The following is a 144,179-nucleotide window of genomic DNA, read 5'->3' on the forward strand; positions in this document are numbered from 1 at the left end:
AATAACCCTTGCCTTCAAATTCCATCATCTGTGTCATTTCTGAGTCTGTTCTTACTGTTTGATTTTCCTCTTGGTTATGGGTTGTATTTTCCTGCTTCTTTGCACTCCTGAAAATTTTTTATTGGATGCCAGACTTTGTGAATTTTATGCTGTTGGGTGCCAGTTTTATTTTAGTTGTTTTTTGTTGGTACTTATTAGCTTTTATATTCCTTTAAGCATTTGGGGATTTTGTTCTGGAATGCAGGTAGGTTACTTGGAATCATTTCATCATTTTGAAGCTTGCTTTTAAGCTTTTTAGGGTGAGCACAGAACAGCCTTTAGTCTATGCATAATTTGACCTCACTAGTGAGACAATACCCTTCTAAAGACTCAATCTGATGCCCCTGTAGTAGGAGGTCTTTCCCCTATGGCTAGTGGGAACACAAACTACTCCTAGCCCTGTGTGAGCTCTGTGGACTGATCTGCCTACTTCTTTCCAGTGGTTCTTCCTGTCCTCAGTAGCTTCTTCATACATGTATACAGATCAGTTCTGAGCCAAAGACTTGAAGAGACCTCTCTGCAGATCTCCAGCATGCTCTCTCTCTCTCTCTCTTTCTCTCTGCAGCAACCTCCTTTCCAGGAATTTCCCCCCATAGATGTCCTCCACTCGGTAAGACCGCCAGGCTCTGTGAAAGCAGTGAGCTGGGACTGGAAGTACTCCTTTCATTTGTTTCCCTCTCAAGAATCACAGTCTAGTGATGCCTGCTGTCAACTGGCTGGAAACTGTTGTTTCATATATTTTGTCCAGTTTTCTAGTTATTTGATGGTAGAAGGTAAATCCAGTTCCTGTTATTCTATCAGGACCCAAAAGATGTAAAAATTTAATAGTCATTCATTTAACAAATCTTTATTAAATGCCAACTGTATGGGAGGGACTGTGCAGAGATACACAGTGGGATTGAACTGGAAGAGATACAGTCCATGACCTCAAATTACCACAGCCCAGCAGTGAAAAAGAATAATAAAGTGATTGTTCAAGTAAATATGCAACATAAACCATGATAGATGATAGGAGAGAAAGCAGAGTGCTACAAAAGCATATAACAGGGAGACTTGATTTAGTCTGTGCAATCAGGAAAAGTTTACCAAAACAAAGGACACTCTAAGATTTAAGGGATAAGTAAGATGTGGTATCTGTGTTGTGGAGAGTGGGAAGACTGCTAAGAGAAAACAGCATGTGCAAAAGGCCTGTGGCAAGATGGAACCATTAGACATCATCAAGTCCAACCCTTAGATTTCCCAGTGAAGACACAAAGGCAAGACACAAGAGTGTATGACTTGCCTAGTTGTACTGTGTTAGTGTCAGAGCAGGAGATGGAATCCAGAACTCCTACCTCCAGGTCTAGTGTTCTTTCCATCCCATTAGACCTTGTATTCCCTGAGCAAATGTGGGGAATTACTAGACCATTTTCTATAACGACGTTTGTCATTTTATGGTCCATGAACCATTATGGACAATACATAGTGTTGTACTTACACTTAAAAATCATTATGGCCAAAACTTTATTCAAGATATGCTTTTAATTTCCTATATTTTTATGTATTTACAAGGAATATGATGTAAAGTGTAAATAAATGTACAAGAGAGCACAAAACAGAAAAGAATGAATATTCACATATTTAGCACGCTGAAGCCATAACAGCATCATAATGGTCTGGGAATGTTAATGCAGCCCCCTAAGTGACTAAATTACACCCAGGAGATTCTCGCTCAGCAGTGTAAGCTGTTAGTGCTTTCAGACATTTTGGGAAATGCATCCATTGTGCCATTCCAAGCTTGGCATAAAAAATGTCAATTAAAACTCCTTTAAGATTTTAAACTGCAAAACTCAAGTGAAACTATTTATGTATAGACTCACACAAGACTTCTCTACAAACATGTCTCCTATAAAAGATACATTTCTTATACATTCACCCTAGGCTACAACATGGATACACACAGCAAACTTGCATTCTCATAGGAAAGAAAGTTATTTTCCCCATCTTTCCTAAACATATCACTCTTAAGTTGTTTATAAACTGTTATATGTTTTATATGTTCATAGAATTCAGTTTTCTTTCAACAAATATATAGAGAGTACTAACTATGTGCCAGGACTGGAAATAATATAATAGTGAACAAGGTAGAATGCCCCCTCCCATCAGTATGGAGAGATCCTCCAAAATGCTACCAGGAAGTCCCATTCCATCCCGGATCCTAAATCTACACATGACTCCTTTTTTAACTTTTACCTATGAGGCTTAAAAGACAATTATTCATCCAGTATAAATATAAAACAGAATCTTTGTTAACCTCTATATTTGGTAAAAACATTTTTTGTGTCTTATGTACCGCTCATTAATTTCGGTGTCCAAAAATTCTGTTTTAAGTAGCCCAAGCTGCCAATTGTTTGATATCATCATCCTCTTCTTCTGCCCTCCTGGAAGATGCTGAAACAAACAAACAAAAATGGATAAAAATTAGTAATTGGTGACATTTATATTTTCAGCACAGAAAACAGGTATGAATTATGTACTAAAAGGTATATTTTATGCAATGAAAAATAAGTGCTAAAAGGGATAGGCCTGGCTATTATTTCAGGTAATTATTTGACCACAGGTGGTTGAGGTGGAGAAGAGACCTGCTCGGGATCGATGTGCAGAGGAGGACGTGCTTGACATGCGACCTGCTACTCTGTCTGTCTGTGCTGGGAGGGAGGAGGAAGGCACATTTGGAAGTCGGATATTTGTCATCTTCTTATTTAATTCTTCCTGCTCCAGTTCCTCAAGTTCTGCCATCAGCTCATCCTGAACAGAGGAAAAAGAAAGAATTAGGGAGTTAATGTTTCAAGAAGTGGATTTCCTCAAACATAATAACAAGAACATCTGCTACCCAATTGATATGTGAGAACCCAGTGAAATGGAATATTTATTTTAAGACTAAGTCTTTTTTGCAACACTGAGCAATAATTAAAATATGAATATTTGGGGTTGTGCAAATTTGTTGTAGTTAATTTTATAATACTTCCGTCAACAGTTTTTCAAGTAATTTGTGCTAGCTGAATATATAACCTCCACAGTTTCTGGGAAATTTACACCTTGCCTGTCATTTTTCCAATGTATCTTTTATTTTCTAGTGTTAAGAATTAAGAATCTGTGAGAATTTAACTAAAGGAAATAAATATTTTCATTTGGGTTAATGCTACTGAAATAAAACAGCAGGTATAGTAAAACCATAACATACCAAAAGTAAAAAGAATCAAAAATATTATTGTTCCTTTGTCAAATTACCAAAACTAGTAAATATCATGCTGTGTGTCTTAGTTAAGAAAGTTTCAACGCAAGGTAGGTACACTGTATTTCTTTCTTTTAGCAATAGCCCCAGAGTCTGGTTTAATCCTAAACTATTCTCTGCCCCAACAACCTTAGAGAGGCAAGTCTAGTTTGAGGCTTTAAGAGTAAAAGTCACCTTATGACAGATATGAGATGACTTGAGATGAATAGTTCATGTCTAACTGACTCCAAGTGTCCTCAGGTTGAGTCCAACCCCCCGAGAGAAGTTGGGAGTCAAAACTAAATTTGTCATCATTAGAATTCTGAGGTTGTCATTATTAGAAATGACCTAAGACACTCTTATATTCGACCAAGGAGATTTCTTCATTTATTCATCATAGAGCAAATTTACTGAGAGCTCACTCCTGGCTGAACTCAGGGTTGGGGAGACAAAGTCCAAACAACAGTCCCTACATTTAAGGAGCATATTGAATGTAGGAGAAAGGCACAGAAACAAATAATTATTCTATATTAAAATGAGAGTAACAATACTATGGGCCAAGAGTGGAGATCCTTAAGCCAACCACAGCATTCGATCAAGTTACCACGTATCAGACATACAGTAAGCTGAATGACTGTCTGACCATCATTATATCTACCTCATGAAAAGGAAATAAACATGAAAATGTATAGCATGAGGCCATGTGAAATAGTGTGGTCAGTGTAGTTGTGGGCTTTATGGTGCTCCACAGGCTGAATGAATAATGTACCTTCAACATGAATACTCTGATATCCTATTTCTGCTCACAAAACAATTAAGAACAAATATAACAAATGTAGTAGTAGCAGAACACACTATCCTACACTGAATGTATGCCCAGAATTGCCAATAGTGCTTGATGGTTACCAACAGCACTGAAAAGATATTGATATTTTCTTTAGCAAATATGTGGTGACAGAATAATCATCTCCATCATTTTCAGACTTCAGGTATCATACACTTATTTATTCATTGATAAAAGAATTTTAGAATTTAAGAAACTTTAGAGATAGTCTAGGAATCCGGTCATTTTCATTCTATAAATGAGAAAACTAAGGGTCAGAAAAGTAAAGGGACTTACACAAAGTTTAGTAATAAATGGCAGAACCCAGATGTCCTATTGAGCCCAGAGCTCTTTCCACCATGTCACAGTGCACTCATTAGGTGCTCGTTAGTCTAACCAGGGATAGGCAAAGTTTCTCTGGAAAGGGCCAGACAGCAGTATTTTGGGCTTTGCAGACCACATATGGTCTCTGTCTCGTAGGCTTCTTTGTTGCTATTGTCACTGCTGCTGTTGTTTTCTGCAATCCTTTAAACATATAAAAACCATCTTGTTCAACAAGCCATATAAAAACAGAACTTTGGGAGGATTTGGCCTGAAAGCCACATTTTTCCAACCCCTGGTCTATACTATTTTAAAAAGCTATTGAAGAAACAGATGAACAGACAACAAATAGAAAACAAATTTATGGTTACCAAAGGGGAAAGTAGTGGAGGGTGAGGGATAAATTAGGAGTTTGGGATTAACGTATACACGCTACTGTATACGAAAGAGACAACCAAAAAGGACCTACTGTATAGCACAGGGGACAGCACTCAGTATTTTGTAATAACCTATAAGGGAAAAGAATCTGAAAAAAAATAGATATATGTGTATGTATAACTGAATCACGTTTCTGTACACCTGAAACTAACACAACATTGTAAATCAACTATACTTCAATTAAAAAAAAGTAGAATGGAGAAAGATAAAATAAAATAAAACAAAACTAGAAAAAAAAAGCTGTTGACACACAATTCTCACTTTCAAGGATTCTGTGGAACTACATCTTACTTATTAGATGTACCATTTTTAACACTACATGAACGTAGGAAGTCAGATTCTTTGCCATGGTAATCTGAGAATTGGAAATGTTTCAAAATTTGTGTATACTTTGTGTGTACTTTGAAGAGAACAATTGAAATTCACAGTGCAGACACCACCATTATAATTATAGCCTGTATTATTTGACTGATTAATCTCAATGGAATGTGTGTGTTAATAATGTCACTCCACATTTATTTTGTTTCATAGCCTAAGTAACGAACAGAGGCAACCTAACCTCTAATTTAACACGAGCATGATCTGTTTCTTGCAGAGTGACACAGTCTGCTTTGTTTTGCCCAGATGTGCAAGCACTCAATTTTTCGTAATGGGGTTTTAGGCTTCAACCATTAAAAGTCACTAACTTTACATAATCACACGCTGCTTTTCCTTAATAGCTGAAAACTTAATTAGGGGGCTATTTGCCAAACTGTATTAATCTTTCCTTTAAATCAGAGCTACCAACACTTCATTTCCCTCTTAAGACAGGTACTTTTCTAAGAAATTTATTCTTTAATGATATTTAAGGAAATGTGTAAGGAAACCTGCTTGCTCCATATGATGGGAAGCTGTCCTTTTTAGCGGCCACCATACTCCATTCTCTATATAGTGTCACCCACCTCATCAAAGTTATCGCCAAATCCAACTCGTTGAGAAAATGCTTCTGAGATTTCTTGGGCAATATCCTGTTGCTCTGCGATATCTTGCATCAAATCATCTATTTTGTTCAGATCCCTGGGAAATAATATTTTATTGAAATAGCTTAGAATTTTACTTTAAAATTATGAATTTAGATATAAAGTAGAAAAATGAGTCAATTTAATATAAACTCTTATTTTTATTTCAGTAGTATAGTAAACTATTCAGTAGGATAGTTATTTCAGTAGGATACTGAACATTCCAGGTGATAAGACTTATCAACTTTAAGAATTTGCATTTCAAAAAAATTAATAATTCTGTATATGTACATATATTTTAAATTATGTAAATTAAATTAAGTTGATAGCCATTACATTTGGGGGTCACTAGAGGGCAAATTATTTGATAACTAACAATATTTGTAGACCCATTTTGAAATTTTTTCTGGTAGGGCATATGTAAAATTTAAATATATGCTGCTATGTATTAACTCTGCAGGAAGTGGTACCAAGGACCAAGTGGGCGACCAAGGACCACTGTGACTAAGATATGCTCGGGCAGCTCTCAGCAGCTGCTATCAAGGCAGCTTTTTGTAGAAGGTGAACTCTGGAACTAGAGATCTATTTTCTAGACTGCCTAGTATGTCTGAGGTCCTGGCTCCCTGAGAACTTTCCCATAGCTGCTGATGGTCTGAGAGATTACCGATGAGAGCAGGATTAGGCCTATGAAGCCCTCAGAAGAATCAGCAACTTCAGCAAAGGAATCACAGGCCCAGGATGGACAGCTGCTTTCAAGACAGTTTCTAGCACCCAAGTCCCACTGGCCTCCAACCACCCACTGAAGCTGCCAGTGTCCGAATGCCAGCATCTGAGCTGCCTCTCCAGTACCTTGTCTCTGAATCATTCCTCCAACTCTGAAGCTAGTCCAAACTGATTGGATACCAGAGAAGTGACAATTTTCCTCATTATTAAGCAATTAACACTGAAATTTTGATTCCCAATGGAATAAATCTTTTACAAGTTTTCCAGACTCTATACATGGGAAAAGCTGAGTATTTTGACATAATTTCATGTAGTAATCAAAAAGAATACTTTGCCATCCTCCTATCACCCCTTATTTCCAATTCTTATATTTATAACAAACATACAAGGATTATTTATTTAAAAATCATATGAGAAAGGTACAGCTAAAGTTTGGGCCTGGGAGTGAATTTTTCTCAAAAGGAACACCCAGGGATGATGCTGCTAAACTACCCGGAGAGAAAAACTATGATTTTGTAATACATTTTAGCACCCAGCTTACAGCAACAATATAGGACTGTGACTCTGATAATGAACTGAATGATCTCTCAGAAGCTGTCAAAATGATGGCTGATTGTCAATTGATTATCAAGCCAAGAAAATGTTAGCAAAGATGTCTTCACTGACCCCAGCCTCTGTCTCTCCACCTTTTCCCATCCATGGAAGCTTCTCCTCATCCCTCAGTCACTCTTTGCCCTTGCATACCTTTGGTCCAAACTTCACTATGATATTTAACTTTGGAAAAGGATTAGGTCCCAGACATTGATTCTCAGTGTGAATATAAAGCAAATTGTTAGCCCCACTGCCACTATGAATATAGATTACTGAGTGCTTACTTTGTGCCAGGAAAGTGCAGTATATCTCGAATCTCATTGAATTTCACAATAACAACATGAGGTAGGTACTATTATTATTTCCAATTTACAGATAAGGAAACTGACTCAGGGAGAGGCAAAGTAATTTGCCCAAGGACAGTCAGCAGGATCTGGGATTATAGTCCAGAAAATCTGACCCCACATCCATGCTTTTATCTACTATTTTATGTCAATGGTTCTCAAACATTGGTTAGTATCAGAATCACTTGGGGAGCTTGGTTAAAAACAAAAAGACCCAATCCTTACTTTTCTTGAAGGAGCTTGGGCATCTGTGTTCTCATTAGTAGTGATTTTTGAGTTCCCCCAAAATTGGACAACCACTGTTGTATAGTTCTAACACCTTCACAGATATTAACATTTAAGCTTTTTAAAAATTATAGAATGAAAATATTTGCAGGTGGAGTGTCAAACAATAGTGAGGCCACTGAGAAACATTAAGGGCAAAACAAATGTCCTTTATTTTTTCATGGTCTTTTTCTTCTTTTGCCAATATTACTTCTGCTCTTTCTCTGTGGGAACATTCTATTCCAACATGTCAAAGAGTCTCAAATGAGTAAGCCCATTCCTGTGCAGATCATCATATACTTCCAAAGCACTGAGGGAATTTATGGCTCAGAGGGAGACTAAAGTCACTCACATGTTTTCATGAACTGCTTTCATGGCTTTTGCTGCAATGCCCATGTTCCTTAACACTTCCGTGTTGGTGTGTGAGTTTTCCAAGGCTTCTCTCTGGAACTCAATGGTAGAAAGCGTGCCATCAATCTGAGTGAGCTGCTTCTCAAACCTCTTCTTTCTCTTTAGTGCCTGTAATGCAGCTAAATAAGGGAGAAGCCACATTTATAAGGAGAGAGCCAATCACTCACTCAAGACACTTGCTGAGATGTTTACTCAGCCCCAACCATGTAATCAGTATTGTTGAAACCAAAGAGGATACCAAATAAAAAACTAAAGGGTAGCATCTATCCTTTCAGTTGCTTGTATCAGCTACTGCTTCCTTAAACATTTTGTTATTCTTCCAAAGATCTGCCAAGTGTCAGTAGATGAAAAGTCAAAATTTCATAGTCTATAAAATATACCACAGAGGTGTTTCTGTTAATATTGGATTTTAGAAAAAGAATAGATAAAATAGAAATAAATATCATGTAATAAGAAAAATAAAACTTTAGAGAAAGAAAGAATTTTAAGGACTATCTATTCTAGCCCTATTTTCTTATTTCAAAGACAAGTTAATTGAGACCCAGAGAAGTTATATGACTTGCTTGAAGGTAGTCAGTGAGTAACAGTCCAAAGCCTAGGATGCCGAGCTTGTCTTGGTCTGAAGTGACTATGAGATGATCAGTAAGGTTACATCTAATCATAAGTGTCCATAAAATCAACACTGTAGAGTCATTCTCAAGAATTAGATGGCATACTGGTGAGGGAAAAGACTGGTGCCTTCAGAGAAATGGTATCCAAATACCCTCCCATTAACACTTAGCAAAATCTTATGTGCTTCTTTCAAAAATCACAACACTAAGAGAGTTCTTTTGACTATGGCACCTTGGAAGGCACCCTGAAAAATAGGCCCTAAAATGTGAGTTTTGATAAGGCATTTAGTGAGAATGCAGGAAAACAGCAGCAGCAGAATGCTAATATGAAATAATTAAATGGAATTGACAAAAGAACACAAATATTTTTATGGTTTCAGAGTGAAATAATTGCAACAGAGGGTTCTGAGGGAAGGCTCTTTTCTAATGGTTTTGGTCAATTACTTTCAACAGATTCTGTATATTTATTCCAATGCTTTTTGTTTGGTGCATGAAGACTTCTAGCCATTATACTTTCCTGCTGGATTTTATTAATGATCTATGAATCAATATTACTTGATCTCCATTTAACCTTTGCCTCAAATTGCATTTTGTTTTCTATTAAATTAATATTTAATATAAAGTTAATATTTTTATATTAAAATTTATATTTTGTATATTAATATTAATGTTTAATATAGAATTAATCTTTCAGCTTTCTTTTTATTACAATTTGCCTGTAATAATTTTACATGGACCTCAATTTCAAAATTATTTTTATTTGCTCTCTTTTGATATTGCCTATTACAGATAGCATATATTTGAGTGTTTAATGTGTGTGATTATTTTTAACCATTCAGATAGTCTCCCACTTTTAATGTAAGTTTTTAAGTTATTCTCACTTATTGTAATAACTGATATGTCATCTAGTATGGTCTTTTTGCTATCATATTTATTGTGTTTTCTGTTTGTTATGATTTTTATTTTCTTTTTGCTTTCTTGTCTTTATATAGATTGATCAATTTTTATGTGTCCATTTTATTCCCCTTTAATTGTGGGATAGTTATATATACTAAATTATTCTAATGGATACACTTGTATTTAAAATATACACATATAATTAAACTTAATTTTTCTATCCATGTTGAATATAAATCAGAATCTATAATTAATCAGTATCTATAAAATGTATTGTCCCCAAACAAGATTGTCTTATCACCCCAAACCCCACAATAATTGATTGAAATAATCTCGCTTTTATTAGTTCCAGATAACTACCAGTTTTTTAAATTATTCTTTCAATATTTAAGGAAACATTTCTTAAGTGCAGTAAGTTTCATAGATACAATTTCAACAGTTATTTACACTAAACTAACAGAGCTTGCTGGCTTATTTTCTTACTATTGCTTCTTATATCCTACATTGTCATGAACCCAAGAGAAGAGAGATAATGTAGGAAATAGAATATGTTAAAAACAAAACTTGTATTAGTATCTTCAGGGAGATCAAGAGGCTATTGTGTTATAAGACAAGAATGGGCTTCCATAAAAATGAGCAACTAGAAAACAAGAAAAAATTCTTAGAAATTAAAAACATAACTAAAAAAATAAATTAAAATGTTGAAAAGTAGAATAAATATAACTGATGACTAAATTAGTGACCAGGAATATAAAGTTAAGGAATTCTTCCAGAACATAGAACGAAAAGAGAGATAAGTTAATATATTGGAGGACAGAGCCAAGGAATCCAACATCCGTCTTACAAGGATTTCAAAAGAGAAAGAATGTTTCAGGGGGAGTGTGGATAATAATACAAGAATAAATAATGATTTCAGAAGAAAATAGAAACAACGGTGGGGAAAGAAGTAATAAAGAAATTAAAGAATACGGTTTCCCTAAGCTGAAGGAAGACGACTCTTCAGAATAAAAATACTCACTGAACACTTAGATGGGAAAAGCAAAAAATAAAAGGCACATGCCTAGACCTATCCTAGTAATTTTGTAACTCCAAGGTAAAAAAATAGAAAATCTTAAATGCTTCCAGAGGAGAAACAAGCGAAGAGATTATCTACAAAGGAATGAGACTGATATTTTTATAAAATGTTTGAAATACTGGCTATCCAACAGCAATGGAATAGTGTCTTAAAATTTTTGAAACGTTTTGCAGCTAGAATTCTGTAAAAATCCAAACTATTATTTAAGTTTGAAACAAAATGAAGTCATTTTTAGACCTACAGGCATTTAGAGAATTTATAACTATGCACTGTTTCCAAAAAAAAAAAAAATACTTTTACTCCAGTAAATTTTTTTTAAAAAATCCAAGAAAGAACAATATAGGATACAAAAAGTAATAGTAAGAAAATAAGCCAGGGAACATTGTAGTTTAACAGTGTAAATAACTGTTGAAATCGTAGTTACATAAGAGTGTTTCTCCATGAGGTCTCTCTCTTGAAAGAGAAGGCTGCCCAGAGCTCTATAGAAGCAGGTGGGGCATGCCAACAGGCAGGCTTCCTTCCAAGGGTAGGGAGGAAGCAGACAGGCTGGGGATTCTTACAGTTGCCAAAGAAAGGCTTTTTAGGTGTGGATCATTTTTCTATATTTCTCTCATGAGTGGTAACTTTCTTTCCCCGCCCCTTTCTGCCCACTGTGAAGGTCCAGGGTCACCTCGGTTCTGCTCTACTTCCCTCCCCAGGTGCAACACCACAATTTCTGTCCTTGCTGAATAGCACTAACACTTAATTTAAAGAACAGCTTTTATTTATTTATTTAATCTGTCCTTTAGGAGAGAACTAAAAAAATAATTTAAAAAACATCTGGCACAAAGGCCTTTCTACAATATCATACAATATCACTGTGGAGAGACTCTTCACGTGAATGACCAGAGCTGTGTGAGGGTTTTCTCCTGAATGCAGGAATATGACCAGCTGACCTTCTGTGCTATCACTCTGCCTGGAGATCCACACCCACTATGATATTTATTACATTGGATTATAATTTTTGTAAAATGTATTCTACTCCATTTCCCCTACACTAATTATAAGCCCTGTGTGGAAAGATACAGAATCCTATCCATCTGTTTCCCCAGCACCTGGCCCAGTTCCTGGCACATGGCCAACAAAATACTGTACATAACAAAAAACGATGTTTACTGAGCATTTGCTAGATGCCAAACTGGTGTTAAGTGTTTTATGTGCATTATGTGATTTATATCATTAACTCTCACAAAAAAAATTACAAGAGTAAATACTATTATTGGTCTATTTTAGAGAAGATAAGATGAATGAATAAATTTGATAATTTTGTGCACCATGACAGCATGGTATAATGGAAAGAGTATGGCCTTCAAAGTCAGAGTGTGAAATTTTCTTCCATGACTTAATAGACATATATTCTTGGATAAGTCACTTTTCTTCTTGGATAAGTCATTTTCCTTCTCTGAGCTTCAGTTTGCTGTTCTGGAAGAGAGGACATAATCCCCAAGAGGCAGGGTGATTGTTCTAAGAACTAGTGATAATTTATGGAAACCACCTTATAAAGTACCTGTACACAGTAGAGACTGAGCAACTAGATATTATTTCTATTAATAATAGTGATTTATATAACAGTCATTCATTAATGAGATTGCATATCTTATTTCTGAGACCTCTGAGCAACGTTACCTGTTTTTTCACCCTAACTCACCATAACAGGAACATAATATTACAAAACAGCTCTGCATTTCAATGGTACAGTACATAATACTATACAGCAGAGTATCCTAAGAAGCTAAACTCCAAATACATATCCCCACCCAACATACTCAGAGGTGGAAGGTTCAAAGTCTGTCTCTTTCCTATCTCGTCAGGCTGGTTCAGTGTCCGCACTTATTTGGAACCTAATTATACCCATTGACCCAAAAGTATTTTCTTTTTTTTTTTTTTTTGAGAATTTTTTAAACTTTTCATTAAAAAAAAATGCCACGTTTCCTAGTAACAATTAATTTTAGATTACTTTCTGTAAATTGAAAAATACAATTTGGTATAAAAGATGGGACTTTGGAGTCACTAGCATTGCATTTTAATCTTACATCTACCAATTAAAAACTTTGTGTAATAACCTTGGAATGTGACCTTAACTCTCCTTAAATGATGCTCCCTCAGTTGAACAATAATAATAACAATAAAAATAACACCTAGAAGATGACAATAGAACATTGTACCCTGGAGTCAGGTTTCCTTTCAAATCTAGGCTCCATCTACCCACTGCTACGTGGCCTTACATAGCTGCTTATTGGAAAATGTGAATATAACTCATGCAGTTGTTAAAGATTAAATGAAATAACATATGTAAAGAAATTAGCCTGGCATATAGTGAGTGATTACTAAATATTACAAATCTTCATCATTACCATCATGTTCTTCACAAGATTTCAGAACTATGTTTTGGGAGCCACATGATATAATGCCCAACCTTGTCAATATTTTTTATTAATAACAATAAGTTCTGGAAATTTCCTGGCAGTCTAATGGTTAGGACTCTGTGCTCTCACTGCCAAAGGCCCAGGTTCAATCCCTGGTCGAGGAACTAAGATCCCACAAGCTGCACGGCACAGCTGACACAATAATAACAAGTTCTGGTTTGGACACAATTTTGAATGCCTATATTAACATATGGTTTCTGCCCCTCAAAATAGTTGGGAGAAATTTAAAAATTCACCAAGATGTAAGATCTCAACTTACACTATAATGTCCATACCGCAAACTACCCATTGGCCTGAATCAGAGACCTAAACTCTGAAGGAGGAAGCAGGTAATGAAAGTAAGTGAAGGAGCTGCTTGTAAATTTTGGAGATTAATCCTTTGTCAGTTGCTTCATTTGCAACTATTTTCTCCCATTCTGAGGGTTGTCTTTGGGTCTTGTTTATGGTTTCCTTTGTTGTGCAAAAGCTTTTAAGTTTCATTAGGTCCCATTTCTTTATTTTTGCTTTTATTGCCATTTCTCTAGGAGATGGGTCAAAAAGGATCTTGCTGTGATTTATGTCATAGAGTGTTCTGCCTAAGTTTTCCTCGAAGAGTGTGATAGTATCTGGCCTTACATTTAGGTCTTTAATCCATTTTGAGTTTATTTTTGTGTATGGTGTTAGGGAGTATTCTAATTTCATACTTTTACATGTACCTGTCCAGTTTTCCCAGCACCACTTATTGAAGAGGCTGTCTTTTCTCCACTGTATATTCTTGCCTCCTTTATCAAAGGTAAGGTGACCATAGGTGCGGGGTATACCTCTGGGCTTTCTATCCTGTTCCATTGATCTATATTTCTGTTTTTGTGCCAGTACCATACTGTCTTGATTACTGTAGCTTTGTAGTATAGTCTGACATCAGGGAGCCTGATTCCTCCAGCTCCATTTTTCGTTCTCAAGATTGCTTTGGCTACTCAGGGTCTTTTGTGTTTCCATACAAATTGTGAAATTTTTTGTTCTCGTTCTGTGAAAAATGCCAGTGGAAGTTTGATAGGGATTGCATTAAATCTGTAGATTGCTTTGGGTAGTAGAGTCATTTTCACAATGTTGATTCTTCCAATCCAAGAACATGGTATATCTCTCCATCTATTTGTATCATCTTTAATATCTTTCCTCAGTGTCTTATAATTTTCTGCATACAGGTCTTTTGTCTCCTTAGGTAGGTTTATTCCTAGGTATTTTATTCTTTTTGTTGCAATGGTAAATGGGAGTGTTTTCTTAATTTCACTTTCAGATTTTTCATCATTAGTGTATAGGAATGCCAGAGATTTCTGTGCATTAATTTTGTATCCTGCTACTTTACCAAATTCATTGATTAGCTCTAGTAGTTTTGTGGTAGCATCTTTACAAGCAGCTCATGCAGCTCAATATCAAAAAAACAAACAACCCAGTCCAAAAATGGGCAGAAGACCTAAAGAGACATTTCTCCAAAGAAGATATACAGATTGCCAACAAACACATGAAAGAATGCTCAATATCATTATTCATTAGAGAAATGCAAATCAAAATTACAATGAGATATCATCTCACACTGGTCAGAATGGTCATCATCAAAAAATCTAAACACAATAAATGCTGGAGAGGGTGTGGAGGAAAGGGAACACTCTTGCACTGCTGGTGGGAATGTGAATTGGTACAGCCACTATGGAGAACAGTATGGAGGTTCCTTAAGAAACTCAAAATAGAACTACCATACGACCCAGCAATCCCACTACTGGGCATATACCTTGAGAAAACCATAATTCAAAAAGAGCCATGCACCAAAATGTTCATTGCAGCTCTATTTACAATAGCCAGGACATGGAAGCAACCTAAGTGTCCATCAACAGATGAATGGATAAAGAAGATGTGGCACATATATACAATGGAATGTTACTCAGCCATAAAAGGAAACGAGATTGAGTTATTTGTAGTGAGGTGGATGGACCTAGAGTCTGTCATACAGAGTGAAGTAAGTCAGAAAGAGAAAAACAAATACCGTATGCTAACACATATATATGGTATCTAAGAAAGAAAAAAAAAGGTCATGAAGAACCTAGGGGTAAGACGGGAATAAAAACACAGACCTACTAGAGAATGGACTTGAGAATATGGGGAGGGGGAAGGGTAAGCTGTGACAAAGTGAGAGAGTGGCATGGACATATATACACTACCAAACGTAAAATAGATAGCTAGAGGGAAGCAGCCACATAGCACAGGGAGATCAGCTCGGTTCTTTGTGGCCAACTAGAGGGGTGGGATAGGGAGGGTGGAAGGGAGGGAGACTCAAGAGGGAAGATATATGGGAACATATGTATATGTATAACTGATTCACTTTGTTATAAAGCAGAAACTAACACACCATTGTAAAACAATTATACTCCAATAAAGATGTTAAAAAAAAAAAAGAAAGAAAGTGAAGGAGAGAGAGAGAGGTTAAGGGAAAAGGCCTTCTTTGTTTTCTCACCTGTGAGAAAGAGATAGAGGAATATTCCTCTATTATAACAATAAAAAATAGTGCAAGAGTGACAATAAATGGCCATGGACACTGGCTCCAGTATCAAAGAGCCAACAGGAAGAAGTGGGAACTCCAGAGACCAGGAGAGATTAAGCCTGATCTATGGAAGCAACACCACTGGGCTCCAGTCCTTGGCTGCCATGCAGATTGCATGCCCAGCCTTCCACACGATCAAAAGAAGCAAGAGATCTGGATTTGCATCCCAAATCTTTCAAATTTAAAAGCTGGGCTATATTTTTCAAAAAAAAACCTTGTGTGAGCAAAACAGATTATTTCTGTATGGCTGAATCTGGCCCCGGGACACCTGACACTTCTTGTGGCTTCTATCTGGCACAGTATGTTTCTCCCAAACAGTAAGACCAGAGGCTTCTGTTCCAAAGAGTCAAGAGGTGTATGTGAGGAGTATCCCTGTGAGCTGTTTCTCATGTGAAATGATGATGCCATGTGCCCACCATGAGATGGACAAGCTTTAACTTTGTTTTCTATAACCAATTTAGGAAAGAAACAGTTGTATTTTTTTCAAAGACATTCGACAAATGTTGCAAATATAACATCACTCCTGATTTATCAAAGAAAGACACTTTTCGAGGCGTGTAATTTAACCTATGTAGAGTGTGCAATTCAATCTGCCAAGCTCCTACATGTGCCTTTAGGCAGCTGATGAAACCTGGAAAACATTCTTTCTAAAACAAAGGAATCTACTGTATTCTTTTGTGGGGGAGAAACTTCCAGGGGTTTTGTCTCTTTGTATAACAGTGATGTTCCTTCAGCGACGGAGCTGCAGAACAATGTCCGGTATGTACTGCTGCCAAGGGATACACGAAGAGCCCTTACTATACAGCCCATTGATAAATGGGACTGAAATGTAAGAATTACCCACTTGAACCAAAATTCAACTAGCCCTCTGCAACTTTACCACATTGCCAGAGGAGGAAGGCTTTCAGTCATCTATGAAAAATAACTTCAAAAAGCAGAAAAGAGTTGCAGTTTCATTGCTTAGATAATGTATAGGGCATCTTGATTGGAAAGGTCAACCTGTTATTCTTTGCTTGTTCAAGGTGTATAAATCCATGCATTGTTCATCTATTAGTTGTCAAAAAAAGGAAGAACATTTTAGGGACTATCATATCTAGTGGCTACAAACAAACCTATCTGTGAAATATGAAACTGAATTACGACAGTTCTACTTTCTCCCAGGAAAGGGTGATTTCTAGAGAAGGCCTAAAAAGATGAAGCTTGGAAGACTTAATCCCAGAGAGTGCTTAAGTGACATGCCACTCATAATTGGTTATGTCCTCTTTTGCTTTTAACTGGGAAGTCTCATAATCGTGTTGTTTTATTTGAGAAACTTCAACGTAAGCCCTGTTCTTACTCACATACAACTCACTTCATTAATCAAACAATAGTTCTATTTATGACAACTCATTATAGTTCTCGAAAAACACAATCTGAGTAAGCATCACCATGAGCATTCCATAAGTGGAATAAAAACAAAATGTTTCTGTTCAAAGTCACAGGTTAGATTGGAGACAGCTTGGGAAATATTAGAAAAATCTAACATTCATTTATTTGTCCAGGGCCAACCCATTATGAATTTTCCCCAGGCTTTGTCATTTTTTAAAAAATATCCTTCATCCATTCATATCAGTCACTCCACAGGTATGCACTGGAGATCCACCACATGCTTGGCACTGCAGGGGCAAAGAAATAAGGCTACAATCTCAGAGGAGGCAAAATATAAAATGGGCATTCAATCACTTATTCATCATTCAACAAGCATTTATTAAGCACCTACCATCTTACAGGATGGATACCATGGATATCTCCATGGATACCAACTTGTATAAGGTACATCCTTCACTTCAAGTAGCATAGGAGACATTGAGGAAAATAATAAGAGACATGTACAAGGCACAATGGATACACAGAGGAATGTACACACTACACTCTCTCTGGAGGGTAAGGGAAGACCTCACAGGGAAGGTAATGAAACAAGGGTGACTGTCTACACAGATGTTCAAACACACTGCCCAGTAAGAAGCATGAATGATGAAACATATTACTTCTAGCCCCTGACCCTCTCCCCTGCTGCCAATCTCTTTACTAAATGATGTAAAGTTTCTGGCTGAGAAACCAGAGCAAATCACACTAGTTTGCCACACTAGCTGGAACTTATAAGTAAGATCACACTTTCAGAGGTCTGGCCAATATTAAATGTCATTAAAAAGGGTAAATAGCAAGCTAAAAGAAGATTAGACCACAGAAATGATGTAGTGAATTATACAATGGCAAAGCAGATGCTTGAGAAAACAGTAAAAAAGGAAAGAGATTGGAGAAAGTAAACAAGAGATATTCTGAGGAAAGGGCATTTGGAAGAGGAATATTGCTGTAAGCAATCCAGTAATGTTGTACTGAATTTTGTGTTAAAAAAAAGAGTGATTGATTAATATTATAAAGTGTAAAGGACTACAAAGAGGTGGCCTTAGCCATCTGCAGAAAGATAGAAAGAGACAAGGGAAATGGAAGTTATTGTCCAACAGAAATGATGTTCCTCTCTGCATCCTAAAAAGCTCACACTTACTTTTGAAGATAAGGCAGTTCTTACTGCCAGGATGTCACCCAAGAGATTAATAGAGGAGATAAATCTGAGAGGGGAAGGTCATGACCTAAAAGGGCTATTAGACTTCAGTTGCCAAAAAAGGAAGAAATGTTTGCATAAAAGACTCATTTTATATTTTTTCCTTTTTTTAAAATTAAAAAAAATATATTGGAGTATAGCTGCTTTAGACTGCTGTGTCAATTTCTGCTGTACAGCAAAGTGAATCATCCATACATGTACATATATCCCCCCCTTTTTGGATTTTCTTCCCATTTAAGTCACCACAGAACACTGAGTATAGTTCTCTGTGCTATACAGTAGGTTCTCAATAGTTATCTGTTTTACACATAGTAGTGTGTATATGTCAATCCCAATCTCCCATTTCATCCCACCCACCCCCATTTCCCCCTCAGTATCCACACATTTGTTCTCTATGTCTGTGTCTCTATTTCTGTTTTGTAAATAAGATCACCTATACCATTTTTCTAGATTCCACATATATGCGTTAATATACGATATTTGTTTTTCTCTTTCTGACTTACTTCACTCTATAAAAAAGACTCATTTTAAATATCCACTGAAATTCCTATTTTTCATAATGAATTGCTTCCAAGATCAATTTCCAGGCAAGTAAAATTAACTTGTAATTGGAACACTATACCAATGTATTAATTAAAATCTACTTGACATTCTTTGTAAAGACCCAGTTAAGTGACAAGGCAGAATATATAACCAATTGAATGAATAAGTTTTCTACTTGCTACTAGTATTATTAGTACCCTCACAAATTGGTAACTTTTATGGGCCTGCTATTGCCTAGAATATAGAGGAAAAAGTATGAACATGAAACCAGCAAATATTAAATCAAAAAACTCAGTAAACAGCTGATTATGCTTCATTCTACAGGGTAGACATAGGTACCTATGGATATAATTTTGTATGCTGCGTGTGTACCTTTGTGTATATCTGTATATACGAATATGTGTATATGCATGTGTTTATATGTGCATGTGTGTATATGTATATATGTATCTATATATGTATATATGTGTTATGTGTATGTGTGTGTGTGTGTAATGTGGCTCTATTTCCTACTTGTAAATAAGTATTCCTTGTTCATATGATGCACCAATAGTTCCAACTACTGTGCCCACGGCTTGTAGGTGCTCCTGAGAACCAACACACTTTACCCCTAGAGCCCCCATTAGCTCCCACTGCTTATGATTCTATGATTATTCCCCAGAGATCCTATGACCAACAAAGCTGGAGGAATAAAAAAAAAATCTGGAGGAATACATAATTCTTATCCTCAAAGCAAGGTGACTATTACTAACTTAAATTCTTGAAGAAAGGTTTACTTTGACATTGGTGATGAACTCTATGTACTATTCTTTAGTTTTTCAAATGTAAGTGAGAGAAAAACACTCAACAAATATAATAGTTTACGTAAATATAGTTTACATGAATAAAAGTTGTCAAACTGCTCAAAAAATGATAAAACATAGGTCCTTGTGTATATGACCTTTGAAATATGTGTAAATTGGCTTAACATGATCATAACTTTTTTTTCTTGCTTCGGTCAACACAGTAGAAGTTCTGAGTTAGGATAATATCTTTGTTCAAACTCCAAGGTTACACTGACTTTCATTTTACATGAATGAAATATACAAAAAGAATGGTAATATAAATGGCACTGCTCACTGAGAAAGGCCTGTTGAACAATGTTCCTGCTACAGCAAAGAAGACACACCCATTATGACTGTGCAGCATATAGCGCTCTGTGAAAGAACCAAAAAGATTCACCAGAAATTCATGTTCAAATAGAGAATGAAATGTCCAAAATGCTTGTCAAATATTTGGTCGCACAATTTTATTTCTCTAACATCATATGTAAGCCAAATATAAAAATGTAAACTTTATTAATTTAAGCTCACTGGTTGACATTCAATTTTAAGTTTTTAAATAACTTCTAATACAAGGATTCCCAAATTTTAACAGAGAATAATCAACTTTTCCTTTCCTATACTTTTAAAATCACCACTCCTCCTTGCTTGCCTTTTTGGGTTTGTTTTGTTTGAGGGTAGCAATTACACTGTTGGCATTTAAGTCACTAGACTGCTAGATTGAGAAGAGGTGCTGGAGGCTGCACAGAGCAGATGATGGGCAGGGCTTTAGCTCTTCCCCATTCTCTCACTGGAAATTCCCGCAAGATAGAAATATTTGAGAAAAGGGCTTAAGAGTGAGTGGGCTGAGAGAGCCACTGGTCCAGGTTTAAGAGCTCTTACTGCTTTAAAGTATGACCATATAAATTTCGTACTAAGTCCTAAACATTTCCAATAAGTAATTCTCTATTAATACCACTTGTTTGAGGTAAGTAATTAAAATCTCTGGTACAAGAAAGTCAGTTACTCAGGAAATGGCTTACTATTTGCTTTATATTTATTCCAGACTCTTGTGGGGTTTTTTTCCTTCACCTTCTGCAAATTTTTGAGCAATTGTGCATTTGTTAGAACTTCTATAAAATTATAGTCAGAAAAAGTAGGAGAAACTAAAATTACTGGTATATGCTATAAGTTCTGGCTATAGTTTGCTAAAGCAGAGGATTGAGAGTGTAGTTTAAAAAAATAAAACCTCGATATTATCTATATACTTTAAGTGATTGTGATAATTTTGTCCCTTAAGAGCACAAATAGATTCATGTGTACTTAAGCATATTACAAAAATTGAATAACAAAATAAATTATTCATGCCCTTTCCAAAACTGACCCCCAAAGCAAAGCATCATAAACATTAAAACTCAGAATCAGATGTCTTGCCTTATAGGCATAGGTTAGAGTATTATGTGTTTCGAGTTGTTTTTTATTCTGTTATCTTGAAAATAAAATCTGATCTGAAATAAATAGCCCTAAATACTGAGAAACATACTAGTAATACTAAGTACATCTGAGGACAGTTCACAGTAATCTCCTGTTGTAGTTTCTTGAAACTGCATAAATCATATGATTTTGGCATAATCATGGTGTTAGTAGTAACTCTTCTACCTTATTCTATTTGATTGTGGCTGATTCAATAAACTACAAAATAGCATAAATCAAGGAAAATTATATTTTTGCTGAATGTAAATATTTCCCAAAATATGGTGCTCTATTCCAGTTTTGTGGAATTTAAGTGAAGAATAATAACAAATGAATGTTCCAATATCTATACTATTGCTTCAAATTCATGAAGGAAAAGAATAAACTAGACGTAAAGTTATATAACACAAGAAACAGTCCCAATTACCATCATAGAAGAAGCTATGGGTTAGCCAAAAAGTTTGCTCATGTTTTTCCATGCCCAAATGAACTTTTTGGCCAACCCAACATGATAGGTCAGCAAACTGTCAAAATTTGTACCACAGATACTTGAAAGAATGATTCTAGAACAGATATACTCTATACTCTAGTTTCTGAGGAAGTAAAAAAGAAGCCAGTGGTAACTAGAAGCCAATACGAGTTCACAAGGTGAAAATTTAGTTCAAAAACTAATCTCATGGGCTTCTTTTCTTTGGGTTACTGGATGATGACCAAAGAAAAAATATGGACCACCCACTGGCCTTCTAACCTTATACATACCAAAATCACCCAGAAAGCTATGAGTACCAGAATTCTAAACCTTATCCCAGATCTCTTGAAACAGAATCTCCTGCTGTGGCATCTTAAAAAGCTTTCCAGGTGAATCTGATAAAGTTAACACACTACCAGTTCATTAAACCAGCATTGTGAACCAGAGGTGTGTGAATATAGTTTGGTTTTAGGAATGTAATTCGCAAGGTATACTGAGGCATTGTTAGGGAAAAGAGAAAAAAAAACTTAGAGAAATAAGATGGTGTGGGCTAGAGATAGAGGTCGGGTGTATTCATAGCTAGATGAATAATTGAACTCACTGAGTGCTGAGGTGTCAAACCGGTAACCATGCCTTAGCTGAATCTTACATGAAACATCATTGCTATCATGCAGAGGTGATCCTGGAATGAAGTCTCTAGTGGTGTGTCATGAGCTTCTTTCCTTGGTTCTGTCTTATTCAATACATTTTAATACTTGGACAACAACAAAAAAGGCAGCTGAATAAATTTGTGACTCATTCAGCCAAAAGAAATGGCTCATATATAAGCCAATGAAATTGGAATTTTAAAATCTTAATTTTAAGGCAACTGAAAATAAGATGATATTGAATAGAAATACATGTAAAACATGGAATGCAAATTTAAAATAGTGATTTTAAAAAGGCGGGGAAGGGTAAATCTGGCTGGGATTTTTAATTCTTTCCAAGTCCAGTTGTAGATCCTTGCCAGGGCTCAGAGGGGAGTGGGAGGTATTAAGAAAGCGAGAAGTTTTAAAATTACAGTTTAAGGGAATGAGTTTAAGGGAGCTCCCAGGACTGGTCCAGATATTTTAGGTGCCCCCCACCAGGGGTAAAGCCTGACGGGAGCTCCCGAGGTGAGGGAGGAAATTGAGGGTGGAGGTTGAGGGTGGGTCGCATTTCTATTGATCTGTCTTTTCCAGAAGAGAAATGGGCAGTTGACCTGAGAATAAGATCCAGGTATTGGATGCCCCCGGAATAAAATTCTTTTCCCTGGCCCCAGAATACACAGAGTGTGGTACAACAATTGGATAATCAGAGGCAAACAGAACACCATTGTGATGCCTGGTTGTAATTTGAATACTGGGGGACTCTAGGACCCTGCACAACGATTGTGGAATCATAGTACCCTATACACTTCCCTAAAGAAAACTAATTCCGGTGCATAAGATGACTTGTCAGAAGCTCTGGGAGTGTTTCTTCGCAATTAACACAGAGGGAGGTTTATTTCTCATCCGGGTATCTGAGTGATGCCAGAGGAGAGGAGAAACAAGAGAACAGAATGGGTGAGGAAGAAAGGAGAGCAGAGATAGTGCCTCCCAGTTCAACAGCCCATTAAATAATACATACAGGTTCTCAAATTGCATCAGAACCATTGAGTTACTTGTCCAAAGTTCAGGTTTCTGAACTCTACACTCAACCCTAAATTAGAATTTTTAGGGGTGTCCTTCTGAGTATACATTTTAACCAGCATCCTCCAGGGCTTCTGATGCAGCTGATCTGAGGCCCACATTTTGAGAAATTCTATTAGGAAAAGAGGTCGCTAGGTAAGGGATATCTCCCAGGGGAACTTCCATCTGGGTCCTGCAGTCTGTGCCTGTCTCCTATTACCTGAGCCATGCTTTTGCCCTCCCTAGTTTGGCACTCAACCAGCTGATACCGATGTGGCTCTCTTTACTCAGTTCTTCTGGTCCCCGGTGTCTGAGATTGCAGACTTCAGCTCTGTGACAACTATCATAAAAAGCCCAAGAGATTCCAGCATTGAGCTAAAACTAGTGGGACTGTGCCCATATCCTGACTCCAAGGAAGCCCCAAACTGCATCATGACTCTGAAAACAAATTCATCCTTGCCCCCAAACACCTCAGGGCTCAAAGTGAGCCAGCCATGCACACAAGACTCTCTGCCTTGAGGTCTCATTTCACCAAACAGACACCTGGCAAAGACGTTGAATGACCTCAGCTCCGCATTGTCACTGGAATCCTGTGAAATGAAACTGAGGAGGGATTTTGGTCAAATTCACTTCCTCACTGTCTCAACCTCTCACCTCTGTAAGTCCACTTCCCAACAGCCTGAGGCCTAGTGATAACTCCAGCCTGGATCCACCCCTTTTCACATAGTTACATACTTGGATTTCTTGTTCTGCCTGGGAAAAGGTAAGCAACAGGGCCACCGCAGGGTGAGGGGAGAGAGCAGAGCGGTACCAAGGGGGAGGATGTCAAGGGGCACTCACTCCCAGGGCCTCACTCACCTCACCCTGACTGACCTGCCCTGGTGAGCAAACCTCAGCACGGGAAGGGGTAACTGAGGAAGTGACAGAGGTGGGGGTTGCAGAACAGGAGACTCAGGCAAGTGACTGCTGTCCTCAACTATGTGAAAGGTCTTCACATGACAGATGGAGTAGATTTATTCCGTGTTATTCCAGAAGACAAATTTGAGCCAGTACGTGGATCTTACTAGGAAACGGATGTCAGCTTTAAAAAAAAAAAAGCTATGTTATCGAAAAGGGTGATATATATAAAGTGCTGAATGGAGGGCTTTACACAGTAATGTCGTTAATCGTCACACCTTTGAGGATCAGCTTTATCACCACCATTATGCAGATGAAGAGACTGAGACTCAGGCCAAGTAAATGGTCTAAAGTCACACCATTTCTAAGTGGCAGGACAGGGCCAGGAATCAAACCCAGGGCTATCTGCTTTGAAGCCCAGGCTCTTGACTACAACACCAAGTTACTTTCTACCAGATAGTTACACATTGACGAAAACTGAACAGGGACATTACACTTAAGCAAATCCCTGGGACCATCTCTTAATGATTTTATTAAAAAAAAAAAAAAAACTCATAAGGGAGGTTAGAACAGTGACCTCTAAGGTGTTCCACCAACTAGTGTGGCAGAACGGAGTTGCAATGTACTAAAATGTTGATACCTTCAGCTCCTGAGGCCTCCAGCCTGGGGTGTCCAGAGTCCTCGAGCTGCTGGTCCTTGGTTATCCCAGTGACACATACAAATATTATTGGTGCCCATCGGTGCCATGATATGGAAAGAGTAGGAAGCACTGCAAGACTAAGAGACCTTGTATTTCTACTCCACTAACATTACCATGGATTTAGTTTTCTCATCCTTGACCCTGGCTACAGGGCAGAATCACCTGGGGGCACCTTTAAAAAATATTGATGCCCAAACCCCACCCCAGCCAATTATATTAGAATCTATGAGGGCAGGATCCTGTAGGCATCAAGGTGACTTTCATATAGTCAGGACTGAAAACTGCTCTAGATGACAGTGCTTAGCAAAAATAGGAAAAATAATTAAGTGTCATATAAAAAAATCTGCTTTTCCACAAAGCAGATTAGTAGCTTATATAAAGCAGGAGTTCTAGGGCTTCCCTGGTGCTCAGTGGTTGAGAGTCCACCTGCCGATGCAGGGGATGTGGGTTCGTACCCCGGTCCGGGAGGATCCCACATGCCGCGGAGTGGCTGGGCCCTTGAGCCATGGATGCTGAGTCTGAGCGTCCGGAGCCTGTGCTCTGCAACGGGAGAGGCCACAACAGTGAGAGGCCAGCGTACCTCTCCCGGCCAAAAAAAAGCAGGAGTTCTATCATAGTAATCTGAATAAACTGCACTAAAGAATGTCTGCTCTTCTCAAGTTTTTAACCAAATTATAGATCTTGCTTCAATTGTTCCTCTTTTAGATCAACAGAGCCTTGATATCATGGCTGTTGCAAAACCAGTTTGGTGGTGCCCACTCAGGCTCTTTTTGGTAGATTATAGTAACTGCCAAAGAGGTTTGAAGTAAGAATTAGCTACCACTGCATAGCCTTGCTACAAGTTGCAATGAAAGCAAGTTTCAGACTCAGATCTGCAGATACACTTATTAAACAAACATACATTGGGCAAGCAGGCAAAAAAATAGTTTCTCAACCTGTTTATGAGCTCAGTGAAGTCCCAGCTCTATGTCCTCTGAGTCTAATACCCCTTATACGAAAGGCTCACTGAACACAGACAACGACCTTTCCTGGCAGGGTGCTGTGCTCTGTGGGAGTTCAGACATCCACCTGAACCAAGGACTGGAGACTACACTGATCTGATCAAGCCCCGGGTACCATCCTAACGCTATTAGTTATACACCTACTACATTCTTAATGCCTGTTCTTACGTGGGGAGCAAGGAATTATCTCTAAACTATCTCAGCCAAACCACATGTTTAGAATACCCACAATTTCACCAGTGAGATCCCATTTCTAACATTCATTATGCTAATTTAAGAGTTACTCATTTTACCAATAAAATCCATTTTTGACATTGAGAATGCTAACTGTCAAAACTTCTATTGTAGAGAACTAGATCATGGAAGAATTTGTACTGGCTGGGAGTATGGTCCTTTCTGATATGGTACTAGCTGGCCACTCAACTAGTATTCTTGACAGCATGTTAGCTGACTAACCACCTCTAGAAGTAAAACTTTAACTGCACATACATATGTCACTCTGATTAACAGGTAAATTATGGCCATTCTGACACTGACGTTGTGTAGCACAAGACTCATTTAGTACTAAGTATATTTGGCCCTATTATGTGTGTGAAAATATTTCTTGGGGGCTAATGGAAAACAGTAACCATATGTATATGAAGTTATTTGGTTTATTTGGAAGATGCTGATACTGACAGTGTTTCGAACGCATGGTCTGCGATTGGATTCTTTCCATAGTTTAGATTACAGATGGCCTCATGCTAACCAGACTCTTCCTACTTCCAGGGACACTGTAGAATCAGGCTTGGGCTAACTCCAATGAAGTTCCCATGGATAAATGATGAAAAATAAATAGCTTTTCTGAAACCAATGGATTATTTGCACTTGATACATCTCTAGCTACTCTGATTTAAGGAAGTTAGATTGATGTTCCTGATTACTGTTGCCTTTATTTTATTTTTGTTTTTGGTGTCTTTATAAAGTCTACTTGTAGACACTTTATTTAGTGCATTGCCAACTCAAGAACGTTATATTATTTTACATTCTTTTCTTCTGAAAGCAAATCTATATTTCTACCACTTCATAGAAGCAGACGTTTCATTTTTCAGATTTTTTTAAGCCAGTATTTACTGAGCAACCACTGTAGAGAAAGCTACATACAGATCCAAGTGGATAACAAATCGAAAAAAAACAAAAAAAAACTTTGACAGAGTACCTTGATGGCTACTCTAAGCAAATGTCAGAGTACCCATCAAGCTGAAGAGGAAGGGCCCAGGAACAGAACAACAAATGGCTTTTTAGCAAGTCATATTGGCATAGTCTCTCTGTAGAAATTGCCATTTAATAACACCCCAAAATATTTCAGACACGAAGTAAAAATAGAAACCAGCACTTAACTCTAAAACAGCCTATAATGTGGACAAGAGATGCAAAAGCAGAAGAAAATGAAACTTGGCCTTTCCGTTGTTGGTAGTAAATGGGCACAAATGTCATTTTTATGGAAAGAGCAGGATTTTCAAGGTCAAGTCCAGGAGACATGATTCCTTTCCTGTGTTAAACAATGGCAGGGTCATTTAGGGCAAACTAAATCTTCCCAAGGCTTCATTACGACTCAAGACGCCCAACTTGAGGATGCAAGTTCAGGGTTTGGTGGTGAGCAGAGTCCTAAATTGCCACTTCTATTTCTGGGTCTGTCACTGAACTTGTGTTACAAGAGCAAATCACTTCAACTTCTTGCTGGGTTTTTATATGTGCCACGGGTAGTGTTTAGATCTATTGTCTATAGAGAGAGCCATACACTGAAGAAACCAATCAACTCTGGCAAAGAACAAAGGGTTCAAGGTGCAAGAGGATCACCAAGAATCATTACTGACTTAAAGTCCTTTCCGCATGGCAAAAGCTAGTGATAGAATTAATATTTCATTCTCTGACATTACTTTTTTGGTATAATAGCTCAACTGCACAACAGCCAACTAAAGTCTTCAACAGCTGAGGAAAAGGGAAACCAGAACATACTGGAATATACTTCAATGGAGATTTACAAGCAAGTTGAAATGTGTGATTTCAAAATACAAACACACGGTAGAAAAGTTGATATTTAGCATTGGAGTCAGCAGGACTGGACCAGGATGAGACAAGCCAGGAGCAAAATTTAAGGGGGCACCCAAAAAAGCAATAATCAAGATAAATAATATTTCAATGCAATATTTTTGAAATTCAAAATTAACGCAAAAAAAATCCACGATGAACAAAACATCACATTTCAGAACGAATTTGAAACAAAGAAGGGCTGTGCAGAACACATAAGGGCCAGCTGCAACAGAAAATAATCAATAATACAATTCTGTTTTTATTTTAAATATTGATATTTTGTTCATTATGGATGTTTTTGTATCAACTTTGAGTTTTTAAAATATTGCATAAAAATATTGCTCATCTTGATTACGGACATTTGTGATGCCTCCTTACATTTTGCCCTCTAGGATTGTGCTTTGCTCAGCTCTCTCTAACTCTGGGCCCCTGGGGGGTCATTACCAGTTTCTAGAAAGGCCATGGGAGCACACCTGGTGGCCTGGGGGACAGGTGCTGTGGGCCAGACCGGACTGTCCCCAAGGAAACGGCTGGAGGTAGGAGGGGAAGAGTTCACGCCTGGGGCCAGACCCCGAGCCTACCTCGTTTATTCTGCGTGCCGTGCTTCTTGGCCAGGCTGAGCTCTCTCTGGATTCGATTTTCCAGGTACTCTTGTTTCTTGCTCAGCATCTCTTCTGTCTCCCGAAGTCGAACCAGGGCTTCCTGGGAGCTGGGAGCAGCTCGGCTCTTGGAAGAGCCTCCCCCTTTAAAGAACTTGCCCAACTTGCTCATGGTTGTGGAGTTGAAGGGTGAGAGCAGTTCCGGGAGCGTCCCAGGGCTCCCCGGGGCCGCTCCTGGGGAACAGGTGAGCGCGATCGGGCTCGGGTCTCGGAGGCCCAGACCCGGGAAGGCGGCGATCCTGGGAATCAACACGTCGTCGGGCTTGCCCAGGTGACACCCGCTCCTGGGCATTTCCTGGCCGCCGGCTGGGCCCCGCCCCGTGGCGCGGCAGGGGCGGGGAGGGCACCGGAGTCGGACGTGGCCGCCCGGCGCCACCCGGCCCCCCGGGAGTTCAGGCGGAGAAAAGAGTTGAAAAGAGAAACCGGATTGCAGCCGAGTTGCTGTTTTATCTACGCTGGGCACGCACCCGGGGGTGAAGGACTAGTTTGTGCATGTCTCAGAGAAAAGCAAACCACTCTTCCAAGGGTCTTGGGCGGGGCATGAAAGCCTGTGTATAATAAGTGCGCTTTGCTGCCCTGGATGAACAAGATGCATGATTCCACATGTGTTTTTGTTTGTGATCGTGTGTGAGCACAGTGTCAGGTCTCTGTCCTTGTGAATAAGAATATCCAGGCGCGTTCATCTAGGTGTGCATGGTGTGGGTAGGAGTGTGGCAGGCAGCGGCTTGCAGGACATTTGTCTGCCACTGTGATGCAGGTGTGTGGGCAAGTAGCTCATTCTCAGAACGGCTGGTCCGACTGGGCTTGTTGCCGCAGGTGTAGAATCTGGGCAGGTTGATGTGTGCCTGGCTGCCAGTTGGCATGGGTGGATTCCAGATCATCCTTACATGGCTTGAGGTGATGAAAGACGGTGGTCATCTCTTTCCCCAATGTGAGGACTTCTGAGTGTGTTGATGGCTGCATTCAGTTCTGTAACTAGGCATCTGAAGCTTTCAGTATGATTGCTAGTGTACCAAAGCCTTTAATGGGGTGCCTGTGTTTGGATCTATGTCAAATACCTTTATAGAGACACCTAAGTAACAAAAAGGAGACAATGTCTTAGAGAAAAACAGCATTATTTTGTTCATTCTCACTATCTCAGTCCCATCTATTAGAGCTGCAAGCAAAGAGTTTGGTTAAGATAAAAGGACCATAATAAGTAATGACTATGGATGATGCAGTTCAACTGAAAACCTGTACAGAGCATGCTGCAAAGAAGTGGAATATGGGATTGAGTCTATGTTCTAGTTTTCCAGGGCTAGGATGTACTCCACATAATACAGCCCAATTTGAGCCACATTACCCACCGTCATCAGAACCTATTTGTGATCATTAGCTAACTAACCACCGATTGTTAAAGGGGGAAAAAGCATCCATTACTATGACAGATACAGCTTGCTACTCAGGATCAATAACCCAATTTTGTCTGCCATGATATTAACCCAGAAGCATCAGGTTGATGCTTTCTACCATTTTATCCAACATTGGTAGAGCTAGTGACAAAGAAATTGAATATTTTTATAGGAGGCTTACTGGTCTATATCTTACACACAGACATGGGAACTTATCATTTCCCAATGACTACAGCCAGCCACCCCTTACCATTTCCTGCCTGGCCATCCAAAGCACTTATGGCCTGTAACACATGTTTTGCTCTAATCTTGTATATAGTACACTATAATAAGGATTATATTTTGTTATTATGTAAATGTTTCATGAATCTGTTTTGGAACTTATTTTCATGCTTAGATTTAAAACCCGTTGAGAGTAGAGAAGTGGCACATATTGTGCTGGTCAGTTTAACCAACCTTTACTGAGATTTTCTGTACATAAGGTCCTGGGAATGCAAGTGTAGTCTGCCCTCTAGGAGCTTACCTTCTAGTGACAGTAGTAACAGGTGCCATATTTTGAGCACCTGTTATATGGCAAACAAACACACTACAGGCATTATTAATAATCCCTACATCAACCACACAAGATAGGTATTGCTGTTTCTCTTTGACAGATGAAGAACCCACGGCTCAACTGGTAATTTAGCCAAGCTCACACAGGCAGTCAAAGTGTAAGAGATCTTTCTGTTTTAAAGCTTCTGGTCTTTCTACTGTTTACATGACCTTTCCCTCCTGTGTAGTTTGGTCCAGAGGAGAAACTCATAAAGTATTTATTTCATTAAATAACATGTGGGGGTAAAGAGGTTGGTATGAGGCATCAGCTTTAAGGGATCCTACAAGCATTACTGAATTAATGGAGGAGTATGTTTAAATAAGAACCTGTCCAGTATAGAACAACATTCCCTCTGGTTCACTAACCACTGTTTTTTTGTTGAGAGAACATTGAACAAGTGGCACAAAGGGACTGAAATTTATAATGAGGAGTTGCTTGACCATCCATCTATCCATGTTTTCATCCAACAGCTATTTATGGAGCATCTCTCTGTTCCAGGCATTTTGCTAGATGTTGGGGAGGTGATTAAAAACAAGATAAGGACATTTTACAGTTTAGGAGAGAAGACAGGAGCTAAGCAAATTATCTCACAAATAATGGACTTTATAAGTTAAAGTTCTAATAAGTGCTATGGAGAACTTAGACATACAGAGACATGTAAGAACAAGTCGTAGAGAAAGCTGATCTTGCCCTAGGGGTCAAAAATGGTGGCTTGAAAAAGGGACATTTAAGCTGGAATTTGAATGATGAATAGAGGGTACCTAGGTATAGAGAAGGGAAATTGGTATTCCAGAATAAGTAATCATTCATTCATTCATTTATTCATTCATTATGATTTTTTTCTGAATGCATACTATATACCCAGCACAGTTCTAGATGCTAGAGATTCAGCAGTGAGGAAAGAGAAACTAAAATCCATGCATTTTTTGGAGGCTACTTTCTAGTTAGGGAATGACAGACAAATAATTAAGAAAGTAATGTACTATATGGAAAAAATAAAGCAGGTAGTGTTAGAGAATGAACATTTTAGACAGTGGGTGCAAAAATCTCAAGTCTGAAGTATTAGGGTTTGAAAGAAGACCAGGGTGTCTGGAGACAGAACATCAGAGTGCTGGGAGGTTGTCTTTAAAAGTAGGCTGAGTCCAGATCACATAGGGACCACACAATGTGCTAAGGATCTTGTAGAGCAAATGAAAATCAATAAAATATTAGAACAAAGGAGTTAATCATTAATTTATAATTCAATGGAAAATCTGTTCTACTCAATTTGATGTGTAGCACTTTCAAAAACACCTGTGGTGTGCGAAGCAAGCTACCTTTGAATTAAAAATCATTCCCTTCCATTAATATATAATCTCAGTAGGGAAAAGATAATACTTGCAAACAAGCACACCATCCAAATATATATTAGTGTTTAAGCCAGCAGTGGGATATAGGGGATAAATGTTTAAATCAATGATATAGAAGCTGGAAATAACACATTAATCTTCATTCAATACTCATCTTACAAATGTGGTTTCACAAAGAGTTCTCAGCACCTAGTGTATTTTTCATTTTCTAATCTCAATTGATCTCAGTTAATAAGGAAGCTGTTGTTCAAAAGAATGATCTTGTTCAGGATGATTTACCATGGTTAAGATGGCAAAGGAAATTGGAAATTTAAAGATCTGTTAAAAGGACCTAGATGTCAGGCTAATTGATACATTTTGGTTACCCCTTGAAATTACATCCATTTTTAGAATGCCAGATGAACTCTCCAAAGAAGAAGAATTACCCTTTAAACATACTGCAGAATCATCATCAAATAGGTATTTATTAAACAGCTCAACAAGCATGTACACATTCTTTCCATCAGCAGTTTTTGTGTTTGTTTCTTAGAACCAAATGTTCATTGTATATAACACTCAATCACAATAATGAATACAAAATTAGCCATTATGGAAAACAATAATTTTGCAAAAATAAAAGTTTTATTGCCCTAATTCATAATGGAGGTCTCTGGTACCCGTGACTGAGCTTTACCTGCATAGCTCTTTATCCATGTTTTCTCATATCTCTGTCCATCCCTGATTAGAAAGAAATTAAAGAATTTAAGGGTTATCAGATTTAGCTGTAAAGTGTTTTCTACACCAGTCATTTAATGTATATAAAAGGAGATGTAACCCGTTTACCTCAACACCATCCTTATTGCATAGCCTTCCCAAAGTTGATTCTTAACGTCTTCATTTACCTCCAGAACTTCATTATGCCCAAGTGCACTCAGGTGAGATTTTGTACCTAATGGAGGAACATATAAATTGTCTCCAGTCCAGCTCCTTCCCCTCTCAGGTGATAACTGTATCCTTCCTTTCACCCAAGCCCAAAACCTTGGAGTCATCCCTGACACCTCTCTTCCCTCACCCCACATCCAATCCATCAGCAAGCCCCATGTACAAAAACCTGGACACTCGCCACCACCAACCCTGCTAACGTGCTGCTCTGAGCCACTCTTAATCTCTCAGTTAAATACTGCAGTAGACTTCTGACTGACCTCCCTATGATCACCTTGACCTTGCTGCTGTCTCCCTACACAGCTGCCAGAGTGAGCGTGGCTCAGAACCTTCCATTGACTTCCCACCTCACTCCAATAAAAAGCCAAGGTCTTCACAAACATCTTCAAGCTCTGACATGAAGTGCTGCCAACCACACCCTCACTTCACCAGTACCTCCCTGTCCACACATCCTACTGTAACTGAAAATGGGGTCTGGCTACTCTCCCGTCAAAAGCCAATAAAGAGGCAAGGTTGGTTTGCTCTATTTTGGATGCTGGCAACCGGGCGGAGGGTGGACTCCTGTCCAAAGGCCAACTTCCCCCCACTGACAATCAGTGGGTAAGAGCTTTTATAGGTGAAGGGAGGGGGCTACATGCAGAACAGCACAGTCAGCTCTGACAGTCATTTTGAAATTGGTCATCAGGGGTCTGACCAGCGTCATCTTGTTTCAAGTACAGTTAATCTTCAGTTGCAGGGTTGGTTTGTTTCCATTTCTTGAAGGCAGTTCTCGGAATTGTGGCAACTGATCTCATGGACACAGTCTGGTCACCATGTAGTTAACATTTCCACCTGATGAGGGTTTCAATATCTGTAAGATAGCTCAAAGGATAGGGCTCAGAATATTATGTATAGCCCTGAGGAGGAACTAAAAGTCCTTGAATTTGCTTAATGACTAAACTATTATTATTTGGTCTCCTTTGACTGTTTTCCTTTGTTTCTGTATTTTCTCACTTCTCTGATTAAACTTATTCTTTGGCTAAAGTTTTTTCCACAGACAAAAGGCAGGCAGAGGACATGGGGAGCAAGGACCATAGGGTCCTGCTCTGTTTCACTACCATTCCCCCCAGTCCACCCTGCTCCAGCCACACTGGTCTTCCCACTCCAGCTGGAATGCAGCAGGCACACTCTCACTGAAGAGACTTTGCGCTGGCTACTCTGCCCAGAAACCAGACATCCATTTTGTTCACTCCTTCACCTTTTTTAGGACTTTATTTAAGTATCACTTTCTCACCCGACTCTGTTTAAAATTGCAACCTTCTCCCCTCACCCCCCTACTCCTACAGAACCCTTATTCCCTTTCCCAACTTTATTCTTCTTCATAGCATTTACCATCATCTATCATGTGCTATCTTGGTCTTGTTATTCTGTCTATGTTTCTTGCCCCTCCCCACTAAAATGCTCCCCATGAGAAATGAGATTTTTATTTATTTTACTCACCATTATATTCCCAGTTCCTAGGACAGACCCTGGCACATCATAGGCACTCTATCAATATTTGTTGAATAAATGAATGAATAAATGAAGAAATACAACATAAGTGATAAAATATTCAAATGACGGTATAAAATACGAAAATATTTGGAAATGCATTTCCTAGATCTAGTCATCTTTGTCATGATTCTGATACAGAAGAGACACCTATACTTCTAAGTTTTAAGTCTGAAACCAGTATGCAAGTGTTTTCACAAAATCTCTGGCTGTCTTACCGGGGCAAAGGAAAAAACTTTGGACAGATGTTGCACCCAGCACTTTAGAAGGAAGTAATCACTTTCTCATATTAAAAATGTACTCCCTATGGGCTTCCCTGGTGGCGCAGTGGTTGAGAGTCCGCCTGCCGATGCAGGGGACACGGGTTTGTGCCCTGGTCCGGGAAGATCCCACATGCCGCGGAGCGGCTAGGCCCGTGAGCCATGGCCGCTTAGCCTGAGTGTGCGGAGCCTGTGCTCCACAACGGGAGAGGCCACAACAGTGAGAAGCCCACGTACGGCGAAAAAAAAAAAAATGTACTCTATAGAAATGAATTCATATTTTAAAATATTTGATTCCTTTTCATTGGTGAGAATTTCAAGGAGCCGTGCTAATAGTAGCTATTATTGCACATCCAAAAAACTTTTATAGTTAATTAATTATATGTGAATACCCAATTTGTCCCAAAACACAGTTGAAGACATCATTTCAAAATAATTTTATGTATGTTTATCAGGACAACTAAAATTACTTTTCTAAAGAATAATTACCTATGAAAACTCCTTCTGAGACAAACCGTTGCTAAAAAAAGATGATGCTTTCCAAAACGCAGACATGTAATGCACAAACATACACACACAGATGCACACATCGGCTGTTATAATAATAGTGGTGATGGTAGTTTTGATGATGGGTTTTTCTTTGTTCACACCCTTCCTCAACTCTACCGATTAAGCCCTAAGCATTATAAAGGCTCTGAGTTTCACATAACACTGTTTTTTGTTCTTCACACTTCTGTTGCCTTCCTTTAAATGTGCCCTAGATTGCCTCTTTCACACTTGAAATGTGGTACTCAGAACCAAGCACAGTATCCCAGGTGTTTTTGACCAGTCAAGCAGAGTGAAACCAGCTACCACATTCATGTTCCTTGTTCTGAAGATTCTATTTTTATTAATACTGATTAAGATTATAAAACTTTTGGTGCAGCTGAATGTCAATGTAGACTTGTTCATTCATTGATTCAGTGAACAGATATTTTTTGAGGACTTACCATGTGTCAAGCACTGAACAATTCTAGGAAATATAAGAATGTATATTGGGGTAGGTAGAATAATTCCCCCCTCAAAGTTGTCCACATCCTAAACCCTGAAACCTGTAACTATGTCACCTTATATGGCCAAAGGGACTTTGCAAGTGTTAGTAGTTAAGGATCTTGAGATGGGGAGAGTATCCTGAAATATCCAGGAGGGTCCAATGTAATCACAGTGTCCTTAACAGAGGAAGGGCATAAGGGTCAGAGTAAGAGAAGGGAGAAGTGGAGAAGGAAAGGAAAAGAGAGATATTTGAGGAGGACACATTGCTGGCCTTGAAGAAGGAGGAAGGGATCATAAGCTAAGGAATGCAAGCAGCCTTTAGAAGCTGGAAAAAATAATTGGAGAATTAGATTCTTCCCAAGATCCTGCAGAAGGAACACAGCCATGTCAACACATTGGTTTAAGACTTCTGACCTCCAGTACTATAAGATAATAAATTTGTGTTGTTTTAAGCCACTAAATTTGTGGTAATTTGTTAGAGCAACAATAGGAAACCAGCACATTTAACAAAGGAGCTGATCTGATCTGGGGCAGGTCCTAGAATCTCCTGAGAGCCAAAGATGAGGAGGATAAAACCAAGTAAGTTTGGGAAAAAGAGACAGCGTCCCAGACTAAGAGACTAGTCCATGAGGTTGAGGAGGAGGATAGCTGTAATTACAATCATTTAAGAGGTTTAAGTGGGGAGAAGGAGCTTAGTTTTAGATGCTGGAGACAGGGAGGCAGGAGGTGAGTAATCTTTTTATAAGCCATTCAATGAAATGGGGATAATAATGGTATATATCTTAAAGTGTTGTGAAGATTAAATGTTTAAGTGCCTGGTACCTAATAAAATAATCAAGAAATTTTAGCTGTTATTGTTAAGTTTGAATTTAGAATATTCAAGATTTGATTTCGAATATGGTATGCAAGATAAATTGATATTCAGGGTTATAACAAATCTACAGAAAAGTACATAAACATATAGAGACAGGTTAACAAAGAGTTATACAGTGAATATCTATATAACCACAACCCAGGCCCCTGTACTCATAGAGCTTACAGTTTAGAGGGAGAGACAAACATTAATCAAATAATCATACAAACGAGTAGAAAATCGAGCCTGGGACAAATGCCTTGAAGGAGATACAAAGTGAATGTCATAATAGCAGGATTTGTCCTAGTCAGGAAGAACAAAGAAGAATTTCCTGAGGAAAAGATACATGAGGCGACAGCTAAAAAAATAAAGCAGAAATTAACCAGATCGAATGGGAAAGGGAAGACCATGTCAAGTAGAAAGAACAGCAATTGTGAAGCGATGGAGGCTCCAAGGAGCACCCATTATGAAGAGGCCTTTGAAAGATAAAGAGTGAGAGAAAGTTGGGTTGAGCCAAGATTTGAAAGACTTTAAATGCCAAGCAGAGTCATTCCTTCCTAGACCATGTGAGCTCCTTGAGGTTGGGTCTTAGTCAATTCTGTAACAAACCTAGAATAATATCTGATATATAATAGATGCTCAAAAGACTTGTTAAACTGACTTGAGTGCAGAATTTATTTTGTAGCTAATAGAAGCCACTGAAGATTTTTTTGGTCAGGTAAATTATAATCTTGCCTGGTTAGTGCTAGTAAGAAAAGAATGTAGCAGGGCTACTTTAGCAGGTGGCTGATGTCCTGGAGGATTGTGTGCATTCTGAAGGCTTTCCCAGGTGAAAGGTTAACAGAATTACACTCTGAAGGTGGAATAAGAGTGAAACCTGTTTGCTAAACTGATCCAATGATAAGAATGAATGTGAGGGCACTTGTTAAAAACATAGCTTCCCAGGATCCATCCCAGATCCTCTAAATCAGACCCAGGGAAGACGTAAGTTAGCTGTATTTATTAACAAGCACTTTACCTGATTGTTATTCTCAAGAAGTTTTGGAAAACTCTGGTATAGAAAACATTCAAAGGAAAAGGAAAGGCATGTGCCAAAGTATGAACATCTGAAAAAGCCAGAGGTATTTTATGGAAACGATTGGGAAGTAGGGAGCTGAGGGGAAGCAGTTATTGCTGAGGCTGGAAACTGTGAAGAGCTTTACCAGTTAAGTCTGTCCCAACTAAGCTAAAAAATCTTGTGAATAATGGAGACTCAATGGAAGATCTTAGGGCAAGGAAGTTAGTTTTTTGGGAGGAAGTTACTCAAGAAATTGAAGAGTACAGGTTTGAGAGACATTTTTGAGACATAACTGAGAGCGTTTAATGGCTACTTCCATGAGAGAAGTAAGAAAGGAGAGGTGGAAAATGAATCCAAGGTTTCTAATCTGGCAGACTTCTCTTGTTAGAGAGGGGATGATATGGTAAGAAAGCATTCCAGTTTAGAATTAGAAATATGGAACTAGAAACCTCCAGTTTGGGAGCAAGTTCTCAGGGCAGAGAATATGGTTATGGGATCATTGGAACCATGGGAATTTCACTTGAATGAGGATGCAAATTGATAAATGGACCAAGCACAAAATTACAGGGAAACAGCCATGTTTAAGTAGCACCTAGAGGAGAAATCAGCAAAGGAGACTAAACAGAGATGGAAGAGTTAGCACCTGTGATCTTGGCTATCTGAATCATTTAATGCTTCCTATACTCCCAAGCTAGTGAACTGAAAAAACATTTCCATTAAGATTGGACTGATAAATAAATATTTGCCACCTATCTAGAACATTTTAACAGTAAAATTCTAGAGAACCTGCCATTGGTTGATCCAATCAGCTAAAAGAAACATACAAAATCTAGATAAGCCACTGATTCTTAAATTCAAGAACACCAGAAGTCTTTGATACTTGGATTTTAGTCCTGGCTTTTCCACTAATTTGGGCAAATTATTTAACTTCTATGAACCTGTCTTCTCATCTTCAAAAAAAAAGAAGAAGAAGAAGAAGAAGGCTGGGATAGCTAGATTTCTTCTGTTACTTCCAGTTCTAAAATCTAAAGTTTCTCCAGAGACCCAAGCAGAGTCTGAGATGAAAATTTTAAATAGATTTATTCAAGAGCAAATCTTGAAGTAAGTATACCTATTTCCCAACCCCACCCTTCCCTCTTCCTCAATGAATATTGATTGGGAAATATTTAAATTTATATAGGAGGCACTGGATATTTTTACAATTCCTCTCAGTACAGCTTTCATTGTCACTCATCCACTCTGAGTCGTGTCTAGTGTCATGTCAGTGGAATGGCATCCATTTACTCTCCACCTAGAAGAGCCTCTCATTTCTCAGTATCTTTGGAGTGGCTCATCAAGCACATGAAGCTCCCTACCTCCCTACATCCCAATGGAATCACCACAAGCTTTCTTCAGGAAGTGTGTTAAATGAGTCTGTGCTCTCAACTGAGGGACCCTATGCGGCTCAGTGCACACTCAGGACTTCAAGAGCTAGAGACTTTTTTTTTTTTTCCTACTAGAATGTAAAAAGTAAGGGCAGGGCAGAAAAAGAAACGTCTACTTTTTAAAAACCCTGACTTCTTTGCAAGGAGCATTTATATAATCAAGTAACACTGGTGTAGGACGAGTGAGGAATTGAACCAGGGTCGGTCTACTTCACTTGATTCCTGCAAATACTTGTGCCAAACTGTGCTTCCTAGAGCTACGGAGTTATGTTAATTCAAAAAAAAAAAAAATCCTTGTGAGGTCGTCCGGGACTCCGATTGCAGCACGGAGGAGGGAACGCACGCACGCAATCTTCCACAAAAGCAGTTGGATATTTTCCTGAGGACTGGGCGACAGGACTTCCGCCCGAGGGAAAACCGAACAGAGAAACCACCTTTTCCTCTTGCCGCCTCACTAGGCGACCCAGATAGCAAACATTCAGAACTCAGGGCACTTAGATCAACCCGATCGCTTTCAGTACGCGCCCCGCCCCCACCTGCGGGCTCCGCCCCTGGGCCCACCCCATTCCCAGCAGGCACCGCGCGAGCGACCTCGTCCCGCCTTGCCGCGGCTGTGCCCGCCTCTCGGGGCGCTGGGAGATGGCGGAGTTGGACATTGGGGCGCACTGCAGGGTGGAGCAGTGCCGGCAGCGAGGTGATTCAGGAGCCCCTACCTCTGGTCGCGGGAGGGAAGGCCGTGGGGCGAGGCGGAGTCTGAGGAGGCAGGGCGGGCGTGTCCCTTGGGGGCGGGGGTCTGCCGTGACATGTGTTGATGCCCTTGATGCCCATGTTTTTTGTTGCCCTTGAGCCTTTGGAAGAGGCTTATGGTCTCCTTGGAAGGGAGCGGTGCGATTCCCAAAAACATACCTTGCAGTGTGAACTTTGATTTTCGAGTGCGCCTTGCCAAGAAGTCGCTTCGCGCGCACTCCTTTCTGATGAGCACGGGTAGGGAGGACGCTTCGGTCTGGGAATCGGGAGAGTTCTCTTCTGAACCTGTCACTGCGACCTCGGGCAGGCCACTTCTCTCCCAGACTTTTTGTTTGCTTATCTGTTACTTATCTGTCAGAGCAAGGAGTTGGGTGACATCAGTTTTTAACCTCATTTTCGTGGGCTGCTCAGGAGACGAGCTTATAGGGAGAAGGCCCTTAGCTTTTCCTCCGGATGATCATTACGCTCTCTCAGCTCTGTCACTCTTTGATTCTGATTATCACTGATTCAGTAAACATTTACTGAGCACCTCTTTTGGTGCTGGGACCACATAAAGGTATAAAATACAGCCCTTTCCACAGAAAAGCTTTCAGGATAGTTAGCTGCTTTTTTAGAGCATTAGTAAGGTGATGTTCTCTCTCCCCTGAACTGAGAGACCTTGTGATACACATAGCCCAATCTAATAGCCAGTGGTAGTGTGGTACGGGCCTTAGAAACATCTGCAGCAGTATGTCCTGAAGCACTAGAGCCACACAGAATGCTCAGTCTTTGGTACCTGGCTTTCACTCCAAATGGATGCCACCACATCTGGCTCATACTACACTGGGTGACAAAATAGCTTTTATCTCCCATTGCAGCTACAGTCATTGGCAGCAGGTAGCCACCTGATCACTGTTGAGAAGGACTCTGGGGTTTAGTCCAGAATTAGTGGGAGTGCTACAGTTAATAAATGATACCTGTTGTGTGTGGTGGGCAAAAGGACACAATCCCTGCTACGTTATTGTTACTTTCAGCACTCTGATTTGTATCTTTCACCACTGGCTGTCATCTTCAGCCATTCAGCAGGCAAGAACCAATGTTTCCTTGCAGATCTTTCATAGGGAAGCTTAGCCAGTTGGGTTTTGACTGTAAGTTATATAATTCTGGTATACCTGATTATCTCTAGCAAGTCCATAATATCTACCATTTGTGACAGTTCATCTTCCTTTCCAACTTCAGGTGTCTCTTAAAGTGTAAATACCTGAAATGAGGCCAGAGTCTAGCTCTTTTGGACTAGTGGAGAGCATTTAAGGTTTAGAATATGTTAAGTGAGTATCCTAAATTTCATTTAGCTTCTGGATGAATAGAAGGATGGTGTCAAGTGTTAGGAAATTATCTTGATCTTAACTCTTACCCCTGGATTCTCTTGGTTTGCATCTAATATTTAGTTGGTCACCAAAGTCTCAAAATAGTGAGCATATACATTCTTCCGATTTGAAAGAGACATAAAAGTTTTATAAAGTATTATATACTTCAGTTTCCTTCTCTTTTTGACAAATGTATACCTACTTTCTTGGTATGAAACAGATACTTACAGTATCACGCTTTCAGGACAACAGTGACAATGCATTAAGTTCGCTTTTCAGGTGAAGGAAGAACTATATTTGGGCCCTCTTGTCCCACAGACAGAAACATCCTGCGGTCCCTTTGGGTTATAATAGGACCTCTTCTTTTTCTTTTGGGTTAAGATACTCTGTAGGATGAGATATTTTGGGAGCAATAGTAACTTTCTCTAAAGTGCAGTGTTTTTTGTTTTCATTTTGTAAAAGTGGTGTGATTAGATATAGCCAGCCTCACTTGGCTGTATACTGTAATTTAATATGAGGTACACTGAAAACAGTTTAGAGAAGAAATGATTGTATTCAGTGATTTATGGTCAATTGTCACATATAAGAATGGATACTTTCATGTGCTTTCCAAAAATTCATTTCCTAACTTAGTTGTTACTTAGTCCTAACTTAGTTGTTCCTCAACAGCAAGGAAAGAAACAATTCAGGACAAAAGTTTGCAGTGTCAATCAATCCATCCATTGAATTTCTGGAATTTCTTTGGACACATCTCTACCTAGTCACCACAGGATTTTTCTGAGTTGAGTGTATTCAAAACAAGTTAATTGCTATAATTATTCTTGTTAATTACAGGTATTATCTTACTATTCTTATCTTTTACATGTATCTCATTTGGTTTTTACAATTACCCTGTGTAGTAGGTGTATAGCATAGATACATACACACACACATATATACGTATGCATACAAACACAATATACTTATATCTATGTCTATTTTATGCATATTACCTAATAATAGAGCTTTGGTTTTGTATACATACACATACATGCACTGTATACTATATATCAAATATATGTATATGCAATATGTATGTATATAATCCAAAGTTCTACTGCTAAGTAACTTGCCTAGCATTGCTAGATTAGTAAGCAGTGGAATCAAAATTGAAACCTAGGATTGTCACTTCAAATGCAGGATTTTTGCATTATACAGTCCTCAGAAACAACACCTAGTAAATCTGGGACACAAACAGAAAACTCACAGGACTTCTTTTTTTTTTTTTTTTTCTGGTTTAGCATGCTACAGCAAGTAACATTTATCTTCTGATAATCCATTTACTTTCAAAGTGCTTGAGGTTGTGATGGTTTTTGTTTAACCACTGCTTGCTGCACTAGGATATTGTTCAAAAAGGAAAGTTCTCCTATAGCCATAGTTCACTACTTTAAAGTTCTTTTTACTTAAGAAAACTAAATCAAAATCAGTTACTGACCAGAACATATAACATTTCCCCTCAATTTTAGATTTTCTTCCATTTGTATGTGATGGATGTTCAGGAATATTTTGGTAAGTTAAGTTTTTATGCTTTATTTGGGAGTAATTTTAGTGTTTATAATATGAGATTTATTTCTAAAAAGTAGAGTGATTTAAAATAGTTTTTACTTTAGCCACTGATATTTGATATTCATTATAGTAATCACTTGGGGAAAAAAAAACAAATAGACTAGTCATAGACTCTGATTACTTGTACATATATGTGGCTAGTCTTTAAACTTTCCAGAAATGGGGTGATGTGTGTGATTTTTATGTAAAAGTCATATATATGTCTTTTAATCACAAGGAGAGAACATATCCACAATATAAAGAATATGGTAAAAAAAATCCAGTTATGATTATTAGTCTTTATTTTAATTAATAAAATGAAAAGAGCCCAACCTTTATATTTCTTAAATTGAGTACTTTACGTCCATTGCACACACATCACATGCAAAGTAAAACCTGGGAACAAACAAGAATTTTGGAAAATGCTTTTCTTTTCAATTAAACTTTCAAGTATCAGGTATTTAATTTATTAAATAGAGCACTGAAAGAATAAATTCCTTTCAGAAGATGATTCAGAAAGATTTATTAGAAGTAAATAAAAATAATGCATATTTTTAAGTCATTCAGAACTAGAACACTCCTTTGACATTTTATTACTGATTATTTTTGAGAAATAAAAGAATCAAAAGGGTCTGCATTTTCACACACCTTAAAGCACTCAAAGTAAAGGTAATTAAGAGTGGTGAATTTTTGTACTCATATTGAAGTTGAATAGTAGTTGGGTTTTAAAACTTCTGAGACTATAGATGCTCTGTCTTTTATTTATCTGTCATTTCAGTTTATTCTTATAGGCAGAGTTGTTAATGTAGTGTGAGTGTAGTTAATCTTAAGGATACTAACCATTAAAATATCTCAAATTACTGCAGTTATCTTTAAGTACATTATTTGATTACATTTAAATAAACACTTTTTGTTGTTGTTATTTAAGCCTTGAACACAGGAGCAGGGAGTCACATAGCTGTCCTGAGGTATGTTAATATCTCCTGGTAAAACATGTTTGTATTTATGTACTTTCATTCAGAATTTGATTCAATTTAATCCCAGTGTACCACAGATTAAAATTTGGCAGACTAAACTGATTATGTAAGAGGGTCTTACTTTATTTATATTATTTTTCTCAGTATGTTTTAACATAAACTAGTCTACTTGGTAGTTATAAATTTTTGTTCTTATAATTCTTATTCCTTTGTACTTCAGTTCTGTTTACGTAGCCTGCTTATAGATTTAGGCTCTATATTTATAAATACGTAATGGAATTAACATCCTCATCATATACTCCCTCCAGTTTGCTTCACTGTTTCATTCATTTTCACTGGTGCCTGGTGTTAGGACTCTGTGGTAATACATAGTTCTGGCTCCATCAGCCTTAGGTCACCAGGAGCAGACCTGTAGTCCAGCAAAATCTCCCTACCCTAATTCGGACCAAATCAGGAGGTTAAAAGGGGCTGTTAAATGGAAGCCAAAATATCATCTTTATTGCTGATCAAGAATAAGTTGAATGATATAGCTTAGTGTTGAGCCAAAAGGGTCTGCAAAGGAAATCCAGAATTAGGTGGATTTGCCCACCAGTCTCAGCAATGCTGCACCAGGTTAGGCTTCCAAGGAAAAAAAGAGAAAGCTGAGCCTAATGTAATTTTCTCAAATTTGTAATCAGAGAAGTTGTTCCACCTCTCTTGGATCAGAGATCAGCTGAAAGTTAAACTGAATTTACTCCATTTGGAAAGAAGCATTTATCTCACATTTTGCAGTTGATATTTATTCCTGCCCACCATTTACCAAACATTTTACCGAGTCTCTTGATTATAGAAAATTAAGGTTAAATGAGCTTCAGTCAAAATCTGGCCCTTTGAAGTTTTGGTGATTTATTTGAGGAAATAAAAATTAAGTAACATATTGATATTATTAAGGATTACTTGGAAAGAAATACTCATAGAGTCATATAGTAAACATACTGGTATTTGTTATACAGCTTGTAAATCTTCCCTGTGTTTTCCTTTTTCTTATATGATTTGATTTCTATGAATGTCTCATAGAATGTCTCTCAATTAGATCTTATTAATTTAAAGGTGAAATAAAAATCTTCTACCTTTAGACCATTGGAATAAATTTGAAAAAATAGTTAAGAAGTTAATTCCAACAAGATGTAACTATCATTTATATAGAGGAATGCCCTTTGGTTTTAGATTTCAAGCAATTACTGTTGACCCTTGAACAACATAGGTTTGAACTGTGTGGGTCCCCTTATACGTGGATTTTTTTCACTAGGTATGTGCTATACAATGCGTTGGATCTGCAGGTGCAGAACTGCAGATAAGGAGAGCTGACTGTAAAGTTATACTTGGATTTTCAACTGCATGGAGGGTTTGTACCTCAGTCCCTGAGTTGTGCAAGGGTCAACTGAGTTCATTCAATTCTAGAAACCTAGTTACTTAATACTCAAAATAGCCTGAGTGATCTGGACTTTTTTTTTATCTCATAAAAGCTCTTTTCCTCTGATGTAATATTTGCTAGTAATACAGTATTAAATACAAAATAAAGTATATCATTGTGTGGGACTTTCCTGGTGGCACAGTGGTTAAGAATCCACCTGCCAATGCAGGGGACATGGGTTTGAACCCTGGTCTAGGAAAATTCCCACATGCTGTGGAGCAACTAAAGCTGTGCACCTCAACTACTGGACCTGTGCTCTAGAGCCCACGAGCCACAACTATTGAGCCTGCGTGCCACAACTACTGAAGCTCACGCGTCTAGACCCCATGCTCTGCAACGAGAGAAGCCACTGCAATGAGAAACCTGTGCACCGCAACAAAGAGTAGCCCCCGCTTGCCGCAGCTAGAGGAAGCCTGTGCGCAGCAATGAAGACCCAACGCAGACATAAATAAATAAAATTACTTTTAAAAAAAAGAATAGTATATTGTTGTGAAAACTGTCTTTAACCCTCTGTATCATGGAAAAACATATAATTTTAAGTGTTCTTTTACATGTATTTAAGCCTCTAAAACCAGTATAGAAAGTAGATGACTTGCAATTTGAGGAGTGATGAGCTGATTACCTAAGCATGTTATTATGGAGGCATCTTTGTGTAGTATGTTACAAAGTGGAAGACTAAGATTATGGAGAGTAACTGAGTAGTCATTTTAACTTGATTTAGAAGATAAATACACCACAGTAGGAAAACTTTGAAAATGTAGAGCAGTCAGCACAGTAATCATTTCTCACACGAACAATTTTTATAATCTATATGAGAATGTGTGAGTTCCTCTTATAAGTTTAAGCAAAAATGATATGGATATCCAGAATAGATTTATTGATTTGCTTTAAATGTGAAATATAATGCCATGTCCCCCATTTTACATTTTCAGGTGACTGTAATTGAGAGACTGAAGTCAGATTCACATACATCTTACCCATGCTCATTCAAGGACTGTGCTGAAAGAGAGCTTGTGCCAGTTGTGTGTCCTTATTGTGAGAAGAATTTTTGCCTGAGGTGATCACTGAGACCATTTAAACTCTGTATATCTGTTTAAGTCATATGCAAATACATGACCTAGTGTCACTCTTCTGTTGCTCATAGACATCGTCATCAGTCAGATCATGAATGTGAAGAACTGGAAATCCCTAAGTCTCGTATGGCTGCCACTCAGAAACTTGTTAAAGACATTATTGGCAAGTATCTAGAAAGCTTGTTTTGTTGTTTCCCTACTGCTCTATACTTTATATGAGTTTCAGAGCCCTGCTTCTCATGTCAGCTTGCCAGTTATGCAAGGTGTTGTTAGCAACCCTGATGGTTATAACTTGCTATAGATTTTGATGACATTCTTGTGACAATATTTCTCACAAGACTTTCCAATGAAAATTTGGAAATTCTATGGAAATACCCTACCAGATATTCTCTTTTGCTGGACCATTTATATCAGCTGGTTAACCATGTTGCCTAAAAATTGTATTCATGAGGCTAAAGTAGTGGTTTACATTCTTTAAAGACTAAAGTTTAAGCCCAGTCAGCTGTCCTATGAATGCTGCTGATATTCTGACATATGAGGAAAGAATGTATCTGTGATTTAGACCAGTCTGTCTGCTACCATGTTAGTTCAGCTGAATTTTCATTTTATAGTAAGGGTGTTACTTTAAATTAAATTAATCAAGTTAAAATCATCTATAACCAAATCTTAAAATTCTCTGTAGAAGTGTTAGTGATTGCTCTGGATTAAATAGATTTAAGCTGGAAAGAGGCACATTACTTGAGTTTTTGATGTGGAAATCACTTAGGTCAACTCAGTGGTATTTTTCCATTGATCATACCTATAAAATGAATGTGGGCTCTGTATATCTCTATTATATGTAATTTGTGTACATTTCAGGGCCATAGTTAATAAATAATAATAAAAATAAAACTCTGGAAAATGTAAAAGTTCTTAATTGCTTATATGCTTACACTTATTTCTTAGATTCCAAGACAGGAGAGACAGCAAGTAAACGACGGAAAGGTGCAAAAAATAGTGAAACAGCTGCAAAGGTAGCATTGATGAAATTAAAGATGCATGCTAATGGAGATAAATCATTGCCACAGGTTGGTCTTAGAGATTTTAGAAAACAAAATGTTCTAAATATAGTTGGAGCTCCCTTTTTACTCTTCCCTCTCATTAAGTATGAGAACCTTATATGTATCATTTCTCCTACGACATGGTATAAGTCTGCATAAATAATACATAGTTTTTATGAGTTTTTTTCACTTTATAGAAACAGCAGTAAACCATATGTATCCTACTTCAACTTTTTTCTGTTACCCTTGGTATCTTTTTTTTTTTTTTTTTTTTTTTTGCGGTATGCGGGCCTCTCACTGTTGTGGCCTCTCCCGTTGTGGAGCACAGGCTCTGGACGCGCAGGCTCAGCGGCCATGGCTCACGGGCCCAGCCGCTCCGTGGCATGTGGGATCTTCACAGACCGGGGCACGAACCCGCGTCCCCTGCATCGGCAGGTGGACTCTCAACCACTGCACCACCAGGGAAGCTCCCTTTCGTATCATTTTTAAAAACTTTATCCATGCTGATATGTTGAGTCTTGTTCATTCATTTTGATAGCTCACATTTTTCTGTAGTATGAATATCCATTTATCCATTCTTTTAGTGAACACAATTCAGATTTCTTTTCCAAGTTGTTTGCTATTATAAACTGTTCAAAAGTGAACATCCATGTGTACTTGTAGGAACATTTCTCTCGGACAGCTTCTTTAAAACTCCATATTGCCAATTACATTTTCTATAACAATTCAGTACATATGTACATACATAAATACCTTAACACAGTTTCAGTAAGTAACTGATATGTATGTGTATACTTTATGTGTATGTGTATTTTCTGATATTTTTTATTTTACTTTAAAGATTGTTGATTTTGTAGCCCCTGAAGGATTGAGACCATCAAATTGAAAAATGCTACTCTAGGGAACATACCTAGAAATAGAAAAGCTGGATCATTGGGTTTGCTCATCTTCAGCTTTACTAGATGTTTTCAACTTTTTTTTTTATAGGTATTTATTGGAGTATAAGTGCTTCACAATACCGAGTTAGTTTCTGTTACACAACAAAGTGAATCAGCCACATGCATACACATGTCCCTATATCCCCTCGCTCTTAAGCCTCCTTCCGATCCTCCCTATCCCAACCCTCTAGGTCATCACAAAGCACCAAGCCAATCTCCCTGTGCTATGCTGCTCCTTCCCACCAGCCAACTATTTTACATTTGGTAGTGTATATATGTTGATGCTACTCTCACTTCACCCCAGCTTCGCCCTCCCACCCCATGTCATCAAGTCCTTACTCTATGTCTGCCTCTTTATTCCTGCCCTGCAACTAGGTTCATCAGTACCATTTTTTTTTAGAGCCCATATATATGTGTTAGCATATGGTATTTGTTTATCTCTTTCTGACTTACTTCGCTCTGTATGACAGACTCTGGGTCCATCCACCTCACTACACATAACTCAATTTTGTTTCTTTTTATGGCTGTGTAATATTCCATTGTATATATGTGCCACATCTTCTTTATCCATTCATCTGTCGATGGACATTTAGGTTGGTTCCATGTCCTGGCTATTGTAAATAGTGCTGCAATGAACATTGTGGTGCATGTCTCTTTTTGAATTATCGTTTTCACAGGGTATATGCCCAGTAGTGGGATTGCTGGGTCATATGGTAGTTCTATTTTTAGTTTTTTAAGGAACCTCCATACTGTTTTCCATACTGGTTGTATCAATTTACATTCTCACCAGCAGTGTAGGAGGGTTCCCTTTTCACCACTCTTTCCATCATTTATTGTTTCTAGCTTTTTTGATAATGGCCATTCTGACCAGTGTGAGGTGATATCTCATTGTAGTTTTGATTTGCATTTCTCTAATAATTAGTGATGTTGAGCATCTTTTTATGTGCCTCTTGGCCATCTGTATGTCTTCCTTGGTGAAATGTCTGTTTAGGTCTTCCACCCATTTTTTAATTGGATTGTTTGTTTATTTGATATTGAGCTCCATGAGCTGTTTGTATGTTTTGGAGATTAATCCTTTGTCTGTTGATTCATTTGCAAATATGTTCTCCCATTCTGAGGGTTGTCTTTTTGTCTTCTTGTTGGTTTCCTTTGCTGTGCAAAAGCTTTTAGCTTTTAAGTTTAATTAAGTCCCATTTGTTTATTTTTGTTTTTATTTCTTTTACTCTAGGAGGTGAGTCAAAAAAGATCTTGCTGTGGTTTATGTCAGTGTTTTTCCTATGTTTTCCTCTAAAAGTTTTATAGTGTCTAACCTTACATTTAAGTCTTTAATCCATTTGGAGTTTATTTTTGTGTATGGTGTTAGGGAGTGTTCTAATTTCATTCTTTTACATGTAGCTGTCCAGTTTTCCCAGCACCACTTACTGAGAGGCTGTCTTTTCTCCATTGTATGTTCTTGCCTACTTTGTCGTAAATTAGGTGCCCATATGTGCGTGGGTTTATCTCTGGGCATTCTATCCTGTACTATTCATGTAAATTTCTGTTTTTGTGCCAGTACCATACTGTGTTGATTACTGTAACTTTGTGGTATAGTTTGAAGTCTGGAAGCCTGATTCCTCCAACTCCGTTTTTCTTTTTCAGGATTGCTTTGGCTCTTCAGGGTCTTTTGTGTTTCCATACAAATTGTAAGATTTTTTTGTTCTAATTCTGTGAAGAATACCATTGGTAGTTTATAGGGGTTGCGTTGAATCTGTAGATTGCTTTGGATACTATAGTCATTTTCACAATAGTGATTCTTCAATCCAAGAACATGGTATATTTCTCCATCTGTTTATGTCATCTTTGATTTCTTTCATCAGTGTTTTATAATTTTCTGAGTACAGGTCTTTCGCCTCCTTAGGCAGGTTTATTCCTAAGTATTTTATTCTTTTTGTGCAATGGTAAATAGCAGTGTTTCCTTACTTTCTCTTTCTGATTTTTTATTGATGATGTATAGGAATGCCAGAGATTTCTGTGCATTAATTTTGTATCCTGCAACCTTACCAAATTCACTGATTAGTTCTAGTAGTTTTCTGGTGACATCTTTAGGATTTTCTACGTATAGTATCATGTCATCGGCAAATAGTGACAGTTTTACTTCTTTTCCAATTTGTATTCCTTTTATTTCTTTTTCTTCTCTGATTGCTGTGGCTAGGACTTCCAAAACTATGTTTAATAAGAGTGGAGAGAATGGACATCCTTGTCTTGTTCCTGATCCTAGTGGGAATGCTTTCAGTTTTTCACCATTGAGTATGATGCTTGCTGTGGGTTTGTCATATGGCCTTTATTATGTTGAGGTAGTTTCCCTCTATGCCCATTTTCTGGAGAGTTTTTATCATAAGTGGGTGTTGAATTTTGTCTAAAGCTTTTTCTGCATCTATTGAGATGATCATACGGTTTTTATTCCTTAATTTGTTAATGTGGTGTATCACATTGCATGATTTGCATATATTGAAGAATCCTTGCATCCTTGGGATAAATCCCACTTGATCATGGTGTATGATCCTTTTAATGTGCTGTTGGATTCTGTTTGCTAGTATTTTGTTCAGGATTTTTCCATCTATATTCATCAGTGATATTGGTCTATAATTTTCTTTTTTTGTGATATCTTTTTCTGGTTTTGGTATTAAGGTGATGGTGGCTTCGTAGAATGAATTTGGAAGTGTTTCTCCCTCTGCAGTTTTTTGGAAAAGTTTGAGAAGGATGGGTGTTATTAGCTCTTCTCTAAATGTTTGATAGAATTCGCCTATGAAGCCATCTGGTCCTGGACTTTTCTTTTTTGGAAGATTTTTTTTTAAATTTATTTATTTTATTGATTTATTTATTTTTTGACTGCATTGGGTCTTTGTTACTGTGCGCGGGCTTTCTCTAGTTGAGGTGAGTGGGGGCTACTTTTCGTTGCGGTGCACAGGCTTCTCATTTCGGTGGCTTCTCTTGTTGCAGAGTACAGGCTCTAGGCATGCGGGCTTCAGTAGTTGCAGCACGCAGCCTCAGTAGTTGTGGCTCACAGGCTCTAGAGCACAGGTTCAGTAGTTGTGGCGCACGAGCTTAGTTGCTCTGCGGCAGTGGGATCTTCCTGGACCAGGGTTCGAACCCGTGTCCCCTGCATTGGCAGGTGGATTCTTAACCACTTAACCAGGGAAGCCCTGTTGGAAGATTTTTAATTATGGTTTCAATTTCATTACTCGTGATAGGTCTGTTTATATTTTCTAATTCTTCCTGGTTCAGTCTTCGAAAATTGTACCTTTCCAAGAATTTTTCCATTTCTTCGTGGTTGTTCATTTTATTGGCATATAGTTGTTTGTTGTAGTCTCTTATAATCCTTTGTATTTCTGCATTGTCAGTTGTGATTTCTCCTTTTTCATTTCTAATTCTATTGATTTGAGACTTCCCCCTTTTTTTCTTGATGAGTCTGGCTAAGGGTTTATCAATTTTGTTTATCTTCTCAAAGAACCAGCTTTTAGTTTTATTGATCTTTGCTATTGTTTTCTTCATTTCTATTTCATTTATTTCTGCTCTGATCTTTATGATTTCTTTCCTTCTACTGACTTTAGGTTTTCTTTGTTCTTCTTTCTCTAGTTGTTTTAACTGTAGGGTTAGATTGTTTTTTGAGATTTTTCTTGTTTCTTGAGGTGAGATTGGATTGCTATAAACTTCCCTCTTAGAACTGCTTTTGCTGCGTCCCGTAGGTTTTGGGTCATTGTGTTTTCATTGTCATTTGTTTCTATGTATTTTTTTATTTCTTCTTCAGTGATCTCTTGCTTATTTAGTAGCACAATGTCTAGCCTCCATGTATTTGTGTTTTTTACAGGTTTTTTTGCTATAATTGATTTCCAGTGTCATAACATTGTAGTCAGAAAAGATGCTTGATACGATTTCAATTTTCTTAAATTTTCCGAGGCTTGATTTGTGACCCAAGATGTGATCTATCCTGGAGAATATTCCATGTACACTTGAGAAGAAAGTGTATTCTGCCACTTTTGAGTGGAATGTTCTGTAAATATCAATTAGATCCATCTGGTCTATTGTGTCATTTAAAGCTTGTGTTTCCTTATTTATTTTCTGTTTGGGTGCTCTGTCCATTTGTGTAATTGGGGTGTTGAAGTCCTGTACTATCGTTGTGTTACTGTCAATTTCTCCTTTCATGGTTGTTAGCATTTGCCTTTGTATTGAGATGCTTCTATGTTGGGTGCATAAACATTTATAATTGTTATATCTTCATCTTGGATTGATCCTTTGATCATTAGGTAGTGTGCCTCCTTATCTCTTGTAACAGTCTTTATCTTAAGGTCTATTTTATCTGATATGAGTATTGCTACTCCAGCTTTCTTTTGAATTCCATTTGCATGGAATATCTTTCCATCCCTTCACTTTCAGTCTGTATGTGTCCCTAGGTCTGAAGTGAGTCTCTTGTAGACAGCATATATATGGGTCTTGTTTTTGCATCCATTCAGCCAGCCTGTGTCTTTTTGTTGGGGTATTTAATCCATTTACCTTTAAGGTTCTTATCGATATGTATGTACCTATTACCATTTTCTTAATTGTTTTGGGTTTGTTTTTGTGGGTCCTTTTCTTCTCTTGTGTTTCCCACTTAGAGAAGTTTCTTAAGCATTTGTTGTAAAGCTTGTTTGGTGGTGCTGAATTCTCTTAACTTTTGTTTGTCTGAAAAGCTTTTGACTTCTCCATCGAATCTGAATGAGATCCTTGCTGGGTAGAGTAATCTTTGTTGTAGGTTTTTCTCTTTCATCATTTTAATTATATCCTGCCACTCCCTTCTGGCCTGCAGAGTTTCCACTGAAAACTCAGCTGATAACCTTATGGGGATTCCTTTGTATGTTATTTTTGTTTTTCCCTTGCTACTTTTAATATTTTTTCTTTGAATTTAATTTTTGTTAGTTTGATTAATATGTGTCTTGGTGTGTTTTTCCTAGGGTTTATCCTATATGGGACTCTCTGTGCTTCCTGGACTTGGGTGACTATTTCATTTCCCATGTTAGGAAGGTTTTCCACTATAGTCGCCTCAAATACTTTCTCAGACCCTTTCTTTTTCTCTTTGTCTTCTGGGGCCCCTATAATTTGAATGTTGGTGCATTTAGAATTGTCCCAGAAGTCTCTGAGATTGTCTTCAATTCTTTTCATTCTTTTTTCTTTATTCTGCTCTTCGGCAGTTATTTTCACCATTTTGTCTTCCAGCTCACTTATTTGTTTTTCTGCCTCCGTTATTCTGTTATTGATTCCTTCTAGTGTATTTTTAATTTCAGTTATTGTGTTATTCATCTCTGTTTGTTTGTTCTTTAATTTTTCTAGATCTTTGTTAAACAGTTCTTGTATTTTCTCAATCCGTGCTTTCATTCTACTTCCGAGATTCTGGATCATCTTTACTATCATTACTCTGAATTCTTTTTCAGGTAGATTGCCTGTTTTTTCTTCATTTATTTGATCTTGTAGGTTTTTACCTTGCTCCTCATCTGTGACATATTTTTTTGCCATTTCATGTTTTTTTTTTTAATGAGTGGGATTGTGTTATAGTTTTACTAGTTGTTTGGCCTGAGGCTTCCAAGACTGGAGTTTGTAGGCTATCGGGTAGATCTGGGTCTTGGTGCTGAGATGAGGAACTCTGTGAGCCCTCACTCTGATGAATATTCCCTGAGGTCTGAGGTTCTCTGTTAGTCCAGTGGTCCAGACTCGGATCTTCCACTGCAGGAACTTCTGCCCAACCAACCCCGTGCTCGCAAATCCAGATCCCACAAGCCATGTGTGGTGGCCAAAAAAAAAGAGAACAATAACAAAGTAAAAAATAAAATTAGATTAGGAAACTAACAGATATGTTAGAAAGAATGTAAAAATAAAAATATAGATGAATAAACAACTGGAAGGTACATCAGTACCACAGTAGTAAAAAAGAGGAGGGAAAAAAAAAAAAGGAGGGGCGAAGACCTTGGCTGTGGAGAGTGGGGCCTAAGCAAGGATGAGATTTGGGTGGTGGGCGGGGCCAATGCTCAGATCCCACAGGGCTGGAAAAGGCCCTGGGGGCTGTGGGGGTGGGGCTTAGGCTCAAGGAACAGAAGGGGCCCAGACGTGACCCCACTCCTGGTCTCAGAGAGCAGGGGACCTCACCTGGGAGCCCAGCAGGCTTTCTGGGCTCGAGTGAGCAGAACAGACGCCCTCCTTTCCTCTCCTGCTCCTCTGGTCTGGGGACTGGAAGGGCCCCTACTGCCTGCCTCTCCTGATCTCCCTGGCCTCCCTCCTATGCCCCTAAGGACCCACGCAGCCTGTAGTGGGCTTGGTGAGCAGGGGATCGACATGGGAGCTCAGCAGGTGAGTGAGCGGGGCAGTCGCCCTTTGTTCCTCTCCTGCTCCTCCTGGAGGGCCTCTCCTGATCTCCCTGGCCTCCCTCCTATACCCTCAAGGACCCATGTGGCCTGGGGTGGGGTTTGGAGGTCGGGGGACCGGCCTGGGAGTTCAGAGGCTCCCTGTGCCCGAGTGGGCAGGACAATTGCCCTCTGCTCTATGGCATGCCGCTCCTGATCTGCCACTCCACCTGCCATTCCTGATCTCCCCAGCCTCCCTCCTATGCTCCCAGGACCTTCATGGCCTGGATGGGGCTTTGTGTGTGTCAGGGGCGGGGACCAGCTTGGGAGCTCAGCAGGCTCCCCGGCCCCGTGGACCAGGCGATCGCCTTCTTTTCCTCTCCCACTCTTCCTGGAGAGTCTCTCCCACCTGCCTCTCCTGATTTTCCCAGCCTCAGGGGTGCCGGTCTTGTCTGGCCTCTACTTCTCCTCCCGCCTCGATCCCCCTACATCCTACCAGTTCACTCTGTGGTTCCTCCCATCTCCTTGGGGGTTAAAGTCCCCCACTAGTGGCTGACAGGTGCCCTAGTTGTGGGGAGATGCTAACTCCACATCTTCCCACACCACCATCTTGCCTTCTCTCCTCCTTGTCAACTTTTTATTTTAAGTAGTTGTACGGATTTATCTCCTTCTTGTAGTTTCTGAGAGTTTCAGTGTTTCTTGCCACCGTAGGTTATTATTCATTGTTACCAATCTGATAGATGTGAAATGATACTTCAGTGAGGTTTAAAGTTGAATTTCCCTGTGACTAGTGAGGTTCAGCTACTTTGCATATGTTTATTGGATATTGGGCTTTCTTTGGCGAATTAATTGTTCATATCCTTTGCCCATGTTTTCTGTTGGGTTGTGGAACTTTTAGAAAGGTTTATAAGAGTCTATATATTCTGAATTCTAATCTTTTTTTGATTAAGGACATTGCACAAATCTTTTCTCAGTCTGTAGCTTGTCTTCACTTTGCTTTTGATCTCTTTAGTAATTCAGACTTTCTAAATTTTAATACACTCAAATTTATTAATGATTTCATTAAGATTGTACTTTTAAAAATAAGTTATTTTCTTACATTTTCCTTTAAAAGTTTTATTTTATATTTTTGTTTAGCTCTTTATTCCATCTGGAATTTAATTGTAGTTAAGTAGAGTTGAGATTGCTTCCTTCCCCTCCCACCCAATGGGTTACCTATCGTTGTAACATAAGATGTTGAAGCGTTCATCCTTGTAATGACATTTCTGTCATACACCAGATTCTTTTGTACATGTGGGACTAGTCTGGGGATCTCCATTCAGTTCCTTTGGTCTGTTTGTCTCTCTTTGCATTAATTCAAACAGTCTTAATTATAATAGCTTTATAATAAGTAGGACAGTCCTCTCCACCTCATTCTTTGCTTTCAACTGTGTCTATTCTTGGCCATTTATTCTTTTGTAAAAATTTCAGGATCACTTTGTCCTGTTCTGTTAAATGGTGATTTTGATAGAAATTGTGCTGAATTTAAAATTAGAGACAGTTGACATCTTTAAAATTTCACTCTTCCCATTCATCTCCATGGTCTATCCAACTTTATTTAGGTCTTCTTTTATGTCCTTAAGGAACATCCTATAATGCTTACCATACATATTTTATGTCTTTTCTTAGGTTTATTCTTAGGCTCTTCATAATTTTTGCTGCCATTGTAAATGTTAATTTTTTTAAAATTAACATTTTTCTAATTGTTTATTCCTGGTTGTTGTATAATGTCCTTCCATCCAGCAAATAAACTCTAATAGTTCCCATAGTTTATAGATTTCCTGGCTTGTTTTCTGTGCAGTCACATCTTCTGCAAATGACAGTTTTGTGAGGGTTTTTTTTTTGTTTTTGTTTTTGTTTTTTTTCAAATTTGCTTTTCTCTTGCTCTTCCACCTTCTCATTATTATTGTTTGTGTTAGTGCATTGGCTGAAATTGCCACAACAATGTTGAATAATATGAGTGATAGCAGGCATTTTCATCATATTTCTGACTTTTAATGCAAATTATTCTAAAGTTTCATCATTAAATATTATATTTGCTGTAGATTTTTGATAGTAGCCTTCCTTAGATTAACAATATTTTTCTATTCCTAGTTTTCTAGGAACTTATATCAAGAATAAGTATTAAATTTTGCTATAATTTTTTCCCTCCATCTAGTAAGATGATTATGTCAAGTTTTTTTTCCTTATCAATGTGGTAAATTACATTGATCAATTTTTTTTGTTGTGAATCACCCACATATTCTGGGATAAACCAGTTGACTCTGGTATATAATTCTTTTAAAATGTGCTGCTAATCTGATTTATTAATATATTATTTAGTGTTTTATGTTCACATTAGTAGCCAAAAAATAAAATTAGTTGAGTAGTTTTCCCTCTTCTATTCTTTGAAATAGTTGGGTATTATTTGTTCTTGAAGGTTTGATAATGGTTGTTATAACTTTCAGATTTGTTGCCTTTTTTTGAGGGGAGAATTTTGAATACTCTTTTAATGTATTAAATAGTTCTTGGCTTATTTGGAAAATCTGTGTCTTCTGAAATATATTTTGATAAATAACATCTTTCTTAAAAATTTCTGTTTGATGTAGATCTTTCAGTTTATTGTTATAAAGTTGTTCAACTTATTTTCTTATGTTCCCAAATCTCTATTGTGTCTTTCATTAGTCATTCTTAATATTTTTCATTTATACTTTTCTTTGATTTCCCCTTGAACAGTCTTGCTAGAGGTTTGTGTTTACTTTTTTAATTTGTATTTTAGTTTTTTCAAAGAATCATGTTTTGGTTTTATTGACCTCTCTATTGTTTCTTTGCTTTCTGCTTCACTAATTTTGCTCTTATATTATTATTTCTTTTTTTCTGCTTTGTTTACATTCTCTCTGATGTTCTTTTTCTAACCTCTCACATTGAATAATGAACTTGCTTATTTCAACCTACTTGTTAGGTGTATTTTTTTTTTTTTGGTAACTTTATTTTGATACAGTTTCAAACCAAAAAGTTGCAAGAATAGTTCAAAGAATATTTTCATATTTGTTACCCAAATGTACCAGTTATTTACATTTTGTCCTGTTTGTTATTTCATTTGCATTCTCTCTCTGTCCATATGTATATGTGTGTGCATGCTTACTAATTTTTGTTTGGCTTGATCTATCAGTTTCTGAAACAGCTGGTATCAAAATCCCACTATAGCTGTGGTTTTGTCAGGTTTTTTATTCCTGTAACTCTAATAGTTTTGCTGAGTTGTATATTATCAGATACATTGAATTTCTTCATCATTATGTTTTCTTTATGAATTTTGCCTTAAATCCACTTTTGAATTATTTTAATATTGTTTCATTACCTTTCTTTTGATGAATAGTTAACTATTATGTCTTTATCCCTTTATTTTCACCTTTTCTTGTTTTATTTTTAGGGTGTTTCTTGTAAGCAGCATGTAGCTGGACTTTGTTTTTCTAATCCAATTTGATAGTATCTTTCTTTTATAGGTGAGTTGAACCCATTTATATTTATTACGATCACATGTATTTGAATGTATTTCTTCCATCTTATGTTTTTTGCTCATAATCCTTTTCCTTTTATTATTTATTTCTATCCAGTCATTTTTTGTATCGACTGAATTTTCTGTATTCCCTTTCATTCTGCTGGTTTAGAAACCATTGGTTATAGTCTTCTTCTTTGATTGTTCTTAATATTTCGTTTTTGAAAACTTCTTTGTTTTTAAAATTATAAAGATACATACTTTCAACAAGGGTAACTTTAAAAAACTGTATAAAGGAAAAAAACTAAACACACCCTCCTATGCTCATGTCCATCTCAACTGAGGATGGTTTTGCCCCCTTGGGGACATCTGACAATGTCTAGAGACATTTTTGGTTGTCACAACTGGGCATGGGGGTGCTGCTGGTATCTAGTGGGTAGAGGCCAGGGATGCTGCTAAATGTTCCACAGTGTACTAAATGTCCCACAGTGTACAGGACAGCACCCACAGGAAAGAATTTTCTGGTCTAAAATGTCAATAGTGACATAGTTGAGAAGACCTGCTCTAAAGTATCCAATAATATTATTCACATTACTTTGCAATTCTTTTATTACTTAAAACACAATAGCAAAAACTTCTATAGCACTAACTTTGTTCCAGTCCCTCTTCTATCACATTTAATCCTCGCAACAGGCTTGTGAAATATGTACTATTATCTTTGCCTTATAGACAAGAAAACTGAGGCACAAAAAGGTTAAGGAACTTGGTAGTAACACAGCTAGTAAGTGGAGAGCTGCGAATTGAAACCAGGAAGACCGCCTCAGAAACCATGTTCTCAACACACCTTACACTTTATCGTGGAGCATGCAGGTCTATAGATAGAACTTCTTCCCCTGTATCATTAATATTTGTGTGTGTTTATACATATACGTACTGACATATATTACTTATATATATACACACCTATGTATATGTGTGCATATACATGTGTATAATTTTACATAAATGAAAATGTCTATTGGTATATGCATACAAAGACACAAAGAGTGTTTTAGGGTCATTATTTCATAAAAATAGCATGATATTCATTTCGTTAGCATTTTTTTTTGAATACATGCTATATATCAGGTCCTGGGGAGACAACAGTAGGTAAAACAAAGTCCCTGCCCATATGACGTTTATATTCCAGTAGGATGAGACAGCTATTAAATATATACTAGAATTTCAGATGGTGATTAAGCCTATGGATAAAAATAAAGCCTGCTTCAGGTAGGTAAGATATCTTTTTATCTCTATATATTCTTCTCATGAATGCCTAACAGAAATTCCCCCAAGGGAACTGGTATGGTTCTAAATCATTTTCTTTAAAAGCTTGGATAATTTTCCAAGTGGTGTGGATCTACTGTGACTTACATCACCATTTTCCTATTGATAAACATTCACTTCATTTCCAGTTTTGGCAACTGTGCTAAGAAGTTTCCTATTTCTGGTTTCCTATTTCTGTGAGATAAATTCCCTGGAGTGTGTTTTCTGAGTCAAAGGGTATGTGTATTTTAAATCTTAATAGATGTTGCCAAGCTGCTTTACAAAGAAGTTGAAACAATTTACATTTCTACCATCAGTAATTATAATAGTCAACTTTTATTGACTGATTGCACTATGCCAAGCATTGTTTTGTGGCTCTAGATTTTTATCTTCCTTAGTACTCATGACTGTCATATGATGTATTATTATCCTCATTTCACAGATTAGTAATCTGAAGTGAAGTGCTCTTAAGATCAGTCACGTGCTCAGAGCCTGCCATTCTACCCTGTTTATTACTATACTGCCTCTTGTGGCCATACATGAGAGTACCTTTCCCCTCCAATGGTTTCCAGTAGTTGTTTATCTTTTAAAATGTATTCCAGTCTAATGGCTGTGAAAAGATATTTCCTAATTGCTTTACTTTGCACTTTCTTAACCACTGTTCAGTTTGAGCATCTTTTGTTATGTTCATTGGCCATGTATGATTGCTCTTCCTTGAATTGCCCATGCATATCCTTTGATCATTTTTCTTTTAGGTTGTTATTTTTATTTCATTTATATTTTGCTTGGTCAACTATGGAAACTCTTGGAGTAGAATGGATATAAATCCTTTATAATCAATCTGCTTTGGAATCTTTTTTCAAAATCTGTCAAACATCTTGATTTTACTTAGGTATCTCATTGACATATCAGGGTTCTAAATTTTTCTAAGGTCTGTCATTTCTGTCTTCTTAGGGTTTTCATTTTTTTTCATCTGTCTTTAGTAGATCTGGAATTTGATTTTAGCATATGATATGAGCCAAGGACCCAATTTTATTTTCTTCCAGTTGATTAGCTAGTTTCTGCCAACCAATTAAAGAATTCATCTTTGTCCTATTGAATTGAAATACCAAATATCACCTTCATGATAAGTTTAAAATGTATTTTTACTAGATCAGTTTTTGGATTTCCTATTCTATTCCATTCATCTATTTTTTATTCATATGTTAATACCAAGTTGATTTGATATAATAACTTTATAGAGTGTTCTAATATCTGATAATGTGAGTCCCATCCATATTTTTCCATAGTTTTTCTTAGCAGTTTTTTTTTTTGCTTTATTCATCTGTATGAACCTTGTGATTATTACATACAATTTTTTTTTAAATCCCTCGGGATTTTCATGGTTGTCATAATGGGACAAGGTTGTAAGTGACAGACTCCAGCAGATACTGTTAAAGAAAGTAGCCTCTTTAAAGGTCAAAATGGAGAAACTGAAAGAAACCAGTATAAAAAGCAAGAGAGAACACAACATGGTTTTAGGCAGAAATGTGGCTTCTCATATCTTTCAAAGTTTCCCACAAGGATGTTGGCTGTGAATAATAGTGCCTACAGGAAGTGAGAAATCTACCATTTATGAGAAGCCTGATTTGCCATTCTCAGGAGGATTTTATTACCCAGTTGGCCTCTTCCTTTTGATTCTGGGATTCTGGCTCCTTCCCTACCCACCAGGTACAAGTAAATGAGGCAAAACCTCCTTGATACATTATCAAGTGATTTCTGTGAAGTTGAGTGAAGTAAAATTCAACTTCCCAGCAGCATCTGTTAACAAGTCCTGACTGAGGATCATTCCTGAAGGATTCTCTGAATTTGCATTATATGATATATATTAATTTTGGGAGAAATGACATTTTTCTGACATCGTCTTCCTATCTAAGAACTTTATGTCTTCTCTTTTAGATCGTGTTTTATTGCCTTCTGTAACATTTTATATTTTTCTTCATTTAAGTCTTACTACTCCTTGCTTATTTTCATCTCTAATTATCTTATGGGTTTTCTTTCTTTTGTGAATAGAATATTTCCCTTTACCTCTATTCCTAGTACTTATTGTTAATATAGAAGAAAAAGGTCTTGAATTCTGTATATTCATCTTATTCAGTCACATCGCCAAATTCTTCTATTTATTTTAGAAGTTTTTTTTTTTGCCTTTGATTTCCTAGGTATATAATCACATCCCATTGACAAGTAGCTTTAGTTTTTATTTTTCAATAATTATACTAGTTATTTCATTTTCTTGTGTTACATTATCTATAATCTTCAATATAATGTTTTGTAATAATAGTGATAATAGGCATGTGCTTACATTTAAAATTTTTAACGTATATAATTAAATACCAATTCTTCTCTCAAAATCTAAAGTTACTTGGTATTGTATCCTCTTGAATAAGACAAAGAGTTTGACATGCTTTATGCAGTTGAATCATCTTCCATCCCATCATCTTTGTTCACACATGATTATTTTTAAGTCACTTGCTATTTAAATTTACCAATATATTTTTTGAGTTTCTTTTTTCCTTAAGACTCACTTTTATTTTGGCTAAAGTCCATTCTTTAGCAGTTGATTCATTAAGAGTCTTTGTTGGTAAACTCTTTCAGCCTTTTGTTTGTCTGAAACTGCCCTTATTTTCCCTCACTTGAGCTGGATTATCTGTTAGATTCTCTCAACCCAGAATATACTATTCATTGGCTTCTTTTGTCTATTGTTCAGGAAACTTGTGCTGTAGATCTTATTCTTGTTGCTTTATGGGTAATTTTTCTTTCTTTTGTGTGTGTGTGTAGCTTTTAAGATTTTATCTATGATATTTTCCAGTTTCAGTGCAATGTTGCTAGGTGTGGATTTGTTTTAATTACACAGCTTGACCCTTGAGATAGATTTTAAAATCTGACTTATCTCTTACTCTTGGAAAATTATTATTATTTTCTTTCTGAATATTACTTCCTTTTCTTCTCTTCTGAAACTATTACTAGACATATTTTAGAGATTTGTAATTTCTATCTTTATGTCTATTTGTGCTGCCTTCTAGATGACTGCTTCACTTCATCTTCCAATCAATTAAACCTTTTTATTGAAGATTATAGAAATGTATTGTGCTTGAATTTCTTATGTCAGAAACTGTATTCTTAAGTTTTTATATTTCTTTTTTTTTATTAGTTTCTGCTTTATAACAATGTGAATCAGTCATACATATACATCTATTCCCACATCCCTTCCCTCTTGCGTCTCCCTCCCTCCCACCCTCCCTATCCCACCCCTCCAGGCGGTCACAATTGTATCTTTATAGCTTTTCCTGTTTCATTTCTGCCTGTTTCGGTTTTACAACTTTCTGTTCCATTTTTATGTATATTATTCTTTATCTCCTTGTACATCCTCAATAACTTTTATAAATGTCTATTTCAAGTTTATTTAGTTTCACCTGCCCATAATAAGTTAACCTTTGATTTGTTTTGAAATTTCAGCGTACAGCTTCTGCATGTTTGTGTTGAGTAGGAGTTTCTTTCTGTGTCTCTGTTACTGTTTTCACTCACCTCTCCCTGCTAGCAGTCTCACATTTTCTTCCACAGGCCCACCTACCCATGACCTCTATTCCAAACCCAAGTTTGAGATTGACAGTTTGTGTTCCTGCTCTATGAAGATTTTCAGATTATTACAGATCCATTTACTGAGCTGGAAGGCTTTGGCTTTGTTCACTGTCACGAGGTTATATCTGTGCTTTTCTGCCCCCCTATATATCGTTTTTTGTAAGCAATAGCCTACATCAACATTCAGCAGTAACTTCTTAAGCCTCCTTTCCTGGCGTGCACGTCCCACACAAGCTCCTGCTTTCAATCAGTGAGCCGGACGTAGGTGCCCCACCACCACGTGACACTGTTATTTCCCGTTAACCCAAAAGCTGAGCTCTTGCTACCTCTTCCTCTTCTGGAGCCCTGAAATCCTGTGATCAGCCTGCCTACTGTCACTTTGCCTTTCTGTTTCATTTTTGGATCCTCAGACTTATTTATTTTTTTACTTTTAGGTGAGGGTATATCTTTTTAAATTTCTCTTTTCAGATTAATGCTCTTGTTGCTCTGTTTTTGGAGCAAGGACTATGAGGTTATAGAGTTGGCCCAAAGCTTGAATTTCCAATGATTTCTTATTTTTCTTTTAATACTTGTTCTCTGTAATAATGCACTCCACTGGTCTCTAACAAATCTACATTCCTTAGTGCTGAGATAGAAGTTGTGTTGAATCTATTATTTCTTAGAATAATTGTGATCTTTCCCTACAACTTAGGGATCCTCCAGTTATGCTGAAATATTTACTGTAGCAGGAATTGGTCTGTAAAGCCAGCACTTCTTTAAAGCGATTTTAGGAAGAAGGGGAAATCAGAAGCCAATACCTTTGCTCTTCTTGTTTCCTACATTTGTTAATTTTGCAAGAAAGTACAATATAAAGGCAGCATATAGGGTATAGAATACTGGAGGAACCATCTCCAGGTTTCTGAATCTTTCTCTTTTGTTGATATGGTGCTTGTCTAACTTTTTTTTTTTTTTTTACATTTCTTTGTTTTCGAAAGCCCTGCTATCTCTAAATATGTGGTGAGGTCTTTCAGGTGAAAAGACATGTTATATGTCTCAGGAATCTTTTAATTGTAAGCGACAGAAACTTGACAGAAACCAACTAGCATACTCAAAACAATTTTTCTTTTTCTCACATAATGGGGAGTGCTGCATTAATCTGGTCTCAAGGTATGACTGAATTCCAGGACTCAAATGCTGTTGAAAGAGGCCGTCTGTTTCCTTGACTTCTCTCTCTGTGAGTTAGACTCACTGTTTTTCATTTGAGGAAACTTTTCCACATTGGTTCAAGAATGGCTGAGAGGCATGGAGGATAGCTGCAGGCAACCTCAGGTTTAATTCAGCAAGACTTAAAAAAAACTCTGGAAAAATATTGCTCCTTCCTGCCCCCAGGTTTTGAATGTAAAATCCCAGGAAAGGACCTTGATTGGCCTAATGTAGGTCACATGCCTATTTTTCATAGATCATCCTGATTAGGGTCTTAGATCCTCTGCCCATGCATTTAGGTGGATGCTGGGGTTGTATGATTGTATTCCCACTAGAAGTTGTATCATTAGAGGGTAATCCTTCTCTGACCAGGAGAAGAGAGGAAGAAATGTCACCAGACAAAAACAGATGTCCATTTCATGTATATAATCTGTATTTTAACTTTTTATTTTTACAGACGGAAAGAATTTACTTTCAGGTTTTCTTACCTAAGGGGAGCAAAGAGAAGAGTAAGCCAATGTTCTTTTGCCAGCAGTGGAGCATTGGAAGGGTCATAGACTTTGCAGCTTCTTTAGCCAGTCTTAAAAATGACAATAACAAATTAACACCTAAGGTAACAACAGGTTATAACTTTTTCCCTAAAAGTTTTAGAATACTCTATAAAGCACATTTATTACATTATGATGTATCTCTCTCTTAACAGAAATTGAGGTTATGTCACAGTACCTCAGGAGAAGCCTTACCCTTGGATCATATTTTGGAAACCTGGATTGCTAAGGAGGACTGTCCTTTATACAATGGTGGAAATATTATCTTGGAATATCTGAATGATAAAGAACAGTTCTTAAAAAATGTTGATTCTTACTTGGAATAGTCATTCAGGGAGTCAAGCTAGAAATCACGAGGAAAACTCATTGTTAATCAAATTCTTTTACTACAAATACTCTGTATTTTTTATTTTTAAAACTTGCTTTTTATTTCTATTATGTCATAATTTACATTATCAGTCTTCTATTAAATTGGATTTGAATTTTTGTGTTTTCAAGTTTAACTATGAACTGACATTTAGCAAATTCTCTTATCTAATTAACTTTTATTAGGTTATGCTGTAATAACAACAACAAAGATATATTTCTCATTTGGTTAATGTCGACTTTGATTGGCTGTGACTCTGCTCCATGTTATCTTTACTCCAGAATCTAATATGAAGGAATGACCCCTTTTGGGGACATTGCCATTCTTATGGCAGAAGAAAGAGATGGCTCTTAGAAGATAACATGTATCACTTTTACTTTAAGCAAGACACATGACCAAGCCTACCATCATGGGGCCTTAGTATCTACCTACATCATGATGTATAAATTGATGTGTATACATGAATCATAGAAACCTAGAGGTCATCTCACTCACTCTTCAAAGTTTGTGGATGAGGAGTCTCAGGCCTAGGAAGGGAAAATTATTTTCTTGTTGTCACCTAAGTGCTTTGGGACGTATTTCTGATAAAAAACTCCCTCCAGTAGGATTCACCATTTTGTCTGTATCATATAGTACAGATAAGAAGAAAGATGGGATAGCTAAATTACATTACAAGTTCTTTATATATATACCAAAGCAAAACACATGCCAAAAGTAACTACATTTTACCAACACATTAAAATTAATGCTCCTGACTGATGTATTCTATCTATACTCAACAAAGTACTACTATAGAGAAGAAATAGAAGTTATTTCTGTTTGTTATTTGTCCCTTTCCTACTTTGCGATAGACAGGGATAGTGGCTTTAGGTTTAATTAAAGGAACAAACTCACAGTGTTTATTTCATCTCTAATTCTTTCTTCATATTATTTTCATGCAGTGAATGGAGATAATTTCTGACTTCTATCAGCTGCTTATACATTAATTTATTAACCTAGTTATTCAAGTACCTACTAAATGTAAGGATTTGATTCTAACTGCCGTGGTGGATACAATGAAGAGATATATACGTACTTAAAACTATAATACAAAGCAGTGTGGCAAGTGCCAATGAATATATAGTAAGTATAGCCATGTTCTAATAGCTCTTTTATCAGAAACCATAAGACCAGAAGTAGAAATAATCTTTAAATATATTCCCAGATACCAGAAAGTTTTAATACAAATACCTTAGCATCTGCATAATTACTTGCACATGGTAGATGACCAACACATGTCTCATGAATTGAACTGAAGCTAAATATACCGGAAAAAATACCAACGCGGGTTGAAAAGAAGGGAAGGAAGTAAGGCGAGCAGAGATTGAGCTACACTTGAGACTAAAGAAGAGGTCCTGTCAATGAATAGAAAAGAGACAAAGCAGCATGGAGGGAAGGACTTATGTCATCTGGTCCCAGATAGTGGAGCAAACTAGTCTGTAAGAGAAACAGGTGCCAGCATTCTTGGAGGCTCTACGGACGGGGGCTCTGGCCTGAGAAGTCTCCTAAAGAGAACAAGATTGTGGGCAAGAGAGGAAGTCCCTCCAGTGTCTCTTTTCCGAATTACTCTGAAATCAGACATCTTTTTCAGGCTTTCTTTAGGGCTTTCAGTTGAGTCTGCTTAATATAATTCTAGGGTTGGCTGTCCCCACCCCTCCTTAGAATCTTTCTACCTGCTCACAGGCAACTAGAATTATAAGCAGAAAACCCACAAGTAGAAAAATGTTTTAAATTCACATAAGTATCTAACTACAGTATGATACAGATGAGCTTAAGCTTCATAGAATCAGCCAGTAAATACACATGAATAATAAATTACTAGATTTTTCCCAGATTTGTCAGATTTTATTCCGGGCAGTTTTCAGATAAGCCTTGGAGAACCTGAAGAAGGGGAAAGGCTACAGAAGGAAGGATCTGAGGAAAGTAAAATTTACGTTCCTCACCTCTTTGACCTGGGTAACAAAAATTGTGAATTAAGATATTTGGTCACATAACTGTAAAGATAGCTTTGGTTTCATAAAGTTCTTGTCTTATGTTTGTTTTGTTTTTGTCTTTTTAAACCAGGGAAGTTCTCTGGGAACTTAACTGAAATATCACAGAAACATTAGTTCCAGTCCCTATTTTCAACATTGGTATAGTGTATTTTGTTTTTCTCGATGTGGTACATGGAAATAAAATTTGTGGACTAGTAAAGTCTGTTGTATTTGAAAGATCAACCTACATAAGTCAAATTTTAAAAGACTTGTAAAAATATCCAATAAAAATTGCTTTGACAATTTTTGAGGAGCAAACATTTTATGATCTAAAATACTTAATGTGTAACTGTCATTGTTTCATTTGACACAGATTGTGTCATGAGTACAGGAAGGATCTGCTGAAATGATTATATGATCAAGAGACTATTAGATCTGTAGGCTCAGTAGTAGATAACTGTAGTGGGGTTTTTTTGTGTTGGTCTTTTTTTTTTTTTTTCTGCTTAGCATCAGAAGCCCCTCCTCTTGTTTGGGAAACAGAAAGTGTTTGTAAATCTGTGGGTTGAAGTTCAAAAAGCCTGACTCTTTTCCTTATTCCTGACAGCCAAGACAGGCATATGACCTAAGTTGGGTCAATTGAATGTCCTTGCCATAGCTGTGAGTAAGGAGTAGTGTTACTAGGAAGGAATAAAAGATTAGGATTAGTCAGTGGGCTTCGATTGCCCCATTGTGTCAGGGTCCAAGTGTCCAGCAGCAGTGGTCCCTTAACCAGGCTGTACCTTTGGCCGTGGATCTGGCTATGTGCTCTCCCTAGGTTGCCAAGCTATCTGGTAACCATCCAGGAAATTTTTTTTCTACCTAAGGACACCACAAACCGTTTCAGTTTTTGCCTAACTGATACCATCACTGTTTAGAGTTGTGGGAAAACCCTAACTAGCCTAAGGATGCTGCAAGGCCAATTTATGGGCTCTGCAGTTTCCTAAGTAATGATAAAGAGCCACCAAGACTAAGCTCCAGGAGGGAAGAGTCACCTAGCTTGATTACTGTGGTATACTCAGCTCCTAGCTCAGGGCCCTAGAACACATATTCAGTAAATTTTTATTGGATTTTGACCTGAATGAATAAAATAGTAACACCCACCTCTAGGCCTCCTCAACATCTATTTAAAATTTTTGGATCCTGTCTGCTTTTAGTGTAGATTTTCCTTAGGAAGGAACAGAACTCAAAAAAAGATGACACTAAGGTTTTAAAATCAAGTAAGTAGGAGGCTGTTTTTCTAGTGTCAGAAATGAGGAAGTCAGGAGTAAAGATTAGGTTTCTGCTGTGATAAATTGAACCTGTTAAATGCCATGACTTACATTTTGTAACTGTAGGTTAAACCAGTTATGTCACTCATTAGGTAGCTCTATTTGTTTGAAAAGTACAAGAGTCCCTCCTACTGGACTTTGATCTAGCAGAAACAGCTGTTACCTAACAACCTCAGACCATCACTGGAACACCTGTATGAAGAACGTTCTTTAGTTTATTTAAATGGTTTTGCATATGTAATTTATGTAAGCCTTCAAAATGATTAGAAAACTTTTTATGGTCCTGCTTTTGTCGTCTGTGACTCTTGGGGAAGCAAGGAAATCGTTTCTCAGTTTTCTGAACATAGAAAAGACTGAAATACTATTTTTCACAAAGACTGAAGAAACTGTCGTTGTAAGGTCAAGTTACAGAGATAAACAGCCAAGCTCCAGCTACCTCCTTGTGCAACTAGAAGATCCTAAAATGCTCCAAGTGGTGAATGAGACTAAGACCTTATCAGATGTTACCAACTTTACGATAAACCTGGTGACAGATGAAGACGGGGAGACAAATCTCTGACCATTCAATTGTGGGATTCTGAAGGTAGGCAAGAAAGACTCATTGAAGAAATAAAGAATGTCAAAGTCAGAGTGCTCAAACAAAGACAAGACAGTCTTTTCCAGATATCAAACCTTATTGGTAGAAATATCCTTATGCTTTTTCTACCAATGATACTGTTAAATAAATGTGCGTTTAGTTGTAAGATTGAATTACAGGTGTTTCAAACAATATGGAAGAGACCTTTGCCAATAATTCTTGGGGCAGTTATACAGTTTTTTCTTATGCCATTTTGTGGATTCCTTTTGACGCAGATTTTGGCATTGCCTGAGGCACAGGCTTTTGGATTTATAATGACCTGTACCTGCCCAGGAGGCGGTGGGGGCTATCTGTTTGCTTCTAGAAGGAGATGTCACTTTGGCCATTTTGATGACTTGCACATCAACGTTATTGGCCCTGATAATGATGCCTGCCAATTCGTACATATATAGTAGGATGTTAGGGTTATCAGGTACTTTGCATATTCCTGTTTCTAAAATTATGTCAACACTCCTTTTCATACTTATACCGATATCAGTGGGAATAATCATCAAGCGTAGACTACCTGAAAAAGCAAACTTCCTGGAGAGGATCATTAGACCTCTGAGTTTTATTTTAATGTTTGTAGGGATTTATTTGACTTTCAGAATGGGATTAATGTTTCTAAAAACAGTGAACCTAGAGGTGCTTCTATTGGGTGTCTTAGTGCCTGCTTTGGGTTTGTCGTTTGGGTACTTTTTTGCTAAAATTTCTATGCTGCCTCTTCCTGTTTGTAAAACTGTTGCTATCGAAGGTGGGGTACTGAATAGTTTCTTAGCCCTTGCTATTATTCAGCTTTCTTTTTCACGGTCCACTGCAGACTTGGCTTCTGTGGCTCCTTTCACAGTGGCCATGTGTTCTGGATGTGAAATTTTACTGATCCTTCTGTTCTACAAGGCTAAGAAAAGATGTATCCTTATCACAGAAGAGAAAAGAAAGAAAAATCCTCCGGTCTAACAGTTAAAGCTTTACTGAATTTTCCTACTCTGAATGAGATACTGTGGGAGATTCAAATAATATCTGAAATGATGCCTGCTCTCAACTCACTTACGATCTGATTGAAAACTTGACATTAGGGGAGAAATATATACATACATATAATCATATGTGCTAAACACCCAATGAATAGTACAGACAGTTAAATGTACAGGAATTCAGAGGAAGGAGACTACTTTTCAACTGTGCTGGCTTGGAAATGTTCTATAGAGTTGGATTTGAATATAATACTTTATTATGGTCTCTTGAATAGGAAAGAGCAAAAAAAAAAAAAAAAAAGTCCTCCTGTAGTGATTATGATATATCCCAAGTATTTATGGAAGGGCTTCCCTTCCATAATAGGCATTTGGTAAATGCTCACACAGTGAATGAATATGTAAATTCACATTTGGAATCAATGTCTTAAACTAAATATAGCATTTCTGCTCTCATAATTGTACTTCCTCCTGTCGTCCACATCTCCCACAAAAGACGTTACCATTTACCCTGAAGCACAGGGTCATCTCTTCCCCCTCTTCTCCTTTCTTCCCTGTTCTTTCTTTCATTATAGTCAAACTATTTCCTACAGGCAATTTCCTGTAATATCTTTTTATCAGTCTCCTCTATTCCCAGTACTACCACTTTTGTTCTGCCCTAGATTGCTGCTTCCCTAAACCTTTCTTACCTGACTTTTGGCCTCTCTGTCCACTCTCCAAGCCCTGGCAGATTAATCTTCCTAAAATCTAACTTTGTGCTTTCCCTGCTACAAAACTTTTTGCCTCTTGAATAAAGTCTATATTCCTTAGCGAGGCATTTTGTACACTCTGCTCACTGACTTCACCCTAGCTTTCCAGTTTCATCTCCCCTCCCACTTCTTTACATGCAGATAACTTGATAACTCATGACTCTGCCTTTGTTCACACTGTCCCTGAAACCTGAGGGCACCACGTCATCTCTGTCTAGATTTTGACCACTCTCACAGACCTGGCTCAAATACCACCCTTACCATGAAGCTTTTGACGAATCCCCCTTAGCTCCTGGGAACTGAAATTTCCTCTAAATTCTCATCACAATTTTTTATGCTCATAGCACTTAGCCAACCTGGCTTGCATTACAGCTATTTGTGTTCCTATCGTATCCTCCCTATTTTGCTATAAATCCTTGAACATGCAAATTATAAACATAATATAATATGTAAACAGTATAACAGAATATTAACAGTACAATATAATAGTATGAACAGTATAATATAATAATATAAACAATAGAATACGATAACAATATTCATTTTGATACTCCCCATAATATCTAGCATATTTCCTGTGTGCTTATTCAAATAAAGTGTTGAAGTACAGACTACGGCCCAAATGAATAGTATGCTCGTTTTTATACCACTGTTGAGTTTTCAAAAGCAATTTTTAGTATCTAGTTCCAGTTTGCACTTCTCTCCAAAGAAAGTGAGGGCATCAAGAAAGAGAAATATCACTCTCAATAATTCTGCTCCCCGCATTTCCCAGGCCCTTAGTTATAGGCAAATTACTTAACCATCCTCTAGTACCATTTCCTTACATAAAAATGGAGATAATAGTGTAAACTCCATCAAATTGTCATAGGAATTAAATGAGATCATATTGACAATGTACTTAGAACATAGTATGTGCTCAGCAAGTGTTAGCCGCTATAATTATTTTACCAGACTTTAAACTTTTGACCCTGACATATCTACTGTTGGTTTGAAATACTAATCTGATAACTCTGCATAGAGCCTAAAACTTCAAACATTTTCCTATTAGTGTTATTCACCATCTTACTCATAGTATTAGGGAATTTTTGTTCAGTTTGCCAGCTGATACAACCAAAGTTCTTTTTTTCTTATTTCACCAAATCCAGTATGTTAATACCAAGATTCATCAAAGCGCTGGTTTGGCATGGTGATGGACGGTTATTATTCACTTTATAAAATGTTAATTGCCTACATGAAATACTTTACTACTGACTCCTTTAAATGGAAATCTCCACTTAGAGGTTTAAAATATAATTAAGCTTGCATAAATTTGACTTATGTACATTTTCATGAACATATTTTACTGATTGGGAGACAAGAAACTGCCTTTCTAGTTGCTCTTTACCCTTAACATTGTGGTCTCGAACAAGACACTTCTCTGCAGTTCAGTTTTCAAATCTGTAAAATGAAGAGATTCAACTGAGGTTTAAAATCTTGCTTAACTCCTAAGCGTGTAATTCTGGCATAAAACTCTGGGGCATTAACACCACGGGCAGGGCGATGGGTTCAGGTTGACAAGAATAACCACTCACAGATGCTCAAGTTTTCTACTTAAAGCAACAACCAAAATATGAGTTTCTTGAGGGCAGGGGCCACATATTATTCTTTGAATTCCCTACAGTTTTTAACCAATACTTTTAATTGAGTCGGTGCTCATAAAACATTGAATTAATTAACCATTAATGTCTATGAAAGTCAATAGCATATACTCTAGGGCCAGATTATGCCAGGGTCTGCAATTCCAGCTCTGTCACCAACTGGGTGACATTGGTCAAGTTACTTAATCTCTCTATGCCTAAATTCATGTGGAAAGTGGGGATAATGATAGTACCTACCTCATGGTATTGTTGTGAAGATTAAATGAGTTGGTATTAATAAGGTCCTCAGAATAATGCCTAACACATAGTAAACTCTATAATTATTATGGTTGCTCTCTTCATGTTTGATCTTGCACCTTAAAAGCAGATGAATATGTACAAGTGGAATATATTTTACTTATCTTATAGCTGTATCATGGAAGATTGAGATTTTTATGTAGGAAAATTTGTCTAATTTGGATGGGGATGAAGTTATTCAAGCTATTTGTTTATTGTTTAAGAATGAGAGGCATAAAGCAGGCTAACTAATTGATTGAGTTCATACCAATCATTTGTCCAATAATAATCAGTATCAAGACTGCAAAGAACAAAAGGCTTTATTTGAAGTCTTAAGAATTGCAATTCAGGAGACACAGACTTCCCTCGCAGTCCAGTGGTTAAGACTCCACACTGAAGTGGGCCTGGGTTCAATCCCTGGTCAGGAAATAAGATCCCACATGCCATGCAGCACGGCCCCCCTCCAAAAAAAATTTATTTTAAAATTAAAAAAAAAAAAAAGAAAAGAGAGAGACAGGAGACACAGATTCGGGTAAAACTGAAAAAGTATTGCAGGGGAGAGAAAGGAGCTTATGCAGGGAAAAGCCACAAGATTGTTCAAGAATTATGACTGACCCTGATTCAAGAAAGGAAATATTTGTCCTTAAGGCTCTCATGAGTTATTTTAGGGTAAGGGTCCAATAAATATCTTGAGTTTCTGGAACATTGGGTAGATGTTCTGGATACATGTGTTAAGATAATAAGTGGTCAAAAGTTTCATTTGGTCTGAGACATGCATAAGTCACACTTCCTCGATGGACTCCTGGCTCCATTTTAGAGAGCTCTCTTAGCAATACCAACTCCATTTTGATTTTCCTTTCACACATTTTACACAGCCATGATTGGTTAGACAAAAGATCCAGAAGTAGAGGGATAAGCCACTTTTTTAAAAATAAACTTTCATTCCAACCTTTAATAGAGATGATTCTATGATCCATTTTTTTCCAGAACTAAAAACTCTATCTGTAATTCCAACCTATGTTTTGTCAAAACGTGTAATCTTGTTAGGTATCCTGAAGATTCCACCCATAAGGAACCTGCATTTTGTGTTTATAGATTTTTGCCATTTTTAATCAAAGTCCACTAAACAATTAACTATTAATTAAGAAGGTCTTGGTATGTGGAATCTGTATTTTTTTTTTTTTTTTTAGTGAAAGGAGTTGGCATTTAAAAGAAGTCAGCTCCAGAGACTGAATAAAGTTAGCCAGATACCCAATATTGCAGGGGAAGAAATCACCATGAAGGGCGCTCTTTATTATGCAAATACAAGGCACCTATCACTCATATAGGTGATGACCAGAGCGCTCTGTGGCTTGACAAAGGCCATCCTTCCCAGAACCCCTCCAGGAATAGTCAGGTGTCTGGGGAGGTGTCAGGGGCATTGGATCTTGCCTCTCTTCCATTTTGAGGTTTAGCATGATTGGAACCTCTGTCATGGATGCAAGTCCACTGGTAGGAAAGGGGAAGTCTGGTACAGTGATCTGGTCACCACGCCAGGGAGCAGATTTTGTCCTGGTATAGTGTGTGGCTAAGGCTGGAACCTGACCCCTCCGTAACCCCAAACCACCTTGACACAGCAGACAGTCTTCGGGGTGGGGAACACCGGCTGCAGATGTGACTATAGCTTTAAAAATTGCCCTTTTGGGAAGCCAAGATCAATGCACCAGGTACCAAGGTCTCTGCAGCCATCTGAATCACTCAGCACTGGAGTGATTTTGTCCAGCACTGGACAAAAACCTTTTGGATTGTGTGGAACCAGTTTGCAACACTGCCAAAACCAGATTGGAGCGCTAGACCTCCCTGTGTACTAGAGGATTCTTCATTTTACTTTCAGTCAGGCATTTGAAAGCAGAACAACCTCCTAGGACTGAAAAATCTCTCAGTTACTTGAGGACAATAGTAAAGTAACAGCTGAGTCTCCTAGAAAAAGATTGTACTTCTTGCTCATTAAAGGTAGGAAGCTTGAAATGGTTTTAATTTGAAGGAATGAGATATTCTATCTATCTTCTCTTCGATTACACCGAGTTTAGCAGCTTTGTTTATTTAAACGAGGCTTAAAGAGGACTCAAATGACATTTCTGCAAATGCCTGGAAATTTTTATTTGGTTAAAAACCAACACTTGTCACCAAGGAGTTGGCAAGATTTTTATTTTAAGATGACTGAGAATGAAGAACCAAAAAGCTAATTTCTAAAGTTTTTTTATTTTTTTTCAATCAAGAAAACAAAAGCATCATTTGCTAGACAAATTGAGGTGTTCAAATCAGATACTTAGAAGGAGACAAAGTTCTGGCTCTTTGTGAGGTTTGAGAATTGGTCCCAGACTTCGTGTCATTCATCTTTGAGAACTCTTATTTGCAACACATAGGTGACAATATCCTGTCTTCTGATCAAGCAATCACTGCAAATGCAAGGAGCCAGATAACCTGCTTCCCTGATCCTGTTGTGGCTAGGACATCTTTTACCTGTGCACTGCCTTTTGCATTATAATAGTAAGACTATATGATGCCAGACCTGTAATTTCAAGAAGCGGAACTATTTCTTTTTTTTGGTACGCAGGCCTCTCACCGTTGTGGCCTCTCCCACCGCAGAGCACAGGCTCCGGATGCGCAGGCCCAGCGGCCATGGCCCACGGGCCCAGCCGCTCCGTGGCATGTGGGATCCTCCCGAACCGGGGCACGAACCAGCGTCCCCTGCATCGGCGGCGGACTCTCAACCACTGCGCCACCAGGGAAGCCCGAAGCAGAACTATTTTAAGGACCATAGACTAGTCCTTGTATTTCATGCGATGCAAGCTTATCGTACTATGTATTCCCTGAATATGGTCTTTGGAGTCAGTGTGTTCTACTCTTTGCTCTTGCTGTGTGACTTGAGGATAAATAACTTCCCCTGAGCCTCAGTTTCCTCGTCCATATGATGAAGCTGATCATATCTTCTCATGGAACTGTTGCAACCTTTAAGTAAAATAATGCATATGAAAACAAAAGTGCCTGAAGCGTGGTAAGTCCTCACTACATGGTTACCAAATGAATTATTGAGAATAGGGGCAGTTGGTTCTGGCCAATAAATGTCTGTCTGTCTACCTATCATAGGTTTACTATAGTGTATATTGTTGGGGAGGAAGAAAACTTTCCTCTAGGAAACCTTCTAAGTTCTGGCTGGTCTAAGAATTAAATTGACATGAGACAGATTTAACAGGAGAAAATCAAATTTAATTTTATACATATGAGAATCCCACATACATAAAGGGGCCAGAGACCCCACATGCATGAGAGGGTCAGAGGCAGAAAAGTAAAATGAGGACTACATGCCATCCTGAGCTAAGGAATGAGATGGGGGCCTGGGGCTTCCAAGGACAGGAGGATGATAAGAAGAAAAGCAGATGTTTGGTAATTAGATATTTGCCCCACCATATAGATGGGGCCCTTTAGATAAAGCATATCTCCAGTAATAACTCTTTTCTGAGAAAAATTTCCAGTTTAAATTCTTCTAGGTAGTTAAGGGAGGGAGAGTATTTTCTCTTGCACTCACCAGGTCTCAGTTGCCTTTAGCTCAAAATAATCCTCATGCAAAAATGGAACATTTGGGGGACGCTCCGTTATGAATCCCTACAATATGTATATAGTGTAGGTTTACCCAGCATAGTTTTAACAAATAAAAGTTGCAAAGCTAGGGTCGTATCTCCAGTTTGTGTTTTGCCAAAAGAGTAGTATGGAATAAAAGACAGGGACAAAGAAAGGGAAACAGGAAAATTGGAAGGAATGGAAGACATAAGGGATGGGCAAAATAGAGGAAAGGAATTTTTTAAAAATTACAGAAGAATGTACAGATAGGAGAAAGAAAGTCAGAAGAACCACAGACGAAAATAAAGAGGTCAGATCTGGAAGGACTAGGCAGAGGGGGATGGGTCAGGAAGCGATCACCAGCGCAGCTTGGGGCTGGGGGTGGTGCAGGGAGTTGGGGGTTGGAGGGCTGTGCTCCGTTGTGGGGCGGGGCCAGAGGAAGCCGAACCCCGTGGGCGGGGGCTGCCGGGGCGGGACTTCCTGTCGGGGGCGGGACTTCCTGTCGGAGGCTTTACCAGCCTGAGCCTCCTCTCCCTCTGGAAGAGCCCATCGTTGGATCCGGCTGGTATCCTAGCGAGCCTCAAGCCCTGCACCCCGAGGTGAGACCTTCCTTCCTGCGATCCTGCACCAGCCCTTGGGCGGGGTCGTCGGGCGCTGCGGGCGCGGGCGGCTCTCCGGAGTGGTTTGGAGTGGGTGGGCTCAGTCAGTGGTGCGAGGTGGAGCCCAGGGACAGAGGCCGCGGTTGGGGCGCCTTCACCCCTGCGGTTTTGTCCTGAGCCACGGCCGAGTGACACCAGGAACAGTCCCTGCGTGTGTAGCGGTTTCGCCCCCGGGATCTCGCTGAACCTTTGCGGCAGCTTGTGTAGAATACTTCCCTCTTTTTCATTTTACCGATTCCAAAGAAGCTCAGAGAGACCTGGCATACGTCCAGGGGCGTGTAGTCCAGGTGTAAGCCCCTGATCCCGTGCTGTCCGCAGTCCCGCTGCTGGGGACAGGTGGCAGGAAGGTGGCATGGCTCCCACCGCAGGGAAGGTGGTAACCAGGACAGAAAAAGTTGAAAATGTTTCACGTGTTTGTCTTTGAGAAAGTGAAGGTGAACAAAATGTGTTCCTTTTTGAGATATACTCAAAACTGGTTGGAAAGATAAGGCATGCACACAAATGACCGAAATGTAAGGAAAACATTCCTGAGTGCCCTAAGAGTGATGTACAAAGTTTTATGGGGTCTTCCAGGCTTGGGTGTCCTCTGAGCTTCTCATGGCATGTTCACTCCTAAGGAATGTCATTCAGACTGAGGACTCAGTTGTTACCTACTCAGATGACTTGCATACTTCTATCTGCAGGCCATACCTCTCCTCTGAGGTCAGGATCCATTCAGTCAGCTGTCTAATTGACATCTTTTGGTTTCACAAAGGTTCCTCATCCTCTACTCATTAAACTTTTGTTCTTCCCACCTCCTACCCAGATCCCAAATTTGACTCTTCTATTGCTCCGTGTCTCAATAAATGTCACCATTATCCATTCAGTTGCCAAAGTGAGATATCTGGGCATCATTAAACTCTTCCTCTCCCTCACTCCATATCCAGTCTATTGCTAAGTGCTCTCAGCTTTACCTCCCAAAGCAAATATCCCCACTGTGTACTCTTCCATCCACCCTCTAATCCATTCTGTTCAGCAGCCACGATGTAGTGATTCCTCATGGCTCTCAAATCAAAATCTTACGTCTAAGGCCTCACTGGGGATGATCCCTACTGTCCCCCGGCCTCACCCCTCCCCCATTTCTCTTGATCTCTGAGCTGTCACGCTTAGGCCTTTCAGTTGCTCTTCACACACCAGGAGTCCTGCAGTTGAGCTAGTTAATACCTATTCTCTTGTCCATCAAATCTTGGTTGAACCATGTTCTTAGGGAAACCGTATCTGGTACCTAAGACCAGGTCAGAGTTCCCCTGTTACATGCTTCTCATTGCATTTCTGCTTAGCTTTTATTACATGTGTGATGTTGCCTGTGGTCTGTGATTTTTTTTTTTTGATTAATATCTGACTACCCACTAGAGAGTAAGTGTGAACTCTGCCTGTTTTTCCTCACTGTGATGCATTGCACAGCATATAATAGATATTCAGCACATAGCTCTTGAATGGTTAAACAGATTATGACTTCTGGGTGGAGAATCCTTAGAAGAAAGGGTGGCTTTTGAAATGAGCCTGGAAAAATTGGTAGGAGATATCAGTGCTGTTAGCAGAGGCTTAAGCAAAGTTTCTGGCTAGAAAGCAGATTCATAGTGAGAACATCTAGTTCTGTTTAAGCCTAGAAGAAAGAAATGGGAGTAAGTAAGAATGAAAAAAAAAAAAAGTTTGGAAACAATTCTTGAAGTGCTCTAAGCAGTTACTCCTGTAACTCAAAAAGTGGCTTCCTTTTAAAATTATTTAAATGCTCATATCAAGAAGAAGCAACTAGCAGAAACAGCTCAAAGTATCTGTCCTTTGACCTTCCTTCCCTTCCCCTCCCTCTCTTCCCCTCCCCATTCCTATACTGTGAGCACCATGATTGGGATTTCCGACCAGTCTTCAAGGCGAAACTCTGTGTAAGTTATTCTCAAATATAAAGATGACAAAATTAGGGTTGCTTTATAAATGATCCACATTTTTCTGAGTCTGACAGCCTGAAAAGCTTCACTGTCCTGGGTACAGGTTTTAGAGTGTGGTCAAGCCAGTGGTGAGTTAGTTTAGTCTTCTCTTTAGAAGTCAGTGGAAAGCTGGACAGTTCAGAAGACAAAAATGTGTTGCTTTTTTTCCTCTCTGAAACTTGGGGAAATTCCTTTTTTATTTTATTGTTATTTTTTTAGTCCTGGAATTTTCTTTCCTCAGAATGTTATGATAGAAAGAGCAGTGGACTTTAAATTCAGAACTGAGTTCGAATTCTGACTGGGTCATCTGTCTAATAAAACCTTGGGCAAATTATTTATAATCACTGAGCTTTAAGTTCTTCATCTTTACAACCTCATTAAAAATAAATTCGCATGTATAAGGTACTGAACTTCCTGACACTGAATTAGTACATGTGTCTTCTTCTCCTTCCCTTCAAAGCTTCTTTAATTTCTATCTGTGGTTAGTGGAATGCACGGATGCCAAAACTGCAGATACTGAAAACTGTCTGTGTTCCCTGTGTTCTTTCTCTAATTGTCACTTTATTTTTAACCCAAACATGCACCTGTCTTTTAAGACATTTCTTGTGTCCTTTCTTCTCCATTCCCTAGACCAATGCTGTTTTTTAAAATGTCATATGGTATGGGCACTTTGGGAGACACTTTTATAGAATACTTTTTGTTATGAAAATGTTTCTACAATAGAAGTGAAGTAATTTAGATAAAAAGTGTTTCTTAATGGACCTGTGGGTGAATACTGAAAAAAACTGAACTCTAGAATCAGGTAGAGGGTGAATCCTGAATAAAAGTATGTTGCAAATTGAGGTGTTTTTGTGAACTAACTATTCTATGATTAAGATTTTTAGAGATTTGTAACTGCTGTATCTTTGTATGTGTTAAATCTGTTCAGAAGATGGCTGATCTTTGGCAGGAATGCATGGATTATGCAGTAACACTAGCAAGACAAGCTGGAGAGGTATGAACTGAAATCTTTTCAGCCGTGATGTGTTGGATGTGGACAGCGTGTGGTTGCCTTGTTAAACAAAACATGTACTTTGATTAATCTGTATTTGTTTTCATTTTATTAAACTTTAGTGGAGAGATACTTTAATTTTATGTCATTAAACTTTTTGTGATGACAGTTGTGAATCTAAAATAGGATGTAAGATTCTATGATTTTATACCTAGAAAGTCATAACCCCTAAGGATTTCTTTTATTTACACTGTGGTAAGAAATATTTAAGAATATCATTTAAGACAGATTGAATGTTTCAAACCATTTCTGTATTTCAGCTTTTAGTTTGATTTAAAATGACTTATGCTTTTCCTATTTGCTTGCCAAAAAATCTTTTTAGATGGCTCGTGAAGCCCTAAAAAATGAAATGAATGTTATGATCAAAAGTTCTCCAGTTGATTTGGTAACTGTTACGGACCAAAAAGTTGAAAAAATGCTTATCTCTTCCATAAAGGAAAAGTATCCATCTCACAGGTATTTCTTATTTCAATTTCATGTGATAAGAATGAAATCTAGGTTGGAGTCAATAGTACTAGACAGAAATTTTGATTTTAGACCCAGTAATTGACTGTACTTCATTTAAGCTGAAAGGGAATTTATTTGGAGGGTGTTGGGCGGCTCAGGAACCCTGAGAGCAGGGCTCAGGTGGGAACCAGGGAGGAAGGCAGAGCTGGTTAGGACTTAGGGTTAGGGTTAGGATTGGGTTAGGGTTAGGGTTAGGATTGGGTTAGGGTTAGGGTTAGGGTTAGGGTTAGGATTGGGTTAGGGTTAGGGTTAGGATTGGGTTGGGTTAGGGTTAGGGTTAGGGTTAGGATTGGGTTAGGGTTAGGGTTAGGATTGGGTTAGGGTTAGGAGCCATTGTTTCAGATGCTGCTGGTAGCTTCCATTGCTTCAGATGCTGCTGGTAGCCTCACTCCTGACTCTACTCACTTTGGATATCTTTACCCCATTAGCTCAAGATTACAAATCCTCGGCAAGAACATCTGCTAGCTGAACTCAGATTGTTTGCCTAAGCTCACACTTCCAGGGCGCAGTGAACAGGGGCTATTTGGATTCCTTATTAGTAAGAAGAGTGTTGGAATGCCGGGAAGTTGACATGACAAGTGTCTGGCATAGACAAGATTTAAAAGTTCAGTTTTATTCTCTATATTGCCAACTTTTTTAGGTGCTAGCGTCTTGGTAGCTTTAAGGAGTTTGAGAGAAAATACTAAAATCAGGGCTTTCTTTATAGGCACAGAAATGTAACCAAAATATTGTCATCATTTTAAAGGTTTAATATTGTCATTCTCTACTTCTTTGTGATCATGCCATTGGCCATTCCTGGTATTTTAGTCACTGAGGAGAAAAAAAATGTTTAAAGCTAAATATATATCTTCTCAATGAAAATGTTTATAGCCAAGAGAAAAAGAGATACAAGAAAATTATGATAATGATTATTAGGACTGTTCAGTATTGAATAAAGGACATAAATAAAAAAGAAAGTAGCAATGAAAAGAAGAAATCCAGTGAACTCAGACACCATTTACAGAATTCACCTGAGATTTACTGTGTAGCGTGTTTTAGGAAAGCATGTAGACACAGTAATTTTAGTGGGTGATTTGCTTTCTCATTGACTTATTTAATGTTCTGTATATTATCTATTGCTGTATAGAAAGTTACCCTAAAAACTTAGCAGCTCTAGACAGCAAACATTTATTATCTTAGAGTTTTCTAGGGTCAGGAACATGGTAGTAGCTGGGCTGCATTTTTCTTGCCAGGATCATGTGACGTTATAGTCAAACTGTGGGTCACCTCAGGCTCAACTGGGGCTGAAGGGTCCATTCACTTATGTGATTGTTGGTGACTTCAGTTCCTCATGGGTTGTCTGCGGCACCTCCCCTCGGTTCCTTACCATCTGGGCCTCTCCACAGAGCAGCTGATAACATGGTGGCTGGCTTCCCCCAGAGCGACAGAGGGAAGGGGAGGGAGGAAGAAATAGAGTGAATAAGATGGAAACCTCAGTGCCATTTTGTGAACGAGTCTTCCAAGTTGCACGTTGTCACTTCCGCTTTGTTCTGTTGGTTAGAAACGAGTCACTAAGTCCAAATTCACACTCAGGGCAAAGGGTATTAGGCTCTACCTCTTGAAGAGAGGAGTATGAGAGAATCTGTGGACTTATTTTTAAAACCTCCACATTTCCTTAGTAAGTTCTCATCTGCAGCAAATTCCCTTTTCAGCATGTGTGCCTTCACTTATCCTGGCATTACATTTGAGAATTTCAAATTCTGTTATTTTTCACATGACTTTGTTTGGGCGAAGTAAAACTTTCTCACTTTCATCAGTTTGCAGGAAAAACAATAGAAAAGTGTAGTGTACAGACTTTTGTTATGTTTTATAGTAGACCCTGGGTAGCTTAAGGTTTGAAAATTGTTGAAAGCAATGTAAAGATTCAGAGTTTGTCGTTTTTGTTTTTAGTTTCATTGGTGAGGAATCTGTGGCAGCTGGGGAAAAAAGTATTTTAACTGACAGCCCTACGTGGATCATTGACCCTATTGATGGAACAACTAACTTTGTACATGGGTATGTTTTAAAATTTTTCATATTGTAATTACTGTTTATGTATTAACTGAATGGACTGTTGGATATTTTGTTCACAAACATATATACTTTAGAGAACTGTGTAAATTGTAGAGTAGTTTGAAAGTGTATTATGCATAATTTTCATCAGCTATGGAAGAGGTGATGAACTATTAATGTTGTAGACTTGTCTTGTGCAGGGAAGTGCCCTGTTCACCATTCTTTTTCTCACTGTTGAAACCACATAAAAATGTATGCAAGTAACATTGCTGCTTTGAGATCAATTAAGGAAATAACTAACTCAATACTGGAGTGTTGTCTATATAGAATGGGTTCAATCCAGGAGAAAAAAACTGTTAAAAAGAGCATGTGTTTTAGGATGTGTGAATTGTGACCTTGAGCAAGTTGCTTAATCTTTCTAGACGTCAGGTTTTTTTTTTTCATTCTATAAAATGGGCACATTAATGGTACCGGCTCATAGAATTGCTTGTTGATGGGACTCAATGAGTTGTACATTTATATAAGAACTTACTCTAGTGCCTGGCACAAAGTAAGTATATAACTCAGGATATTTAGAAGAAAGCCTGATGGAATTGCCAGTGAGAGTTCAAATGAGTAGCCTAGTTTGGTGGGATGACACATAGTTGTTATATTTGAAGTTACCACGTAGCTGTGTGTATCTTTACTAATAGAATTGTTAAAGCCATAAAACTAAGATGTAGAATCGTTATGTAATGGAACGTTAATGTGGAAGATGCTCATAATACTATATAACATAGAGAAGATTATAATATAGTGTATGGTATGATCCCATTTTTGTTAAAATTAAAACTATATTCATGGAATTCTACATTTAAATGGTATGAAATGTCATACAGTGCCAAGTGGCCTTCCCACTTCTGACCCCAGGTTCTCAGGACCCATCTCTGGAAGGTGACCATTGTTATCAGCTTCTTGTGAATCCTTTCAGAGATGTCTCATGCCTGTAGAAGCATCCTGTATGTATGCATCTGTATATTCTACCCTCCCCATCCCCTACGATTTACACAAAGGGTTGCATACTGTACACACAGTTCTGGGGGAAGAGGGATAAGACTGTTCATATGAAAAAATTTGTAAGCAGTTTTATTATGAAAAAACATGTTTGTTGAAAATAAGTTCTATTTTGATAAATTTATGTGTGTATGTGTTTTTTTTTAAAGATTTCCTTTTGTAGCTGTTTCAATTGGCTTTGTTGTAAATAAAAAGGTATGTTGTTTAAATTTATGGTTGGTAAAATGCCTTGCTGTCATTTTCTGAGAAAGAGTAAATGTGTCTCCATAATAAATTTAGGTTTGCCTCTATTCAATTTATGTAGCTGCATTATTTTGAAATAAACTCCAGAACTGTTAAACTTGTCATGATACTTTTTCCAGTGAAGAAAATGTAATGTTTTCTGAGAAGATTTTATAAGGAAAAAATACACACAAGTAACTGAAATATGATTCAGTATTTAGTCACCATTATATATATGATAGAGTCAGATAAGAGAGGCATTGATGTAAGATCTAAAATGCTTAATGGAAGAGGTGTGCTTTGAGCTAGGAATGCTTTAGTAGGCATTGTGAAGGGAAACATCCAGAAGTGGAAAGGGCCAGGCATGGTTAGAAAATGCAGACTTTGTTCAGGAACCTGAACACTTGCTGTATCTAAAGCCCAGTAGAGTACAATCTCTACCTGTTACATTTCTGTGCTGTTTGGGTATTTGATTGATCAAAACACGAATGATGTTTACTAACATCTTACATAACTGTCTTCGGGGGGCTTGTGATATATTTGATCAGCATGTACACAAGAGAGTTAAGAAATCTCTGAAAATAAAAACACAAATTAGTGCAAATGAAATCTTAGGCACAGGATTGTGTTAATCAGTAAGAACATTCAAAGGGAGATAGGTGAGCATTTCTCATTTAATCAGCCCTGGGCTGTTGAACTCCCAGTTCAGTGCAAAAGTTACATGTGTGAACAGATAAAGGTAATATGTGATGGAACTGTGGAAAAAAAAATACTATGAGAACATGAAGAGGGTGTAACCAATTCTGCCAAGAGTAGTTTGGGGAAATCTTCACACTAAATGGAAGGGGTCTTAGAATTTGGTCATGTGAGTTGGGTCATAGCAAATTAGGGGTTTGCCAGATAAAGAAGAAAAGGAAAGCATTTTAATCAGAAAGAACAGTTTGGAGAAGAGCATGATGTGTGTGGGGAACGGTGAGATGTTCATTGTGAGGAAAACTCTGGAAATGGCAGGAGCAGAACCAACGAGGTGAGTTAGTTGTGGTCTTGCCATGAGGCACCGTGGCCTGTCCATGTCAGAACATTTAGGTTTTGTTTTTAGGTGGTAGGAAACCAGTAGAGGTTTTTAAATGCAGAGTGACAGTTAATTCCAGCAACGTAGAGGTCACACCAGAGGGGCAGGTGATTCTGAACTCAGATGGATGTGGGGAGAATGGCTGAGGAAATGCCAAAAATCAGGAAGTGTTTTCAAGATAAAATTGGAAGGAAGTGACTAATGGGGAAGGAATGAGGCATGCGTGATCAGGTAGTGAGTTTGACCTCCTCAGTTGAGGTTTCTGCAGGCCTAGGTTCTAAAGCACAGCTGCTGAGCAGTGAAGACGGGATTGGTGGGAGCCACAGTTAGAGAGGTAGTTGACTTTGTGGACTGGAAAGAACACACCTGTAAGAATCGAGGGCGCTAAAAGGGAAGTGGAAGAAAAGGAAGGATGAAAAACGCTGGGGAACACAACTTATAGGGGTTAGGCAGAGAAGAAGATCATAAGAAGATGTGACACCAAGACAGATCAGTGAGTGTAGTAGGAGGTCTAGGAGAGTACTGCCAGGAACACGGAGTATGGGATTAACTGGTGATGGTCAGCAGTCTCCAAGTCTTCAGAAGAGGCATTTGGTCAGCAAGAGTGCATCGATGATCTCTTCGCAAGGAGTTTCAGGAGATGCGTGATCAGGGTAGAAGCCAAATTGTAATGTAGTAAGAGAATGGGAGGTGCAAAGTTTAGACCACTCTTTGACAGTGAAGAGAAAAGGAGAAGGTAATGTTTTGAAGGTTTTGTGAGGGAGGAAGAAATTTGGCGAGAAGTCCCAGAATGAAAGTCCAAGAGAGGAGGGCTCAGTTGATGGGGCAGTTTTTCAGAGAAGTATAACAGGAAGGATTCACCCTAGAAAACAGGAACCATCTGCCTTCATCTGAGGCAGGAAGGAGAGAGGTCAAGGTGGGTGCCCTTAAATTTAGACATGGATGAGACAGGAGTCAAATGTTTAGGTCTGATGACTTCTTTCCTCTGACTAAGCTGGGAATTAGCATTTTAAATATCCCACGGTTTAGCCATTTGAAAACATTATTAGTATACCAGATTTTCTTGTTACTTTCTTAGAAAAAGTATGGATGACATGAGAAAGAATACTCAGGTTTGGTAAAGGAAACTTGTTTTCCTTCTGCAGATGGAATTTGGAATTGTATACAGTTGCATGGAGGATAAAATGTATACTGGCCGGAAAGGAAAAGGTGCCTTTTGTAATGGTCAAAAACTACAGGTTTCACGCCAAGAAGGTAGGTTTATCTTCTAATTTTTGGTGTGATTGATATTATGTATTCGTATGCTATTGTTTTTGAATGTTAACCTGTAGAGCTCTCCAAGTGTTAACTGATTCATAAATTGTATCTGTTTTCTCTGTACTTTTTTTATTTTTTGTGGTACGTTGGCCTCTCACTGTTGAGGCCTCTCCCGTTGTGGAGCACAGGCTCCGGACGCGCAGGCTCAGCGGCCATGGCTCACGGGCCTAGCCGCTCCACGGCATGTGGGATCTTCCTGGACCGGGGCATGAACCCGTGTCCCCTGCATCGGCAGGCGGACTTTTAACCACTGCACCACCAGGGAGGCCCTCTCTGTACTTTTTAATTGTGACTACAATTTTGGATGTAGTAGTGGAAGCAGGGGAAGCAAGTGCGATGGAGAAGGAGACACTTGAGCCTTGCATTTTGTCAGGGGCTGGGGAGGAAGATGAGTGAGAATGATTCTCTGCCCTCATGGCGTTCATGTTTTATTGCTTCAGCCACTGCCTCTCAAATTCTTTGTAGAATTCCTTTGTTCTGATGCCATTGGGCCCAGTTATTAGTAAATTGAGGGGGAAAAGGCACTTCAAGTTGGGAATCATTAAAAATGAGGCATAAAACTATTATTTATAGGATGCATAAACAACAAGGTTCTACTGTATAGCACAGGGAACTATTCAGTATCCTGTGATAAGCCATAATGGAAAAGAATATGAAAAAGAATACATATATATGTATAACTGAATCACTTTTCTGTATAGCAGAAACTAACACAACATTCAGTTATACATATATATATTCTTTTCCATTATGCTTTATCACAAGATATTGAATATAGTTCCCTGTGCTGTACAGTAAGCCTTGTTGTTTATGCATTCTGTATATTATAGTTTGCATCTGCTAGTCCCAGACTCCCAATCCTTCCATCCCCCTTGGCAACCACAAGTCTGTTCTCTATATCTGAGTCTGTTTCTGTTTTGTAGATATGTTCATTTGCATCATATTTTAGATTCCACATATAAGTGATATCATGTGGTATCTTTCTCTTTCTGATTTACTTCGCTTAGTATCATAATCTCTAGGTCCATCCATGTAGCTGTAAATGGCATTATTTCATTCTTTTTTATGGGTGAGTAATATTCCATTGTATTTTTATACCACATCTTCTTTATCCATTAATCTGTTGATGGACATTTAGTTTGTTTCTGCATCTTGGCTATTGTAAATAGTGCTGCCCTGAACATAGGGATGCATGTATCTTTTCAAATTATAGTTTCATCTGGATATATGCCCAGGAATGGGATTGCTGGATCATACAGCAATTCCATTTTTAGTTTTTTGAGGAACCTCCATACTGTCTTCCATAATGGCGGTACCACTTTACATTCCTGCCAACAGTGCTACCATTTAATTTTAATTTTTGTCTTTTTCAAATCTATATATAAATTATTTAATTTCTAGATTCCACTTTTTTTTTTTTTTTTTTTTTTTGCGGTACGTGGGCCTCTCACTGTTGTGGCCTCTCCCGTTACGGAGCACAGGCTCTGGACCCGCAGACTCAGTGGCCATGGCTCATGGGCCCAGCCGCTCCGCGGAATGTGGGATCTTCCTGGACCGGGGCACGAACCCGTGTCCCCTGCATTGGCAGGTGGACTCTCAACCACTGCGCCACCAGGGAAGCCCCCTAGATTCCACTTTTTTAAAAAATATGTAAGACGTTTGCTTGTTTCCCACTAAATGTGTCATGCGTGCAGGCAGATTGGTTATATTCTGTACTTTTGGGAGTGTGGTCTAAGGAGCTAGACTCTTTTTGATGATTATAAAAATGATGATAAAATAACTAAAAGAGATTAATAAATTGATAAGTATTTTAATATTTAAAGCCTTAGAAAGAAACAAATATGGTACAACTAGGAAGAGGAATAAAAATGTCCAATTTGTTCTGAGTTACAAGTGTCAAATTTTTTATCAGAATTCTTATTAATAAACTCTAATGATTATTTAAAACATTTTCTTTTAGATGTTACCAAATCACTCTTGGTGACAGAGTTGGGCTCTTCCAGAACACCAGAGACTGTGAGAATTATTCTTTCTAATATGGAAAGGCTTCTTTGCCTTCCCATCCATGGGTAAGCTCTTTTCACTTTCTCCCTAAAGTTGAACATTCTTTGTTAACATTATAGATAATTTGACATCCTGAGGAATGAATTTTTCTTTAGAAATGAAATTTTTAATTAATAGACATGGGATCAGTACCATAATTCTAATTTTATAATGTAATTTTTAAAACTTTTATTTGAAAATAATTTCAAATTTAACAAAATTTTCAGAAATAAAAAACTACAAGAAACAGTAGTATACAGTTTATCCAGATTCACCTGTTGTTAACATTGTACCCCGTTTGCTTTATCATTTTATCATTCCTTTTCTCTGTCTCTGTCTCTGTCTCTCTGTGTATGTGTGTGTGTGTGTGTTTGTGTAAATATACTCCTTTTTTTCTCTGAACTATTTCATGGTAAATTGTTTAGATCATGGCTCTTTACCCCTAAATACTTCAGTTTGTTATTTCCTAAGAATAAGGATACTCTCTTCTATAACCACAGTACAATTATTGACTTCATGAATTTGCTCTTTATCTAGCCTACCATCCATACATATATAGCTTTGTCCGTTGACCTAATAATGTCTTTTATAGCATTTTTCTTCCTCCAGTGCAAGATTCAGTCTAGGGTCAGTATTATGTTTAGTTGCCATGTCTCTTTTGCCACCTTTAATCCAGAACATTTCCACAGCCTAAGTAATTACCCACTTCCTCTAAGTTTTCAAGTTATTTGCATAGAGGTATACAAGGTAGAATCTTATAGTTTATTTCTGGCCTCTCTGTATCAGTAGTTATTTCCCCCTTATCATTTCTTATTTTGTATATTTGTGCTTTCTTCTTTTTAAAAAATCTTGATTAAGTTACTTGGTGGTTTGTCTATTTTATGTTTTTTCAAAGAACCAGGATTTTGCTTATTAATCTGGTCTACTGTTTTTCTCCTCTGCTTTATTATTTTCATCATTGTGCTTTCTTTTTGTTCATTTTGTTGTTTCCTTTTCTTTTTTCCTTTTTAAGTAGAGAATTTATTTTTATGCTTTGATTTTTATTGATGTAAGTATTTAGGCTATGAATTTTTATCTGATTACTGTTTTAAATGTATCCCATAGATTCTGATGTGTTTTCATTTCAATTATTTTTCACAAAATTTGTTACTTCTGTTTGTATTTCCCTTTTCACCCAAGAGTTGTGTTCTTAAATTTCCATGAGGAAATGACTTTTTTTTGCTTTTTTAATTTCATTTTTAATTTGTAGTTTTATTACATTATAATAAATATATATTATGGAACTTTATGTTTTCTTTGTGCCCAGTATATGATCAATTTTTGTGGAGCTTCCACATGCACTGAAAAAAAAGTACATTCTGTATTGTACTTTGATGTTTGAACTTGAAATCTACTTTGACATCAGAATTGTGCCTGGTAAAGCTTTGTCCACTCTTATTTTTAGTCCTTTTGAATCACTGAGTTTTAAGTGCATCTCTTGAATACAGCGTAGAGTGGAGTTCTGCTTTATAATCAATTTGAAAATCTTTTTTCTTTTCATAAAAAAGTTAGGCTTACTCATTTATTGATATGACCATTTTGTTTGGTCTCAATTCTGTTGTATTATCTTACATTGTAATTACTTTGTATATTATGTTATAGTTACTTATTTATTTGGTGTATCCTCTCTGCTTTTTTTCTTTTTAGAAATAGAAATTTATGAAAGGTTCAATTTTATTCTAGTGGGTTTCTTTTATATTAAAACTCTTTATAATGCTCTTAATATTCTCTTTTCTTACTTGACCATTTACTCTCTGTAAAGGCTCCAGAATGTTTTGGCTTCCACCTGTTACCTGTATGACATTCAATGATTTTACTCTACTTTCCCCTTTTTCTCTCCCTTTTCATCCAGTTTTTTAAGTTGCATTCTTTCTACTTTGTCAGACGTGTTATTATTACATATTCTTTCACCCACGGTCCCATCCTGTGGTCTTAGTTTTTGAGTTTATAAAATGCTCACAGTCCTTCCATGAAGTTTTCCTGGTGTCAAAAGTTCATAAGTAACAGCATTAAAACCAGTGAATCACTGAAGTATAATTAGTAAAAGTTTATTGTGCACACACCAAAAAGCCAGTTTGCAAACCAGGAACACCCTGACCAAAACATGAAATGAGGCTCAGGCATATATTGTTATAAAGCAGCTTATAAAGTGAGAAAGCAGTGACTATTTATTCTTCACAGTGATTGGCTATAATAGAATTTTTTTAAATGATAGGGAATTAATTAGTGGTTACCTCATATCAACCTTGAGAAACAATTTAAGTTTTGCTTGTCATTTCCAGAGCATAAGCAAGAAATGACCCAGGTTGAGTTAGTTTTGCAAAATATGCTAAATTAAGCTTTGTTTGCATGACTAAACTGGTTTTGTCTGCTCAGGGAATTTTCAAGGCTGGTCTCTGTTTGTTTTTGATTTAACACCAATCACCTTTAGATTAGATGAAGCTCATCTCTTAGTAGATTCCTTGAGAAGGGCACACGCACACGGTATTCCATGAGATCTGGCACATTCCAAACTGTTTTTCTGTGGTCTTGAAACGTGAAGGACAGCTTGGTTGGATAGAACATCCTTAGTGAAAGAAAGTATAAAGTACATTTCTTTTTTTTCTTTTTTTTTTTTTAGAAATTTTTAATTTTTTAATTTATTTTTTGCTTCGTGGGCTTTCTCTAGTTGCAGTGAGTGGGGGCTACTCTTCGTTGTGGTGCGTGAGCTTCTCACTGCGGTGGCTTCTCTTGTTGCAGAGCACAGGCTCTAGGCGCACAGGCTTCAGTAGTTGTGGCACGTGAGCTCTAGAGCGCAGGCTCAGTAGTTGTGGCGCATGGGCTTAGTTGCTCCAAGGCATGTGGATCCTCCTGGACCACGGATCAAACCCATGTCCCCCGCGTTGGCAGACGGATTCTTAACCACTGCGCCACCAGGGAAGTCCTGAAGTACATTTCTTAAAAATGCTATTACAGGGCTTCTCTGGTGGCGCAGTGGTTAAGAATCTGCCTGCCAATGCAGGGGACACGGGTTTGAGCCCTGATCCAGGAAGATCCCACATGCCGTGGAACAGCTAAGCCCGTGTGCCACAACTACTGAAGCCCGTGTGCCTAGAGCCCCTGCTCCACAACAAGAGAAGCCACCGCAATGAGTAGCCTGTGCACCGCAATGAAGAGTAGCCCCTGCTCGCTGCAACTAGAGAAAGCCCATGCGCAGCAACGAAGACCCAACACAGCCAAAACTAAAATAAGTAAATAAATTAAAAACCCAAATTGAAAAAAAAAAATGCTATTATACTGTTGCCTTGCTTTGTATGTTATGAGAAATCTGATGCCAATCTAATCTTCTTGGCTTTTACATTATTTCATTTTTTACTTGGAGGCTCTGAGAAAATTTTTTTTCTTTTAATCTTACGTGGCTGACCCTTTTATAAGGGTATATCTTGGAATTGCTCATTCTGGGATGTTTTCTCCCTATAACAGGTAGATTCATATCTTTTTTTTTTTATTTTCTAGAAAGTTCTCTTGAGTTTTAGTTTTAAATATTAGTTCACTTCTGCTGTTTTCATTTTCTTCTTCATAGACACCAGCAGGAACATTAAATCTTCTTTGTTTCTTCCTTTTCAGCCACTTTCTCTCTGACCCATTTTACTTCTTTCTTTTATCTCTTTTCCTCACTGCCCTTTATTAAGTTTTCATTTGCATCTGTTCTCTTTAGGGGACCTTGCAATTTAGTCTTCATTCCTGATAGAATTTTGTCTTTTTTGTCCCACTTCTTTTCTGAGTTCAGTCATCTCTTGTTTTATTTTTTCCTTGTTTTATTTTGTTTTGTTCATTTCTGTGCTCAGTTTTTTGCAGAGACACTTTATGAGTCAAAAAAAACCCAAACACTTTTATTAGCAATGTCTGATGTTTCACAGTAGATTTGTGTGGATGTGTCTACTTTTTCTATTTCTGTTCACTTTGCGATCTGGGTTCCTGGTTTCAGAGCTCCTTATCCTGTCAGTTCTACCCTTCTGTGTAGGTTCTGTTATGAATTTCTGTTAAGTGGTGGTGGGAGGTGAGGATTGGCATGTCTTGTTTCTCTTTCATTTCTCAGGATCTTTAATTTTTTCACTCTTAGCTCCTGCTTTTCCTTCACTTTGTCCCAAGAGATACCACCTCCTTTTATTTTAAATTGAAGTATAATTATATATTAATTATAAATGACATTTATGAGGCAAAGTAAATCATTATGGGTCAATTTCCTTTGTGTAATTTTTTGGGGATTTGTTCAATGAAATGCACTGTATTTGTTTACTTCAATGATGTTTTCTGGGGCTTCCCTGGTGGCGCAGTGGTTGAGAGTCCGCCTGCCGATGCAGGGGACACGGGTTTGTACCCCGGTCCGGGAAGATCCCACATGCCGCGGAGCGGCTGGGCCCGTGAGCCATGGCCTATGAGCCTGTGCATCCGGAGCCTGTGCTCCGCAATGGGAGAGGCCACAACAGTGAGAGGCCCGCATACTGCAAAAAAAAAAAAAAAAAAAAAAAAAAAAAATGATGTTTTCTGGTATCATGCTGTAGGGAATAATTTCTTCATAAATATAGCTACTGTTTTTTGAGGCTAGGCCCTCTGCTAGGTGCTTTACATCTGTTGTTTCTAATCATTGCAGCCATAGCCAAGGTAAGTTGGTATCTCCATTTTGATGACAAGAAAGCTGAAACTTGAAGAAGAAACTTTTTCAAAATTATAGTTTTTAAGCAACTGAGTAGGGGAGCAAACTCAAATCTTTGTGATTCTCAAGATAGTCTTTTTTACTCTATACCGTCCTAGCTGTATAGGAGGATCAGACTAACAGAATTCAGGACACATATGCAAAATCTAGACCACAGACTCAATTATTTGGTAATTAATAATATTTAGTAATATTTGTCCATAAAAGAATATGCTTTCTGATCAAAAGATCTCTTGACTGAGAGCCATTGATACACATCAAAAGTAGACAGAAGCATAGCCTATATGCTGTGCTGGAAGAACAATGCCTATAGCATTGTTCTTCCAGCCTAGGGTTCTATGTTTGAATAGAATACCAAGAGATAATTTGTGAACGATCTTGGTATTTTCTTTCTATGACATGAGATATGAACTATCACATACCCTTGAGAAAAGGAGGAAAATACACCATTATTTATAAACTAAAAAAAGCCACTAAAGTTAATTTGGGTTTATATATTTGGAAAGCAGTCAAACACCTATGGAAGTTTATTGAGGTTGCTAGTTCTTTCTTAAATTTGACATTTAGTAAAAATATAGGCAGTAAAATGTATTTGAAATCAAGGGCATCATGTAATTCTGATCCTTTTTTTAAAAGAAAATTGCTTTGGCATGAAGGATGTACTCAGGTGCAGTACTTTTTTTATTTTTAAGAAACAAAACAAATACCAGATTAGTCATCAATTTCCCATTATTTCTTTTTTTAATTTTAATTTTATTGGGGTATAGTTAATTTACAATGTTTTGTTAGTTCAGGTGTACAGCAAAGTGATTCAGTTAGACATATACGTATATTCATCCTTTTTTAGATTCTTTTTTCATATAGGTTATCCCAGAATATTGAGTAGAGTTTCCTGTGCTATACAGTAGGTCCTTGTTGGTTATCTGTCTTACATATAGTAGTGTGTGTATGTTCATCCCAAGCTCCTGATTTATCCCTTCCCACTGTGTCTCCCCTTTGGTAACCATGGCTTGTTTTCTATATCTGTAAGTCTGTTTCTGTTTTGTAAGTAAGCTCATTTGTTTCATTTTTAAAAATTAGACTCCACATATCATATGATATCACTCATATGTGGAATCCCCTTATTTCTTTAAAAATAAATAGTGAAGGAGCTCAGTGAACAGACCTGACTGCTTTATTTTCAGAGGTTTAAACAACTAAAACAGAAGCTTGAGTAAAACCCATTTGAAAGTAGTAACTTACAGACATGATGACCTCTTTTTCTTAAACATTTCAGTGTGTATATTTTTGATAAAAGGGACATTCTTTAACATAACCACAATTACTAAAATCAGGAAATTAAGTTTGGTACATTATCTAATATAGTGACTTAATTCGTATTTTGATAGAATTCTAATCCAAGATCCAATCCAGGATCATACACTGCATTTAGGTGCCATTTCTCATCAATTTCTTTTAATCTGGAGCAGTTGTTTAGTCTATCTTTTATGACCTTGACATTTTTGAAAAACATGGGGTAATTATTTTATAGTATACCTTTTGACTGAATTTGTTGGGTTTCCTCATGATTAGATTTGGGTTATGCATTTTGGGCAGGAATGCTACAGAAATACTGTTATTTCCTTCTCAGTGCATTATATCAGGAGGCACATGGTACCTTTTTGTCCCATTATTGAATATTAACTTTGATCACTTGGTAATGATCTTGCTATCTTTCCCATTGTAATTATTGTGTATCTTATAGGGAGATACTTTGATATGTAAATATCATTCATCCACTCATTTTAGCATTTATTGATGATTCTTTCCTGAATCAGTTGTTATTATAATGGCTAATAAAGTAATGTCTGTACTTACCTTAACTTGATATATTTCCAAGGAAAAGCTACTGTGAGAAGGCAAACCTGAAATGATCTTTCCAGGCAGGCCTAGATCTAAGCAGAGCCCACCAGTGCTATTATCTTTTTGGTCACGTGTACTGATGCCCATGCAGTTGGGGATGACCAGGAGTACATTTTCACCCTTCTGTAAACTACTTGTACTGTGGGGCTATTGTCCCTGGGTTTAGACCACAATGAATATACATGCATGCCATGACAGTAGAATTATAGCATTTTCTTCAGTATTTTTCCCCCAAATATCCTCGTTTTAAAGTTTATATTATAAATGATTGCTTCATAAGGATTAATTTTGTCATTTATATAGTGCATCATGACTGTTGCATCAGTCAACACTTAAAAGAAACTGAAGTTAAGGAGGAATGCCTTATTTGAAATAATTTCTTTTTCTATCTTATTTTTAAAATGGTGTTTGTTAGGATCCGAGGTGTTGGAACAGCAGCTCTTAATATGTGCCTCGTGGCAGCTGGAGTTGCAGATGCATATTATGAAATGGGAATTCACTGCTGGGATGTAGCAGGTGCTGGTGTTATTGTGACTGAAGCTGGTGGAGTACTCTTGGATGTAACAGGTAAAATTATGGGACAGTAAAGCATTTTTCTTTCCATATCTGTTGGACCTTCCTCTATATATGGCTTTTTTCCTTTAATGTTTGTTACATGTTATACCTCAGCTCTTAAGGCAAAAAAAGCCGTGTAATTTTCTACACAATCAAAATAACAAACATTGGGAGATAGAGGCAAGGATAAGAAACTAATGGTAGCATGGGATTAATAATGATAAATGGCTTAGCCTCTTCAAATATGAGTATCAGGAACTCTTGAGAGGCTATAGAAAAAGTCTAGAAGGTCACTGAATCTGAGAATTGTACCAAGAGTTCTCTGAATGGTGACCATGGTGGTGGTTGAACATGGACTTCCTCCACCATCACTTTCTGCCTTGAGCCTAGAGGGGCTACATATTTCCTCTGCACTGGTGGTGAGATTTTTAAAAGTAAGAGTGAACCTGGGTTAAAATAATTCATCAGTGGCCTGGGAGAAAGGCAGCAAAGTATTAAGGAAATGGGAAGGAGAGTGGTGTGAAAATGCATTGGAGTCAGATTTTCTGTCCATAGATTCCCAAACATTAAAGAGGTAATAAGAGTAATATAAAGAAGAAATAGAACACACAAAAGGTGAAATAGAGAAAGGATGACATTTTCCATACTAGTGTGACTGAGATACCAGTTCCCTCCACAACTGGTATTTACTAAAAGAAGGTGGTTAGAAACTCATTTATGTATTATCAAAGCTTAAACATTATGGTTATGTGACAGCATAGATCTTTTTAAAGATAGTCAAAAGTATTAAAATGATATGATTGACCATAGTACATATTGCTATGCAAGTTTTATAGGAATTACTTTTGTACAGGATATAACCATGCTCCATATTTGATTTTAGGTGGACCATTTGATTTGATGTCACGAAGAATAATTGCTTCAAGCAATAAGACATTAGGAGAAAGGATAGCCAAAGAAATTCAGATAATACCTCTTCAAAGAGATGATGAAGATTAATTCTAACAGCTTCACACGTTCAATCACAGTTGCATCTCTCCAGGTTTGCTGGTGTTACAAAATTCAGGACATCTGTTTCACTTGAATAATATGATTGGTTTAAATTGTCTTAGATGTCCAGATTAAAAAATGCAACTTGTTCTGTATTTTACTAAGAGTAGGTATGCAAGAATGGCTGAAATGTTTGTTTCATTGTTTTAAAAATTTTTGCGTGTTAAGAATGTACTTTGGGAAAAATATGCAGGCAGTTGATGAGACAGGTATCACATCAACTGAAATAGTCAATCAGCAATTTAGAGTTTCTAAGTATTTATGAGCCTCTGAAATTTTGACTTAACTATTTATGTGCATATGCATTCTTAATTAGAAAGTTCACTTTTTGGAAAATTTTTTTCTTTAGTTCCAAAAGCCATACTTAACTAAATTTGTAAGAAGTATATAATGAGTACTTCCTAGACCAAGATTCCTTTCTTTGCAGAGAACCTTGTTTTATTAATCAGTGTAGCACCAAACATGGTACCTGTTAAATAGTAGGCAATCCAAAAATAAGCATTGAAAGAATGAATATTTTAAAGGTGGCAATTCCTAGTTGCTACATAAAGTAATGAGCTTATCATTCTGTAATTTTACTTCAGGTTTGGAAGTAGAAATTATCTAGTCATCCTTTTTATATTTCACATTACCATTCCTTTTAAGATTTCACATTACCATGCCATTTCAATTAACTGTACCTATACGTCCTGATACATTTCAATTACTGTACCTCCTGATACCATTTGTTACTGTGGGCATTTCTGAAGTTTATATGTTTTTCAAAACTGCATTGCAGTATTTGTTTGGATTTCTTTAAAGTCCATATATAAAAGAGAAGAAACAGTTTCAGAAAAGCACTTTCATCAGGTGTCTGATGTAACTAGATACTGTATGACACTTTTACTAAACTCAAAATTCATGTTTTCAAGATGATCTGGCTGAGCACAGGAACCCGGCAGATATACTGCATTGTTAATATTGAACTACTTCTTTCTTTCCAATCTCCTTATTTACCTTTGTTGATTGTATTCAGCCTTTAAATATTCCTTAATAGTCTTTGGCTTCTCAAACTCAAAAAGAAAATTGTTCTGGTTCATAGATATTTTTAGAATAATAACTTATTGCTTAGCCTTGTCCTTTGACACATGAACAGTATTAAGTTTTATTATAGGCTCATGTGAGCCTAATATTTGATGAAAGGAGAAGTGCTTCTATAAAGTTTTCAAGATAGGATTTTTTTTTAATTGTCGTGCACTTCTAATACATTAAATATCTATGAACCTAAGATTTGAGTATTATAATTACTGTATTTGTACTGTTGGTCACATGCATCTCATACTGTATTCTAAGACAGGTTGTTTTGCAATTAAATATAGTATATATATGTTATAGTCAGGGTATATAGTCTTCCCAAATGTGTATACACACGCACACACATAAAATATACACACTTGTTCAAACACCCCTCCTTTTTAAAATAAAAAATGAGCTCATTCTATCACGTACTTATGTGTGAAGTGTTCTTTGGATTCAATATGAATTACTAGCTATTCCTAGAAATGATTTACAATGTCTGGGTCAGTAGTTTGCCTGTGATATATATCATTCTGACTCAGTTGTCCTTCATTTCAAGATCTAATCTAGAGCCTAAGATACAATGTTTAAAGAAAGAAAAAATAATCATTTCAAATTGTTTCTATTTGCTTCAAGTTCATAACCCCCTATCTTTACCCTGCCTCATTTGGAAAAATTAATTCTTTTGTTACCCAATTAATACATACACATAGTTCAAAATTTCAAATAATATACAGAGCTCAGAAGGAAAAGTGACATTTTCCTATCCCATTCCACCTCACCCCTAAGTTGATCTCCCCAAACTCTTTAAGTAGTTTCTTTTGGTATTTACCTCCATCTTAAAAATAAATAAATAAATAAACATATTCTGTTACATCTTTATTTATTGACTTTATTAATTATCTATTAACTTGCTATTATGGAAGATGAGGATTTTTTACTCTTAACTCCATGAATCACTTTTACCTCCTCCTTTCTATTCTTCTAATATAGTGATATCTATTATTTGTTGTTGTTGTTAAATTTATATTCAGTGTTTAACTTAGGACTTTTATTCACTGCTAACTAGTAGTGTGTTATGATTACATTTTCTTTCCTATGCAACTTTTTGTTCTTTCTGAAGTTGACAAATTTTCCACAGGACTGTAAGTGCTCTTTGTTTTCCATTTGTTCAACCATAATCAGGTATTCTCTTCTGTTAGTACTATTTTCTTTTCCTCTTGAAGATAGATCTTTTGGGGCCCTTTTCCTTTTCTTCTAGTCTGATTGGTTCCTGGCTAGATATGCTGCATGGCAGTCCTTCTGGGGCTTCCCTTTGCTTCTAGAAGATAGCAGAGGAGAATATCTTCCTGACCTTGGTAGACAAAGAACTGGTAAATAGGACACAAAAAGCATTATGCATAAAGGAAATAATTGATTAATTGGGCTACATTAATATTAGGAACTTCTACCATCAAAACACACAGTCAGAGGGCAACCCACAGAGTTTGTAATACATACACCTGACAAAGTATATTCAGTGTATATAAATAACTCCTACATATCAAGTTCCAACAAACCCCGGATGATACCAAGGGTTGATAAGGATGTGAAGCACCTGGCCGCCTCTATCAGTCCAAAGGTTCTGCCCTTTTTGAAGTGGCCAGTGATGTCCTAATTTAAAGAAGCCAGATCTTTTATGCTATTAATTTACTTGACCTCTCTGTAGTTTTTCATCTCACCTGTTCTCTGTGTTTTTAAAATTACATTTGTCAAATTCTCCTCTGTCCACTTCTTGTCAGTCTTATTTGCTGACTCTTCTTCCTCTGGTGAAGATACTGTGCTATTAGAGAGCCATTCTTGGTCCCCACTTCTATCAAGTCACTCAGGAAACTCATTCATGTCCCTGACTTCAGCTATCACAGCCATTCTGCTGAGTCCCAAATCCAGATCTTAACTTAGTGCCCGCATTTCCCCTGTGAGTTCTTACCCTGATTCATCTCCGTCTCCTTGCTCGACAGCCCCTTCTGAATGCCCTCTACTTTTATCAGCTCAACATGTCTCTAACCAAACTAATTAATTTTCTGCTCATAATTTTCTGCTACTGTCCTATATACATTCCCTCCCTACCCCCTCCTCTCAAATAAGAATCTGTTATATTTGATGTGTCCTTTCCACTAGTCTTCCATTCCAATTTGTCAAAACCAAGTTTTTCATAATCCCCTCTCCCCACCCCCACCCCCCAATATTCCCATTGAATACTCCAGCCAAACAAACACTTGCTCTTCACTGGACTCCTCTGAGATTTTTCAGATAATATTCTTTCTGCCCAGTATTATTACAGTAATACTGATCACTTTTTATGACTGTAAAGGTACCTCTAAGTCACAGTGATTCCCCTTTCACTGGGAACTTCCCCCAACACACAGGGCTTTCCCTGCTGTTACCATGTCTGTAGGTCATATGGTTCTGCCCCCTGATTAATTCGTGAGATGACATCTGACCCAAGCAGGACAAGTGAAATTTGCTAGGGAATTGGGCATTTTGGACCCAGTTAGGAATAGGAATAGGACAGAAATTAGGAATGATTGGGAATAACTTATAAAGTTGAGGTCAGTACTGAATATGAAGTCACGTGCTTCTCAGGGAGTGGCTGACCCTCAGGCTGTGCTGGGTATCAGCATTAAATCCCACAAATCTTCCAGTTTAAGAAGAATAGAAATAGGCCATAGTCACGTTCTAATTTCTAGTATTCCATGTTATATATTTATAACCCTTAGGTTGTTTATCCCCTTAAATAACTCATAAAATATCCTTGATAATAAATATTGTTATTAATAGTCAGCATTTGTTGAGCCCAAAGTACCATAAATTATGCTAAGCACTTTTCATTCATGATCATATTTAATTCTGACAATAACCCCAGGAGAGGTTATTATCCTCATTTTACTGAGGCACAGAGATGTTATTAAACCAATTTTCCTGCTCAAGGCCATACAACTAAGTGGTGGAACTCATGCAGAGATACAGCTGAGTCCACAGTCTTAACCCACCACCCAGTGGTCCTCTCCCTGGCTATACGTTAGAATCACCTGGAACATGAGTCTCACGGAGTGAATCTGACTTACTAGGTCTGGAGAGTGGCCTGGCCATCTGTATTTTTAAAAAATTTCCCAGGTGATTCTCAGGGTCGCGCGAATTGGGAACTGTTTGCTCCAGCGTACTGCTTCCCAGAAGTAACCGATGTTTTAGAAGTAGCCAACTCACCTGCCCACACACTCCCTCAGCTCCACAAACCTCAGAAGGTTTCATGATATTATTTGATGTCTTAAACTTGAAATGTTGCTTTGAGTCACCCCTGTGCCACCGAGTGAGCCAGATTTGAAAATTATTGTACCAGCCTTTTTTATTTCCACAAATTAACACTAGATGGCAAACTACACATAGGGAATCATCTTATGTTAAGCATTTTTTATCTCTGAAACATTTGATTTTTTCCTTCAAATAACCTTATTAGCCAATATTTGAGTTTAATAATATAGTACTAAAGCCAGGGGGATTTTTTTCATAAATTGAATTACTCTGTATTGTGGATCAACTTATATTCCCTTAAGCAGAACCATAGATACCCTAGCTGTACACTATGGCCTTAATTTTAGTTATTTTTTAAACTTCGGCTTTAAAAAGGGGTTCATTAATTATAAATGTATATAAAATGAAATGTTCACAAACACTTTTCTACCGATAGATTTTAATGTCCTGTCAAATACTTGACTCACTAATTAAAACGTTTACTAATGTCCTGCTTATGTTTCCTAGGAAGTTTGTGGAAAGCCAGCCCTGCAAAGCCGGGGTCACTTAGACGGTGTTATATGCCCACTTTTCCTAATGGCTCCCTCATTTTCTTGGAATACAGTTTAAATTCCTAAGTATGGATTAGAAAACCATTCAGGATCTGGCCTGACTCTCCTGTTTTCTCAACTTTTTCACTCCAAGCCCCACATATAACATATAGAGCTCAGACTAGATTTCTTTCATCTTTAGCAATGTATCTTCTTCTGTTTCATGAATGTTCACTACAAGCTGGGATTTGTTTGTTTGTTTCATAGCATTTTCTCCCACCTTCCATTTTGAAGCCCATCTCAACCCACCTTCACATGTTTAACTTCTACTTACATATTAGGTCTAAGCTTACATGTAACTTCCTCCAAGAAGCCTTCCCTGACCACTCAAGTATGGTTTCCTCTTTAGAGTTCTGCATTTCCTCATTCAGACTACGTACTTAGCACACCATGTTATAATTACCTCTTTTGTGCCTGTAAAGGCCTCAAACACCATGGAGGCAGTCTTGGTTACTCTTGTATTCTCATCAGCTGTCTGGTCTCAGTGCTTGGCAAATACCAAGTCCTCTACAGGTATTTACTGAACAAGTGAGTGAGGTCTCAATATCTAATAGCACCCTTATGCCATTTTGTACCCAGGTTTGAGAGCAGTAACTTTTATGCACACCTGCAAATAACAAATGGTCTAAAACCAGCTCAAATTGTCCCTTTCCTAGGAAAACAAAAGACCATCCCATCTAGTTATTGATTTATTTAAAAAAACAAGACAAAACAAATCATCTAGAAAGCACCCCTAGAGTCTTGTAGATTTACTTCAGATTCAAGGTGACAGGATGTGAGATGTGGAAAATAAAATGGATGTCTCTTTTGCCACAAAATTGGAAGGAACCAAATTTTACATGATCATGCAAAGTTTATGTGTATAGAGAATTTCACCACATTGAGAACTTTTGATGATTTGGTTCCGCTAAAAACAGACTTAGGTCTTCACAAAATTTCCATAATAAGGAGGAGCTCACTTCCTTCCTTCCCCCTCCCTGTGCCTCCTCCCTCAATCAGAATTCAAGCCCTGAGAATAATGTAATTTCTCAAGAATAAATTCTGAAGATAACTAGATAACATTTCTTCCAAACCAAAGGAGGCAAGAATATACAGTGGAGAAAAGACGGTCTTTTCAATAAGTGGTGCTAGGAAAACTGAACAGCTACATGTAAAAGAATGAGATTAGGACATTCTCTAACACCATACACAAAAATGATCTCAAAATGGATTAAAGACCTAAATGTGAGACCGGATACTATAAAACTTCTAGAGGAAAAGATAGGCAGAACTCTCTTTGACATAAATTGAAGCAATATTTTTTTGGATGTCTTCTCAAGTAAAGAAAATAAAAGCAAAAATAAACAAATGGGACCTAATTAAACTTAAAAGCTTTTGCACAGAAAAAGAAAGCATGGACAAAATGAAAAGACAACCTACTGAATGGGAGAAGATATCTGCAAATGATATGATTGATAAGGGATTAATATCCAACATACATAAGCAGTTTGTATAACTAAACATCAAAAAATCAAACAACCTGATTAAAAAATGGGTAGAAGAACTGAATAGACATTTTTCCAAAGAGGAAATGTAGATGGCCAACATGCACATGAAAAAATTATCAACATCACTAAGCATCTGGGAAATGCAAATCAAAACAACGAGATACCACCTCACACCTGTCAGAACGGCTACCATCAAAGAGAACATAAATGTTAGGGAGGATGTGGAGAAAAGGGAACATTCCTACACTGCTAGTGGGAATGCAAATTGATGCAGCCACTGTGGGAAACAGTATTGAGGTTTCTCAAAAAACTAAAAATAGAACTGCCATTTGATCCAGCAATTCTACTCCTGGGTATATATCCAAAAAAAACCCCAAAAACTAATTTGAAAAGGTATATGCACCCCTCTGTTCATAGAAGCATTATTTACAAATGCTAAGATAGGGAAGTGTCCATCAACAGATGAATGGATAGAGAAGAAGTGGTATATATATATATATATATATATATTTATTTATTTATTTATTTATATACAATGGAATACTATTTAGCCATAAAAAAGAATAAACTTTTGCAGTTTACAGCAATATGGATGGACTTGGAGGGCATTATGCTAAGTGAAATAAGTCAGAGAAAGACAAATGCTGTATGATATCACTTATATGTGGAATCTAAAAATACAACAAATGTGAAAATAACAAAAAAGAAACAGACTTACAGATATAGAGAACAAACTAGTGGACACCAGTGGGGAGGGGGAAGGGGCAATATACAGGGGGGAGTGGGAGGCACAAATTATTGGGTGTAAGATAGGCTTAAGGATGTATTGTGCAACATGGGGAATATAGCCAATATTTTGTAATAACTATAAATGGAGAGTAACCTTTAAAAATTGTATAAAAATAATTTTTAAAAATTTTTAAATGGAAAAATAATAATACTTAGTTAATGGGGTTATTATGAAGTTAGATGAGATAATGGATGTTGAAGGCCTAGCACAGCATTTGATGCAGCTGATTTTTTAATAAAGTAAATTTCCTTCATTGTGAAAAAAGAAAAAAAATGTCAATGCTGACATAGCCCTGAGACTTGTATGTTTTTGCTGACATATTTACTAAGGAAGTCTTGATTTTTGACTTTGTATAAAGATAACAGTATTGAGTAGATATAAAATCCTTTTTAGTTCCTATCCTGGGTTAAGCAAAACTGGCAAAAATAAAGTTCCTGCAGAATGTTGTTATTTTTTTGCCCCCTCTTTACCAAATCTCAATGTAATTACTTTCACATAACTATATGAAATTTATTTTGAAGGTAATTGTAAGCAACAGTCCGTGGGCTTCTAAAACTCATCTTAAATCCCTGTAAGAATGTTCATTGTATTTCTCAAGGTTCTCCTTGTCACTACCTGGAAGAAAGTTCTGTTTGATCTTTATATATATATATATATATATATATATATATATATATATATATATATATATGTATATATATATATATATATATATATATATAATATCGTTCTCCTGAGAACTTGGATTGCTTTTATCTGAGAGATCAGTAGGAATGTGCTAAGATTATAAATTCCATGATCTTACCTCAGATCAGCAGAATTTGAAATTCTGTTGGTGGGGCCTGACTGATTCTAGTTTTATAAACTCTTCAGGTAACTGGGGTACACAGAAAAGTGTGAGAATCCCTCTTATAGACAAGATTTATATAATTGACTAGATTTCTCTTCAAACTTGGCCACTGGCAAGCTGAAAGACGCATTTATGGTGCACTGGTAGCAGGTGTGTACATTATTATATTATGCTTTTTAATTCTTTTCCTGTCTCCCTGTGTTCTCATCTTTGGTTTGTTTTTAATTTCTTCTTTCACCTCACTTCTAATTTAAATTCTTGTCATATTACATATTCACATATGCCATCTTAAATCCTTTTTGGAATATGACAAGAAACAGATATGTAGATAGCCACACAAATATATAAATAATTTTTACACTCAGCTTCTGTCAAGAAAAATATTGCAGTTGGTACACAGATTAAGCACCTTTGGCTGATCTGGAGAAAGCTGCGTGCACGTGTGTGTGTGTGTGTGTGTGTGTGTGCTTGCACATACGCTCACTCATGCTGAGAGAAATGGGAGAGGAGGTCATGCGTGTGCATTACAGAACTATTGTACATCTGTTTAAAAATCAGTAAATGATTTTTCAATTTTTCTGTCAAAAAGCAACTATATTTCCTGGTTGCTCTTCATTAAAGTCATGGTACATGTACCAGCTAGAAAACTCAATCTGAAACAATGACATGGATGTTTTGCTGGGACTGACCCTTTTCCTCCATTGTGCCCTTTTTTGCTTGGCCCCAAACCCTTCTACCTTAATCCCTGTCTTGTCTTCCATTACTTGCTAGCTAATTCCCATTAAGGCATTAAGTTATAGGAGCTTTAGAGAGTGATTCTTAGAATTAGTAAAGGGGACCCACAGATTGTTTTGCTGTGTTTCACTAAGGGAAAATACACTCTCTGCCTTTCTATCTTTACTACAACCACCAAGCCTTTGAGAATCACTACAGATGGGATTAAGCCTGGCAATTATACCACATGGGTAACTGTCTGCTTTATTTATCTGGATGACTGGTCAGGTGTCTGCAGCTGAGAGAACCAGACATTCCTCTCTTGTTTTACTCTCCTCAGTCATTCCCAGGAGGAAGCTCCAAGTGCTAGTGAGACCACAGTTTGAGACATATCAGCTAAATGACATCAGGGAGCCATTGGGGTGATGTGGCCTGACACCAGCTCTCTGTCTTAGAAACCAAACTGAGGGCTCTCAGGCTTCACCGTATTTGCTGGATTTTCACTTTTTGCATATCTGCTTATCACACGGCTCCATCTGTTCTGAAACATAAGTGACAGCTAGGTTTCACCATACCAAGATCAGCTTTATAATAATTGGGTCATGTTGGTTCAGCTGAAAACCCTAGAGTTTGATCAATCTAATTGGGAAATATTCTTCAGGGTTCAGTAGGTCAACACAATACTTGTCAAGCTGCTACTAAATTTTGAGATAAGTATTAAGCACAGGGATCCACCTAAAGACAAGGTCCTACTTCCCCTCAACCAATATTCTGAGCACCTAGTTTGTGAAAGGTATGGGGTAGGCATTACAGGGATCTGGAGGTGGGAAAACTGATCATTAGAGTTGATAACAAGAGCCAACATTGAGTGAGCACCTAGTAGTTAATATACATAATTTAAATGAATTTGAAAAAGTTGAGCATAACTCACTTCTTACAAATAATATAAGGATAAGAATAAGGATGAGGAATGGATAAGGAACTTGTCCAAGGCTATTTTTTTTTGTTTTTGTTTTTGTTTTTGTTTTTGCGGTACGCGGGCCTCTCACTGTTGTGGCCTCTTCCGTTGCGGAGCAACAGGCTCTGGACGGGCAGGCTCAGTGGCCATGACTCACAGGCCCAGCCGCTCCACGGCATATGGTATCTTTCCAGACCGGGGCACGAACCCGTGTCCCCTGCATCGGCAGGCGGACTCTCAAGCACTGCGCCACGAGGGAAGCCCCCAAGGCTATTTAGATAGACGTTGGAGCTGGGATGCAAAGCTGCTGTTTTTTCCCAACTATGGTGCCACCTCCAGCACAGAGTGCAGTATGTGTGTGTGTGTGTGTGCGCGCATGTGCACATGTGAGTGTGTGTGTGTATGTTTCATAGGATATGTAAATCAATAACTATAATACCAAGAAGAAGAAAATAAAGTGTGATGGAAGAAAGACCAACAATGTGCTATAAAGATTTGGAGGAAAGAATTCTGTTAGGAGGAATTGGAAAATTGACTTTTGAATTGAATTAAAGCCCTTAAGGAATGGATGGAATTGAGAAAGATGGAGTTGAGACTGGCATACCATGAAGAAGAATCAGCCTGAGAAAACACCTGGAGACAGGAAAAGCCTGGTTAGTCTAGAGAAGGGTGAGAACTCCCATTTAGTGAGCATCTTAGGTAAGTCCAAGGGCGCATCAGGAGGACAACATTGTGGAGGGCCCTGGATGCCTGGCCAGGATGAGGAATTTCTCTTAAATTTGCTAATGGACTCTCAAGGTTGTTGGGCAGCAGAGAGATTGACAACAGTTGCACGTAAGAAGATGAACAGCAGATTGCAGACAGGAGTGGTACTTAGAAAGCATGAAGGACAGTTAAAAGAGTTTTAGAGAAGCCCAAGAAAGAATGAGGGTGACTTGGCTGTGGGCATCAGGAACTCACAGGAGGGGGACAAATCCAAAACCCATTGTAGAGATATCATCTTCAGGACTTTGGCAATGATTAGAAAGATAAGGAGCAGATTTGGGGAGAAGTTCAGTTTGGGACATGTTGAGCTTCAAGCAAAAGTAGGAAATCCAGGTAGAGATGCTTAGAGGGCAGTTGGCATAGCTACCCAGGGTTTGGAAAGAGGATTAGTAAGACATGAGAGATTTTGACAGAGAGGTGATAGTTGACACCATAGGAGAATAGGCGATTACAGAAAGGCACAAGGAAGAGATGGGAGAAAAAGATCCTCATCAGAGGATCTTCAAAGAGTGTGGGTCCATTCATTTGGAGATAGATTTATCAGGAGAGTTGATACATGTAAAATAAAAACAGTGATAAAGAGCAATTTAATCCCATCAGAAACTAGTATCTTGACCTTTCAAAATAAGATAGTGGTTACCAACTATAAACACAATCTGACTGGAGAAAAAAATCTAGGTGCAGTGAAAGAAGAGCTGTATAGAATCAACAAGCAGACTTACCTTTACATGTTACTGAATGCAGGTCCCTGTGCCTGATGCACAGTGAGGCCAAACAAACCTAAATATTGTTGGAGTTTGGAACAGAGAAAGATTTATTGCAGGGCTGAGCAAGGAGAATGGGTAGTTTGTGCTTTAAAACAAAACAAAACAAAACAAAAAACAAAAAAACTCCCCAAGGGTTTTATTTATTTGTTTTTTAATTTGTCTGTGGCAGGATCTTCATTGCCACTTTCGGGATCTTTGCTGCAACATGTGAGATCTTTTAGTTGCAACATGGGAACTCTTAGTTGTGGAAGGTGAGATCTCGTTCTGTGACCCGGGATCAAACTGGGCCCCCTGCATTAAGAGCGTGGAGTCTTAGCCACTGGACCACAAGGGAAGTCCCTCCCCAAGGGTTTTAGCAAAGCACTTTTAAAGGCAAGGTTCGGGAGGGGCACCCCAATCAGCTCCTGCACAATTCTCTGATTGGTTGATGGTGATCAATCCTTAGGTGGCAGAAGGTCCGGGGGCTACATGCTCATGATCATCAAGTAGTTAGTTTCTTCCCTTTGGTGGGGTTTTTAGCATCTATAAAACTCAGGAAATACGCATCAGATGCTATTATCTAGGAACTTCAGAGGAGCTAAAACAGAGGATATGGGGGATGGGTCTGTCCTGGGAAGGCCCCATAGAGTCCTGCTTGGCTACATACAGAACTCCACACACACAAAAGACTCAACAAGGAGGAAAGAGCCACCCCCATGACTTCAGAAAAGATTGGATGACAGCCTAGGCCTCTTGATCTGTGATAGTCAGGATTCCCCTGGGTTGTTTTTTGTTGTTGTTGTTTGAATAACAACAGCCTGAAGTCGCCTCTTTTCAGCCTTCTCCTTTCAGTTTGTTTTACTATGACTTGTGTAATAGGAGCAGACACAGGCAATTCCTCTGTAAAATACAAATTTAAAGGGGAGGCTGAGACAGGTCTACCCTACAAGCTATTCCAGCACGTAGTAATTTTTCCTGCTTGCCCCAGCCCTGGATCCTACTTCATTACCAAGTAATTACCTGGGCAGTGCTACAACCTGAGTGAACATTTATTCAAGCCAGAAGCACTTCAAATCGCAAGAGTATTCTTTCAGTATTTACCGCTCCACCATGGACAGCTTAGGCCAGAATGCTGCTAATGACTTTCACACACACAAAGGTTAATAGATTTGAATGATAGCTATCATGTTCTTTAGTCACTTGGTGAGTGGCAAATACTGCTATGGGGCATATAATGATTGAGGATGTAACTACTCTAAAATAACAAAATAACATCGTGGAAATCGACCCCTTTATATAGGCATTAGGTCCCACTCATAGGAGCACGTGAGAAAGGGCAGCTCACCTCTGTCCATCCTCTGCTCTCTCCCCACAAAGCATGAATGGCTCTTTAAGGAAATCCATTTAGCCCAGAGTGAATATTGCTTTGGCTTCTTCCTGTTTCCTCTAGTTGTAAAATTCAGGAGAGGCAGCAGTGAGAATCTGTTTCAAGATTATAACTCTTCTAAAGAATCAGATCTTGTTCATTTAGATTTGGTTTTCTTTATCTACTCTTTAAGAAAATGGAAAGGATGTATAACTCTAAAATAATTCAACTGAGCCAACCAGTAAGGGGTGGGGAGAAGGATTTTGGAGTTGATTAGTCCCTGAGTTTAATTTTTGCTTGCTGATTTCATTATCACTAAACCATTAAACCAAGTTATTCTGGAGGAATAACTGTGGCAGGCTGTAGGTGCTGGGTTATGAGGATAAACAAGCAGGCACAGTGCCTACTCAGGGAACAGACATGTTAGTTGGAGAAGACAGGCAATTTTAAAGAATGTTATGATGAAAATCAAAACAGCCACTAGAGGGCTTCCCTTGTGGCGCAGTGGTTGAGAGTCCGCCTGCCGATTCAGGGGACGTGGGTTCGTGCCCTGGTCCGGGAAGATCCCACATGCCATGGAGCGGCTGGGCCCGTGAGCCATGGCCGCTGAGCCTGCGCGTCCGGAGCCTGTGCTCCGCAACGGGAGAGGCCACAACAGTGAGAGGCCCGTGTACCGCAAAAAAAAAAAAAAAAAAAAACAGCCACTAGATTCAGAGTTCCCAGGTGGTCTGGTCAGGGAAGCTCTGAGGTACTGTGTAACTCTTGCTCTCTGAGTGATGTTGGCAAATTTCTTAGCTTCTCAGTTTCCTCATAGGGTTTTGGGGAGGATTCAGTTAAATGATATTTGCAAATCACTAAGTACATAAGTCTGGCATGTAGGAAGCACACACACAATGAACATTACCTAATATTATTTTAAGCTCCTCAGTGACAGAATTTTGAATCATTTTGTTCATTTACTGTTCTATCCCCAGTACCTAGAGCTGTGCTTGACACATGGTAGGCATTTAATAAATATTTGTTGGCTGAATGACTTTAATGATGAAGAGAATCATAATGGGAAAAAAAATGACAACAGTGGAGATAAAATTAAACTACAAAAAGGATGGAGCCTTGGTAAATTGAATGTAACAAAGTGTAGCTTCTCAGGGAGAAACTAAGCCAAAAAGCAGAGTTAGTGGTCAGAAATTGAAATCCTAACTAATCCTCAAATCAAGGAACCAAATACTTTCTTCTCTCCTTTACCCACTAGAGGGAGTGTATTACTTCCCACAAGTCAGCCTTTGCCAAGCACATCTGACCCTGAAGCCCTTTAAAAGGATAAGTTAATGGAACAATTAGAGCTGATGCTACAGCCTGTACGTTTTGATTTAACTAGATAGTTACAAAAAAAGGTCTCAGATCAAATCATATGGTAGCCAAAAGAAATGATCAAACTCAGAAGAAGAGAAAATTAAAGGAAATGATTTTTATTTCATTGACTGCAAAAAGAATAAAATCTTTAGTAACGGGCTGTGTATCTGCTCAGTTTTAAATCTTTAGGCACCCATATTACGATGCTCTAAAAATCATTATGCAAACGTTATTACTTGATTGTTTTAGAAATCAAAGTTTGCCAAGGTTCTTTTTTTTTTTTGCACATTTTCTTGCATGCTTGATTCAGATAGTTTGTGAATCATAATATCTTGCTTTTCATGAAAACTTCTTTCTGTCTCATATTCATGGATGGAGTCTGTAAAGTATGAATGGTCACTATGAAATCAGTGTTGAACATATGCTGGAATGGTGAGACCAGAAGCATAAGTAGAGCAGTAATCCTCTCACAGAGCCTGGTAATCCTCTGACCCTGGGGGAGGGGGGGCGGGGAGGAGAGCTGCCTCTGTACAATGTGTGGGTGAAAGTCCCAGGGTCCTGCCTCAGGTGACTGCTATGTGACTTCCTGGAACTCTCAGGTATGACACACTGCTGCTTAAATTAAGATGATTTTATTATAAAAAGAACAATTTTTGAAATGCCTTTGGCATTTTATGATATATGTCTAAATAGAATGTTGTCTGGAATTTTCCGTGTTGTTTAAAATTTCAGAAACTCAAAGTTATGAACAAAAGTCATTCTATGGTTCCAATTCCAAATTCAAGGAGGCACCTGTGTTAAAGCCAGCTGCCTCCCGAAAGGCTAACAAGAAAGACCCCAATTGGAGCTGGCTTTCTTGTTAAGGTTTGATGCCTGGGAGAGGGGAGAAGGCAGCCTGTCTTAGAAAGTGCAGTTTGCAGAGAAAGTGGGATGTTTTGCTTCCCAGGACCCAAAGAGATGGAGGGGTCAAGAGAATCCTCATAAGGCTTGGCGCTGCCTGAAAAAAAGAGAATGGACACTTTTCCCCTTAATTAGATATCTTCTTAGGGACTTCTTGATCGGTCCCATTCTCCTTACACAGGGGGAAGGTCATTGGAGTGACCTGGCATTTAACATTCTGGGCCAATGATGTAGCCTCCTTGTTTTCTCATTGACAAAACCAAGGGGTGACTCTATGAGCCTTTTAACTCCTCTACGTAGTAAGTAAAAGACTTGTAGGACTCACTATCCTGAGACGTGGACCAAGGTGGAAATCAAAGAGTTCAAAATATGTTCAGTGGACTCATGGCTAACAGATGGGCGTGTAGAGAGCAACGCAGACAGATATGAGCAGCATCCGCAGAAATCTGTGTTGGAAGTGAGCCAGTCTCAGGACAGCTAGTTTGATGAGAGACAAGGTTGTAGTAAAGTTAAAGGGACGAACACTGGGGGCGGGGGTGGGCGAAGGCTTTATGGTCCTCGATTTTATAATTATATTTGAAAGCGATTCCTTTGGGGTCTGAGAAAAGAAAGCACACAGGAAGGCTCAGGAGAGAGAGAAATGGTTTACACATTTGAGAACTAAGTAGCAAATGAGGTTGACAGTTGAGAGGTCAAAATTAAAATGTTAGCAGGTGTATGCTCCCTCTGGAGGCTCCGGGAATAACCTGTTCCTTGCCTCTCCCAGCTTCTGGTGGCATTCTGGTGGCTTCTGCTGGCATTCCTTGGCTTGGTGCCACGTCACTCTAATCTCTGCCTCTGTCTTCACATCACCTCTCTGTGTGTGTGGAACTCTCCCTTTGCCTCTTCTCTTACAAAAACACTTGCGATGGCATTTAGCACCCGCTCCGATAACCCAGGATAGTCTCCCCATCTCAAGGTCCTGAATCGTGTTGGCAAAGACCTTCTTTTCCTGAATCCTGAGTGAGGGTGCGTGTGTGTGTAGGTAAGTATCTTTTGCTCTTCAGTGAGTGTTCAGCTGACTGAGTCTTCTTGAGGCTTTAGACTCCCTTCTCAGAAGTGGAGACGAATGGCCCTCGGCTGTCACACTGTCATTGATGACCACTAACCATCTGTGTGCCTCAGTCTGCCACCTCAGGCCTGTCCCTCAGGTCCCCTGCCTTGTGGTGCCATCACTTGTGCGGTGACCTTGAAGTCACAGCTAACTGCTTACTCTCGAATCAGCAACCAAACTTCTCTAATTCTCAGTTGTGTGAACCCCAAAGTACATAGCAGCACAGAACCCAGCCCCAAGGGTCCCTTAACAGCATGAGTGCTTTCTCTGGGTGCTGGACCCTTGACCGCTGAGGTTCTCTGGTGCCAGAAAGTCTGCAGGACCTCAGGATCCTCTGCCCAAGAAGCTTATGTGCTCCTCTGGTAAACAATCATCCTTATCTCAGACATGGGGTTGACCGCTTATCAGGCAGTTCGTTCACTGACCTCAATCAGGAAAACAACCGCTCATCTGCCAGGAACCAGGAAAATTACTGAAATGTTTAAGACGGCAAAATCAATAGCTAAGAACTCTGTAGCTTGACCTTGGAATTATTACTATGACTGAAGACTCAGCCCACAGGGAAGACAATTGTGGAGTGAATTCAATCATAAACACACCAGGCCTGGAGGAAGAAAAGGGCAGGACCCACACAAACATGGCTTTTTCTGGTGAGCCTGGACAGGCCCAGCTTCTGAAGCTCCAGAATGAGAGCTGATCCAACTAAAGCAGGCACTTTGATGTTGAATTCCCAGGCTCTGTTACTGAAGGTCTTCATTCTTTCACTCCTTTTCCTTGTTTACTCACATTCTAGCCAAGTCTCTTGATCATTGTCTACGTGACAGTATGATGTACATACAATCATGATGAAGAAGAAGAAATATACATTTTACAGTGAGAAAAACTACAAAGTGGCCATTTTGGATATGACTAATCTTCGCATGACGTATTTCTTAGGGAAGATTTGGGGCCAGTACACTGATGTTTTGTTGACTTGTTTACATAGTTCCTAGTTTATTCCATGAGCCCAGCCCAACCTCATTTACTTTGCTACTTGGTGTGGTTTGGGAGCTTGAGCCTTGGGTGGAAGTGAAGTTACATGTTCTAGTCCAATCTACTTTAGATGGTAATCTCTAACCCCCGAAATGCCACAAACACTTTTTTGTTTGGTCCCCCTGTAATATACATGGTACAATAAATTAATGATGAGGATCTGAAAATGGAAAGGATCATGGCTACAGGAAGGGCTTAGAATCATTTGAGAGAAAAGAGTAAAATGAATGCAAGATATTCCTATTATTCTACACAGACATCACATGAGTTATAAACATAAAGGTTGGTCAATGAAATCATATTATGTGTTCAAAAAAATAGTAAAAACTACATTTTTACTGCAAAGAAAAATACATATGAGAAAAATACATGGAAAAAATTATAATAATTAAAGAACAATTTTTTTCTCTTCTATGAAAAGCTAACTTTCTGACATATTTAGAGCATAAATAAGTGAAGGGAATTTGCTTTTGAAAGTGAATTAATACATAGTTTGGCTATTTTCCCTATTCTCCTAATAAGTGAAAGCCTCTGTAAGTCTTTATTGGTTCCTGATCTCTTCTCCCTTTTATGAAAAACTTAACCTCTTTCTGCCCCTTCTACTATCACACAATATTTATATTTCACCCTAGAGTTTAGGAGCTTGAGTTCTGGGGTCAATATCTCTGGATTCAAATTCTGGATCTACTCTTCTTAGTCATATGATCTTGGGCAAGTTTCTTAACCTCTCTGGACTTTGGTTCCTTCACCTGTAAAGTGGGTATGATAATAGTATATACCTTAAAATGTTGTAGTAGATTAGTGCTGGGTTCATAGAAAGCTCTCAATAAATGTAAGCTAGTAGCATTATTTTCTTTTAATATATGATATATTTTTTCTTGTATTAGACTGATTTATGTTTGTGTACATCTCTCCCACTAATTCATGAGCTCCTGAAGAAGACATGGGACTATCCTCTTCACCTGTATGCATCTCCCAGGTGCCCTAGCACAGCACATTGTACACAGTAGATATCTAATACTTGTTTGTAGAATTGAATTATCTCAGGCATTTGGAAAATCTATGCACATACTATGATGTTTCAAATTAACATTCAGAAATTCAGTATATTGCAGAAGCCAATTCTAAAGGGAAAATGTCTCCTTAAAGACCACACTTGAATCATTTCTCCCTCCTGCTGTCTACAGGCTCAAGCTTAAATCAGGCCTCTTACCTGCTGTTTGCATTAGGTCTCCAGACGTGTCAGTGCGCTTGCTCATCAGCCCTGCCCTATACCACTGATAATGTCAGAGCTGATTCTCCCCTTGAGACATATTAAATCATGTCTTCCTGTGGGATGTATGGAATATTCCAAAGCAGCCCTCCACTTTGGTTCTTATAGCTAAACAGCTCTCAACTCTCTTAGGACCCAGTGTCTATCTAATGTGAAGTGGGATTTGCAAAGTTGAACTCTCATGAGTCCCATTCTACTTATCCTATAAACAAATAATAAATGTATAATACCATTTAATATGAAAGCTCACACAGCCACCCATTTTAAGCAGTAACCTTTGCTAAGAGATATGTTTTTTTTAAGGGTCTCCTTTGGAGGCATCTGGCTGAAACCTCTGAGCACCTGGAGCAGGTGAAGGTGGGCATGTGTAGTGACAGTGGATCTGCTGCATAACTCTTGGGTCTAAGAAATGTCACATTTCCTTATTTGTTCAAAATCAAATCAAATCTGGTTGTGAGCTTTCTCTCCCCAATTTAGTCTGGATTGGGGGAATTCCTTCCATTTCCTGAGGGTCAAGAAGGGAGTGTTTCCATGGTTAAGGAGAGTAAGGAATAGAAATTTTAGACCATAGTTGAAGTCCTCCTTGTCCAAGTCCTGCATGTGGGCAGCTGCAGCCCCTCCACGTTGAGTGGAGCTGTAAGAGCCCTACAGAGCCGGCTCTCCTCTGAGCCTGCTAACCAGCTTTCACCTTGTGGGTGCCTCCACTAGAGCTCAGTGAACTTACTCAGCAGGAGACCATGGGCTTCTTCTACTCTTGAATACCAGCCCCTTCTCTGTCTCAGCCCATCAACCTCCTCTTGCCCTGGTTTAGAGGTTTGCTTTCAGGCCACGCAGTTAAGACAAACTCTTCTTGCAAATATATTCTCCCATTCAGTAGGTTGCCTTTTGGTTTCATTGACAGTTTCCTTCGCTGTGTTTCACTGTGCTGTATACCTGCAACTAATACAATATTGTAAGTCAACTATAATTCATTTTTAAAAAGACCTCTTATTTCTTCCCAATGACAGAAGCTTCCAAGATGAAACTGCTTAGATAAAAAGTTAAGGGAGAGGGAAAAAATTTCTCACTCTGTTCTGAGTCTTACACAATAGAAAGAATAAGATAGAGTTTGATACCTCTATAAACTATTTTGCTATGTATTTGACTAAAGCCCTTTGCCTCACTACAGCTTCTCTTTCAACCCAAACTCAGAAATGTAGGCAGAAAGGCCTGTTGTGAGTAGCCAAATGGGCAGGGTAGGTGTCATCAGCTGGACTTGGACCCAGCATGTGGCTGAAAGGAGTTGACAGAACCTTGCTTTGTTTGGACAATGGAAACCTCCAAGGGACTAGATTGGGACCAGTATCTTGATTCTCATTGGAGAAGTATGTGCTTTTTCCATGGAAAGCATCCTAAAAAACAACCAAGGAAGACCAGATTCTGGTCCTTTTTATCTTTGTTGTGATAAGCCTGCATTTTAGCCAATATTACATGTGTGTCTACTCTATATAGAAAATAACAAACCCGTCCTTGAGTAGACCACTGCCCTTTTGAATCAAAGGAACAGGTTTATTTAATGGACTCATTTTGTTGATAACATATTCAGAGCAAAAATTTTAAGTTTTAGAGTCAGAATTCATCCATATTAGTTAATGCTCAGGAATAACTATAAATTTAAAAAAAAGTAAACTAGAGATTACCTAAGGATAGATATATTGTATTAGTTTCAATTTCAAGCATTAATAAATTGAACTAATATAGTAGCACCAAATTCAAGTTCTTAAATTTTTTTCTTAAAAAATTAAGCATATTTGTAATTAGAACCTGAAATTTTAATTAATTATTATTATTATTTATTAATTTATTTATTAATTCTGAGAATTAGGACCTAACTTGAGTATCACTGGGAATTAGGGGCAGTAAAGCTAGGCTTAGGTATATTTCTTTAAAAAAAATGTTTTTTCAGGGTATGGAAATCTTTCTTATTTTTTCCTTTTCTTTCCTTTAAAAAAATTAAGATATAATTGACATATAACATTATGTTAAAGATGTGCAACGTGTCAATTTGGTTTTTTTGTTGTAGTTTTTAAATTTTCTTTCTTTTTTTACAACGTGTTCATTTGATACACATGTATATTGCGATAAGATTACCACTGTCGTGTTAGTTAATGCCTCTATCACATCACATAATTATTATTTCTTTTTTGTGGTGAGAACGTTTGAGATCTAGTCTCTTAGCAACTCTGAGATATATAATACACTATTGTTGACTACAATCATTATAGTGCATTAGATCTCCAGGACTTATCTTATAACTGGAAGTTTGTGCCCTTTAACCAATATCTCCCCAGTTCTCCAGCTCCTGGTAACCACCATTCTTCTCTCTGTTTCTAGGAGTTTGGCTTTTTTAGAGTCCACATATAAGTGAGACCATACAATATTTGTTTTTTTCTCTGTCTGATTTATTTCACTTAGCATAATGCGCACTGGGCGCAAGTCCATGTTGTCACAAATGACAGGATTTCCTTCTTTCTCCAGGCTGCACAGCACAGCTGCCCCCTCAATAAAGAATTATCCAGTCCCAATGTCAATAGTTCTGTTGTTGACAACCCTTGGTGTTTACCAATCCAGAGAAGAATATTTCTGCGACTTTAAGACAGCGGTAGCTGGGACCACACAGTTGTGTGGCTATGGCAACTCCACAAGGATGAAGTCAGCAGGTACCAACAGAATCCTCTCTATGTCCAGAAAGCTGACCTTTGTGCCATCATCTGAGGATACAGGAAGGACTGAAGTTAAAGGAATGAAAGTGTGAGATGGTCACACTATAAAAATATTGAATCACTAAGTTGTACACTTGAAACTAATATAACATTGTAAATCAAGTATATTTCAATAAAACAAGAACATATGTACTACCAGGTGTAGGTGTCCCATATAAGGAATACATCAGAATATTCTTAAAAATCATAATAAAAAATCATAACAGTAAAACAAATTAGAGATATTAAAAAGAGTTTACACGAGGAAGTGGGACTGAAGAGATGTTTGTCTGAAAAGTTTCATTATTTTTCACTAGGAGGCCATCAGTATTATTTTTTCTGTGTGTATGTATGTAATACAAAATTAATACATATATATGTATGCTTATTAAAATTAGTAAAGAAAAAAGCAAACATTTCAGTGTTCATTGTATTTTTAACAGCATATGTATAACTGATTCACTTTGCTATACACCTGAAACTAACACAACATTGTAAATCAACTATACTCCAATAAAAATTAATTTAAAAAAAAGACAATGTTAGAGTCATACAGAATTTTTTACAAAGCAGTAACAGCGAACAGATTTTTGGAAGTGTGTTATGAAGGTTCGATAATTGTTGGAGGAAAACAGAAAATAAACTTTCAGATTGGGTTTATCCTGTAAAATCTGGAATGAATGGCTTCTGAAAATTAACCATGTTGCCTCGTGTTTGTTAGTGGTTTCACTGAATGCAAAGCCATGACTTTAAATGACCCCAGCATCTTGCTGATGAATTTTAAAAAGACTGGAGTGTGGATAAACATTTACGATGCTCTGTAAAAGAAGGTTTGGGTTCAAGTTTGGCCTCTGCCATTTACTACCTAAGTTACCTAAGTAACTTAGTCTCTCTGAAATTTAGTTTTGTTCATCTATAAAAAAGAAATATCCTCTCTCACATAAGAAGATATTTGAAAGAGCTTTGTAACTGTAAAGAAAATGCTAATTATCACCCAGAGGGAATTTTTCAGTGACTAGGAATGTCTTTTATTTTCTTCTTTAATCATGACTTAAAGAAACATATTTCATTCTAAAATTCCTTGGAGTAATTTGGGTCTTCTGAGTGGGTTGTCCTAACTTGGCACTGCTTACTCAGTCTTGAAGTTAGCACTTCCCTGTGTCTGCCGTGTCTGGGTTGGTCTCCTTACTCTGATGGAGACATAGATTAAAGAAGGCAGAGCTTTTCTCCCTTTTAGTGCTGAGTCCACACCAAAGAAGAAATGAAGGCAGAATTGCTAAGCCACCTGCTCTCTTCAGAACACTGCAGAATCAAACTATTTTTTCTTCTAGATGTCAGCCCTTGGGGCCCCAGGGTTCAACGCTGTGCATCTCCATTTGACTTCACCAGTGTTTGATCTGCCTACACTCCAGAACCACACAACAAACCACAATGGCTAAAACCTGTCTGACCACCATCTTGGTTTCAACCAAAGCCTCTTCTGTTAAATCAACAGCTTAAACACCAATGCATTTTAGAATCTTAGCTACAATATTAGCAAAGGAAAAAAATAGTTAATGCAGTTTCACTTTTTTTTGCCATTGGGTGTGTGGTAACTAACACATTGACTTAATTTTTGGAACTTAAGCCTGGACTGGTATGTCACAGAATTTTTTCCTGTTTGTGAAATACATTCATATACACTATCATTGTGTGATTCTGTCAGGAAGTGTGGGAGATGATTACTCCCTTTTAGAGATTTGGAACTGAGAACAATTATGTGTTGCTTAAGATCTCACCGCTACTAAGGTAGACTGAGACTAAAAAGAAAAAGAAAATTCTGCCAAATCTCCATCAAACTTCATTGCTTCAAGGAGCTGGGGAATGATAATGGAAGGTTCTTTAAAAAGACATACGATCTACTCATGAAGTGAAATGAGAGGACTTGTGTGCTGGGAAGGGCAGCCAGGACCCTCTGCAGCAACTTGGCTCTTCCAGGTCACACAGTAGCACCCTGAAGACATAGCAACTGAGGGTTAGTGCGTCAAGGAGGATTACAGTTGCTATCCTCCCTTATTGAGTGGAAGTGGCACAACAGAAGATTAAGAGGATGGGCTTTAATGTCACTGTGTTCTTGTCCTAGCTCTGCCACCTACTAGCTTATGTGCTCTGGGGGAAGTCACCTAGTCTCTCAAAGTCTGTGTTTCTGAAAAATGTTGAGAAGATTAAAAGAGATAACGACCTTAATAAAACCTGACCCAGGGTCTGCTGTAGAGTTCTTAAGGGACACAGAGGAATTGGAAGGTAGAACAGAAGAAATCTGCAGCATCATGCAGGTCTAGCTGATGGTTTTGGTTTGTAAAGTTGTGTCCCTCTGTCTGAACACAAGCCAAGATATCTTTTGTTTGGCTGACCGAGGGATGGCCTACTCAGTATCTAGGATGTAAAACAATTTTTCGGAGGCAAATAAAATAAAGACAGGAATTCCTTGACTTTGATTGAAAGGTGGTGTGCATTTAATTTTTTTTTTTTTCAGTTTGTTAGTGTGGGACTTTATTCCAGCATCTTCTCATAAGTTTGGAGGGATGTGGGTCTCTCCAAATCCTGTCATGTCAGCACAAGTAAAGAATGAGAGAGATAAAGAACAGGAGAAGACAGTGGGATAATTATGCCAAATTAGTTATATCTTCCTTTCTTTCAGTTGGTATTCTTTATTGTAAGTTTTGTGTCATTGTACAAGCAGACCATTACTACACCTGTAGATAAACACAGCTGAGGATGTGGTGAGAAAAGATTTTGTTGGGAAAATACCTTTTATGATTTTTTTCTCAAAATGAATTCAAAGAAAAAAAGGTTGTGACCTGGCTGGGGCTGAGGATGGAGGTAAAGAAAAATCAAGTATATAAACAGAGCATATCATTTGTCCATATAATGACGTCTGAGGGTTACATTCCTACAAAGAATTGTTTGTACTACCGAGGAGTCCTTGCCGCTCGTAAATTATGGTTCAGTAGTTCAGAAGTTAAATTGCTTCCTCCTGGACCAGACCATAGAGGTTTCTCACCTCATGCTTCAGACAAATTATAACCCTTTAGAGTACTCAGTGGCATGAAGCTCTCCCCAGGATAGGTAGCAGTAGTGTCGCAATACTCACCCAGCCTTTCTTCAGCTCTCAGGAACAGAGGCTCAGATGCTGAATTTTCTACAAAGAGTATAGTCTATATTACCAGGCGAAACCTATCTTTTGGAGGTTTCAGGAAAGGGTAGGTCAAGGATCCCCCGTGGCAACTTTATTATAGCTGTAGAAAGCAAAGCAGATGGTAAGAGAGAGAAGCTACCTGGCAAGGCAGGTGAGGAAAGAACTCCTTTTCACCACATGACTGTTGATCCCATTTGAACCAGACCTCTTATCATCCTGGCCAAGGAAAAGGAAGTGGGTCCTAGACCCATAAACGAAAAGAAATGAACATGAGGCTTGCTCTTTGCTGATCCCATATTTGGATCAGTAGGGTTGCCAAGACACCACTCTGCACGGGGCATAAAGCATCACTGGGAATGTTATAGGATGGAAAACATTTCATCACTGGAATTCCTTTCAGGGAGAGAATTGTTAAGTGTCGAGAGGAATACTTTGATAAGCTGCTTAGAATGGGGGTTGGATGGGGGTGAGACTCCCAGGGGAAATGCTCCAGGGAACAAGATATGATTGCCAACCTGCCTTCTAAAGAGAAAAGGTCAGCTTCAGCCAAGTCTGTGTATTGCTGAGTAGAGCACACAAGTTTGGAGCCAGAGCAAAATTTTAAGGACATAAGGGAGGCTCTCCCTGTCACCAAAGGTCCTATTCCTCTGCCTTCCCCTGGAAGTACTCACTCAGCCTCTATCCACTTAAATGCCAAAAGTACCTTGGTCATGGGATCCCCGAGGGCAGCTGGGTGAGTCCTGGTCGGCCATGACCATGATGGCCTTGGTTGGGGACATAGCACAGGCTGGAAGGTGGTGTGGGTATCAGGCCCAGCCTCCCTGTGCTGCAGAGAGAGTGAAGGAGGGGACCTCCAGGGAGTGGGGACCCTGTCTTCCCAACTCCCACTGTTACCCGTCCTAGAGTAGCAAGTGGGTCAAAATCCAAGTTACTGAAGGATGAGTCGGCAGCACTCTTACTCTAGTCGCCATGTACCCTCTCGGTATTTGCAGGAGAGTCTCCCCTCTCACACATATTCCCTCCATTCCCACTGTGTGAGGAGGGCTGGGAAGGGTGTGCCCTTATATGCCCTTATGGCTGTTTCTTCTTTCTGGGGGAGAATTCTGACATGCTCCCTCCTTTCAGAGGAGCAGGGGCATGCCACAGAAATCACTTCTCTATTTGCCAATAGTGCTGTTCACGCAATGCTCATGTCCATTTGGCCTAGAGGGGAGCTTGGGCAACCGTGTGCTGTGTGCTCCGGTGGCCTCTCACCCACCTCGCCTCTCATACGCCCCTCACTGAGTGTCCTGTGCTGACCTGGCTCCTCCACAGGTCTCCTGTCCGTGCAGATCCTACGCTTGGGTACCAGGGCGTCAGCTGTCAGACCTCAGGACTGAAAGCAGAGAACAAGGAATGTTTATCTGATTAGGTCTGTATGAGATTTTAAAACCAAATTTAAATGATTTTAGGATCAATCATTTTTCTTTTTTTTTTATTTTTCAAGAATAGGGAAGAGGTTTTTTTTTTTTTTTTTTTTTTGCAGTTGTCTGAAACTTGTTTTATTCTTATTTTCTTAAAACTTTTTAATTTACAATGTTGTGTTAGTTTCAGGTGTACAGCAAAGTGAATCAGTTAGACATATGGGAAGAGGGTTTTTATTTATTTATTTATTTACTGGCCATGCCACATGGCTTGCGGGGTCTTTCCTGACCAGGGATTGAGCCCGGGGCCATGGCAGTGAAAGCACCAAGTCCTAACCACTGGACCTCCAGGGAATTCCCCAACCATTTTTCTTATAACAAATGTCTTATTTTATCCTTTGACTAATAAAAGAAACAAACAGAAAATTTTGTTTGTAGAAATGTTTCTTGTAGAAAACAAAATGGAAAATATAATCTTATTTTGAAAAAAAAGTCAACATGTTTATCCCAGATGTCAGCTAGGACCTCCCTGTAGTTTGAGAAAACATTTAAGGGTTTTAATTGATTTCAGGCTGTACTGAAATAATTGCTACTTACATAGCTTTCTTTCAGACAGCTAATCTAATCTTACAGTCACATGGTATGGTTTTCAGATCAACTTCCATCTGGATATATGTTTAATTTGGGGCACCAAATTTTCAGAAAATCTTGGAAAATTTGAGGCATATTCAGAGGAGATGATGAAAATGATCAAGGGATAGGAAACCATGTTAAAGAAGGTTCAGGAATTAGTTACCTTCTTCCTAAAAAAAAAATTACTTCAAAGGGAAACGTTAACTGTCTTAAAATATTTGGAAGACAACTAGATTTATTTTGTCCATATCAGGAAAACATAATTATATCTAATAAACAGGGAGTTATAGAAAAATAAGTTTGACTCAGTGTAAGGAAGACCATTCCAGCAATTCATATCCTCTAGAAACAAAATGCAATGCCTAAGAAAGGAGTTTCCCTTCTTTAAAATCATTCAGTCAAACAGCATTTTCTGAGTGACTATGTTCCACGCATTTTTTTTTTAATAACATCTTTTTTGGAGTATAATTGCTTTACAATGGTGTGTGAGTTTCTGCTTTATAACAAAGTGAAGCAGCTATACATATACATATATCCCCATATCTCCTCCCTCTTGCGTCTCCCTCCCACCCTCCCTATCCCACCCCTCTAGGTGGTCACAAAGCACCGAACTGATCTAGGCATTGTCTTAAGTACAGAGATATAGCCAGGAATAAATTCAAGAAAAGGCTGATAGTCACAACGTAGAATGTTATAGGAAGTTTTTGTATCTGAAGAGGAAAGTTAAATTATGTTATTTCCATGGGTTTATTTTCCTACTCTAAAATTTTATACTTTTATTCATTTGAAGAAAACAACGATAACAAAATACTATTAATCATTTACCCTTAGAATTAGTCCTTTCTGGATTATGATTATTGTCTTATTATTTTTCCCCAGAGCTGCATATTGTACAAGAATAGGTGCTTAATTAGTTCTGGATTCTGATCCTCGCAAACCCAAGGGAAAGGTAGCAAAGGTAATGAGTTTCCTATTTCAGTAGCCTGACAAGCCTGCCCTTTTACAATTGTTGCAGTCAATCAGGACGTTTTTAATCCAACCTTTCCTTTCAAACATATTAGCTTTGATCCTAAACTTTGCGAATCAGTACATTGGATGACATGCCTTCGGTGTCCTCATTCAGAACAGAACAAAGTGGTCCTGCTAGATTTCATCAAACCACTAATCCATGTTATTGTGTAAGCAGAAATGAAACTTGCTAACTGTAGTACTACATACACAATTGAAAAAATTTTATTAACACAGACATTGTGAAAGATTTTGAGAAATGACTTAAAAAATATGAAAGCACTGTGTTTTAGCATGTTCTGTTCTGCTCATTAAAAACTATGATTTGTTGGGCTTCCCTGGTGGCGCAGTGGTTGAGAATCTTCCTGCTAATGCAGGGGACACAAGTTTGAGCCCTGGTCTGGGAAGATCCCACATGCTGTGAAGCAACAAAGCCCGTGAGCCACAGCTACTGAGCCTGTGCATCTGGAGCCTGTGCTCCTCAACGGGAGAGGCCGCAACAGTGAGAGGCCCGCGCACCGTGATGAAAAGTGGCCCCCGCTCACTGCAACTGGAGAAAGCCCTCGCACAGAAACGGAGACCCAACACAGCCAAAAATATATATATAAATAAATAAATGAAGGAATAAATAAATAATAAATTAATTGATTAAAATAAAACAACTATGATTTGTTATTAAAATACCATGATCTCCTAGAATCACCATTTCATTTCCTACATACTCACAAACTATATTCAAGAATTTATTTTAGCAATTTTCCACAATCCAAATTTACTTTTTTTTTTTTTAATTAGAACTTCTAAAATCTTTGGTCACTCAAGCTAACTTTCTCCTCTAGTGTCTTTAGGGGTTAAATTATTGTCCTGAATATTTTTGATGTTGTTCCATGTCCTCTTTTCCATTAAAAATTTCTATTAAGAATATATTTTAAAATTTATTCTAAGCCGGAATTTAACAGAATAGGTATATTTTAACTATAGTAAAGGATGCTGCTTTAATTGAATTGATACTAAGTAATAAGAATACTTATAGACATAAAAAATAAAATTTGATAAATCTCCTAAATGTATTCAAGACTTTAAAAAAATCCTTAAAAGATGGAGAACTAGCCTATGCCACTATGTTCTTTCCATCATTCCCATGGAAGTTTTATCAGTCACTGAATAAATTTTTGCTTTAAAACCGGGCTTCCATTTTCAAGTATTTTACTGCTAATTAAAAAAAAAGAAAAAGAAAAAAAGAAAAAGAAAAACTGGGACCATTTGTCTGGCATTAGGACATTGCATTTTTAAAATTTCCCCAAATTATTAAAATTAGGTTTTCCAAACTCTGGGATAAATGTCCAACTTTTATGTTTACTATCTCGTTCCCACCAATTAGAATGTCAGCTTTCTGAGGGGATGGGACTTTGTATGACTTGTGCAGCCACAGTCTAGAACAATATCTGACACAGAATAGGGGACAAATAAAAATATTTTGACTACCTAACTGACTCACAGTTATATTCTCTGACTATTTTAAAAATTAAGACAATGTGGTAGCTGTTTCCCAAGGAGGACATGACTCCCTCTTTAGCCCACAATCTTCCCTCAGTCAGAATTGAGCATGAAGTATGAGTTTTCCTCATTACTTTTTTTTTTTTTTAACATTTTGAGAGTGGAAATTGTCATCCAAGAAAATTCATAGAAAGAAAAATATAAAAGTATTTGCCCTGATTTCACTCCACCTCAAGCTCTGTGGAGGAGTTCAGGCTGTCGACCAGGACCACTTTATCTGAGATCGTGGCTCAAGACTGGTTCTTCCCCTCAGCCCTGGGGATTTGGCTGGGCTTTGGTGCCTGAAGATGGTAAATGATGAAGAAGGCAGGGAAAATCAGTTACTTTATCAGCTCCTGAACAAGTAGAAAGTGGTCCCCTGGAAGAAAATCATGTTCCATCTTATTACTGAGAGATGAGCATAGGGCTGGATTTCAGTGATGTCAGCATATTGTCATGGGAAGAGCATGGGCTTTGAGTTCAAATCCTGCCTCTGTCATTCTGTTCTGTGTGCCCTCGGGAAAATTACCCCAAATCTCTGATTCTTGGTTTCTCTACGTGAAGATTGACATAAGATTGTATATGCAAGGCATCTAGTACAGTGTTTTGTACACAGTAGGGCTTCAAAAATGGATTCCATTGTTGTTAATATCCAGTCAGAGGATGCAGTCAGTGGTGTGTGGGTAATCCAACACCCCCTTGCCGTTCTCTTTGCTGTCCTCAATAAGCTTAGAGGATGGCATTTGGGATACAGCAGTGAACAAAACAGATAAAAAGGAAAATCACTGTCCTCTATAGTACGTAACTGGAGCCTTAGTCTCCGCGATTCTCCTTAAATTTTTCACAAATCACACTTTTCTTTACCTCACTGTCATTACCCTAGTCCCAAGCATGATGCACTCTTAATTACTTCCACAACTTTCTAACGTGTCTCCTTTCATCTAGTCCCCAGTTCCTCTCCACAGAGTAGCCTGAGAATTTATTAAAATCCTAATCTGATCAAATCACTCCTCCACTGAAATATTTTTAACAGCTTCCAATTGCGCGAGGAGAGCACCTAATCTCCTTAGATCCACAACTTGGGACCGGACCCCGGCTTCCCTTCCGGCACAGTGTTGCAACAATCCCGCCTTGGAACCACCTGGTCCTATGTTCTGAACTTCCTCCAACTGCCTTAAGGGACCTTGCGCTCTTCCTTACAGCAGAGCATTTGTAACTCTTCTTCTCGCTGCCTGGAATCTGTCTCCCCACTGTCTTTTGTTCCTGCTATTTCCATTCATTCCTTTTTTTTTTTTTTTTTTTTTGCGGTATGTGGGCCTCTCACTGTTGTGGCCTCTCCCGTTGCGGAGCACAGACTCCGGACGCACAGGCTCAGCGGCCATGGCTCACGGGCCCAGCCGCTCCACGGCATGTGGGATCTTCCCAGACCAGGGCACGAGCCCGTTTCCCCTGCATCGGCAGGTGGACTCTCAACCAGTGCGCCACCAGAGAAGCCCTGTGTTCTTTTTTTTAAATATCTTTATTGCAGTATAATTGCTTTACAGTGGTGTGTTAGTTTCTGCTGTATAACAAAGTGAGTCAGCTATACATATACATATAGCCCCATATCTCTTTCCTCTTGCTTCTCCCTCCCGCCCTCCCTATCCCACCCCTCTAGGTGGACACAAAGCACCAAGCTGATCTCCCTGTGTGATGCAGCTGCTTCCCACTAGCTATCTATTTTACATTTGGTAGTGTATATATGTCCATGCCACTCTCTCACTTCGTCCCAGCTTACCCTTCCCCCTCCCTGTGTCCTCAAGTGCATTCTCGATGTCTGTGTCTTTATTCCTGTCCTACCACTAGGTTCTTCATAAGCACTTTTTTTTTTTTAGATTCCATATCTATGTGTTAACATACAGTATTTGTTTTTCTCTTTCTGACTTACTTCACTCTGTATGACAGACTCTAGGTCCATCCACCTCACTACAAATAACTCAATTTCACTTCGTTTTACGGCTGAGTAATATTCCATTGTATATATGTGTCACATCTTCTTTATCCATTCATCTGTCGATGGACAATTAGGTTGCTTCCATGTCCTGGCTATTGTAAATAGAGCTGTAATGAACATTGTGGTACATGACTCTTTTTGAATTATGGTTTTCTCAGGGTATATGCCCAGTAGTGGGATTGCTGGGTCGTATGGTAGCTCTATTTTTAGCATTTTAAGGAAAGTCCATGCTGCTCTCCATAGTGGCTGTATTAATTTACATTCCCACCAACAGTGCAAGAGGGTTCCCTTTTCTCCAACTCTCTCCAGCATTTATTGTTTGTAGTTTTTTTGATGATGGTCATTCTGACTGGTATGAGAAGATACCTCACTGTAGTTTTGATTTGCATTTCTCTAATGATTAGTGATGTTGAGCATTCTTTCATGTGTTTGTGGGTAATCTGTATATCTTCTTTGGAGAAATGGCTATTTAGGTCTTCTGCCCATTTTTGGATAGTATTGTTTGTTTATTTTGGATATTGAGCTGCATGAGCTGCTTGTAAATTTTGGAGATTAATCCTTTGGCAGTTGCTTCATTTGTAAATATTTTCTCCCATTCTGAGGGTTGTCTTTTCCTCTTGTTTATGGTTTCCTTTGCTGTGCAAAGGCTTTGAAGTTTCATTAGGTCCCATTTGTTTATCTTTGTTTTTATTTCCATTACTCTAGGAGGTGGGTCAAAAAGGATCTTGCTGTGATTTATGTCATGGAGTGTTCTGCCTATGTTTTCCTCTAAGAGTTTTATAGTGTCTGGCCTTACATTTAAGTCTTTAATCCATTTTGAGTTTAATTTTGTGTATGGTGTTAGGGAGTGTACTAATTTCATTCTTTTACATGTAGTTGTCCAGTTTTCCCAGCACCGCTTATTGAAGAGGCTCTGTTTTATCCATTGTATGTTCTTGCCTACTTGATCAAAGATAAGGTGACCATATGTGCATGGGTTTCTATCCTGTTGATCTATATTTCCGTTGATCTATATCCATTGATCTATATTTCTGTTTCTGTGCCAGTACCATACTGTCTTGATTACTGTAGCTTTGTAGTATAGTCTGAAGTCCAGAGCCTGATTCTTCCAGTTCCATTTTTCTTTCTCCAGATTGCTTTGGCTATTCGGGGTCTTTTGTGTTTCCATACAAATTGTGAAATTTTTTATTGTAGTTCTGTGGAAAATGCTATTGGTAGTTTGATAGGGGTTGCATTGAATCTGTAGATTGCTTTGGATAGTATAGTCATTTTCACAATGTTGATTCTTCCAATCCAAGAACACAGTATATCTCTCCATCTGTTTGTATCATCTTCAATTTCTTTCATCAGTGTCTTATAGTTTTCTGCATACAAGTCTTTTGTCTCCTTAGGTAGGTTTATTCCTAGGTATTTTATTCTTTTTGTTGCAATGATAAATGGGAGTGTTTCCTTAATTTCTCTTTCATATTTTTCATCATTAGTGTATAGGAATGCAAGAGATTTCTGTGCATTAATTTTGTATTCTACTACTTTATCACATTCATTGATTAGCTCTAGCAGTTTTCTGGTGGCATCTTTAGAATTCTCTATGTATAGTATCATGTCATCTGCAAACAGTGACAGCTTTACTTCTTCTTTTTTAATTTGGATTCTTTTTGTTTCTTTCTCTTCTCTGATTGCTGTGGCTAAAACTTCCAAAACTATGTTGAATAAGAGTGGTGAGAGTGGGCAACCTTTGAGTACTGCTTACATGTCATTTTATCAGGGAAGTCTTTCTTGAATCCTACCACTAGTGCTTGTTTGCCTCTGTGTGCTCCATACTGTGTTATACAGGCTGGATCACAGGGCCCTTGATTGCTTTGTTCCCTACTGTACCCTAGGAGCTGGTAAGTGAAAGGCCCAGAGTAGATACTCAAATATTTGTTACATGAATAAATGAATAAATACATATATAAATGAATAAAATGAATGTTTGGAATGGCAGTCACCACACATTAGCTGAGACCATAAAGAGATACGCAAGTAGAAAACATTATGGACATAGAAATGATTTGGTGAAATGGGGAATGTTTTTTTTCCCCCTCTTTTATCCCAAAATATTTAGAATAATCACAGGGAGAAAAAAAGAGAATAATTTAGTTGCATAATGTATTTTTATTTTGTATAAGTCCTAGGACTTAAATGATAGATTAATTTCATCTGCTTTTTGGAAGAGGAAAGAAGTTCCCTTAACTTTGAACATACCTCTCAGAAATACTTCAGCTAAACTTTCTGGTTCCTAAATACAGGTATCTCCAAAAGAATAATAGAGAACATGCTGACTGTTGTAGATTGAATTGTGTAAAACACCCCCTCCCCCAACATTTATATGTTGAAGTCCTAACCATCAGTAACCTCAGAATGTGGCTGTATTTGGACATAGGGCCTTTAAAGAGGTAATTAAAGTTAAATGAATTCATATGGGTGGGTCTTAATCAAATATGTCTGGTGTCCTTATAAGAAGAGGGACAGACACCAAGGCTGCTTACACAAAGAGAAGAGGCCACATGAAGACAGAGCAGGAAGACAACAATCTGCAAGCCAAGAAAAGAGCTCTTAGGAAAAACCAAATCTGCTGACATCTTGATCTTGTGAGGCAGGAGACAGATGGGCCCCAGGCTTAGCAGTTGAAGTCTGTCCCCTGTGGACAGAAACTCCAAGATAAAGATAATGGCAGGGGCAGAGAGGAGCTGAGCCCTGCCCAGATAAAAGATTAAAAGACCACATATTTCTCATTCTTGAGGTCAAGGAGACATTCCCAACTACACATGCCCAGAAAGGTTCCTCGGGGGCCATAAAGGGAGGGGACGTCACCCCATAATATGTGATGTCAACCTTCCCACAGGCCTCTGCACTGGAGTCCGTCTTGGCTAAGAGCTGTGCACACACACAGGGGAGGACCCTGAATTAAACCAAATATGGACTCAGAGTCGGGCAAAGCAAGATGATTGGCCAGAGGAAGCCCAGAAGAAATGCCCCATATAAGTGATTTAAACTACAGTGAAGGTGCGACTCTCTCTCTGAGCCTGCCTGTGTGTGTCTATTCACACATACTCTTTTTTTTTCCTTCTAATAAACACTTTACTTGTTGCACTACTTTTCATCTCTTTGTTGCAATTTATTTCTATAAAGCGGACATGCCAGGCCCTTGTCAATAGCCACTGGCCCTCGTGATCTAGGGGCTAGGATTCAGCACTCTCACTGCCACAGCCTGGCTTCAATCTCTAGTTGGGGAACTGAGATCCTGCTTCAAGACACTGCCGGCTGAGGCCACCCAAGATCACTTGGACTTTCAGCTTCCAGAACTTCAAGAAAATAAATTTTTGTTGTTTAAGCTGCTCACTCTGTTGTATTTTTTATGGCTGCCCTTGTAAACTAATACAGTGACCTCTTAATTTATAATAAGGGAAACCCACTCCATAAGTTGGAATTCTCCAAATTGACTAAAGGATTGGTATATTGCTTTATTCTTTTCTTGAGTTATTTTGCCTGAAAAAAATATTTGTAGTGTTAGTTCTAAGAAAGTGTAGAAAAGCTCACTCTGAGATGGGTAGAATACACTGTGTGCTTATCCCTCCCCAGACAATGACCACAACTGGTTATTCTGTTCATGTTACAACATCGGCCCAAAGATCCCAGTATCTTCATGAAGTTTCCATGTTTTCAAAACCACTCAGGCTTAAAACCTGTGAATAATATTGACTCATCTTTTTTTTCTTTACCACCTAGGTATGGTCAGTGACCAATTCTATTTGATTCTTATTTCAAAATGCCTTTTTCATACATCACATTGTTTTTCTTCACACAGTCATCAGGAACACCCAGACTCTCATGACTTTACAGATAAGTTATTGCCAAGCCCTCCTACCTAGCTATCTTTCTCTAATCTTTTGCTTCCATTCTGCAACTACCGACAGGTTGATATTCATTAAATGCCATCTTTTTTTTTTCACTATCAAGAAGCATTTATTTAATGTCTGTATTTTTCTAAGTAGAGAGTTTTTTTAAAAAAAAATTGAGATATAATTGACATATAACATTATATTAGTTTCAGATATACAACATAATAAGTCCATATTTGTATATATTGTGAAATGATCACCACAATAAGTCTAGTTAACATCACTACACATAGTTACAGAATTTTTTTCTTATGATGAGATCTTTCAAGATCTACTCTCTTGGCAACTTTCAAATATACATACAGTATTATTAACTATAGTCACATTATATCCCCAGGACTTAGAGCTTTTTTATAAGTCAAAGTATAACCCCTCCCACCCCCCATCTACCTCTAATATCTGTCTCTCCTTTACTTCCAACTTTAGAGACTATACCCCCGATTATCTTTACTGTCCTCTTTTTTTCTCTATTAGTTATCTGATTTTTCTTCTGCTTTCTACTTGTTCCTTATTACTTACTATATCTATTCAGCATATCAACCTGTTTGTTTTTCTCATCTTAAAAGACAAACAAAAATGAAAATAAAGCTCTTTTTGTGGTCTTTTCATGTCTCTTTCTTTCTGTCATTGACTTTTCTGAAAAAATAGGCTTCAGTAATGGTTCTCAAAGTGTGGTTGTGGGCCCCAGGGGGAGGGATCCCCAAGAACCAATGAGGGGGTCTAACAGGTCAAAATTATTTTCATGATACTTCTCCTTTTTTTTTTAATGGGTGGAGAATTAATTTATTCACAAAATTTTAATATCAACAATATTGCAAACAAATCCAATTATATGTATTCCTAACCCTCTTTTTTCTTTTCTTTTCACACACACACACACTATAATTAAATGCCATCTTATCAGTGTGCTGCTGAGGAGCTTCAGGGTGTCCTCTTGGTTATAAATTAAAGCATAATGGGCTTCCCTGGTGGTGCAGTGGTTGAGAGTCCGCCTGCTGTTGCAGAGGACACGGGTTCGTGCCCTGGTCCGGGAAGATCCCACATGCCGCAGAGCGGCTAGGCCCGTGAGCCATGGCCGCTGAGCCTGCGTGTCCAGAGCCTGTGCTCCACAGCAGGAGAGGCCACAACAGTGAGAGACCTGCATACCGCAAAAAAAAAAAAAAAAAAAAAAAAAAGCATAAATGTTTGCACCTCTAATTAAAAGGACTCCTCAGTCTGGTCCCACTGTATTAATGCACGCTTCTTTCCCAGGATTACATAGCATCACATCTACATTTCAGCATGATGGACAGTTTCCTCACCATTTCTTGAATATCTGCTGCTTATTTCCAACGCTGCACCATTTCTCCATGATCTTCCCTCTTCATGTAATATTTCCCACACTTCCTGCTCTCTCTCCTCTCTACTTGAAAAAATTTTGCACCTGCTAAGGCCTACCTGACCTCCAACTCCAGGAAGCTTTCCTGATCATTGAATTCATGTCTCTCTCAGATCAGTTTCCATGGCTTGCTTAATTTGAATTGTTCGTTTAAGTTCTCAGGAGTTAAGTTTAAAATTTATAGTCACCATAGTTGCAAATTTTTGTTTTGGTCTGTGTCTGTTGAGCAAAATACAGTAAGCTCCAATATACATCCCCACTAGAATTTGTGTCAGAATGTCCAGTCTTCAGATAAATTTCAAACCCAGACACAGTGTTTCACAGGTACCCCAAATACTCTCTGCCTCAAGACCTTTCATAAAACAAGTTTTTAGTCTCTGAAGTGAATTAAGCAACCATGATCAATAATACTTGATTGACTTCTGAAAATGCTGGCACCTCTCCTCCTTGAGTCAAATACTTATAGAGTGGACTAATTTGAGAATACAGTCAAGACCATTCCAAAGATCAGAGAATGTAGGTCATTTTGGGAATAACACTGATCTGTGGATAGAGATCACAGTTTCCTGGTGGTTCTTAATCATAGCTTCACATTAGAATCAACTGGTGAGTTTAAAGAAAAAAAACTGAAGTATAGTTGATTTGCCGTGTGTTAGTTTCAGGTGTACAACAAAGTGATTCAATTATAAATATATCTATCCTTTTTCAGATTCTTTTTCATTATATGTTATTACAAGATATTGAATATAGTTCTTGTGCCATACAGTAGGTCTTTGTTGTTTATGTATTTTATGTATAGTAGTTTCTATCTGTTAATTTCAAATTCCTAATTTATCCCTTCCTCAGGCTTTCCCTTTTGGTAACCATAAGTTTGTTTTCAATGTCTGTGAGTTTATTTCTGTTTTGTAAATAAGTTCATTTGTATCATACTTTAGATTCCACGTATAAGTGATATCATATGATATTTGTCTTCCTCTATCTGACTTTCTTCACTCGGTATGATAATCTCTAGGTCCATCCATGTTGCTGCAAATGGCATTATTTCATTCTTTTTTTTTATGTCTGAGTAGTATTCCATTGTATAAATATACCACATCTTCTTTATCCATTCATCTGACAATGGATATTTAGGTTGCTTCCATGTCTTGGCTGTTGTAAATAGTGCTGCTATGAACATGAGGTACATGTATCTTTTTGAATTAGAGTTTTTATCTTTTCCAGATATATGCCCAGGAGTGGGATTGCTGGATAATATGGTAGCTCTATTTTTATTTTTTAAGGAACCTCCATACTGTTCTCCACCATGCCTGCACAAATTTACATTCCCACCAACAGCGTAGGAGGGCTCCCTTTTAATTGGAGACATTTTTAAAAACCCAATTATATCAGACCAATACTACTCTCTGAGGATGGGACTCAGGTAGCAGTCTTTGAGCCCCCCAGGTGACTCTAATGAAAACCACTACCATAGCTCATAAGATAAACATATGGATGGGTAAACAGCAACAGCTTGGACTTGTGCACCCAGAAAGGGATATTTGTTATAGCAGAGAGTGTCTTGGTGTCTCTATGTTGCCCAATGGGGGATGCATTTTCAACTCAGACACTATTTACTTCCTCAAAATGGAGATGTTTATCCTCACAGTCAGATAATAGAGTTGTGTGGCTACACAAATAAAAATGTAACCCCTTTGGGGGATATTTATTTATTTAATTTCTTTCTTTTTGTCTGCGCTGGGTCTCTGCTGCTGTGCACGGGCCCTCTCCAGCTGCAGAGAGCAGGGGCCACTCCTCACCGTGGTGCGCGGGCCCCTCACCGTGGTGGCCTCTTCCACTGAGGATCACGGGCTCCAGGTGCGTGAGCCCCAGCAGCTGCAGTACACGGGCCCAGCAGTTGTGACTCTCGGGCTCCAGAGCGCAGGCTCAGCAGCTGTGGCGCTCAGGCCCAGCTGCTCTGTGGCATGCGGGATCCTCCCAGACCAGGGGTCGAACCCGTGTCCCCTACATTAGCAGGCAGACTCCCAACTACTGCTCCACCAGGGAAGCCCTCTTTTGGGGATATTAAATATCAGATATTCTATGGAGCATTTTCGAGGAAAAAATCATGGTTGTTCCTAACAGTTGATTGAGACTCAGTTGAACTGAGCAACTGCTTGACTATAGAATCTGATAGAATTTTCTTTAAATAAGAACACAGGTACTTAGGTTTGGTGCTGACTGATTCTTCAGACTAAGTGAGCTCTCCTGTCATTTCTATGTGTGCCTTTCACTCATTGCACTTGTTGCTAGAGTTTACATGATCTGTATGATTTTTGAAACATTTTCTGTTTAATTCCTACTGCATTGTAAGCTCTAGGTATGCAAAGACTGTGTTTTTACTCATTGTATCCTCACCCAGCTTTGTCCTTAGTATGGATTCAAACATACTTGCTAAATGAAAGAAGGGGAGGGGGGTGAGGGAGGAGGAGGGCCTCTCTCCTGGAGAAGTATTTTATGCCTATTGGAATCTCCACTCACAAAAGTTCTGCTCCATAAACTTTCTAGAAATCCAGCACATGCAAAGAAAACCCCCAACACATTTGCTAAGCTAAGGGGATCCCATCAGGTGTCTGAGTCAGTATCTTTTATAACATCCCTCCTTATTTCTTGCACTTTAAGACATAGTTTTATAAGCTCTCAAGAGATTATAATGAGAACAAGATTGTGTCTTTTGTCTTGTTGAAGACTGTACTGTATTCCAAGCACCTATCACAGTGTGGAGATTAGACTAGGTACTCAATAATATTTTTCATAAATTCTTAATGGAGTGAAGAAATCTATGAAGGAATGAAGTGACACCTCAGCACACATTGCTAATAAAACACTGGGAGGTAACTGACAGATTTTAGACAAATTAAGGAGAACATCGAGACTGGTCTAGAACTATGAAAATTTAACTACAAAGCTACAACAAGGGTATGATAAGCACAGATGATTTCAACAACATTTTTTAAACAAATACATGCAGCATCTTTTCCCATCCTTTCAATGGCATTAGAGACACAGATGTGTGTGAGCAGTCTTTGAAAACCAAGTTAGAATGGTAGGTTATAAAATTCCTAGTGTTCTTCACTATACATCCTTTGAAGTCTAACTTGATTTGTTTTAGTTCTTAAAAGTCTGGGATAGTTTTCATGGCGACTACATCAAAAGAGTACAGATTGAATGTCTCAGCAAATGACAGCAGAACATGGGCTTGGTACCTGCATGAAGGATTTGAAACCCAAAGCCTCATTTTTCACTACCCTGTTTCATCTCTTCTTCCACCTTATCCCTGTGATGTATTGGTGATTCTGTGGCATAACAATGAAGGAAATTTACTGTAGCAAACTTCTTAATCCTGCTCTGATAAATTACATGTTTTTGAATAGCTTCTCCTCTTTCTGTGGGGTCAGAGAAAAGGGATTAATCCATACTCTGTACTGATATTTTTGTTTCAAGCTGAGGGCCAAAGGCAAAACCTGTACTCTGAAGACTCACCTGGTTTATCTGAAAACTTTTATAGTCCCAATCAGATAAAGTCCAAGCTCTTTAGCTTGTTCATGAAGGCCTTCCTTTAATGCATTCTGTCATCTTTCTAACCTCTCCTTTCTTATTAGTCAGGGTTTTCCAAAGAAACAAAACTAACAGTGTGTGTGTGTGTCTGTGTGTGTGAGCATGTGTGTATGTGTTCATGTATATCTATCTATATCTATCTATCTTCTATCTATCTATCTATCTATCTATCTATCTATCTATCTATCTATCGTTTATCTATCTACACCTATCTCAAAGGACTTCTGTTGGCAGAACTCCTTCTTCCTTGGTGGAGGTCAGTTTTTGTTCCATTCAGGCCATCAAACAATTGGATGAGACCCACCTGTATTGTCTACTTAACTCAAAGTTCACCCATTTAAGTGTTCATGTCAACCAACAAATACCTTCACAGACTCATCTAGAATTATGCTTGACCAAATATCTAGGCACCATGGCACAGCCACATTGACACAAAAAATTAATCATCACTCTTGCTCTCCTAATTATGTAGATTTCCTTAACATCATCATTCCCCTCAGTACATATTATACTCATTCTAGCCTCTTTCCCCTAATAACAACCACTCTTCACCTGCCAATAATGTCCTCCAACTTCTCACCCTCTAGTCTAATGATTCTCAAACAGTGTTATGTATCAGAATCACCAGAAGCAAGGAAAGAATAGAGTGGCCCAAACTTGTGGAAGTAACATAAGGCCTGGGTATCTTCATTTTACCAAATTCCATTGATGGTTCTGATACACATCCAAGTTTCTGAACTGGACTAGGCTTTTGACTGTAGTCAAAAGTATACCCTGTCTTCAAGTGCTTTCTCTATATTCCCTTCAATTGTGAAATTATACTTCTATGAACCCATCCATATTAGTTTGCTAGGGCTTCCATAAAAAATTCCACAGGCTAGGTGTCTCAAACAACAGAAATTAATTTTCTCCACGGTTCTGGAGGCCAAGAGTTCAAGATCAAGGTGTCTGCAGTGCTGGTTTCTCCTGAGGCCTCTCTTCTTGGCTTGTAGATGGCTGCCTTCTTGCTGTGTCTTTACATGGTCTCTCCTCTGTGTGTGTGTGTGTGTGTACCTCTGGTGTCTCTTTGTGTGCCCACATTTTCTCTTTTTAAAAGGACACCAGTTAGATTGGATTAGGGTCCATTCTAAAGACCTCATTTTAACTTAATTACCTCATTAAAGCCCTATCTCCAAATACAGTCACATTTTGAGATACTGGGGTTAGAGCTTCAACATGTGAATTTGGGTGGGGGGAGCACAGTTCCATGCATAACACCATCCCAATTCCAAAAGTAATTTTGCCTTTCATGAATTCCTTTACTTTAAATATGTACCACAGAATTTCAAATATCCTTATGCATTACTTCAAAATTGTTTTCCAAGTGAGTTTTATTTTTATGTATTTATCTGTAACTTCCGTACAGTGTAGTCTTTTGAGGGTGATGACCTTGTATTCAGCTTCATCTAAAAAATGAAAGATTCTCAATCCTGGATGCATTTTGGAAACATTTGGTGAATTTTAAAAATCTTTAAACTCAGGCTTCACTTCCAGAGATTCTGACTTAATTACCAGAAATGGACATTGGTGCTGGTGTGTTTTAGAAGCACTCCAGGTTATTCTAGTGTGTTCTCAATCAGAGTTGAAGGACACTGCTACAGTGGAAAGAAGTGGGAGGAAAACACCTTTGTTTGTTTTGTATCATGGTATATCCCAGGGCAGTGCTAGACACTTGGTAAGTGGTAAATCAAAGGATGGAAAAAATGAATCTGGTTTTCACCATTTTTTAGCCGCGTGAGCTCTGTGAAAGCTTTCATTTCCCTAAATCTGTTTCCCATCTTTATAAAATGGGGATAACAATAACTATGGTTTTGGAGAATAAATTATATGACAAAATAAGTTATTTGGCCCAGAGTAGATGCTTGTCAACATTTAACTTCCTTCCCTTCAAGAGTTTGTGTTCTCACCTTGTTTCTGACACTGACAGAGATGCTGTGAGCACAAGAAAAAGTACGTGTGAAATGTGTATTGAGTGAATGAATGAGATATGGAAAACTAAACTATAGTTACAGGACTGAGTGATTTAAACTGGGTCTAGAAAGTCAGTCACAATGTCTCATTTTCATTGTTGGCTTTGTGGATCCCGCTGCCCCACTCTGGCAGAGATAAGACAGTAAGTGTTCATCACAGGATGTGTTGTCATTATTTACACTGTAATATTTTTGCCAGTAATACTGTAATATTTCAACTGAATGGAAAAGCAGTTATAATTTATGTGTATTTTCTCTCCTTAAAATTAATGTGTAGTAATTAAGAAACTGGAATGTGATCAAATGAACTCATCTGTCCCCAAACCTTACTTGCAATAATATGTTTGATTTTCACTGAATCCCAGCGGACTTTGAGGTTATTGTGTAGTGTGAAGACTGGTAGGGGAGGGGAGAAAGGAGAGAGGGAGAGAGAAGCACACTTTTTTTTTTCTAGTGGACATGATTTTTGATTTTTTAATTTTATATTGGAGTATAAATTTGCAATATTGTGTTAGTTTCAGGTGTACAGCAAAGTGATTTAGTTGTACATATACATATATCTATTCTTTTTCAGATTCTTTTCTTATATAGGTTATTATAGAGTATTGAGTAGAGATCCCTGTGCTATATAGAGGCCCTTGTTGACTATCTATTTTATATATAGTAATGTGCATATGTTAATCCCAAACTCCTAATTTATCTCTCTCCACCACATTTCCCCTTTGGTAATCATAAGTTTGTTTTCTAAGTCTGTGAGTCTGTTTCTGTTTTGTAAATAATTTCATTTGTATCAGTTTTTTAGATTCCACATGTAAGTGATATGGTTGATTTACAAATTTATATGTTTCAGGTATACAACATAGTGATTCACAATTTTTAAATATTATACTCCATTTATAGTTATTATAAAATATTGGCTATATTTCCCTGTGCTGTAAAATATATTCTTGTAGCTTATCCATTTTATACATAGTAGTCTGTGCTTCTTAAATTGTCTCTTCAGTTGTCTACGGTGTGTGTATCTTTGTGTATGTGTGTATGTACATGTATGTGTGTACACACACACGCGCTTTGGTAATATCCTCTTCCCCATTCACCAAGTTAAATTAAACCTGGACCAGAGGTCAGGACTTTGTGAGCTGGCAAAGGATGACTTCTATTCCTAAATTTTGCTAATTGTTCAGCATCCGCTTTTTTTCCTGTCTAGATATAAAACATGGGAATCCTGATTTTTTTCTCCTTTCTTCTTCACATTTCTCAGAAAGTACACATAAAGGGAACAAGTGAGTTTCTGTAAATCACTCTTATAAATCTGTCTGAACAAGTAAAAATAGCCTCCGGAAAATGGCTGTATTCCAAGGGCCTCGCTTCAAAAGAAACCCGAGCATTCTGAGAGTCAGGGAGGGCGGTTGAAGACAGGCAGCTGTCCGTGTTAGACTGATCCAGCTTAGTAAGAGCTAAGAAGTGGAAACATAAAGATCAGATAACAAAATATGTAAAGTTTACTTGCTGAAATTTTCTCACGGAAGTCTGCTTGGATGAAAAATGATACAGGAAAATTTGTATGCAGTGCCACTATATACATTAGGCCTTAAATTTTAGTCCTACTGTGGAATTTGTTTCAATATGACAAAGATAATTTAAGAACTCTTCCTGTGAGGAGAATTTTTTTTTCTGGATTATTTTGGCATTTTATTTAAAATTTCCACTATATATAGAAATGATTCTAGTTTGTTGGAAAATGTTTTTTTTTTTTCCTATACCTGTACTCTGTGTAAACTTTCTCTCCACAGGAGAGCAAGTTGACTTTGAATTCTTCAAATGCAACTGTCACACTGGACTCATTACAGGTGCAAAATGATTTATACTTAACCCTTGGCCTTGAAGTCAGAAATAGCTGGTTCAGATGTTTATCAGACCTGAGAAAGGTAACATGAGTCGTGTGCCATATATTATGGGGCAACACCCCATAATCAAATACAGTATTTCTTCACCAAAAGATGTTTATTCAATCTAAAGTGGGTATGTGAAGACTACAAATGGCCTCATGTTAGGTCAGGTTCACCACCAAGTGAGTCGCACCAGATTGATTGATTGATTGATTGTGGTACGCGGGCCTCTCACTGTTGTGGCCTCTCCCATTGCGGAGCACAGGCTCTGGACGCACAGGCTCAGCGGCCATGGCTCACGGGCCCAGCCACTCCGCGGCATGTGGAATTCTCCCGGACCGGGGCACGAACCCATGTCCCCTGCATCGGCAGGTGGACTCTCAACCACTGCACCACCAGGGAAGCCCCCAGATTTATTTTTAAATGTTAGCTTCTCAAAGCTGTTGAGATTTGAAACCTTGGGTAATGGATTGTGAACTCTGTTTCCCCATGTCCCTTCTCAGCCATCACTTCCTCTCAGCTGTGTCCCTCTTCGTCCATTTTCCCAAGCTGACAAGCCCAGAAATCATCTTTGCTCCTGGCTCTGCTAGAGCCCACTTTCCTGTATCCCACGTGTTGTCCATTTACACAGCTACCCTGCTCCTAACTATCCTTCTATCCTATATCTTTGGAAAGCCTGTGCTCAAAGTGGATCGGTCTAAGCTCCTAGAGCCGCAAATGATTCTTTAAATTCTATGGTGACTAGCAGTCTTCTTTCTTTCCTCACGCAGGACTCCCTTTAATGTTCCAGATCTTGATTAGAATGGCACTGCAAAGGTAAGGATAAAGATCTTCTATGCACAGTCCCAGCCATTACCACAACCTCTTGTTCACTGCTGCCCCAGGCCTTACCCTCCAGGGTTACCCAATTTTTCACTCTTCCCTAAACACTCTATAAGCTTCCCAGCCCCCAAGCCACTGGTCGTGAAGCCTCTTCCTGGAATTAACCCTCCTTCCCCACTTTTTTTTTTTACCAGTTTCCACTTAGACTCTTCTTTGATTCCACAGAAAATTACTTTTACCTCTCACTGAGCCTCCATCATAAATACTTTGAACATTTTTCTACTGCAGCACGTAAACAGTGCAATCCAATTATTTTGCTTCTTTCCCACTGGCCTTCATGAAGGCTAGGATTGGGTCTTATTCATCTTTGTATTTACACTGGGAGAAGAGAGTGCCAAATGCATTTGGGGAAAGATATGCTACACAAAATGAAGCAGGTCTTTTTTTTTAAGTGTAGGACTTCTCATTGCCTGACCCATACAAAGAGACACTTTTCCCTATAGTTATTTATTTTTTAAAATTTATTTTATTGAAGTATGGTTGACTCACAGTGTTGTGTTAATTTCTGCTGTACACCAAAGTGGTTCAGTTATACATAGATATACATTCTTTTTCATATTCTTTTCCATTATGGTTTATCATCACAGGATATTGAATATAGTTACTGTGCTCTACAGTAGGATCTTGTTGTTTATCTGTTCTAGAATATATATAATAGTTTGCATCTGCTAATCCCAAACTCCCAATCCATCCCTCCCCACCCCAATAGTTCTTATAATTTCCTGACCTTATTCCTATCATGGGTTGAATGGTGACCCCCCAAAAGATGTCCACATCCTAATCCCTGGAACCTGGGAATGTCATATTATATGGAAAAAGTGTTTTTGCAGATATAGCTAGGGATTTGGAGACGAGATCAGCCTAGATTATCAAGGTGGGCTCTAGATTGAATGACAAATTTCCTTATAAGAGAGAGAAGAGGAAAAGACACAACACGGAGGAAAAGCCTGTGTGAAGACAGAGACAGAGATTGGAGTGATGCAGCCACAAGACAAGGAATGCATAGAGACACCAGAAGTTTGAAGAAGCAAGGGAAGAGTCTTTGCTAGAACCTTTAGAGGGAGCATGTTCCAACGACACCTTGATTTCAGATTTCAGGCCTTCGGAACTGTGAGAGGAATTTCTTTTGTTATAAGCTGCCCAGTTGATGGTAATTTGTTATAGCAGCCCTAAGAAACTAACACACTCCCTTTTCCTCCTCACCCCACTGGTTGCTGTTAACATGTTAGTTTTCCGACAGCTCTGCATGTGTTGCTTGTACTTTCCACTCTAATCTAGGGTGACCCCACCCACTTCAGATCACTACGTCTATTTTTCTTTTTTTTCCTGATCCAGATCTTTAATTCCTGTGCCCCAGATCTGTGTATCCAACTTCCTAATGCACACTTTAGACTGGCTATCCTACAGACACTGGCTATTTAAATTGAACTCATATCTCCTTCTCTTTACAAAACTGCTTCCCTTTCTGTACGTCCTATTTCTTGCATAGTACCAGCATCCGGAGGGCACTTTAATTTCTGACCTTAACTCCCACATCTTGACAGTGTCACAAGTCCTTGTTGAATATACTTTATTGAATCATTTTAATTTTTTTATTATCGTTATTTTACATGTGGTCCTGTATTGTACTGTTCTTTTTACATAAAATTACATTTACCATTTTGGGCTTCCCTGGTGGCACAGTGGTTGAGAGTCCGCCTGCCGATGCAGGGGACACGGGTTCGTGCCCCCATCCGGGAAGATCCCACATGCCGCAGAGCAGCTGGGCCCGTGAGCCATGGCCTCTGGGCCTGTGCGTCCGGAGCCTGTGCTCCACAATGGGAGAGGCCACAACAGTGAGAGGCCTGCATACCGCAAAAAAAATTACATTTACCATTTTAACCATGTTTAAGTGTATAGGTCAGTAGTGTTCAGTATATTCACATTGTTGTGCACAGATCCCTAGATCTTTCTATCTTTCATCTTGTAACATTGAAACTCCCTCCCCCTCCCTCTAGCCCCTGGCAACTACCTTCCTACTTCCTGCTTCTATGATTTGACTACTTTAGATACTTCATATAAGTAGAATCATATAGTATTTGTTCTTTTGTGCTTTATTTTTTGAAAGGAATTTATTCTTTTAATTATAGAACAATTTCAAACAAGCTGAAATTATTGAGAAGTGGGAAGAAATAATTTACTTGCCATTGTCCTGTCATCTAAGACACTCACTATTAACTTAGTGCATTTCATTCCAGTCATTTTACTATTTTTTTTCATATTTTTGATCAGAATGTAAATAATTTTGTATACCCACAGATGAATGAATGAAAAAAACTCATCACTTTTCAAAATTATTGGTGTTTGGTTTTAGACATAACATAATTTCTCACCTGTTATCAACAATCCCTTAAATTCATTTCAAAATAGTATTTGCTTTTCATCTTCAATTTGACTTCAAGCACAGCCCAGACACTAAACTCATTTTCCCCCTTATGTTCCTTCCCAGTGGATCCATCATCATTAAAATAGCGTGAGATGACTTATTACCTTATGACAGCTACTCCACATTGCCCAAACATGCTGAAGAAGGATTATATGCAACTGTTCCTGAAATGTCATCATTCACTTTAGATTTCACAGTTGATGTTAATATGAGAAGAATAAATGACTCACATACTGCCTAACCTACAGCTAATTAGTTTCATAATGCAGCTTAGGATCACAAAGCCAAAGTGTAAATGCTCTGCCTCCTATGACAACCCCAGAAAGTTGGATACTGGTTATCCATGACCTACTACTGGTTATCCAGGTCCTACCTACCACCTGCAGACATATGGGCACATCCAGCCCCATCCAGAACTTTCATGGCTCAGAGAGATGTGGAATCCCCATTTCCCCACTCAACAGGTTGGTTCTAACTTTCACATCATTGCATGGTTGCCTCAGTTGCTCTCAAATCATTTGGGTACTGGTGCAACTCTTCCCTGAAAAATCCATGTGCCATGGTCCGATTCACACAATGTTTCCTGAGGATGACACTTGCTAAGATGCCCCAAGGAGAGGGCCCAGTGTTTCCCTACAAAAGCAAGGAGCCTGGTCTCCCTTTTGGCAGACTGGGACAGGCATCTGTTCCAGGAGTAATTTCTCTTGACTTTCAACCTTCAGAAATTCACTGCAGCACTTTCCTTCAAGAGAAGAAGGTTAATGCCAACAGGTCCACGGGAAGTATCCATGTTCACCA

At 38.2% G+C, this 144,179-nt stretch overlaps 4 protein-coding genes across 7 annotated transcripts; 3 read left to right on the top strand and 1 right to left on the bottom strand.

Annotated features, from left to right (window-relative positions):
* Window positions 1-988: 988 nt before the first annotated feature.
* Window positions 989-28,942, bottom strand: CHMP4C (charged multivesicular body protein 4C). Of its 2 annotated transcripts, none has more exons than XM_082601013.1 (5): window positions 28,653-28,942; window positions 8,147-8,324; window positions 5,816-5,930; window positions 2,661-2,826; window positions 989-2,469 (listed from the first exon to the last, which is right to left on the bottom strand). In XM_082601013.1, the coding sequence occupies exons 1-5, from the start codon at window positions 28,840-28,842 to the stop codon at window positions 2,405-2,407; spliced, it is 714 nt and encodes a 237-aa protein (XP_082457139.1). In that variant the 5' UTR covers window positions 28,843-28,942; the 3' UTR covers window positions 989-2,404. The 2 variants fall into 2 exon arrangements, with proteins under 2 accessions (XP_082457139.1, XP_082457138.1); XM_082601012.1 differs by having other exon boundaries at window positions 2,706-2,826; window positions 28,653-28,922.
* Window positions 28,943-39,719: 10,777 nt separating this feature from the next.
* ZFAND1 (zinc finger AN1-type containing 1) lies at window positions 39,720-75,673 on the top strand. 2 transcript variants are annotated; one of them, XM_082601065.1, is made up of 8 exons: window positions 39,720-39,833; window positions 42,738-42,780; window positions 43,745-43,784; window positions 46,179-46,303; window positions 46,391-46,482; window positions 47,265-47,386; window positions 64,721-64,876; window positions 64,967-65,308. In XM_082601065.1, the coding sequence occupies exons 1-8, from the start codon at window positions 39,779-39,781 to the stop codon at window positions 65,135-65,137; spliced, it is 804 nt and encodes a 267-aa protein (XP_082457191.1). In that variant the 5' UTR covers window positions 39,720-39,778; the 3' UTR covers window positions 65,138-65,308. The 2 variants fall into 2 exon arrangements, with proteins under 2 accessions (XP_082457191.1, XP_082457192.1); XM_082601066.1 differs by lacking the exons at window positions 64,721-64,876; window positions 64,967-65,308 and adding an exon at window positions 75,343-75,673.
* Window positions 67,878-70,077, top strand: SLC10A5 (solute carrier family 10 member 5; the record flags this gene model as incomplete). The annotated part of the gene is given in 4 exon segments (XM_082601064.1): window positions 67,878-69,050; window positions 69,053-69,429; window positions 69,431-70,043; window positions 70,045-70,077. Coding segments are annotated over 4 exon segments (1,317 nt in total). The 5' UTR covers window positions 67,878-68,756.
* A 1,169-nt stretch (window positions 75,674-76,842) lies between the features above and the next one.
* Window positions 76,843-97,994, top strand: IMPA1 (inositol monophosphatase 1). 2 transcript variants are annotated; one of them, XM_082601244.1, is made up of 9 exons: window positions 76,843-76,945; window positions 79,898-79,963; window positions 80,343-80,476; window positions 82,457-82,561; window positions 83,761-83,806; window positions 86,051-86,159; window positions 88,183-88,291; window positions 95,318-95,469; window positions 96,341-97,994. In XM_082601244.1, exons 2-9 carry the CDS (start codon window positions 79,901-79,903, stop codon window positions 96,454-96,456), a joined length of 834 nt encoding a protein of 277 aa, XP_082457370.1. In that variant the 5' UTR covers window positions 76,843-76,945; window positions 79,898-79,900; the 3' UTR covers window positions 96,457-97,994. The 2 variants fall into 2 exon arrangements, with proteins under 2 accessions (XP_082457370.1, XP_082457369.1); XM_082601243.1 differs by having other exon boundaries at window positions 76,876-76,945; window positions 79,901-79,963.
* Window positions 97,995-144,179: the final 46,185 nt, after the last annotated feature.

The sequence above is a fragment of the Mesoplodon mirus genome, assembly GCF_964341445.2.
Source record: "Mesoplodon mirus genome assembly, chromosome: 16".
Lineage (NCBI taxonomy): Eukaryota > Metazoa > Chordata > Mammalia > Artiodactyla > Ziphiidae > Mesoplodon > Mesoplodon mirus.

Excerpts from the sequence above, each read along its gene's own strand:
- CHMP4C (XM_082601013.1), bottom strand. The coding sequence starts at position 28,842 with ATGAGCAAGTTGGGCAAGTTCTTTAAAGGGGGAGGCTCTTCCAAGAGC. Across the intron at positions 8,325-28,652 it reads CGGCACGCAGAATAAACGAG|CTGCATTACAGGCACTAAAG; the intron begins GTAGGCTCGGGG and ends TCCCTTATTTAG. Across the intron at positions 2,827-5,815 it reads TTGGCGATAACTTTGATGAG|GATGAGCTGATGGCAGAACT; the intron begins GTGGGTGACACT and ends TCCTCTGTTCAG.
- IMPA1 (XM_082601244.1), top strand. The coding sequence starts at position 79,901 with ATGGCTGATCTTTGGCAGGAATGCATGGATTATGCAGTAACACTAGCA. Across the intron at positions 82,562-83,760 it reads ACAACTAACTTTGTACATGG|ATTTCCTTTTGTAGCTGTTT; the intron begins GTATGTTTTAAA and ends TTTTTTTTAAAG. Across the intron at positions 83,807-86,050 it reads GCTTTGTTGTAAATAAAAAG|ATGGAATTTGGAATTGTATA; the intron begins GTATGTTGTTTA and ends TTCCTTCTGCAG.
- ZFAND1 (XM_082601065.1), top strand. The coding sequence starts at position 39,779 with ATGGCGGAGTTGGACATTGGGGCGCACTGCAGGGTGGAGCAGTGCCGG. Across the intron at positions 39,834-42,737 it reads GGAGCAGTGCCGGCAGCGAG|ATTTTCTTCCATTTGTATGT; the intron begins GTGATTCAGGAG and ends CCTCAATTTTAG. Across the intron at positions 42,781-43,744 it reads GGATGTTCAGGAATATTTTG|CCTTGAACACAGGAGCAGGG; the intron begins GTAAGTTAAGTT and ends TTGTTATTTAAG.